Source organism: Entelurus aequoreus, linkage group LG11 (genome assembly GCF_033978785.1).
Source record: "Entelurus aequoreus isolate RoL-2023_Sb linkage group LG11, RoL_Eaeq_v1.1, whole genome shotgun sequence".
NCBI lineage: Eukaryota > Metazoa > Chordata > Actinopteri > Syngnathiformes > Syngnathidae > Entelurus > Entelurus aequoreus.
In genome coordinates this window covers 75,575,518-75,703,017 of record NC_084741.1, presented here as the reverse complement: position 1 = coordinate 75,703,017, position 127,500 = coordinate 75,575,518, and the positions used below count along the sequence as shown (strand labels likewise).

Sequence of the window (127,500 nt, the reverse complement as noted above, 5' to 3'; positions counted from 1 at the left end):
ATGGTTATTATATACAAATACTTATTATATGATGTTATTATATACAAATACTGGTTATTAAATGATGGTTATTATATACAAAAACTAGTTATTTTATGATGTTATTATACACAAATACTTATATGATGGTTATTTTATACAAATACTGTTTATTAAATAATGGTTATTATATACAAATACTAATTACTATATGATGTTATTATATACAAATACTGGTTATTATATGATGTTATTATATACAAATACTGGGTATCATATGCTGGTTATTGTATACAAATACTGGTTATTAAATGATGGTTATTATATACAAATACTGGTTATTTTATGATGGTTATTATATACAAATACTACGGTAGTTATTATATGATGGTTATTATATACAAATCCTAGTTATTATATGATGGTTATTATATACAAATACTGGTTATTTTATGATGGTTATTATATACAAATACTAGTTATTATATGATGGTTATTATATACAAATACTGGTTATTATATTTCTAACATTAGTTGGATGAGGGGTGGGTATGACGCTGTGTACGAGGGCATAACCTTCACATACTGCACGTAGCAAAGATGGCGGCCCATGGAAAGCGGCACCAAAGTTGTGATGTATGATTTGTGTTGTGTAACCTTCTCCTGGTCTGCTTACGGGCGTGTCCTCTTCTCTTCCCCTTTCTCTGCAGAGCCTCAACTTCTTCTTCCTCTCTCACCTCTTCTCGCTCTGTGCGCTCACCACACGTTCGCTAACGTTGTCCCTTTCACCGCTCTTCTCGGTGCTTGCTTGAGTGCGTGCTTAGCCTGACCCCATGTGTGTCTCCTGTCCCCAAAGCATGACCCCGGCGGGGGTCAAAGTTGAGGGTAGCAGGCCGTCATTGGCTGAGGCCTGCAGTGTGAGATGCTTGCAGGTGTGTAACTCTCGGCCGATGTGATGATGATGATGGCATATATAGACTCCCGCTTCTATATATGCGTGTGTGTTTCGCCGTCCAAATGGCGCACGGTGACCAGCGGCGCTCTTTATTTCCCCTCAGTTTTGGCGCAGGGCGAAAATGGCGCCGAATGTGTCATGAAAGGAAATAAAAATGCAAGAAAAGATCTGCATGGAGCACACGGTGCACGGCGAGGCTCCTCTGTGGAGATGTAAGCAGCAAGCGTGAGAGCACCGTGCAACTGCGTCTTCATCTTTGGCCGCAGGGAAAAAAAGCTGTGCAAAAAATGGCGTGAAAAAAGTGGAGCCATAATGCACAAATGTGCAGGAAAAGTGTGCCTTCAAGATAAAACTCAGGGAAAACTAATACAAATGTATATTTAGGATTAATAAAAAAATATGAGGACTTCAATATATATATATATATATATATATATATATATATATATATATATATATATATATATATATATATATATATATATATATATATATATATACATATATATATATATATATATATGTATATATATATATGTTTTCAAATGTGTCATACACAAATACATGCACTATTAGGATTTTTTTAAATATATCGTATATACATTAAAGTATTTTTTCCGAAATACATCATATTAAAGCCAAATTAAAAAAATGTTTTATTATTTATTGTTATTTTTATTATTTATTTTGTTGTCTGAGGTCATACATCAGTTTATTTTGTTGTCTGAGGTCACACATCAGTTTATTTTGTTGTCTGAGGTCATACATCAGTATATTTTGTTGTCTGAGGTCACACATCAGTTTATTTTGTTGTCTGAGGTAGTAATATGTCAGTTTATTTTGTTGTCTGAGGTCATGCATCAGTTTATTTTGTTGTCTGAGGTCACACGTCAGTTTATTTTGTTGTCTGAGGTAGTAATATGTCAATTTATTTTGTTGTCTGAGGTCGTACATCAGTTTATTTTGTTGTCTGAGGTCACACATCAGTTTATTTTGTTGTCTGAGGTCATACATCAGTATATTTTGTTGTCTGAGGTCACACATCAGTTTATTTTGTTGTCTGAGGTAGTAATATGTCAGTTTATTTTGTTGTCTGAGGTCATGCATCAGTTTATTTTGTTGTCTGAGGTCACACGTCAGTTTATTTTGTTGTCTGAGGTAGTAATATGTCAGTTTATTTTGTTGTCTGAGGTCGTACATCAGTTTATTTTGTTGTCTGAGGTCACACATCAGTTTATTTTGTTGTCTGAGGTCACACATCAGTTTATTTTGTTGTCTGAGGTAGTAATATGTCAGTTTATTTTGTTGTCTGAGGTCACACATCAGTTTATTTTGTTGTCTGAGGTAGTAATATGTCAGTTTATTTTGTTGTCTGAGGTCACACATCAGTTTATTTTGTTGTCTGAGGTAGTAATATGTCAGTTTATTTTGTTGTCTAAGGTCATACATCAGTTTAATATTATTGTTATTATTATTATAATTAAGGGTGTTTATTTCACTTGCGATACCATTGTAGCCTTGAAAATTGAACCGATACAATATCAGCATTAATACTTATATTATTTTGTAGAAATGTTTAATGAGGTAAAATTAATCAAACAGAGAACAATGGTAGCTATGTAAAACACAACAATATTTATTGTTAACAACTGGAATGGACTTATGGTTCTTTATTTTAATTTTTTATTTATTTATTTATTTTTCATTTATTTTTTTTATTTTTTATTTTTTATTTGTATTTTTTATCGTGTTCTGTTTGTGTTGTGTTGTGTTTGCTCGGTACTCGTATTATCTTTTAACCTGCCCATTGTACAGCACTTTGGCTACCTCTGTGGTAAATTTTAAATGTGCTTTATAAATTAAGTTGATTTGATTTGATGTGATTTGATTTGACTTTAAGTTGAATTGGAGTGGTATTTTGTGTGTGACAACTAGTGGTCACAATAATTCATGATGTAAAGCTCAATAAGTTGAACGATGCGGACACATTTGTTGGCGATGCCTTCTAATACGCACATGATATCACATACACACAGGTCAAAATGTGGCAGGACTGCTTGTATCACACATGATATCGCACACAGGTCAACAGGTCGCAGGACTGCTCGTATCGCACGTGGTATAACACACACATCAACACACTGCAGGATGGCTTGTATCGCACATGATATCACACACAAGTCAACACGCTGCAGAACTATTCATATTGCACATGATATCACACACAAGTCAACACGCTGCAGGACTGCTTGCATCGCACATGATATCACACACAAGTAAACATGCTGCAAGACTGCTTGTATCGCACATTATATCACACACACAAGTAAACATGCTGCAGGACTGCTTGTATCGCACATTATATCACACACACAAGTAAACATGCTGCAGGACTGCTTGTATCGCACATCATATCCCACTTACATCAACATGCTGCAGGATAGCTTGTATCGCACATGATATCACACACAAGTAAACATGCTGCAGGACTGCTTGAATCACACACAAGTAAACATGCTGCAAGACTGAGTGTATCGCACACGATATCGCACACAAGTAAACACGCTGCATGATTGCGTGTATTGCACATGGTATTACACACAAACACACTGCAGGACTGTTTGTATCGCACGTGATATCACACACAAGTAAACATGCTGCAATACTGCTTGTTTCTCAAATGATATCAAACATAAGAAACACGCTGCAGGACTGCATGTATTGCACATGATATCCTACACACATCAACACGCTGCAGGACTGTTTTTATCGCACATGATATCACATACAATTAAACACGCTGCAGGTCTGCTTGTATCGCACATTATATCACACACACAATTAATCACGCTGCAGGACTGCTTGTATCGCACATCATATCCCACTTACATCAACATGCTGTAGGATAGCTTGTATCGCACATGATATCACACACAAGTAAACATGCTGCAGGACTGCTTGTATCACACACAAGTAAACATGCTGCAAGACTGATTGTATCGCACATGATATCGCACACAAGTAAACACGCTGCATGATTGCTTGTATTGCACATGATATTACACACAAACACACTGCAGGACTGTTTGTATCGCAAATGATATCACACACAAATAAACATGCTGCAAGACTGCTTGTATCGCAAATTATATCACACATAAGAAACACGCTCCAGGACTGCATGTATTGCACATGATATCCCACACACATCAACACGCTGCAGGACTGTTTGTATCGCACATGATATCACACACAAGTAAACATGCTGCAATAATTCTTGTATTGCACATGTTGTCACACATAAGAAACACGCTGCAGGACTGCATGTATTGCACATGATATCCCACACACATCAACATGCTGCAGAATAGCTTGTATCACACACAAGTAAACATGCTGCACGACTGATTGCATCGCACATGATATCGCACACAAGTAAACATGCCGCATGATTGCGTGTATTGCACATGATATTACACACAAACACACTGCAGGACTGTTTGTATCGCACATGATATCACACACAAGTAAACATGATGCAAGACTGTTTGTATCGCACATGATATCACACATAAAAAAACACGCTGCAGGATTGCATGCATTGCACATGATATCCCACATGCATCAACACGCTGCAGGGCTGATTTTATCGCACATGGTATCACACACAATTAAACACGCTGCAGGTCTGCTTGTATCGCACATTATATCACACACACAAGTAAACACGCTGCGAGACTGCTTGTATCGCACATGACATCACACATAAAAAACACGCTGCAGGATTGCATGCATTGCACATGGTATCACACACAAGTAAACATGCTGCAAGACTGCTTGTATCGCACATGATATCACACATTAAAAAAACACGCTGCAGGATTGCATGCATTGCACATGATATCCCACACGCATCAACACGCTGCAGGGCTGATTTTATCGCACATGATATCACACACAATTCAAACACGCTGCAGGTCTGCTTGTATCGCACATTATATCACACACAAGTAAACACGCTGCAAGACTGCTTGTATCGCACATGATATCACACATAAAAAACCACGCTGCAGGATTGCATGCATTGCACATGATATCCCACACGCATCAACACGCTGCAGGGCTGATTTTATCGCACATGATATCACACACAATTAAACACGCTGCAGGTCTGCTTGTATCGCACATTATATCACACACAAGTAAACACGCTGCAGGACTGCTTGTATCGCACATGATATCCCACACACATCAGCATGCTGCAGTATAGCTTGTATCGCAAATTATATCACAAACAAGTAAACATGCTGCAGGTTTGCTTGTATCACACACAAGTAAACATGCTGCAAGACTGATTGTATCGCACATGATATCGCACACAAGTAAACACGCTGCATGATTGCGTGTATTGCACATGATATTACACACAAACACACTGCAGGACTGTTTGTATCGCACATGATATCACACACAAGTAAACATGCTACAATAATTATTGTATTGCACATGTTATCACACATAAGAAACACGCTGCAGGACCGCATGTATTGCACATGATATCCCACACACGTCAACACGCTGCAGGACTGTTTGTATCGTACATGATATCACACACAAGTAAGCATGCTGCAATAATTATTGTATCGCACATGTTATCACACATAAGAAACACGCTGCAGGACCGCATGTATTGCACATGATATCCCACACACATCAACACGCCGCAGGACTGTTTGTATAGCACATGATATCACACACAAGTAAACATGCTACAATAATTATTGTATCGCACATGTTATCACACATAAGAAACACGCTGCAGGACTGCATGTATTGCACATGATATCCCACACACATCAACATGCTGCAGGATAGCTTGTATCACACACAAGTAAACATGCTGCAGGACTGCTTGTATCACACACAGGTAAACATGCTGCAAGACTGATTGTATCGCACATGATATCGCACACAAGTAAACACGTTGCATGATTGCGTGTATTGCACATGGTATTACACACAAACACACTGCAGGACTGTTTGTATCGCACATGATATCACACATAAGTAAACATGCTGCAATAATTATTGTATCGCACATGTTATCACACATAAGAAACACGCTGCAGGACCGCATGTATTGCACATGATATCACACACAAGTAAACATGCTGCAATAATTATTGTATCGCACATGTTATCACACATAAGAAACACGATGCAGGACTGCATGTATTGCACATGATATCCCACACACATCAACACGCTGCAGGACTGTTTGTATCGTACATGATATCACACACAAGTAAACATGCTGCAATAATTATTGTATCGCACATGTTATCACACATAAGAAACACGCTGCAGGACCGCATGTATTGCACATGATATCCCACACACATAAACACGCTGCAGGACTGTTTGTATCGCACATGGTATCACACACAAGTAAACATGCTGTAATAATTCTTGTATCGCACATGTTATCACACATAAGAAACACGCTGCAGGACTGCATGTATTGCACATGATATCCCACACACATCAACACGCTGCAGGACTGTTTGTATCGCACACGATACCACACACATTTAAACACGGTGCAGGACTGCGTGCATCGCAGATGATATCACACACAACACTCTGCAGGACTGCGTGTTTCGCAGATGATATCACACATGCAAGCACACATAATCGAATACTGTTTTTTGATGGCATTTGAGCGATATCTGATATCAATAAATGATCGGGACGCCCCTGATTATGATATATTAAATGTTTTTCTTTAAATACATACACAGAGTATATAATACGTTGGTGTTATTATTTGTATATGATGACATGTCCAAAGGAAGTAAAAAGAGAAATGAAGAAACAAAAAAAATGGAAACATAGGCACGAGGACTTAGTTTTCCCTGAGTGTGATCTTCCAAGCTGCTATGACTACATGAGCGTTTATTGACCTTCAACACCTGCCTAGCCGGCTCTGATCCTCCAGGACGCTCAGAAGGAGACGCAGTTGAGTTTGAAGAAGTGAACTGGTGACAAGAAGCACGCAAAAAAAACCCAGTACACTTGGTAGTATGTGAGTACACCTTGTAGTATTTGAGTCTGCCTGCAATGAGCTAGAGGTCATAACACAAGCTCAAGGTCACGTGTGCAAGGCGTGCGTCCATCTCACAGCGTGTCCGTCTGGTCGTCTCGCTCAGTGATGGTGTGCGGCGGCGCCTGCGTGGAGGTGGACTCGGACACGGAGGCGGTGGCCAATCAGGGCTTCAAGCTGGGCTGCATCTCCTGCAAGAAGAGGGGGGAAGTGAAGGCCACGGCTTCTGTCAGTTGGTTCTTCCAGGCCTGGGACGACAACGTCTCCTCTGAGGTGAGGCACGGTCACACGTCACATGATCACATGACCTCATCTTCCACTGCAAACTCAAGCCAGCACTGACGCCATCTTTGTTTTTAGCGAAGGCTTTTTGACGCAAATTAGAGGTCACACGTCTACTTTCACATTTCATGCACTTAAATGCAGCAGGAAGCACTTAGACTGCTTCCTGTGTGTGTGTGTGTGTGTGTGTGTGTGTGTGTGTGTGTGTGTGTGTGTGTGTGTGACATGTTTCATCATGCATTCATCACTTCGATGTTTGTTTTTAAAACACAGATGAAGTTAGAATAGACGAATCAATGGATGCATGAATTGATGAATGAATGAACGAACGAATGAACGAATGAATGAATGAATGAACGAATGAATGAATGTGAATAGGGTTAGAATAGCTAAATGGATGAATGGATGAATGAGTAGTTCAATGAATGAATAGATGAATGGTGAATAAGGCTAAAATAGACAAACGGATGAACGTATGAATGATGGATAAATTAATGAATAGATGAATGAGTGCAGTTAGAACAGATGAATGGGTGAAGAACTGAATAGATAATCAATGGATGAATGAATAGCTAGTTGAATGTGGTTAGAATAGATGGATGCATGGATAATGATTGGATGAATAAGATTAGAATAGATGGATGCATAAATGAATGAACAAATAAATGAGATTAGACTAGATCAGGGGTCACCAACGCGGTGCCCGCGGGCACCAGGTAGCCCGTAAGGACCAGATGAGTAGCCCGCTGGCCTGTTCCAAAAATAGCTCAAATAGCAGCACTTACCAGTGAGCTACCTCTATTTTTTAAATGTTATTTATTTACTAGCAAGCTGGTCTCGCTTTGCCCGACATTTTTAATTCTAAGAGAGACAAAACTCAAATAGAATTTGAAAATCCAAGAAAATATTTTAAAGATTTCGTCTTCACTTGTTTAAATAAATTCATTAATTTTTTAACTTTGCTTCTTATAACTTTCAGAAAGACAATTTTAGAGAAAAAATACAACCTTAAAAATGATTTTAGGATTTTTAAACACATATACCTTTTTACCTTTTAAATTCCTTCCTATTCTTTTCTGACAATTTAAATCAATGTTCAAGTAAATTTTTTTTTTTTTATTGTAAAGAATAATAAATACATTTTAATTTAATTCTTCATTTTAGCTTCTGTTTTTTCGACGAAGAATATTTGTGAAATATTTCTTCAAACTTATTATGATTAAAATAAAAAAAAAATATTCTGGCAAATCTAGAAAATCTGTAGAATCAAATTTAAATCTTATTTCAAAGTGTTTTGAATTTCTTTTAAAATTGTTGTTCTGGAAAATCTAGAAGAAATAATGATTTGTCTTTGTTAGAAATATAGCTTGGTCCAATTTGTTATATATTCTAACAAAGTGCAGATTGGATTTTAACCTATTTAAAACATGTCATCAAAATTCTAAAATTAATCTTAATCAGGAAAAATTACTAATGATGTTCCATAAATTATTTTTTTTATTTTTTCAAAAAGATTCGAATGAGCTAGTTTTTCTCTTCTTTTTTTCGGTTGAATTTTGAATTTTAAAGAGTCGGAATTGAAGATAAACTATGTTTCAAAATTTATTGTTATTTTTTTCGTGTTTTCTCCTCTTTTAAACCGTTCAATTAAGTGTAAATATCATTAATTATTAATAATAACAGAGTTAAAGGTGAATTGAGCAAATTGGCTATTTCTGGCAATTTATTGAAGTGTGTATCAAACTGGTAGCCCTTCGCATTAATCAGTTCCCAAGAAGTAGCTCTTGGTTTCAAAAAGGTTGGTGACCCCTGGACTAGATGAATGAATTGGTGGATGAATAGAGGAAGGAAGTTCAAATAGACAGATGACTACATGGATAAATGATAAATGAATGGATGAATGAGTTTAGAATAGATAGTGAATAAATGGACGAATAAATAGATTAATGAATAGATACATGTGGTTAGAATAGATGAATGGATGAAGGACTGAATGCATAATAGATGGATGGATGAATAGATGAAGGAGGTTAAAATAGATGAATGGATGAAGGACTGAATGAATAATAGATGGATGGATGAATAGATGAAGGAGGTTAAAATAGATGAATGGATGAAGGACTGAATGAATAATAGATGGATGGATGAATAGATGAAGGAGGTTAAAATAGATTAATAAATATATAATGAATGGATGAATGATATTAAAATGAATGGATGAATAAATTACAATATATGAATATATGAATGAATAGATGAAGATTAAAATAACTACATGGATGAATGATAAATGAATGGATAAATGAGTTTAGAATAGATGGATGAATGGATGAATGAGTTTAGAATAGATGGATAAATAGATGTATGAATGAAAAGATGAATGAATATATGAATGAGGTTGGAATACGTAAAACAACAGATGAAATGATTGCTCAATGAGATTAAAAAAGATGAATGAGTGAATGGTTGGATAATTACAACATTGAGATTAGAATAAAGAATAAATCAATGAATGAATGAATGGATGGTTAGAATAGATAAATGAATGCATGGCTAGATGAATGAATGATTAAACAAATGGATGGATGGATGAATGAGGTTAGAATAGATGACTGGATGAAGGACTGAATAAATAAAGTTAGTACAGATGGAGGAATGAATAGATGCATGAGGTTACAATAGATGAATAGGGTTAGAATAGATAAATACAGTAAATAGCTGAATGAATGGATGAATGAGATTCGAATAGACGAAAGGGCTTTGAATAGATAAATAGATGAATGAATGGATTAATCAGATTACAATGAATGAATGAATAGATACTGTAGATGAATAGACAAATGAGATTAGACTAGGCGGATGCATGGATGCATAATAAATGAATGGATGAATTGGGTTTGGAAAAAATAGACGAATGCCTGGATGAATAGGGCTAGAATACATAAATACATAGATGAAATAATTGATAAATGAGATTAGTGCAAATGAAAGAATGAATGAATGAATGAATGAATGAATGAATGAATGAATGAATTAATGAATTAATGATTTGATGAGATTAGAATAAATGAATGAATGGTTAAGGTAATGATTGCAAGGTACTATAGATATATAAATAGTGCATATAGATACAGTATGAATAGTAAATGTATACTGTGTATATATGTATATAAATACTGTACATTAATGTATATAAATATAACATGTATGGCTTTTGTCCCATAATGCTTGGCTGTGCAGCTGTACACCTACGCAGAGAGGGAAGGCAAGGTGATGGATCCACGTTTCTATGGCCGCCTGCACTGGAATGGCAGTAAAAATACGGAGGACTTGCAGGACGGCTCCATCTACATCCTGAACGTCACCTTCAACGACACAGGAACCTACCAGTGCAAGTTTAGGCGCATGCTCATCTACTCCAACAGTATATATGAGACCAACCCAAACAAGACCGTCATCATGAAGGTGGTGCCCCGAGGTGCGTCCATCTTGGCCTTCAATACATCAAACACTCTTTAATCGCTATTCTTTCTCGCACACCTCCACCAAATTTGATGCACCTCCATTTGTGCGAAGTAACATGCAAACACTTTCTCGTGCTAACACTTCGCACATGTTAACACTTTCACATACTAATATTTTTACATGCTAACACTTTCACATACTAATATTTTTACATGCTAACACTTTCACATACTAATATTTTTACATGCTAACACTTTCACATATTTACACTTTCACGTATACATGCAAATGTATATATATATATATATATATATATATATATATATATATATATATATATATATATATATATATATATATATATATTATATTATATATATATGTGTGTGTATGTGTGTGTGTATATAGGTGGTAGTATTATGCTCTGGGCCTGTTTTGCTGCCAATGTAACTGGTGCTTTAAATGGGACAATGAAAAAGGAAGTGTTGAAATGTGTTAAAATGTTTGAAAAGTTTTGTCCTTGCATGCAGTGACCAGAGGGATGGCGTCCATTATGTCTGAGGTGATGATGTACGTGTCCATCATCGGCCTGCAGCTCTGGTTGTTGGTGGAGATGATTTATTGCTACAGGAAGATTTCAGCGGCAGGCGAGGAAGCTTTGAGAGAGAGCGCGTAAGTCAACATAACACTTTCACACACCACACTTTCACACACCACACTTTCACACATCACACTTTCACACATAACACTTTCACACACAACACGTTCACACATAACACTTTCACACACAACACGTTCACACACAACACGTTCACACATAACACGTTCACACATAACACCTTCACACACCACACTTTCACACACCACACTTTCACACATCACACTTTCACACATAACACTTTCACACACAACACGTTCACACATAACACTTTCACACACAACACGTTCACACACAACACGTTCACACATAACACGTTCACACATAACACCTTCACACACCACACTTTCACACACCACACTTTCACACATAACACTTTCACACATCACACTTTCACACATCACACTTTCACACATAACACTTTCACACACAACACGTTCACACATAACACCTTCACACACCACACTTTCACACATCACACTTTCACACACCACACTTTCACACACCACACTTTCACACACCACACTTTCACACATCACACTTTCACACATAACACTTTCACACACAACACGTTCACACATAACACTTTCACACACAACACGTTCACACACAACACGTTCACACATAACACGTTCACACATAACACCTTCACACACCACACTTTCACACACCACACTTTCACACATCACACTTTCACACATAACACTTTCACACACAACACGTTCACACATAACACTTTCACACACAACACGTTCACACACAACACGTTCACACATAACACGTTCACACATAACACCTTCACACACCACACTTTCACACACCACACTTTCACACATAACACTTTCACACATCACACTTTCACACATCACACTTTCACACATAACACTTTCACACACAACACGTTCACACATAACACCTTCACACACCACACTTTCACACATCACACTTTCACACACCACACTTTCACACACCACACTTTCACACACAACACGTTCACACATAACACCTTCACACATAACACTTTCACACACCACACTTTCACACATAACACTTTCACACATAACACTTTCACACATACCACTTTCACACATAACACGTTCACACACAACACGTTCACACACAACACGTTCACACACAACACTTTCACACATGGCACTTTCACACATGGCACTTTCACACATAGCACTTTCACACATAGCACTTTCACACATAACACTTTCACACACAACACGTTCACACACAACACGTTCACACACAACACTTTCACACATGGCACTTTCACACATAGCACTTTCACACATAACACTTTCACACATAACACTTTCACACATAGCACTTTCACACATAACACTTTCACACATAACACTTTCACACATGGCACTTTCACACATCACACTTTCACACATCACACTTTCACACATCACACTTTCACACATCACACTTTCACACACAACATGTTCACACATAACACTTTCACACATAACACTTTCACACATGGCACTTTCACACATAGCACTTTCACACATAACACTTTCACACATAACACTTTCACACATAACACTTTCACACACAACATGTTCACACATAACACTTTCACACATAACACTTTCACACATGGCACTTTCACACATAGAACTTTCACACATAACACTTTCACACATAACACTTTCACACATAACACTTTCACACACAACATGTTCACACATAACACTTTCACACATAACACTTTCACACATGGCACTTTCACACATAGCACTTTCACACATAACACTTTCACACATAACACTTTCACACATAACACTTTCACACATGGCACTTTCACACATCACACTTTCACACATAACACTTTCACACACAACATGTTCACACATAACACTTTCACACATAACACTTTCACACATCACACTTTCACACATAACACTTTCACACACAACATGTTCACACATAACACTTTCACACATAACACTTTCACACATGGCACTTTCACACATGGCACTTTCACACATGGCACTTTCACACATAACACTTTCACACATAACACTTTCACACATAACACTTTCACACATCACACTTTCACACATAACACTTTCACACATAACACATAACACTTTCACACATAACACTTTCACACATCACACTTTCACACATAACACTTTCACACACAACACTTTCACACATAACACTTTCACACATAGCACTTTCACACATAACACTTTCACACATAACACTTTCACACATAACACTTTCACACATGGCACTTTCACACATCACACTTTCACACATCACACTTTCACACATCACACTTTCACACATCACACTTTCACACATAACACTTTCACACATAACACTTTCACACACAACATGTTCACACATAACACTTTCACACATAACACTTTCACACATAGCACTTTCACACATAACACTTTCACACATAACACTTTCACACATAACACTTTCACACATGGCACTTTCACACATCACACTTTCACACATAACACTTTCACACACAACATGTTCACACATAACACTTTCACACATAACACTTTCACACATGGCACTTTCACACATAACACTTTCACACATAACACTTTCACACATGGCACTTTCACACATGGCACTTTCACACATGGCACTTTCACACATGGCACTTTCACACATAACACTTTCACACATAACACTTTCACACATGGCACTTTCACACATAACACTTTCACACATAACACTTTCACACATAACACTTTCACACATAACACTTTCACACATGGCACTTTCACACATCACACTTTCACACATCACACTTTCACACATCACACTTTCACACACAACATGTTCACACATAACACTTTCACACATAACACTTTCACACATGGCACTTTCACACATAGCACTTTCACACATAACACTTTCACACATAACACTTTCACACATAACACTTTCACACACAACATGTTCACACATAACACTTTCACACATAACACTTTCACACATGGCACTTTCACACATAGAACTTTCACACATAACACTTTCACACATAACACTTTCACACATAACACTTTCACACACAACATGTTCACACATAACACTTTCACACATAACACTTTCACACATGGCACTTTCACACATAGCACTTTCACACATAACACTTTCACACATAACACTTTCACACATAACACTTTCACACATGGCACTTTCACACATCACACTTTCACACATAACACTTTCACACACAACATGTTCACACATAACACTTTCACACATAACACTTTCACACATCACACTTTCACACATAACACTTTCACACACAACATGTTCACACATAACACTTTCACACATAACACTTTCACACATGGCACTTTCACACATGGCACTTTCACACATGGCACTTTCACACATAACACTTTCACACATAACACTTTCACACATAACACTTTCACACATCACACTTTCACACATAACACTTTCACACATAACACATAACACTTTCACACATAACACTTTCACACATCACACTTTCACACATAACACTTTCACACACAACACTTTCACACATAACACTTTCACACATAGCACTTTCACACATAACACTTTCACACATAACACTTTCACACATAACACTTTCACACATGGCACTTTCACACATCACACTTTCACACATCACACTTTCACACATCACACTTTCACACATCACACTTTCACACATAACACTTTCACACATAACACTTTCACACACAACATGTTCACACATAACACTTTCACACATAACACTTTCACACATAGCACTTTCACACATAACACTTTCACACATAACACTTTCACACATAACACTTTCACACATGGCACTTTCACACATCACACTTTCACACATCACACTTTCACACATCACACTTTCACACATCACACTTTCACACACAACATGTTCACACATAACACTTTCACACATAACACTTTCACACATGGCACTTTCACACATAGCACTTTCACACATAACACTTTCACACATAACACTTTCACACATAACACTTTCACACACAACATGTTCACACATAACACTTTCACACATAACACTTTCACACATGGCACTTTCACACATAGAACTTTCACACATAACACTTTCACACATAACACTTTCACACATAACACTTTCACACACAACATGTTCACACATAACACTTTCACACATAACACTTTCACACATGGCACTTTCACACATAGCACTTTCACACATAACACTTTCACACATAACACTTTCACACATAACACTTTCACACATGGCACTTTCACACATCACACTTTCACACATAACACTTTCACACACAACATGTTCACACATAACACTTTCACACATAACACTTTCACACATCACACTTTCACACATAACACTTTCACACACAACATGTTCACACATAACACTTTCACACATAACACTTTCACACATGGCACTTTCACACATGGCACTTTCACACATGGCACTTTCACACATAACACTTTCACACATAACACTTTCACACATAACACTTTCACACATCACACTTTCACACATAACACTTTCACACATAACACATAACACTTTCACACATAACACTTTCACACATCACACTTTCACACATAACACTTTCACACACAACACTTTCACACATAACACTTTCACACATAGCACTTTCACACATAACACTTTCACACATAACACTTTCACACATAACACTTTCACACATGGCACTTTCACACATCACACTTTCACACATCACACTTTCACACATCACACTTTCACACATCACACTTTCACACATAACACTTTCACACATAACACTTTCACACACAACATGTTCACACATAACACTTTCACACATAACACTTTCACACATAGCACTTTCACACATAACACTTTCACACATAACACTTTCACACATAACACTTTCACACATGGCACTTTCACACATCACACTTTCACACATAACACTTTCACACACAACATGTTCACACATAACACTTTCACACATAACACTTTCACACATGGCACTTTCACACATAACACTTTCACACATAACACTTTCACACATGGCACTTTCACACATGGCACTTTCACACATGGCACTTTCACACATGGCACTTTCACACATAACACTTTCACACATAACACTTTCACACATGGCACTTTCACACATAACACTTTCACACATAACACTTTCACACATAACACTTTCACACATAACACTTTCACACATGGCACTTTCACACATCACACTTTCACACATCACACTTTCACACATCACACTTTCACACACAACATGTTCACACATAACACTTTCACACATAACACTTTCACACATGGCACTTTCACACATAGCACTTTCACACATAACACTTTCACACATAACACTTTCACACATAACACTTTCACACACAACATGTTCACACATAACACTTTCACACATAACACTTTCACACATGGCACTTTCACACATAGAACTTTCACACATAACACTTTCACACATAACACTTTCACACATAACACTTTCACACACAACATGTTCACACATAACACTTTCACACATAACACTTTCACACATGGCACTTTCACACATAGCACTTTCACACATAACACTTTCACACATAACACTTTCACACATAACACTTTCACACATGGCACTTTCACACATCACACTTTCACACATAACACTTTCACACACAACATGTTCACACATAACACTTTCACACATAACACTTTCACACATCACACTTTCACACATAACACTTTCACACACAACATGTTCACACATAACACTTTCACACATAACACTTTCACACATGGCACTTTCACACATGGCACTTTCACACATGGCACTTTCACACATAACACTTTCACACATAACACTTTCACACATAACACTTTCACACATCACACTTTCACACATAACACTTTCACACATAACACATAACACTTTCACACATAACACTTTCACACATCACACTTTCACACATAACACTTTCACACACAACACTTTCACACATAACACTTTCACACATAGCACTTTCACACATAACACTTTCACACATAACACTTTCACACATAACACTTTCACACATGGCACTTTCACACATCACACTTTCACACATCACACTTTCACACATCACACTTTCACACATCACACTTTCACACATAACACTTTCACACATAACACTTTCACACACAACATGTTCACACATAACACTTTCACACATAACACTTTCACACATAGCACTTTCACACATAACACTTTCACACATAACACTTTCACACATAACACTTTCACACATGGCACTTTCACACATCACACTTTCACACATAACACTTTCACACACAACATGTTCACACATAACACTTTCACACATAACACTTTCACACATGGCACTTTCACACATAACACTTTCACACATAACACTTTCACACATGGCACTTTCACACATGGCACTTTCACACATGGCACTTTCACACATGGCACTTTCACACATGGCACTTTCACACATAACACTTTCACACATAACACTTTCACACATGGCACTTTCACACATAACACTTTCACACATAACACTTTCACACATAACACTTTCACACATAACACTTTCACACATGGCACTTTCACACATCACACTTTCACACATCACACTTTCACACATCACACTTTCACACACAACATGTTCACACATAACACTTTCACACATAACACTTTCACACATGGCACTTTCACACATAACACTTTCACACATGGCACTTTCACACATAACACTTTCACACATGGCACTTTCACACATGGCACTTTCACACATAACACTTTCACACATGGCACTTTCACACATCACACTTTCACACATAACACTTTCACACACAACATGTTCACACATAACACTTTCACACATAACACTTTCACACATCACACTTTCACACATAACACTTTCACACACAACATGTTCACACATAACACTTTCACACATAACACTTTCACACATGGCACTTTCACACATGGCACTTTCACACATGGCACTTTCACACATAGCACTTTCACACATAACACTTTCACACATAACACTTTCACACATAGCACTTTCACACATAACACTTTCACACATAACACTTTCACACATGGCACTTTCACACATCACACTTTCACACATCACACTTTCACACATCACACTTTCACACATCACACTTTCACACACAACATGTTCACACATAACACTTTCACACATAACACTTTCACACATGGCACTTTCACACATAGCACTTTCACACATAACACTTTCACACATAACACTTTCACACATAACACTTTCACACACAACATGTTCACACATAACACTTTCACACATAACACTTTCACACATGGCACTTTCACACATAGAACTTTCACACATAACACTTTCACACATAACACTTTCACACATAACACTTTCACACACAACATGTTCACACATAACACTTTCACACATAACACTTTCACACATGGCACTTTCACACATAGCACTTTCACACATAACACTTTCACACATAACACTTTCACACATAACACTTTCACACATGGCACTTTCACACATCACACTTTCACACATAACACTTTCACACACAACATGTTCACACATAACACTTTCACACATAACACTTTCACACATCACACTTTCACACATAACACTTTCACACACAACATGTTCACACATAACACTTTCACACATAACACTTTCACACATGGCACTTTCACACATGGCACTTTCACACATGGCACTTTCACACATAACACTTTCACACATAACACTTTCACACATAACACTTTCACACATCACACTTTCACACATAACACTTTCACACATAACACATAACACTTTCACACATAACACTTTCACACATCACACTTTCACACATAACACTTTCACACACAACACTTTCACACATAACACTTTCACACATAGCACTTTCACACATAACACTTTCACACATAACACTTTCACACATAACACTTTCACACATGGCACTTTCACACATCACACTTTCACACATCACACTTTCACACATCACACTTTCACACATCACACTTTCACACATAACACTTTCACACATAACACTTTCACACACAACATGTTCACACATAACACTTTCACACATAACACTTTCACACATAGCACTTTCACACATAACACTTTCACACATAACACTTTCACACATAACACTTTCACACATGGCACTTTCACACATCACACTTTCACACATAACACTTTCACACACAACATGTTCACACATAACACTTTCACACATAACACTTTCACACATGGCACTTTCACACATAACACTTTCACACATAACACTTTCACACATGGCACTTTCACACATGGCACTTTCACACATGGCACTTTCACACATGGCACTTTCACACATGGCACTTTCACACATAACACTTTCACACATAACACTTTCACACATGGCACTTTCACACATAACACTTTCACACATAACACTTTCACACATAACACTTTCACACATAACACTTTCACACATGGCACTTTCACACATCACACTTTCACACATCACACTTTCACACATAACACTTTCACACACAACATGTTCACACATAACACTTTCACACATAACACTTTCACACATGGCACTTTCACACATAACACTTTCACACATGGCACTTTCACACATAACACTTTCACACATGGCACTTTCACACATGGCACTTTCACACATAACACTTTCACACATGGCACTTTCACACATCACACTTTCACACATAACACTTTCACACACAACATGTTCACACATAACACTTTCACACATAACACTTTCACACATCACACTTTCACACATAACACTTTCACACACAACATGTTCACACATAACACTTTCACACATAACACTTTCACACATGGCACTTTCACACATGGCACTTTCACACATGGCACTTTCACACATAACACTTTCACACATAACACTTTCACACATAACACTTTCACACATCACACTTTCACACATAACACTTTCACACATAACACATAACACTTTCACACATAACACTTTCACACATCACACTTTCACACATAACACTTTCACACACAACACTTTCACACATAACACTTTCACACATAGCACTTTCACACATAACACTTTCACACATAACACTTTCACACATAACACTTTCACACATAACACTTTCACACATGGCACTTTCACACATCACACTTTCACACATCACACTTTCACACATAACACTTTCACACATAACACTTTCACACACAACATTTTCACACATAACACTTTCACACATAACACTTTCACACATAGCACTTTCACACATAACACTTTCACACATAACACTTTCACACATGGCACTTTCACACATCACACTTTCACACATAACACTTTCACACATAACACTTTCACACACAACATGTTCACACATAACACTTTCACACATAACACTTTCACACATGGCACTTTCACACATAACACTTTCACACATAACACTTTCACACATGGCACTTTCACACATGGCACTTTCACACATGGCATTTTCACACATGGCACTTTCACACATGGCACTTTCACACATAACACTTTCACACATAACACTTTCACACATGGCACTTTCACACATAACACTTTCACACATAACACTTTCACACATAACACTTTCACACATGGCACTTTCACACATCACACTTTCACACATCACACTTTCACACATAACACTTTCACACACAACATGTTCACACATAACACTTTCACACATAACACTTTCACACATGGCACTTTCACACATAACACTTTCACACATGGCACTTTCACACATAACACTTTCACACATGGCACTTTCACACATGGCACTTTCACACATAACACTTTCACACATGGCACTTTCACACATGGCACTTTCACACATAACACTTTCACACATAACACTTTCACACATGGCACTTTCACACATAACACTTTCACACATAACACTTTCACACATAACACTTTCACACATGGCACTTTCACACATAGCACTTTCACACATAACACTTTCACACATGGCACTTTCACACATGGCACTTTCACACATGGCACTTTCCCACATGGCACTTTCACACATAACACTTTCACACATAACACTTTCACACATGGCACTTTCACACATAACACTTTCACACATAACACTTTCACACATAACACTTTCACACATGGCACTTTCACACATAGCACTTTCACACATAACACTTTCACACATAACACTTTCACACATAACACTTTCACACATAACACTTTCACACATGGCACTTTCACACATGGCACTTTCACACATAACACTTTCACACATAACACTTTCACACATAACACTTTCACACATGGCACTTTCACACATAGCACTTTCACACATAACACTTTCACACATAACACTTTCACACATGGCACTTTCACACATAACACTTTCACACATGGCACTTTCACACATAACACTTTCACACATAACACTTTCACACATGGCACTTTCACACATAACACTTTCACACCTTGACACATGGCACTTTCACACATAACACTTTCACACATAACACTTTCACACATAACACTTTCACACATAACACTTTCACACATGGCACTTTCACACATAACACTTTCACACCTTGACACATGGCACTTTCACACATAACACTTTCACACATAACACTTTCACACATGGCACTTTCACACATAACACTTTCACACATGGCACTTTCACACATAACACTTTCACACATGGCACTTTCACACATAACACTTTCACACATGGCACTTTCACACATAACACTTTCACACATAACACTTTCAGACATGGCACTTTCACACATAACACTTTCACACATAACACTTTCACACATAACACTTTCACACATAACACTTTCACACATAACACTTTCACACATGGCACTTTCACACATAACACTTTCACACATAACATTTTCACACATAACACTTTCACACATGGCACTTTCACACATAGCACTTTCACACATAACACTTTCACACATAACACTTTCACACATAACACTTTCACACATAACACTTTCACACATGGCACTTTCACACATGGCACTTTCACACATAACACTTTCACACATAACACTTTCACACATAACACTTTCACACATGGCACTTTCACACATAGCACTTTCACACATAACACTTTCACACATAACACTTTCACACATGGCACTTTCACACATAACACTTTCACACATGGCACTTTCACACATAACACTTTCACACATAACACTTTCACACATGGCACTTTCACACATAACACTTTCACACCTTGACACATGGCACTTTCACACATAACACTTTCACACATAACACTTTCACACATAACACTTTCACACATAACACTTTCACACATAACACTTTCACACATGGCACTTTCACACATAACACTTTCACACCTTGACACATGGCACTTTCACACATAACACTTTCACACATAACACTTTCACACATGGCACTTTCACACATAACACTTTCACACATGGCACTTTCACACATAACACTTTCACACATGGCACTTTCACACATAACACTTTCACACATGGCACTTTCACACATAACACTTTCACACATGGCACTTTCACACATAACACTTTCACACATGGCACTTTCACACATAACACTTTCACACATAACACTTTCAGACATGGCACTTTCACACATAACACTTTCACACATAACACTTTCACACACCACACTTTCACACACCACACTTTCACACATCACACTTTCACACATAACACTTTCACACACAACACGTTCACACATAACACTTTCACACACAACACGTTCACACACAACACGTTCACACATAACACGTTCACACATAACACCTTCACACACCACACTTTCACACACCACACTTTCACACATCACACTTTCACACATAACACTTTCACACACAACACGTTCACACATAACACTTTCACACACAACACGTTCACACACAACACGTTCACACATAACACGTTCACACATAACACCTTCACACACCACACTTTCACACACCACACTTTCACACATAACACTTTCACACATCACACTTTCACACATCACACTTTCACACATAACACTTTCACACACAACACGTTCACACATAACACCTTCACACACCACACTTTCACACATCACACTTTCACACACCACACTTTCACACACCACACTTTCACACACCACACTTTCACACATCACACTTTCACACATAACACTTTCACACACAACACGTTCACACATAACACTTTCACACACAACACGTTCACACACAACACGTTCACACATAACACGTTCACACATAACACCTTCACACACCACACTTTCACACACCACACTTTCACACATCACACTTTCACACATAACACTTTCACACACAACACGTTCACACATAACACTTTCACACACAACACGTTCACACACAACACGTTCACACATAACACGTTCACACATAACACCTTCACACACCACACTTTCACACACCACACTTTCACACATAACACTTTCACACATCACACTTTCACACATCACACTTTCACACATAACACTTTCACACACAACACGTTCACACATAACACCTTCACACACCACACTTTCACACATCACACTTTCACACACCACACTTTCACACACCACACTTTCACACACAACACGTTCACACATAACACCTTCACACATAACACTTTCACACACCACACTTTCACACATAACACTTTCACACATAACACTTTCACACATACCACTTTCACACATAACACGTTCACACACAACACGTTCACACACAACACGTTCACACACAACACTTTCACACATGGCACTTTCACACATGGCACTTTCACACATAGCACTTTCACACATAGCACTTTCACACATAACACTTTCACACACAACACGTTCACACACAACACGTTCACACACAACACTTTCACACATGGCACTTTCACACATAGCACTTTCACACATAACACTTTCACACATAACACTTTCACACATAGCACTTTCACACATAACACTTTCACACATAACACTTTCACACATGGCACTTTCACACATCACACTTTCACACATCACACTTTCACACATCACACTTTCACACATCACACTTTCACACACAACATGTTCACACATAACACTTTCACACATAACACTTTCACACATGGCACTTTCACACATAGCACTTTCACACATAACACTTTCACACATAACACTTTCACACATAACACTTTCACACACAACATGTTCACACATAACACTTTCACACATAACACTTTCACACATGGCACTTTCACACATAGAACTTTCACACATAACACTTTCACACATAACACTTTCACACATAACACTTTCACACACAACATGTTCACACATAACACTTTCACACATAACACTTTCACACATGGCACTTTCACACATAGCACTTTCACACATAACACTTTCACACATAACACTTTCACACATAACACTTTCACACATGGCACTTTCACACATCACACTTTCACACATAACACTTTCACACACAACATGTTCACACATAACACTTTCACACATAACACTTTCACACATCACACTTTCACACATAACACTTTCACACACAACATGTTCACACATAACACTTTCACACATAACACTTTCACACATGGCACTTTCACACATGGCACTTTCACACATGGCACTTTCACACATAACACTTTCACACATAACACTTTCACACATAACACTTTCACACATCACACTTTCACACATAACACTTTCACACATAACACATAACACTTTCACACATAACACTTTCACACATCACACTTTCACACATAACACTTTCACACACAACACTTTCACACATAACACTTTCACACATAGCACTTTCACACATAACACTTTCACACATAACACTTTCACACATAACACTTTCACACATGGCACTTTCACACATCACACTTTCACACATCACACTTTCACACATCACACTTTCACACATCACACTTTCACACATAACACTTTCACACATAACACTTTCACACACAACATGTTCACACATAACACTTTCACACATAACACTTTCACACATAGCACTTTCACACATAACACTTTCACACATAACACTTTCACACATAACACTTTCACACATGGCACTTTCACACATCACACTTTCACACATAACACTTTCACACACAACATGTTCACACATAACACTTTCACACATAACACTTTCACACATGGCACTTTCACACATAACACTTTCACACATAACACTTTCACACATGGCACTTTCACACATGGCACTTTCACACATGGCACTTTCACACATGGCACTTTCACACATAACACTTTCACACATAACACTTTCACACATGGCACTTTCACACATAACACTTTCACACATAACACTTTCACACATAACACTTTCACACATAACACTTTCACACATGGCACTTTCACACATCACACTTTCACACATCACACTTTCACACATCACACTTTCACACACAACATGTTCACACATAACACTTTCACACATAACACTTTCACACATGGCACTTTCACACATAGCACTTTCACACATAACACTTTCACACATAACACTTTCACACATAACACTTTCACACACAACATGTTCACACATAACACTTTCACACATAACACTTTCACACATGGCACTTTCACACATAGAACTTTCACACATAACACTTTCACACATAACACTTTCACACATAACACTTTCACACACAACATGTTCACACATAACACTTTCACACATAACACTTTCACACATGGCACTTTCACACATAGCACTTTCACACATAACACTTTCACACATAACACTTTCACACATAACACTTTCACACATGGCACTTTCACACATCACACTTTCACACATAACACTTTCACACACAACATGTTCACACATAACACTTTCACACATAACACTTTCACACATCACACTTTCACACATAACACTTTCACACACAACATGTTCACACATAACACTTTCACACATAACACTTTCACACATGGCACTTTCACACATGGCACTTTCACACATGGCACTTTCACACATAACACTTTCACACATAACACTTTCACACATAACACTTTCACACATCACACTTTCACACATAACACTTTCACACATAACACATAACACTTTCACACATAACACTTTCACACATCACACTTTCACACATAACACTTTCACACACAACACTTTCACACATAACACTTTCACACATAGCACTTTCACACATAACACTTTCACACATAACACTTTCACACATAACACTTTCACACATGGCACTTTCACACATCACACTTTCACACATCACACTTTCACACATCACACTTTCACACATCACACTTTCACACATAACACTTTCACACATAACACTTTCACACACAACATGTTCACACATAACACTTTCACACATAACACTTTCACACATAGCACTTTCACACATAACACTTTCACACATAACACTTTCACACATAACACTTTCACACATGGCACTTTCACACATCACACTTTCACACATAACACTTTCACACACAACATGTTCACACATAACACTTTCACACATAACACTTTCACACATGGCACTTTCACACATAACACTTTCACACATAACACTTTCACACATGGCACTTTCACACATGGCACTTTCACACATGGCACTTTCACACATGGCACTTTCACACATGGCACTTTCACACATAACACTTTCACACATAACACTTTCACACATGGCACTTTCACACATAACACTTTCACACATAACACTTTCACACATAACACTTTCACACATAACACTTTCACACATGGCACTTTCACACATCACACTTTCACACATCACACTTTCACACATCACACTTTCACACACAACATGTTCACACATAACACTTTCACACATAACACTTTCACACATGGCACTTTCACACATAACACTTTCACACATGGCACTTTCACACATAACACTTTCACACATGGCACTTTCACACATGGCACTTTCACACATAACACTTTCACACATGGCACTTTCACACATCACACTTTCACACATAACACTTTCACACACAACATGTTCACACATAACACTTTCACACATAACACTTTCACACATCACACTTTCACACATAACACTTTCACACACAACATGTTCACACATAACACTTTCACACATAACACTTTCACACATGGCACTTTCACACATGGCACTTTCACACATGGCACTTTCACACATAGCACTTTCACACATAACACTTTCACACATAACACTTTCACACATAGCACTTTCACACATAACACTTTCACACATAACACTTTCACACATGGCACTTTCACACATCACACTTTCACACATCACACTTTCACACATCACACTTTCACACATCACACTTTCACACACAACATGTTCACACATAACACTTTCACACATAACACTTTCACACATGGCACTTTCACACATAGCACTTTCACACATAACACTTTCACACATAACACTTTCACACATAACACTTTCACACACAACATGTTCACACATAACACTTTCACACATAACACTTTCACACATGGCACTTTCACACATAGAACTTTCACACATAACACTTTCACACATAACACTTTCACACATAACACTTTCACACACAACATGTTCACACATAACACTTTCACACATAACACTTTCACACATGGCACTTTCACACATAGCACTTTCACACATAACACTTTCACACATAACACTTTCACACATAACACTTTCACACATGGCACTTTCACACATCACACTTTCACACATAACACTTTCACACACAACATGTTCACACATAACACTTTCACACATAACACTTTCACACATCACACTTTCACACATAACACTTTCACACACAACATGTTCACACATAACACTTTCACACATAACACTTTCACACATGGCACTTTCACACATGGCACTTTCACACATGGCACTTTCACACATAACACTTTCACACATAACACTTTCACACATAACACTTTCACACATCACACTTTCACACATAACACTTTCACACATAACACATAACACTTTCACACATAACACTTTCACACATCACACTTTCACACATAACACTTTCACACACAACACTTTCACACAAAACACTTTCACACATAGCACTTTCACACATAACACTTTCACACATAACACTTTCACACATAACACTTTCACACATGGCACTTTCACACATCACACTTTCACACATCACACTTTCACACATCACACTTTCACACATCACACTTTCACACATAACACTTTCACACATAACACTTTCACACACAACATGTTCACACATAACACTTTCACACATAACACTTTCACACATAGCACTTTCACACATAACACTTTCACACATAACACTTTCACACATAACACTTTCACACATGGCACTTTCACACATCACACTTTCACACATAACACTTTCACACACAACATGTTCACACATAACACTTTCACACATAACACTTTCACACATGGCACTTTCACACATAACACTTTCACACATAACACTTTCACACATGGCACTTTCACACATGGCACTTTCACACATGGCACTTTCACACATGGCACTTTCACACATGGCACTTTCACACATAACACTTTCACACATAACACTTTCACACATGGCACTTTCACACATAACACTTTCACACATAACACTTTCACACATAACACTTTCACACATAACACTTTCACACATGGCACTTTCACACATCACACTTTCACACATCACACTTTCACACATAACACTTTCACACACAACATGTTCACACATAACACTTTCACACATAACACTTTCACACATGGCACTTTCACACATAACACTTTCACACATGGCACTTTCACACATAACACTTTCACACATGGCACTTTCACACATGGCACTTTCACACATAACACTTTCACACATGGCACTTTCACACATCACACTTTCACACATAACACTTTCACACACAACATGTTCACACATAACACTTTCACACATAACACTTTCACACATCACACTTTCACACATAACACTTTCACACACAACATGTTCACACATAACACTTTCACACATAACACTTTCACACATGGCACTTTCACACATGGCACTTTCACACATGGCACTTTCACACATAACACTTTCACACATAACACTTTCACACATAACACTTTCACACATCACACTTTCACACATAACACTTTCACACATAACACATAACACTTTCACACATAACACTTTCACACATCACACTTTCACACATAACACTTTCACACACAACACTTTCACACATAACACTTTCACACATAGCACTTTCACACATAACACTTTCACACATAACACTTTCACACATAACACTTTCACACATAACACTTTCACACATGGCACTTTCACACATCACACTTTCACACATCACACTTTCACACATAACACTTTCACACATAACACTTTCACACACAACATTTTCACACATAACACTTTCACACATAACACTTTCACACATAGCACTTTCACACATAACACTTTCACACATAACACTTTCACACATGGCACTTTCACACATCACACTTTCACACATAACACTTTCACACATAACACTTTCACACACAACATGTTCACACATAACACTTTCACACATAACACTTTCACACATGGCACTTTCACACATAACACTTTCACACATAACACTTTCACACATGGCACTTTCACACATGGCACTTTCACACATGGCATTTTCACACATGGCACTTTCACACATGGCACTTTCACACATAACACTTTCACACATAACACTTTCACACATGGCACTTTCACACATAACACTTTCACACATAACACTTTCACACATAACACTTTCACACATGGCACTTTCACACATCACACTTTCACACATCACACTTTCACACATAACACTTTCACACACAACATGTTCACACATAACACTTTCACACATAACACTTTCACACATGGCACTTTCACACATAACACTTTCACACATGGCACTTTCACACATAACACTTTCACACATGGCACTTTCACACATGGCACTTTCACACATAACACTTTCACACATGGCACTTTCACACATGGCACTTTCACACATAACACTTTCACACATAACACTTTCACACATGGCACTTTCACACATAACACTTTCACACATAACACTTTCACACATAACACTTTCACACATGGCACTTTCACACATAGCACTTTCACACATAACACTTTCACACATGGCACTTTCACACATGGCACTTTCACACATGGCACTTTCCCACATGGCACTTTCACACATAACACTTTCACACATAACACTTTCACACATGGCACTTTCACACATAACACTTTCACACATAACACTTTCACACATAACACTTTCACACATGGCACTTTCACACATAGCACTTTCACACATAACACTTTCACACATAACACTTTCACACATAACACTTTCACACATAACACTTTCACACATGGCACTTTCACACATGGCACTTTCACACATAACACTTTCACACATAACACTTTCACACATAACACTTTCACACATGGCACTTTCACACATAGCACTTTCACACATAACACTTTCACACATAACACTTTCACACATGGCACTTTCACACATAACACTTTCACACATGGCACTTTCACACATAACACTTTCACACATAACACTTTCACACATGGCACTTTCACACATAACACTTTCACACCTTGACACATGGCACTTTCACACATAACACTTTCACACATAACACTTTCACACATAACACTTTCACACATAACACTTTCACACATGGCACTTTCACACATAACACTTTCACACCTTGACACATGGCACTTTCACACATAACACTTTCACACATAACACTTTCACACATGGCACTTTCACACATAACACTTTCACACATGGCACTTTCACACATAACACTTTCACACATGGCACTTTCACACATAACACTTTCACACATGGCACTTTCACACATAACACTTTCACACATAACACTTTCAGACATGGCACTTTCACACATAACACTTTCACACATAACACTTTCACACATAACACTTTCACACATAACACTTTCACACATAACACTTTCACACATGGCACTTTCACACATAACACTTTCACACATAACATTTTCACACATAACACTTTCACACATGGCACTTTCACACATAGCACTTTCACACATAACACTTTCACACATAACACTTTCACACATAACACTTTCACACATAACACTTTCACACATGGCACTTTCACACATGGCACTTTCACACATAACACTTTCACACATAACACTTTCACACATAACACTTTCACACATGGCACTTTCACACATAGCACTTTCACACATAACACTTTCACACATAACACTTTCACACATGGCACTTTCACACATAACACTTTCACACATGGCACTTTCACACATAACACTTTCACACATAACACTTTCACACATGGCACTTTCACACATAACACTTTCACACCTTGACACATGGCACTTTCACACATAACACTTTCACACATAACACTTTCACACATAACACTTTCACACATAACACTTTCACACATAACACTTTCACACATGGCACTTTCACACATAACACTTTCACACCTTGACACATGGCACTTTCACACATAACACTTTCACACATAACACTTTCACACATGGCACTTTCACACATAACACTTTCACACATGGCACTTTCACACATAACACTTTCACACATGGCACTTTCACACATAACACTTTCACACATGGCACTTTCACACATAACACTTTCACACATGGCACTTTCACACATAACACTTTCACACATGGCACTTTCACACATAACACTTTCACACATAACACTTTCAGACATGGCACTTTCACACATAACACTTTCACACATAACACTTTCACACATAACACTTTCACACATAACACTTTCACACATAACACTTTCACACATGGCACTTTCACACATAACACTTTCACACATGGCACTTTCACACATAACACTTTCACACATAACACTTTCACACATAACACTTTCACACTTTCACACACGGCACTTCTGGAAACTTCCACAAGCTTGCTGGGCGCCACAAATGTTGTCTTTGCTGCCCCCTACTGGAACAATCTGCTGGAAACACACAAAATACATTCTTCATTTTTCCTCATTCACTGAGCCTTTTCTTCCTCTTCCTCTTATTTTTAATCTACTTCCTCTTCTTCCTCTTCTATTTCTTCATTCACTTCCTATTCTTCTTCCTCTACCTCATCCGTATTCTCTTCCTCTACCTCCTCTTTCTTCTCATCCTCCTCTACTTCTTCTTCTTTCTCTACTTCCTCTTCCTTCTTTTCTTCCTCTATGTATTCTTCTTGTTCTTCTTATTCTTCCTCTACTTCCCTTTTCTTCTCATCTTCTTCTTTTTCCTCTCTTTTCTTATTCCTCTACTTATTCTTCCTTCCCGACTTCCTCTTCCTTATCTTATCTTCTTATTCCTTCTCTACTTCCTCTTGATTCTCATCTTCATCTATTTATTCTTCTTTTTCTACTTCCTCTTCCTTCTCTTCTTCCTCTACTTCTTCTTCTTGTTCTTCCTCTACTTCCTATTTTTTCTCATCTTCCTCTACTTCCTTTTTCCTCTCATCTTCTTCTGCTTCCTCTTTCTTTTAATTCTTCTTCCTATGCTTCCTATTCCTTCTTGTCTTCCTCTACTTCTTTTTTCTCTCGTATACTTCATCTTTCTTTTCTTCTTCCTCTTTGTTCTCGTGTTCCTCTTACTTTTCTTCTTCCTCTACTTCCTCTTCCGTCTCGTCTTCCTCTACTTATTATTCTTTCTCTTATTCCTCTCCTTTCTCTGCTTCCTCTTCTTGTTCTTCCTCTACTTCTTCTTCCTTCCCTTCTTCCTCTACTTCCTTTTTCTTCTCATCTTCCTCTTCCTTTTCCTCTACTTCCTCTTCGTGCTCTTCTACCTCTTCCTTCTCTTCATTTACTTTCTCTTCTTTCTCTACTTCTCCATTGTATTCCCCTTCCTCTTCTTTCTTTTATTTCTCTTCGTCCTCCTCCTCCTCTTTCTCTACTTCTTCTTCTTCATCTCTGTCTTCTTGCTCTTGCTCTCAGAGCGGAGTATTTAGCGGTAGAATCAGAAAGTAAAGAGGTGGAAGTAGCAGAGTGAGAGTCCAGGTAAGCCACATCTTCTCGTCATGTCACATTTTCTCATCATTGTTCCTATTAATATTGCCCTTATTATTCAGGTTTTTGCTAATATTATAATTGTAATTATTTTTCAAATTATAATTGTTATTATTCAAATTAATGACATTATGCTTATTACATAATTATTCTTACTATTATATACATTATTGCTGATATAATTATTTACAAAATTCTCCCTATTAATATTTACATTATTCACAAGTAAAAAGTGTGGTTTATAAATACACTTCCTTTAAACACCCTTTAGGTGTAAAATCACAGGAAGTCACCACAATAAAAGTTGTCGTTGTCATGAATATTCTGACAATGATTATTTCAATGAGTACTGCTTGTAAACACGTGCAACATCATGTAAACGTTTCTCTAATGAGCAAGTGGTCCTGTTAAATAGAAGATCTTTGACTGGCCTTTTTGCCGTAGGTCCATCATTTTTTTTTTTCTAATTTAAATTTTTTTTTTTTTAAATCACAGACGATATTTTGTTGAAAGAAAATAAAAAAAATAAAAAAAATGTTAGATATGATTAATAACATTTTTGTTTTGGTTCATTTCATGAATCCTCCATTGAAGATCAGAAACTTGGACTCAATTATTCCCAACTTATTTGTCACCTGCAGCCTGGGCAAGAACTGGCGAAGAGACGGATTCTCACTCGCAACTTCATCCTCCTCCTCATCCTCTTCATCGCCTCCGTCGTCATGACAACAAGGGTCACTGGACTTCCTGCGGCAACAAAAAGGGGATTTGTGTTGTGCGTGCACGTAGTGTGTGTGTGTGTGTGTGTGTGTGAGCACGTTTTTGCATTTGCATGCTCACCACAACCAACAAAACAATTATAGCATATATAATATACACATACATATATACATACATATATATTTACCACACACACACTTTATTGTATTCCTTACCTTCTCAAGACCTCCCAAAAATGCCTACCTCTTTAGGACCACCCTTTTATATATGTATATATAAAGATGTGTGTTTACAACATTAATAATATATACATACTATACAAATATAAAAAAGCTTGTTGTGAAAAATGAGTTGGAATTTCACAAGAAAAAGGTCACAATTTCACAAGAAAAACTCAGAATTTTGTCAGTATTATAATAAAAGTCGTCATTTTCCACAACCCAAGTCCAAATTTTACAAGAAAAACTGAACATTTGTGCAATGTTATGATAAAAGTTGGAATTTGACTCAATGACAGTCGCAATTTTACAAGAAAAGTTTACAATTTTGCCAATTTTATGAAAAGAGTCATAATTTTACTCGACAAAAGTCACAATTTTAGAAGAAAACTTAAAAATTTTGGCAATATTATAATAATAATCTGAATTTTTCTTGGCAAAATTTTGACAAAAGTCCAAAAATTTCACTATTTTACAAGAACAACAAAAAATGTTGGCAACATTGTGATAAGTCAGAATTTTATATGACAAATGTCACCATTTTGTATTAAAAAGTAATAATTTTACATAAAAAGTATAATTTCACGAGAAAATATCGCAATATTACAAAAACAGAAACACTAAGAGAAATTGTTCCCAATTTTATAAGAAAAAAGTCCACACTGTGAGAAAAAGACTGACTTTAGTTAATTTTATATTTTTTTTGTATTTTTTTGTTTGTAATTGTTTTTTAATCTTCATTATTTACTTCAAGTTATTACAGTATGTCTCTATATACATATATATTTTCTTATTTTTAATTAATTTTTGCCAAAGCGGGCGCATTTCAATTTCTTACACACACTTGTTATTACATGTGTTGACCAGAGGGGGAGCACTTTTAAAACCAACAAACGGTCAATTTGAAAAATCTCTCCTTTTTGGGACCACCCTAATTTTGATAGATCTCACCACCAGGGGTGCTAATGAGACATTCTCTATTAGATGCAATGGTTTTCCGTAATGGGACCATGATTTATGTCCTAACTTGTTCACCGCGCCTCAAATGGAAGCTACTTCTCCTTGTTGATGTCTCAAGAAGGGTAGCAATACAACACACACACACACACACACACACACACACACACACACACACACACACACACACACACACACACACACACACACACACACACACACACACACACACACACACACACACACACACACACACACACACACACACACACACACACACACACACACACGTATTTGTAGAAACCTAAGGGCTGAGACAAAAAGCTGTTGAGCAAATAAAAACATAAAAAACCACACACGGAAGAAGTTTGCAGAAGAAGGAAGTTAAAGGAAAAACCCAAAAAGTTTTGAAGCGAGCTGACAATTTTTTATAGGAACTCAAAAATGACCACAAGTGGCCACTAGAGGGCGTCCAAGCACTGCCGCCACAAGTTGACGCTGCCAGGTATCGGATGATGATTTATTAGTATTATTATTACGTCTTCTGTACCGTTTGTCACATTCACGTTTGTCAACTTGCAAAAATAAAAAACTTTTGAAAATATGTCGATAGTTCAAAATCACGACTAAAGAACCCAACTAAAGTCACTGCCAGGTTTAAACATGAACAATGTGTGTGTTCATTTTCACATAAACAATGTGTGTTAATTTTCACATAAACATAAACAATGTGTGTGTTAATTTTCACATAGACAATGTGTGTGTTAATTTTCACATAAACAATGTGTGTGTTAATTTTCACATAAACAATGTGTGTGTTAATTTTCACATAAACAATGTGTGTGTTAATTTTCACACAAACAATGTGTGTGTTAATTTTCACATAAACATGAACAATGTATGTGTTAATTTTCACATAAACATAAACAATGTGTGTGTTAATTTTCACATAAACAATGTGTGTGTTAATTTTCACATAAACAATGTGTGTGTTAATTTTCACATAAACATGAACAATGTGTGTGTTAATTTTCTCATAAACAATGTATGTGTTAATTTTCACATGAACAATGTGTGTGTTAATTTTTACATAAACAATGTGTGTGTTAATTTTCACATAAACAATGTGTGTGTTAATTTTCACACAAACAATGTGTGTGTTAATTTTCACATAAACATGAACAATGTATGTGTTAATTTTCACATAAACAAACAATGTGTGTGTTAATTTTCACATAAACAATGTGTGTGTTAATTTTCACATAAACAATGTGTGTGTTAATTTTCACATAAACGCAAACAATGTGTGTGTTAATTTTCACATGAACAATGTGTGTGTTAATTTTCACATAAACAATGTGTGTGTTAATTTTCACATGAACAATGTGTGTGTTAATTTTCACATAGATAATGTGTGTTAATTTTCACATGAATAATGTGTGTGTTAATTTTCACATGAACAAATTGTGTGTTAATTTTCACTTTAACAAATTGTGTGTTAATTTTCACATGAATAATTTTGTGTGCTAATTTTCAAATAAACAATGAGTGTTAATTTTCACATAAACAATGTGTGTGTTAATTTTCACATAAACATGAACAATGTGTGTTAATTTTCACATAAACATGAACAATGTGTGTTAATTTTCACATAAACAATGTGTGTGTTAATTTTCACATAAACATGAACAATGTGTGTGTTAATTTTCACATAAACATAAACAATGTGTGTTAATTTTCACATACAAATGAACAATGTGTGTTAATTTTCACATAAACATGAACAATGTGTGTGTTAATTTTCACATAAACATAAACAATGTGTGTTAATTTTCACATAAACATGAACAATGTGTGTGTTAATTTTCACATAAACAATGTGTGTGTTAATTTTCACATAAACAACGTGTGTGTTAATTTTCACATAAACAATGTGTGTGTTAATTTTCACATAGACAATGTGTGTTCATTTTCACATAAACAATGTATGTGTTAATTTTCACATAAACAATGTGTGTGTTAATTTTCACATAAACAATGTGTGTGTTAATTTTCACATAGACAGTGTGTGTTAATTTTCACATAGACAATGTGTGTTAATTTTCACACAGACAATGTGTGTGTTAATTTTCACATAGACAATGTGTGTTAATTTTCACATAGACAATGTGTGTTGATTTTCACATAGACAATGTGTGTGTTAATTTTCACAAAGACAATGTGTGTGTTAATTTTCGCATAAACAATGTGTGTGTTAATTTTCACATGAACAATGTGTGTGTTAATTTTCACATGAACAATGTGTGTGTTAATTTTCACATAGACAATGTGTGTGTTAATTTTCACATAGACAATGTGTGTGTTAATTTTCACATAGACAATGTGTGTGTTAATTTTCACATAAGCAATGTGTGTGTTAATTTTCACATAGACAATGTGTGTTAATTTTCACATGAACGTTGTGTGTGTTAATTTTCACATGAACAATGTGTGTGTTAATTTTCAAATAAACATGAACAATGTGTGTTATTTTTCCACAAACAATATGTGTGTTGACATTTGAATAAAGTTGCCATGGTAACATCAAACCATGTGGTCTACAATTTAGTGATGGTGTCACCAGCTCAGTCGCTGGCAGGACCCCGGATGCACAGACGGTAGGCAAGGATGAACAAAAAGTGCAGTTCTTTCATCATTAGAATAGTCCCAGGGCACAGGTGCACAATAAACGTGAACGGGGTCAGGACTCACCGGGAATGCTTTTAGTCCACAGAAGGAAAACTCCCAACCTCTGAAGAGGACATGAAGAGACGGAGGTTTGGAGGGATAAGTTGACAATGGATCTGCAGATACGCGGCGGCTGGCTCGGCGACTTGGAGGCACACAGGAAGTAACACACCAGCAAGGAAACACTTCCTGTGCCCTGCTTAAATAGTCCAGTGCCAAATTAAGATCAGGTGTGTCCAATTTGGCCGCCCTGAGGAGGAAAACCAACAAGACAACATCATAGGGAAGGCAGGCGAACAAAGAACATAACAAGTCAGCATATTACATTATAGATGTGTGTGTGTATAATTACATTACATATTACATTATAGATGTGTGTGTATAATTACATTACATATTACATAATATATGTGTGTGTGTATAATTACATTACATATTACATTATAGATGTGTGTGTGTGTAATTACATTACATATTACATTATAGATGTGTGTGTGTATAATTACATTACATATTACATTATAGATGTGTGTGTGTGTAATTACATTACATATTACATTATAGATGTGTGTGTGTAATTACATTACATATTACATTATAGATGTGTGTGTGTATAATTACATTACATATTACATTATAGATGTGTGTGTGTGTAATTACATTACATATTACATTATAGATGTGTGTGTGTATAATTACATTACATATTACATTATAGATGTGTGTGTGTGTAATTACATTACATATTACATTATAGATGTGTGTGTGTAATTACATTACATATTACATTATACATGTGTGTGTAATTACATTACATATTACATTATACACGTGTGTGTGTAATTACATTACATATTACATTATAGATGTGTGTGTAATTACATTACATATTACATTATACATGTGTGTGTAATTAGATTACATATTACATTATACATGTGTGTGTATAATTACATTACATATTACATTATAGATGTGTGTGTGTAATTACATTACATAATACATTATAGATGTGTGTGTGTAATTACATTTCATATTACATTATACATGTGTGTGTATAATTACATTACATATTACATTATACATGTGTGTGTATAATTACATTACATATTACATTATAGATGTGTGTGTGTATAATTACATTACATATTACATTATAGATGTGTGTGTGTATAATTACATTACATATTACATTATAGATGTGTGTGTGTGTAATTACATTACATATTACATTATAGATGTGTGTGTGTGTAATTACATTACATATTACATTATAAATGTGTGTGTGTATAATTACATTACATATTACATTATAGATGTGTGTGTGTATAATTACAATACATATTACATTATAGATGTGTGTGTGTGTAATTACATTACATATTACATTATAGATGTGTGTGTGTGTAATTACATTACATATTACATTATAAATGTGTGTGTGTATAATTACATTACATATTACATTATAGATGTGTGTGTGTATAATTACAATACATATTACATTATAGATGTGTGTGTGTGTAATTACATTACATATTACATTATAGATGTGTGTGTGTGTAAATACATTACATATTACATTATAGATGTGTGTGTGTGTAATTACATTACATATTACATTATAAATGTGTGTGTGTATAATTACATTACATATTACATTATAGATGTGTGTGTGTGTAATTACAATACAGATTACATTATAGATGTGTGTGTGTGTAATTACATTACATATTACATTATAGATGTGTGTGTGTATAATTACATTACATATTATATTATAGATGTGTGTGTATAATTACATTACATATTACATTATAGATGTGTGTGTGTATAATTACATTACATATTACATTATAGATGTGTGTGTGTATAATTACATTACATATTACATTATAGATGTGTGTGTATAATTACATTACATATTACATTATAAATGTGTGTGTGTATAATTACATTACATATTACATTATAGATGTGTGTGTGTGTAATTACATTACATATTACATTATAGATGTGTGTGTGTATAATTACATTACATATTACATTATAAATGTGTGTGTGTATAATTACATTACATATTACATTATAGATGTGTGTGTGTGTAATTGCATTACATATTACATTATAGATGTGTGTGTGTATAATTACATTACATATTACATTATAAATGTGTGTGTATAATTACATTACATATTACATTATAGATGTGTGTGTGTGTAATTACATTACATATTACATTATAGATGTGTGTGTGTGTAATTACATTACATATTACATTATAAATATGTGTGTGTATAATTACATTACATATTACATTATACATGTGTGTGTGTATAATTACATTACATATTACATTATAAATGTGTGTGTGTATAATTACATTACATTTACATTATAAATGTGTGTGTGTATAATTACATTACATATTACATTATAGATGTGTGTGTGTATAATTACATTACATATTACATTATACATGTGTGTGTGTGTAATTACATTACATATTACATTATAGATGTGTGTGTGTAATTACATTACATATTACATTATACATGTGTGTGTATAATTACATTACATATTACATTATACATGTGTGTGTGTAATTACATTACATATTACATTATACATGTGTGTGTAGTTACATTACATATTACATTATACACGTGTGTGTGTGTAATTACATTACATATTACATTATAGATGTGTGTGTAATTACATTACATATTACATTATACATGTGTGTGTAATTACATGACATATTACATCATACATGTGTGTGTAATTACATTAAATATTACATTATACATGTGTGTGTATAATTACATTACATATTACATTATACATGTGTGTGTAGTTACATTACATATTACATTATACACGTGTGTGTGTGTAATTACATTACATATTACATTATAGATGTGTGTGTGTAATTACATTACATATTACATTATACATGTGTGTGTATAATTACATTACATATTACATTATAGATGTGTGTGTATAATTACATTACATATTACATTATAGATGTGTGTGTGTGTAATTAAATTACATATTACATTATAGATGTGTGTGTATAATTACATTACATAATACATTATAGATGTGTGTGTGTATAATTACATTACATATTACATTATAGATGTGTGTGTATAATTACATTACATATTACATTATAGATGTGTGTGTGTGTGTAATTACATTACACATTACATTATAGATGTGTGTGTATAATTACATTACATATTACATAATAGATGTGTGTGTGTATAATTAAATTACATAATACATTATAGATGTGTGTGTGTATAATTACATTACATATTACATTATAGATGTGTGTGTATAATTACATTACACATTACATTATAGATGTGTGTGTATAATTACATTACATATTACATAATAGATGTGTGTGTGTATAATTAAATTACATAATACATTATAGATGTGTGTGTGTATAATTACATTACATATTACATTATAGATGTGTGTGTATAATTACATTACATATTACATTATACATGTGTGTGTAGTTACATTACATATTACATTATACATGTGTGTGTGTGTAATTACATTACATATTACATTATAGATGTGTGTGTAATTACATTACATATTACATTATACATGTGTGTGTAATTACATTAAATATTACATTATACATGTGTGTGTATAATTACATTACATATTACATTATAGATGTGTGTGTGTAATTACATTACATATTACATTATACATGTGTGTGTATAATTACATTACATATTACATTATAGATGTGTGTGTATAATTACATTACATATTACATTATAGATGTGTGTGTGTGTAATTAAATTACATATTACATTATAGATGTGTGTGTATAATTACATTACATAATACATTATAGATGTGTGTGTGTATAATTACATTACATAATACATTATAGATGTGTGTGTGTATAATTACATTACATATTACATTATAGATGTGTGTGTATAATTACATTACATATTACATTATAGATGTGTGTGTGTGTAATTACATTACATATTACATTATAGATGTGTCTGTATAATTACATTACATATTACATAATAGATGTGTGTGTGTATAATTAAATTACATAATACATTATAGATGTGTGTGTGTATAATTACATTACATATTACATTATAGATGTGTGTGTATAATTACATTACATAATACATTATAGATGTGTGTGTGTATAATTACATTACATATTACATTATAGATGTGTGTGTATAATTACATTACATAATACATTATAGATGTGTGTGTGTATAATTACATTACATATTACATTATAGATGTGTGTGTGTGTAATTACATTACATATTACATTATAGATGTGTGTGTATAATTACATTACCTATTACATTATAGATGTGTGTGTATAATTAAATTACATAATACATTATAGATGTGTGTGTGTATAATTACATTACATATTACATTATAAATGTGTGTGTGTATAATTACATTACCTATTACATAATAGATGTGTGTAATTACATTGCATATTACATTATAGATGTGTGTGTATAATTACATTACATATTACATTATACATGTGTGTGTAGTTACATTACATATTACATTATACACGTGTGTGTGTGTAATTACATTACATATTACATTATAGATGTGTGTGTAATTACATTACATATTACATTATACATGTGTGTGTAATTACATTAAATATTACATTATACATGTGTGTGTATAATTACATTACATATTACATTATAGATGTGTGTGTGTAATTACATTACATATTACATTATACATGTGTGTGTATAATTACATTACATATTACATTATAGATGTGTGTGTATAATTACATTACATATTACATTATAGATGTGTGTGTGTGTAATTAAATTACATATTACATTATAGATGTGTGTGTATAATTACATTACATAATACATTATAGATGTGTGTGTGTATAATTACATTACATAATACATTATAGATGTGTGTGTGTATAATTACATTACCTATTACATTATAGATGTGTGTGTATAATTAAATTACGTAATACATTATAGATGTGTGTGTGTATAATTACATTACATATTACATTATAAATGTGTGTGTGTATAATTACATTACCTATTACATAATAGATGTGTGTAATTACATTGCATATTACATTATAGATGTGTGTGTATTTGCTGCCCTCTGGTGGTTAAAAGGTGTCTTCACACATAAAATACATGATACATATTTGTCATATTCAACACGTGTAATTGATAAATATCTCACCAAGGGAAGAACATATTAATAAAACAGTATTCAGTGTGAACAAATTGTATTTAAATTATTACAATAATTATAAAGTATTTAATGCCGCTTCATATAATTGATTGATTACATCACCAAGTGAAGAACATAAACAATATTGCCAAAAGTATTTGGCCACCCATCCAAATGATGAGAATCAGGTGTCCTAATCACTTGGCCACAGGTGTATAAAATCAAGCACTTAGGCATGGAGACTGTTTCTACTAACATTTGTGAAAGAATGGGCCACTCTCAGTGATTTCCAGCGTGGAACTGTCATAGGATGCCACCTGTGCAACAAGTCCAGTCGTGAAATTTCCTCGCTCCTAAATATTCCAAAGTCAACTTTATTATAAGAAAATTGAAGAGTTTGGGAACAACAGCAACTCAGCCACCAAGTGGTAGGCCACGTAAACTGACAGAGAGGGGTCAGCGGATGCTGAAGTGCAAAGACTTTCTGCACAGTCAGTTGCTACAGAGCTCCAAACTTCATGTGACCTTCCAATTAGCCCACGTACAGTACGCAGAGAGCTTCAAGGAATGGGTTTCCATGGTCGAGCAGCTGCATCTAAGCCATACATCACCAAGTCCAATGCAAAGCGTGGGATGCAGTGGAGTAAAGCACGTCGCCACTTGACTGTAGAGCAGTGGTGGAGGAGGAATTATGGCGTGGGGTAGTTTTTCCGGAGTCGGGCTTGGCCCCTTAGTTCCAGTGAAAGGAACTTTGAGTGCTCCAGGATACCAAAACATTTTGGACAATTCCATGCTCCCAACCTTGTGGGAACAGTTTGGAGCGGGCCCCTTCTTCTTCCAACATGACTGTGCACCAGTGCACAAAGCAAGGTCCATAAAGACATGGATGACAGAGTCTGCTGTGGATGAACTTGACTGGCCTGCACAGAGTCCTGACCTGAACCCAATAGAAGACCTTTGGGATGAATTAGAACGGAGACTGAGAGCCAGGCCTTCTCGACCAACATCACTGTGTGACTTTGGAAGAATGGTGGAAAATTCCTATAAACACACTCTGCAACCTTGTGGACAGCCTTCCCAGAAGAGTTGAAGCTGTAATAGCTGCAAAAGGTGGACACACATCATATTGAACCCTACGGGTTAGGAATGGGATGGCACTTCATGTTCATATGTGAGTCAAGGCAGGTGGCCAAATACCTTTGGCAATATAGTGTATTAGTTTAATATTTAGTATGAGCTAATTTTATTGAAATTGTATTAAAAACTCTATCACACTCATTTTTCATATCCAACACGTATAATTGATAAATGATTTCCTCACAAAGTGAAGAATATATTTAGTATTAACAAAATTGATTGAAATAATAAAATTATATCATACATATTTTTCATATCCAACACGTTATGACCTCGCCAAGTGAAGAAAATATTATTAAACAATTTTAAATAATTACATTACCAAGTGAAGAAAAAAAAATCTTATTTCATTGAAATTATTAAATATTGCTTTATTTATAGATAAATATTTAGAATTTTTTCACTGCTAAATTCCTGATGTTGACTCCTCAGCAAACACAAAAGACAAGCAAGGACATTTTTTAAGTACTTTTTTTTCTTTTTTTTTCCATTTCTCTCCGCGTGCACAATCACGTGTTCACAGTACATTCTGGACTCCGCCCCCTTTCCCTACGTCAGTCTCCGCCTCTTCATAATAAATAACACGACATGTTGCTGGTGGGCCGCGCACAGCAGGGCCACAGCAAGCAGGTGGAAGGAGGGAGGGAGGGAGGGGGGTGAAGAGACCACGTGATTGGGAGCCAGGAGTGGGCGTGACCAAACAACATGGGGGGGGGGGGGGGGGGGGGATTGTAAAGACAGGAAAAATATTGAGATTTTTTTTCTTAAAAAAAACCCAAAACAAAACAAAGTAACAGGACGAAAATACATTCCCTTTTTTGTTTTCCCCTCACGGAATTTTCCGGTTGGTCCTTCAAGTTTGGCAAACATTAAGAAAATGCAACATCTGAAATGTAACGCGGACTCCTTGTGATCACACACGCACCAACATTGTTTGAATATTCCACCGTCAAACATTCAAGAAGAGTCTGTATTGTGGGCGTCGTCCTCCAGCAGCTCCGCCTTTTGGTCCAACGTGATTGACAGCAAGTGAGGACGAGACGTCAGGTCAAAGGTTAGAATAAATACTGCAAGTGGTCCACAATAACTAACTTCTTCTTCATTATTACGATTATTATTATTATATAAAACAAGAAAACAGCCTTGGGAAGAGGAGGCGTGTGTCTGAAAGGAGGAAGAGGAGGAGGCGGAGCCCTCCTTCCTCGCTGAAACGTGGCATCCAAAAAAGTACTTGCTCATAAGGCCCCGCCCCTCTCTCAGATTATTGCTGATTGACCACTCGGGGGGCGTGGCTTCAAGTCTAACAGGTGAGGGTGCTTGTGGGTCATGTTCTGTTGTTCCCTGGCAACGGTGAGAGTGGGCGTGGCAGTACCATGGGGGCGGGGCAGGGGCTCAGGTGTCCGTCGGGGTATCCGGGATTGGGTCCGGGTCCTGCTGGACTCCTGGGACCGCGATGCCTTGGTGCAGTTTTTCGAGCGACTGCTTCATCTGGCCAAAAAAAAAAAAAAAAGGAAGTTGGAAGACATCAATTTGGATGACATAAAAATCACGCAATAAAACAGCTAAAATAATAATCACAATTATTAATTCAATTAAAAACAAAAATATTTATCTAGTATTTATTTAGAGCTATACATTAGTAATGAATAAACAAGTACAATACTTAAAGTATTTTTTTCAGTATTTTTCACCCTTTACACTAATTTGACCACCATAGAGTGTGTGCTTTTTGTGTCAAATAAAATTGTCACTTTTATCGGTGCAATACATCTTTGGGACAATTTTGACCAATATTTTAAGTCAAAGCATAATAATTGTGTTTTAAGTACATCATGAGGCACTTTTTTTGAAACCTTTATTTTGTTAGCGCAGTCAGACAGGATGTTGCGCACAGCAAGGGGGGGAAGTGTGCTGTTGTTCTGAGATTGACGAGTAAGACGACGATGACCAGGCCGTTTTATAAAAAAATTAAAAGTGTTGACTGCTGTTTGTACATTGATCTTACATCCATGATGTCGTTCACAACAACACATGCAAATGAGATGTGTTGTGGGTGTATGGATTGTTCTTGCTAGTTTTAGCTTCCTATTTTTACCGTAAATTTCGGACTATAAGCTGCCACTTTTTTCCTACACTTTGGACCCTGAGGCATATAAAACGGTGCGGCTAATTTATGGATTTTTCTTCGCTGACGGCCATAACGCAAACATAAAAAAACCCCAAAAACAAGCAAATAAACTGAAAAGGTGTGTTTGTTAGTGCTTTCAACCGGAAGTAGAAGTGCCATACAGTCTTCTCGCCGTCCAAAGCATTCTACTCATATGGATTCTTCATTCATCATTTCCAAGCTATGTTTTTTTTAAGTTTTACAATATAACTAAAACAATTCTTACTTAGTAAACCGTCTCATGTGTGACGTTGGTAGGCGTGTCTTCATGCATATTTGTACATACTATTGTAATGTAACGAAACTAGCGTTGTTAGCATGAGTTAATAGACTAACACGTTTACGAGTGTCTGTGTTAGTATTATTAACTTACATTTATATCAATTTCCCTGATATTTTGCGTTTAACAGTGGATTCCGTTTTACTGGCCAATTCTGTGATTCCGTCCCTTTATTCCGTCAACTTTATTATAAGAAAAGTGAAGAGTTTGGGAACAACAGCAAGTCAGCCACCAAGTGGTAGGCCACGTAAACAGACAGAGAGGGCTCAGCGGATGTTGAAGTGGATAGTGCAAAGACTTTCTGCACAGTCAGTTGCTACAGAGCTCCAAACTTCATGTGACCTTCCAATTAGCCCACGTACAGTACGCAGAGAGCTTCATGGAATGGGTTTCCATGGCCGAGCAGCTGCATCTAAGCCATTCATCACCAAGTCCAATGCAAAGCATGGGATGTAGTGGTGTAAAGCACGTCGCCACTGGGCTGTAGAGCAGTGGAGAGGCTTTCTCTGGACTGACGAGTCACGCTTTTCCATCTGGCAATCTGATGGACCAGTCTGGCTTTGGAGGTTGTGCCAAGTGTGAAATTTGGTGGAGGAGGAATTATGGTGTGGGGTTGTTTTTCAGGAGTTGGGCTTAGTTCCAGTGAAAGGAACTTTGAATGCTCCAGGATACCAAAACATTTTGGACAATTCCAGGGGATGGCACTTCAAGTTCACATGTGGGTAAAAGCAGGTGGCCAAATACTTTAGGCAATATAGTGTATGTCACTCCCTTACATGAACTTCACCTGCAGTGTCTAATATCTAATATTTATTCCACAGCCATTTCAACTCACTCAACCTTTTCGGATCGGGTCGTTCTAAAAAATGTATATCGTACCTGAATCGTATTGGCAACCTCAAATTCTGAATCGAAGTTAAATTGAATTGTTACATGTGTAAAAAGTCAAATATTTAGCAGAATTAGCGAGTCACTTAGTAAGATTGTATTCATGGTGTCTGCTACAAGTTTGTTCAATTATAACATGAAGATTTGTATTACATGTCATCTTCATCGTGGGATGCCTGATTTGGGGCACAGTGATTTCCATACATTGATGCATGTCGCCAAGTAGGGTGAAGCACTCGCCTGGTCAAGAAGAGCCACGGACGACTGCAGGATCTGCTGCCACTTGCTGAGCTGCGCCTGGTGGAATTGTCTCTGCAGCTGCAGCACCTGAGCCCACTCGCCTGCCGTCTGCGGAAGAGGACTGGTGGGTGGGGGGAAGCGGAGAAATCACGTCAAAGTCAGCCACACATAGGACGACGTTCACGTCACACTTGCTACAGTGGATTGATTGAACACAGGTGTTATGTAACATCATCAGTGCGGGGGAGGGGTCATGGCTTGGAAAAAGTCTGCATGGCAGCCAGCGAATATGTTTTTGTGGATAGACTTTTTTTTTTTTTTTTTTGCGCATTTTTTAATATATCCACATTCGTGTTCATTCGTTCTTGCTTGAAGAGTTCTATTTTCCAACAGTCTGAGAGTCCTTAAAAGACTGCCGAGTAGGAAAGTAACAATATGAAAATATCATATCACGGTCATTATTATTATTATTTCACCTTCGGTATTATTGAATGTGTTTAAAAAGTACTTATAAACACTCTGAATTCTTTTTTTTTGGTATTTTGTCAATCATTCACAATCCTTATGTAAGACATAAGCACATATGTTTTCTTTTTTTATGCATTCTAGGTCGTAAAATACGGCAAGTAAGAGGTGGCTCACAATGTAGATAATTTGAGTATTCTATTCGTCCCGTAAAGCCCTGTAAAAAACATCCAAAAAGCGCCAACAATACTCCATTCACATGTCGTGACCTGAATATTAACCGAGTAATAGCGCCATTGTTATTATAAGCGCTAACGCAGACAAACTGTTTTTAGCTGTGCCGTCATCACAGAGAGCTAACTAGTTTATACTGGTCCTTTAATCACCTCAGAGTGGTGAAAGTTAATTCCAGATTATAAATCATGCCTCTCACCTGGATAGTAGAAGGTTGTGAACATAAACCCACTGGTCAACTTTGACATCCAACTTACACCCGGAGATGGCGAGAAAGACACGAAAAGGCGCTCATTTGCGGCACTTTTATTTTTTTAAGCCTTTGTGAAGATTATGATGAATTGTTGATGTAAAGGCAAAGATATAAACATCCCATCAGTCTTTATCCCAGTGAGAGCAGACATTGTGCAGTAAGTGATTGTTTTATTATGTTTGAATATGTTGTTTAGCACTTAGCAATACTGTTACAGGATGCTTAGTGTGTCACTAAAGCTGCATTTGTTTAGCACACAGCTTTTAAAAGTCCTGATCCTTTTTTTTTTTTTACCCTTTTCTTATTAAAAAAGTTATACGCGTAGCTCGGCTGCGTAAACCTGCTTGATGAATAATGCCCCCACGTCGCGTGACGTGATAGTGGACTATACTCCCATGTCACAGAATGGGGCGGGCATTTTCCAACAGTACCGTATTTTTCGGAGTATAAATCGCTCCGGAATATAAATCGCACCGGCTGAAAATGCATAATAAAGAAGGAAAAAAACATATATAAGTCGCACTGGAGTATAAGTCGCATTTTTGGGGGAAATGTATTTGATAAAACCCAACACCAAGAATAGACATTTGAAAGGCAATTTAAAATAAATAAAGAATAGTGAACAACAGGCTGAATAAGTGTACGTTATATGACGCATAAATAACCAACTGAGAACGTGCCTGGTATGTTAACGTAACATATTATGGTAAGAGTCATTCAAATAACTATAACATATAGAACATGCTATATGTTTACCAAACAATCTGTCACTCATAATCGCTAAATCCCATGAAATCTTATACGTCTAGTCTCTTACGTGAATGAGATAATATTATTATTTGATATTTTACGGTAATGTGTTAATAATTTCACACATAAGTCGCTCCTGAGTATAAGTCGCACCCCCGGCCACACTATGAAAAAAACTGCGATTTATAGTCCGAAAAATACGGTAGGTTTGGACATCACTGTGTCGAGATTTTGTTGTTTTCGTTTAGTTAGGTTTTTTTTTTAAATTCCTTCTTTTTGGAGATATTCATCAAGATTTACTGTGTAAGTTTGTGGATACGTGATAATTTCTGAAAAACAACGCAATTGACTCTGGTGGAAAAAAACGGGTGAAAATTCGGGGTCCGAGTCAAGGTCGCATTATATGGGACCGCAAAATATTGAACTTTTTGTTGCTGATCGTCACTGTAGTCTCTGTGATCTGCAGGTGTGTGCGTCTACTTTGATGGACTGATCATAAGTTATGAAAACTGATGAAACATAAATTTACATACAATGATGCAGTGCTAAAATTAATAAATACTAACTAATATAATAATAAATAATGGTAATATAAATACTGCACATTCCAGAATATAAGCCGTTACTTTGTTCCTACAGTTTGAACCCTGTGGCTTATAAAACGCCGTGGCTAATTAATGGATTTACGGCCATAATGCAAATAGTTTAAAAAACAAACACACTTCTACTTGCAACTGGAAGTAGAAGTTCAGTCTTCTTGCTGTCCATAACGTTCTACTCGTATGGATTCTTCATTACTCAAAGCAACGTGTGTAAGTTTTACAATAAAACTAAAACAATTCTTACTCGTAGAATTTCTGACCTTTTGACCTATATTTCTTGTCTTTTAAGAATGTCCGCTCATTTTCAATTCTCTTCTATTTTGTGCCATTGAATGGACCAGTTGTGGGACAAAGGTGAATATGGAGTTATACCAACCTGTCTACAGAATGTTTAGATTTTCCAAATATGACTAAGAGATACAAGGTTGTTTTGGAACAGACAAAACCAAAACAAAACAATCATGACGCACTCGATAAAAAACAATGACGCACAAGAGACATATAAAAAATGGCAGAAGACCGGAACTCGGGAGTGATTTTGGCTTGTGTGTGTCTTGTTTACTCCGGAGTAACATGTGGTCTGTCTGCACGGGCAACTTAATTCAACCTGCACTTCTGATAATGGGTAAATAAATTTGTTGTACTAAACTACTTTTGTTGCCTGCTTAAGCTTCGGACAATCCACTACACAAATTGGCGTCACGAACAGGATGGTTTAGAAGCTACAGGTCGACAGCCGCTCCCGCTCTCTCTGTCAGGCAGACAGTGTGCTGCACGCGCGCATAACAAGGTAAGCGTTTTGCTTAAAGTGTAAACATTTTCTGCCTGGAGAGAGCCGGATCGATAAGACTAATTGCTGAATCTATTTTTGATAAAAGATAGGTTTAGTCAGGTTCTCCAAAAACAACCTGGAATGGGGTAAATTATGGTTGGATTGAGTTGTTTTATATGTGATCATTTGTCTGTGTGTTTGTTGAAAACTTGTGATTTCTTGTTTTTAACATAAGGGGATTGTTGATAGAATTTTGGTGGTTTGGAGTGTTTTTGAAGCGTAGACTGTGACACGAAAAATTTCTTTTAACCTCTTCATCCTCTGTCGTTGCTGGCAGAGGATGCTTCTTGCTGCAAGTGCATCAGATTAGTCAGAGTTGGATACAGCTAAATTATAGGCAAGATTTGCTAACTGGTGTGACATTTGGCCCATATAAATTGATGACGTCTATGAAGGTGCGACATATCTGTTTATGTGGAAACTGCAGCGGTGGGAAAAGCCTCTTATAGGTGACCGCTCATTGACTCCGGTAAAGGAGATCAACTGAGCGTATAGCTGTCACGACGAATTTGGAAATTTGCTGCAAATAGACAGGTATTGATCGGGCTGCATATGGTAGAGCTTTGGTGAAACTTGGTGAAACTGTATGGACTGACCAGACACGAGTCTGTAGGATTGCTGGATGATTTCCAGTGGTCCTACTGGGCGTTAGGCCAGGTTTTTCCGTGTTGGTCAGGGATAACGCAGGTGTTGCTTCAATGAAACGGGTTAATCGCCGTTTTATGAGCAATGATGGAACCTGGTTTTTGTGATATGAGACGGCCGATTCCACAAAAGCACGCGTGCATTAGTTGTTTATATTTGTCTGGACAATGGGGTGGTATGGTAATTTAACAATGTGTGTGTATAATGATGAATGCTGAAATGTGTGTGTATTGAGTGAGTCAGTTTATGTTGGTACATTTAGATATATGCGTAATTTAATATCTTTTGTGTAGCACCTGGTTTCTTATCTGGTTTAATCCCCCCCTCTCGCAACCTCCCCCCTCTTTTCTTTTTCTTGGATGTTTCTGAAACTACTAATACTACTACTACTATTACTATTACTACGACTAACACTGTCCCTGTGAAAGGGACAGAGGGGGGAGGTGAGTTTGGATTGGGTCAAGTTTGAGCGTGTTGAGGTTTTATTTAATCAATATGATCAATCCGGTACAAGGATAAAGGAACGTAATGATTTAGATTGACAATTGCAGTGGTTGGCGAAAGCAACCCCAACCTCAAAGGAGGGTGCCAATTCAGTAATGAAATGTTTTGTGAATGATCTAATATCCCGACATGGTTTCCCCAAAAAGATTAGGTCAAACAACGGCACCTATTTTAAGAAAACAGGTTAATCTTCTTCAGTCACAAGATCAGCACTTCTCAGGACCAGCAGCTTCCTAGGAAGGTGGAAAGACCATGAGACCAAAATGGTAAGTTTGCAAAATGTAGAATTTGTGTGCCAGTTCCTCTGTGCAGATTTGAGGATGAAAGCAGCCACTCCAGATTCCCTTGCACTCGCTAAGAGGGGCACGGTCAAAGCCGATCCAGGACCTTTTTTTATTTTGATTGATTGAGTCTTTAATTAGTAGGTTGCACAGTGAAGTACATATTCCGTACAATTGACCACTAAATGGTAACACCCGAATAAGTTTTTCAACTTGTTTAAGTCGGGGTCCACTTAAATTGATTCATGATACAGATATATACTATCATATATACTATCATCATAATACAGTCATCACACAAGATAATCACATTGAATTATTTTCTTTATTTACAATCAGGGGTGTGGAGGGGGGGGCATGGGGGGGGATATGGACATCAAGTAGTGGACATAGAGAGAGAGAGAGAGAGAGATCAGAAGGCATAAGAAAAAGAAAAAGTATCTGCATTTGATTGTTTACATTTGATTATTAGCAATCCGGGGAGGGTGTTAGTTTAGGGTTGTAGCTGCCAGGAGGTGAACTTTTATTGCGGTCTTGAAGGAGGATAGAGATGCCCTTTCTTTTATACCTGTTGGGAGCGCATTCCACATTGATGTGGCATAGAAAGAGGATGAGTTAAGACCTTTGTTAGTTCGGAATCTGGGTTTAACGTGGTTAGTGGAGCACCCCCTGGTGTTGTGGTTATGGCGGTCATTTACGTTAAGGAAGTAGTTTGACATGTACTTCGGTATCAGGGAACAACACCCGATACCTGACTGGAAGGAACCGAGAGGAGAGACTACACCTTGCCAGCGATGACGAGAACGACTAAGGTTGCCAGCCAATATGTGTCCGTCGGGATTCCAGCAGCTGTGGAAGGAGGCCCTGAAGCAAGCCGAGGGCCTGGACCAAAGCCCCACGCCCCATACTCTGCCCCAGCCTTCCCCAAAGCCCCCACAGCTCCAACTCTACCTGAGTTTTCCCCAAAGCGGCCAGCGCGCACATGCCATTGCACAGTCTGCCCAATGGACTGAACCCCACCCCAAGAAGAGACAGAGACAGACTGTTTGAGTGGATCTCTTTCTTCACCAAGGCAGCCAAAAGCCCAACGAGGTGTCGGCGGGCCACCAGCCTGAGGCACCACCGAGCCATCTATACGAGCACTAATCGAACATGGACTCATACGAAATTCAGTTGTGTGTTCAAAATCAATTGATAATTAACAATATTGGTAACTACATTCATTGCAAATGCCGGGAAAAATATTTTTGCAAATGTCTTACAGTCATAAGTCTATATACATTCATCTATTTATGTTCAATGATGTTCATGATCAAAGTATTTGTTATTCCTTTACTAAATCAAAGGGTAGGCCACTAATTGTGTTCTGTGAGATGGTTTTACTGCAGGCTGGTAACAGCGATCGCTCTGAAGGAGGGTCATAGACGGAATTTTTGCCTCGTTTAAAAACATTGAGGTTTTTGCCTCTATCTGTGGTAGAGATTTAACTTAGTGGTCTACATCAGAAATTGTTTTGGTCCAGGGTCTTAAGACCCTGGAAGGAGGGTATGTCGTAGAATTTCTGACCTTTTGACCTATATTTCTTGTCTTTTAAGAATGTCCGCTCATTTTCAATTCTCTTCTATTTTGTGCCATTGAATGGACCAGTTGTGGGACAAAGGTGAATATGGAGTTATGCCAACCTGTCTACAGAATGTTTAGATTTTCCAAATATGACTAAGAGATACAAGGTTGTTTTGGAACAGACAAAACCAAAACAAAACAATCATGACGCACTCGATAAAAAACAATGACGCACAAGAGACATATACAAAATGGCAGAAGACCGGAACTCGGGAGTGATTTTGGCTTGTGTGTGTCTTGTTTACTCCGGAGTAACATGTGGTCTGTCTGCACGGCCAACTTAATTCAACCTGCACTTCTGATAATGGGTAAATAAATTTGTTGTACTAAACTACTTTTGTTGCCTGCTTAAGCTTCGGACAATCCACTACACTTACTAAAGCGTCCCATGTGTGATGTCTGTAAGAGAGTTTTCATGCATATTTGTACGCACTATTGTAATGTAATCCAGCTAGCGTCGTTTACAAGTGTCTGTGTTAGTATCATTAACTTACAATGGCATTCTTTTTGTGTTGTTTGAGTTTCACAAATTCTTCAGTAAATTTACCTAAAACGTCACTGTGGAATTATTGAGTCTGTTGAGCTGATTGGAGAGCTAGCTTCCGCAGCTAGTGGGCCCATGACGATGACTTCTGTTATGTTTGATCAGCTGTTTAACTTCCGTGTTACAGACACCGTTTGGAAACAATTAAGGTATGTATATAAACATTTACCAAACATGTCTGTGTAAATAACTAATTTCACAACGTATATATTTGCAGTTCCGGTGTGGCTGATAGATGGAAAACAATTTTTTTCCCTAAAATTAAGTGGGTGCGGCTTATACTGTATACCAGTGCTCTCTATAGTCCGCAAAATACTGTCAAATTTAGGAGCAAATGAAGAAACAAACACCTAATCAGTCCTAATTTTTGCAGCTAAAAACTTCTCTATAATTTCTTCAGTTTGTTTGATATTGTCATTACTGCCACAAGTGGTGAAAAAGTGTATTACAACTGAGTACTGAGCGGCCCATACGGACCACAGCTGAGAAACAGATATTTATTGGTGGTCCTCTAGGGGGCACTTATGGTTAAGAACTAAAGATGCCTGATAATATCGGCCTGCCGATGTTATTGGCCGATAAATGCTTTAGAATGTAATATCGGAAATTATCGGTATCGTTTTTTTTATTATCAGTATCAGGTTTTTTATTTTTATTTTTTTGTTTTTTTTAATTAAATCAACATAAAAAACACAAGATACACTTACAATTAGTGCACCAACCCAAAAAACCTCCCTCCCCCATTCACACTCATTCACACAAAAGGGTTGTTTCTTTCTGTTATTAATATTCTGGTTCCTACATTATATATCAATATATATCAATACAGTCTGCAAGGGATACAGTCCGTAAGCACACATGATTGTGCGTGCTGCTGGTCCACTAATAGTACTAACCTTTAACAGTTAATTTTACTCATTTTCATTAATTACTAGTTTCTATGTAACTGTTTTTATATTGTTTAACTTTATTTTTTATTCAAGAAAATGTTTTTAATTTATTTATCTTATTTTATTTTATACTTTTTAAAAAAAAGGACCTTATCTTCACCATACCTGGTTGTCCAAATTAGGCATAATAATGTGTTAATTCCACGACTGTATATATCAGTATCGGTTGATATCGGTATCTGTAATTAAAGAGTTGGACAATATCGGAATATCGGCAAAAAGCCATTATCGACATCCTTATTAAGAACCATTGCTTTAGATTCCACCAGAAGGTTTAGTAGTAACTGGTGCTTACCTGTCTGTTAGTGAGTAGGAGTGCCATGTCTCCAGTGTATGGGCCGCTCGCTCCAGGGCGTAAAGTTTGTAGAAGAGCAGCATGTTGAGCGCCACCAGCACCACCAGACTGAGAACACACACACACGCACACACACATGTCAACACATTTCACAACAGCATTTAAGGCCAAGTTTCCAGCAAGTAGTTCTGACATCATAGCGTGGTCACAACCAACTCAACCGAGAGAAAGAAGCCCACACAGTCAACAAAAGGACAACAATGGAGGGCATCGTTTTTCTACTCTTTCAGTAAGTGACCAATCAGCACACTGCGAGGTGTCTAGCTCCGCCGATTAGCTACCACTGTTGCAAACTGAAGAGTTACAAAAGGGGGTTTGATATTGATAACTCATTTCGGTACCATTCACAACTATCTGAGGGTTTGCCCTGCATGACTTTCCCCCAGGGATCAATAAAGTACTTTCTATTCTATTCTATGTAATTGATCATGGCGCCCCGTCACGGCAAAATAAAAGCAGCCACACCTTAAAAATGACTTTTTTTACGTGAAAATAAATTTAAGTCATATAATGTACATGTGAATGTATATAGTGTAATATATTTGGGGGGGTTCGACTGTAAGATTTTTATTCGCCCACAGCCATAATGGAAATAGTTTTCATTAAACACATGCAAAGACACTTAGTGTTTTATTATTTTTTGCTATGGTGCCATCTTTTGGACGAGTACGCTCACTGCAGGTGCTGTTGGGTGAAAGTGAATTCCTGTTGTTTAAAGCTTTGAACTGGAGGTACAAGTGCCGTTCCGTTTTAGAGCATACTTGCCAACCCTCCCGATTTTCCCGGGAGACTCCCGAGGCAACCATTCTCCCGAATTTCTCCTGATTTCCACCCGGACAACAATATTGGGGGCGTGCCTTAAAGGCACTGCCTTTAGCGTCCACTACAACCTTTCGTCACGTCCGCTTTTCCTCCATACAAACAGCGAGCCGGCCCAGTCACATAATATATGCGGATTTTACACACACACACAAATGAATGCAAGGCATACTTGATCAACAGCCATACAGGTCACACTGAGGGTGGCCGTATAAACAACTTTAACACTGTTACAAATATGCACAACACTGTGAACCCACACCAAACAAGAATGACAAACACATTTCGGGAGAACATCCGCACCGTAACACAACATAAACACAACAGAACAAATACCCAGAACCCCTTGCAGCAATAACTCTTCCGGGACGCTACAATATACACCCCCCGCTATCACCAACCACCCCCGCCCCCCTCAACCCCCCCATCTCCCGAATTCGGAGGTCTCAAGGTTGGCAAGTATGTTTTAAGAGCCGTCCATAGCGTTCCTGCTTGTATGGATTCTTCATTCATCACTCCAAGCAACGTTTGTAAGTTATACAATATAACTAAAACAATTCTTACTTACTGAACCGTCCCATGTGGGTTGTCTGTAGGAGTGTTTTCATGCATAATTGTACGTACTATTGTAATGCAATCAAGCTAGCGTCATTAGCATTAGCTAATATGCTAACACGTTTACGAGTGTTTGTGTTAGTATTATTAACTTACAATGCCATTCTTTTTGTATTGTTTCAGTTTCACAAATTCTTCAGTAAATTCACCAAAACATCAACGTGGAGTTATTGAGTGTGTTTAGCTGATAGGAGAGCAAGCTTCCGCACCTAGTGGGCCCATGACGATGACTTCTGTTTTGTTTGCCGTGTTACAGACACCGTTTGGAAACAATTAAGGTATGTAAATATACATTTACAGAATGTTTCTGTGAAAATAAGTAATTTCACAACGTATTTATCCGCGGCTTATAGTCCGATGCGGTTAATATATAGAAAACTATTACCCCCCCCCCCCTTAAGTTTTGTGGCTGTGGCTTAAATACTGGTACACCCCATAGTCAGGAAAATACAGTATATATATTGATTAGTGCTGCTCCGAAAATAGCGCCAAGACCAGATGTTGTGATGACATAGCTAATACACGGCATTGTGTGGAGCAGAGGCAGCAGATATTATATATATATATATATATATATATGTATATGTATATATATATATATATATATATATATATATATATATACATATATATATACATATATATATATATATATATATATATATATATACATATATATATATATATATATACATATATATATATATATATATATATATACATATATATATATATACATATATATATACATATATATATATATACATATATATATATATACATATATATATATATATATATATATATATATATACATATACATATATATATATATATACATATACATATATATATATATATACATATACATATATATATATATATACATATACATATATATATATATATATATATATATATATATATATATATATATATATATATATATATATATATATATATATATATATATATATATATATATATATATATATATATATATATATATATATATATATATATACACAAGTACAGTCTCCGATAACACCAGAAAAAGATGCTAGATTTCTTACTAGTCCTTTTTAATAAAGAAAAAGTCACTGAAAGGATTGAAAAAGTCTCTAGAAACTTGAACAACTCTCAACAAAGTACATTGTACAATAAGCAGCAGCAATTCAAAAATGCAAAACGATTAAAACAAGTGTTAATACTAATTATTAATAACACAGATTAGTTTTTAAATGTATTTATAAAATTATTTGAGCTTTTTTGAAGAAAATATGCATCATATCAGATTTTTTTTTTTTTTTGGTATGACGTCATGTTGACCAACCCCCCACTGCCACAGGTATGTTGGCAATCTCGGGGAAATCCTGCATCCTCAAACGCGTCATGGCCAATTATTATTATAGAGGTTTATTTGAAATAGGGACAGATACAAAAACACAGACATCTGAAACAGTTATCCGATGCATGCATCACAGTGTTTGTAGCCAAAGCTAATTTACAACACTTGTCCCCAACAACAACAACAACAACAACAACACAGATCCAACATCATTAAAATAGGAAAATAAAAAATAGAGTGAGTTGAAAATAATGATAATAGTAAAAACACAGACAAAGTGCAAACTAGATAAAAGCCAATAATAATTATAATAATAACACAGACAAAGTGCAGACTAGATAAAAACCAATTAGTAAAAATGAGTAAAAACTAAACATGGGAACACGATTGTTGCTCAACTAGCCATAATTTTGTTTGTTTTTTGAAAGTGACAAGTGCAGGTATACTTTTCAAAGTGTCCGGTAAAGAGTTCCATAGTTGTGGTCCTTTTATTGAAAAGGCAGTCTGGGCAAAAGATGTTCTACGGAATGGAACACAACAGTTGCCTTTTGACACTGCTCGGGTGGTAGATCTGGTACCACTTTGCAGTCTTGTAATTGCCTTGCAGAGCAATTGGGGAGCAGAGTTATGCAAGCATTTAAAAACCAGTTTGACTGTGTGTAACAAAATAAAATTGGTAAAACTTAAAATATTGTATTTGGTTAAAATTTGGCAATGATGATATCGTATACTCTTCTTGTCTAGAACTTTCAAGGTGCGGTTATAAAGACACTCAATGGTCTTGATTGATGACTGGTGTGCCTGGGACCATGTGGTTAAGCCATAAGATATGTGTGACAGAATCATTGCATTCATAAAAGTAAAAGCACAGCTAAGAGTTAAGCAGTGTCTTATAATCTTAAAACAGCCTAGGTTTGCCTTCAGGGTTTTACACATCTTCTTAATGTGACTTTTAAAATTCAGCTGATAGTCTATGATTATGCCCAAATATTTGACTTCAGGTACTTGTTCAATGACCTCCTCATTAATTTTTATATTCAGGTTTGTTTAAGGTAGTTTTTTTATGGAGAAGCAGACAATTATGCAAATTAGACAATGACAACCCTCCTCCTCCTGAAACCAACCCCCACAAATAGATTGCAGTCCTGTAGAGCAAACAAGAGTGTGTGTTGTCCACTGAAAGGACACATGGTTCCTCAAATTATGGGCTCAAAAAGACAGCGTCCCAACTGTTGACGGCTATTGTAGGCTACACATAACATTAGAATGATCATTTGTGTGAAACAAATATATATATGACAACGCGGGAAGGACTATAACTACTTTTTGCCTCATCCCTCAATTAAAGCGTCAGTGAAGAATGCATTACCGAACCAATAAGTCCAAAAGAGAAGTTAAAGTATTATCAGCTCACAGATGCTGCTTGGTGGTTGTTTGAGCACACTGCAGGTAGTCCTGGACAGTCCCACTCCTTAATGGTAAGGTCACACGCAGGATTCTCACAGGAATGAGGCAAAAATACAACCTTACCTGCTGTATTTGAGGTAACAACTGTGTGTACTTGCGAGGTACTTGGTGGAAACTGGGCTTTTTTATGCGATGGCTGACACATGAGGGTCACAAACATTTTAGGTTGTGTCACATGACAGTGGGGCTTTGTTACGGGAAATATCACAGCTTTTAGGCGGCGATCTAAAGTAGTGACACTTAATAGGATGTTTAATAGTGGCGTGTGTGTGCTTGCAGGCAGAGGAAGTAGGAGTGTACAGTACCTGATACAGATCCTACACACATGTAGAACGTGTTGCAAAAGGAGAGAGAGAACATAAGGATGGCATTGTGAGGCTGAGAGTTTACAAAGCAGAACCATGGCAACACGCAGAAAGAAGCCATCACACAACAATCCATTAAAAAAATGCTTTCTTGTAGGGTTGTCCCCATACCAATATTTTGGTACCGGCACCAAAATGTATTTCAAGAATTTTCAAAATAAAGGGAAACAAAAAATGTCTGATGTTAATTTAAACATATGTTTCCTATTGCAATCAAAGAAGAATGTTGTCATGAAATAAAATGTTGAACATACTAGACAACTTGTCTTATAGTAGTAAGTAAGCAAACAAAGGCACTTAATTGTCTGCTGACATATGCAGTAACATATTGTGTCATTTCTCATTCTATTATTTTGTCAAAATTATTAATCTACTTGTACATTTACTGTTACTATCTGCGTACTTTCTGTTTTAACACGTTCTATCTACACTTCTGTTCAAATGTAATAATCCCTTATTCTTCTCTTCTTTGATACTTTAATACACTTTGGCTGATACTACAAATTTGGGTACAATCCAATACCAAGTAGTTACATACATTGGAAATATTTTAAGTTCTCCTGTGTCCAGGGACGTATTTCTTGACTTTATAAACAATAACAAAAACATTTGTATTGACTATATATAGCTCTTGTACTTGGTCTCATTACAATCAATATTTGTATAGATCCACCCAACTGTTTACATTCAGTTGTTAGCGGTTAGCTATAGAATCTTCCTACAGTGTGGAGTGAAGCATGTTTAGCTATTCCTCAAATGAAAGGAAGCAAGTTTATTTGTCGCCATGGAGGCGAGAATTAGTGATTTAGAGGTAGCTAAAACACAGTGGACGGACGTTAGCCGTGAGCTAACTATGCTTTTGAAGCACCGCTCTTAAAGCTTCATCTTTGTCGTTAATTTTGAAGCCAAAATACGTCCATTCTCCCTCTTCTGTCTCCACACTGTTTACGCTTGTAACTGCTCTGTGTGTGTGTGTTGACTCACATGCGCCTCGGTTCATATAGCCAGCAATGTTACCAGGCCTCGCCATCATGTCCATGAAAAATATAAGTACCGGCAGTATAGTACCTTAACCTACTTTCTTGCCAAGTGTTTGACATATTTTATTATTCATACACCAATATTATTTCATAATTATTTTCTAATGAAGGAACGTTTGATGCCATAAGCGATCTTTACGAGGACAAGAGGGGTGCGTTTTGGTCCGTCCTTGTTTTATATCACAACACTGCTGTCCTGTTGGGTAAATAAGACAAGCGCCTCGTTCAAAGGAAGAAGAAGAAAGTAGGCAGAGGAGAGCCGGGAGGAGAAAAAGAAGATGACTTACATGAAGCTGACGATCAGCAGGATAGTGGATATACTGTTCTGTGCTCCACCACGCGCACGCTCTCCCAGCTTCATATACTGAGCACCTACGAAAAATGGTTCACCATAGTTTTTCTCCAGTAAAAGCTTTAGAAAAGTGTCCTCCTTGCTCACTGACCAGCTTGTCTGAGGTCTCGGTCATCTCCAACTCCTCTGTCGCCTCGGTCTGAGGCGCCCGTGCCTTCCCCATCCCTCTCCCGCTCCCCCTGCCGGCGGGAGCAGGTCCTTTTACGTCGACGCAGGGCCAGCGGGGACCTGGCGGTTTCGGCGGCACTGGTGGCGTCGCCGGTGGTCACCACGGTGACCTCGGTCTGCAACAGCGTCTCCAACTTGCACACCTCGCTCTCTGCGGATGGAAGAGGTCGGGTTTGGTCGTCATGGAGATGTGCGGTGAGGATGCGTGTGTTCAGTGGGGGCAGGCCTGCGACTCACCCATGTGCCGGTAGTACTCCTCGATGCCGCTCCAGGTGTTCTTCTCAATCAGCGCTTTGACCAGACTCCACGGCTGCTTCCGATAGCAGATGTCTGAGGACACTCTGGAAGACAGACGTTTACAACATTCCAGAAGGTTGCTTTGTGACCAAAATGAGGCCATTGCTAGCCACTTACTCTGCTAATGATGTAAAGCAGGGGTGTCCAAACTACAGCCCGCGGGCCTCTTCATTTTGTCCCGCGGAGTGCTTTCAAATTAATCTTAAATACCAGGCGGTTTCTGAATGCTACATATTTGCTGCCATCTTGTGGACAATTTGAGCAAATCAGATCAATGACCCTTGAAAGTACGTTGTATTAATAGCACAGCATTTACTTGTATGACACAATCCAAACAACTTTCCCCAGTAACAGTATATAAAAAAATAAAAAATAAAAATAAATGCAACTATGATAAATGCTCACATGGTCACACAACAACCTGATCACTGAACATTGTGGATATATTGATATACACCCATAAAAATTAATTACAATGCATGATGGGAAAAATGCAAAACACTCTCTCCATGTCTAATGCATTTTAGGTGCTTGATATTTCTGATTGATTAGAAAACTTTAAACAAGGTAGGAGTCAAACTTTCCCATACTCTTAATATCCAATTATATATCCATCTTATTAATATAATAAGTACACAGGTACGCACGCAATGTTTTTAGCCAAATGCGGCCCCCAAGTCAAAAGATTTGGACACCCCTGATGTAAAGCGTCTGTTGCATGTCTTTTTGGCATTATCCTAATGTTCCTAGTCTAGGTATAGCATGCAGTAAATTCCGGACTATAAGATGCTACTTTTTTCCTATGCTTTGAACCCTGCAGCTTATAAAACAGTGCGGCTAGTTTATGGATTTTTCTTCGCTGACGGTAATAAAGCAAATAGTAAAAAAAAACCAAAAAAAACAAGCAGAAACACTAAAAAATTGTGTGATTGTTTGTGCAATGGCGCCATCTTTTGGATGAGTTCGCTCACTGCAGGTGCTGCATTGCCCTTCTGTCGAGACAAAGCTTTCAACTGAAAGTACAAGTGCTGTTCAGACTTATAGCCAGTCCAAAGTCCATAGCGTTACTACTACTAAATAATTTCAAGCAAAGTTTGTAATTTTACAATATAACAAACAATTCTTACTTACTATACCGTCCCATGTGTGATGTCTGTAGGAGTGTTTTCATGCATATTTTCATGTGCAATCGTAATGTAATCAAGCTAGCATCATTAGTATTAGCTAATATGCTAACACGTTTTCGAGTTCATTTGTAAGTATTATTAACTTACATTGGCATTCTTTTTTAATTGTTTCGGTTTCATAAATTCCTCAGTAAATTCACCAAAACGTCACTGTGGAGTTATTGAGTCTGTTTAGCTGATTGGAGAGCTAGCTTTCGCAGCTAGTGTGTCCATGACAATGACTTCTGTTTTGTTTGATCAGCCGTTATACTGCAGTGTTAAGAACACTGTTAGGAAACAATTAAGGTACCGTATTTTCCGCATTATAAGGCGCACCGGATTATAAGGCGCACCTTTAATGAATGGCCTATTTTAAAACTTTGTTCATATATAAGGCGCACCGCGTTATAAGGCGCATAGAATAGACGCTACAGTAGAGGCTGGGGTTACGTTATGCATCCATTAGATGGAGCTGCGTTAAAGGGAATGTCAACAAAACAGTCAGATAGGTCAGTCAAACTTTATTAATAGATTACAAACCAGCGTTCTGACAACTCCGTTCACTCCCAAAATGAATAAACAGCTGTTTTATTATTTTCCCCGAGGTAAAGTCAGTGACGTGGTATTTCGTTTATGTTTTAACAACAGCAAGGTATAACATGTAGTGCAACATTTATATCACATAGTGGAGGGGAACTTTTCCTCAATTCAATAAACACGTAAAAAACAGTCTGATACTGTTACGGTAAATCAAACGTTAGTGCAATGACAATATAGTAACACTCGAAATAGTGCAGAGCAATAAAGATATATCAATAACTCAACGTTGCTCAAACGTTAATGTCACACAACACAACACACAAAATAAACATGTAAAGCTCACTTTATGAAGTTATTCCTCATCCACGAGTCCCTCGAATTCTTCTTCTTCAGTGTCCGAATTAAACAGTTGGGCGAATACGGCATCAAACATGCCCGCTGCTGCTCTATTCCCGTGTTCTACTGCGTGACTGATCGCCTTGAGTTTAAACTCTGCGTCGTAAGCGTGTCTCTTAATAGGAGCCATTTTGGGGTCTTGACATAAACACACAAATGGAAATGAAACGGCACGCCTCGCGCAGTCATATATCCCAGCATGCACCGCGCGCTTCTTCTTCTATGGTAAGCAGCCGCCGACTTCATTTTCCCCCGTAGAAGAAGAAGCGCTTAGTAGAAGAAGGTCTTGTAGTTGCAAGACCTGTTGTGGCTCAATATTGGTCCATATATAAGGCTCCCCGGATTATTGAGCGCACTGTCAGCTTTTGACAAAATTGGAGGTTTTTAGGTGCCTCTCATAGTGCGGAAAATACGGTATGTAAATAAACATTTAAAAAATATTTCTGTGTACATAACTAATATCACAACATATACATCTGCGACCTAGTCCGGTGCGGCTAATATATGGAAAAATGTTGTGATCGCTATAGTCCGCAAAATAAGGTAAGTTACAACTATACGCTATTTTGTAGAGGGGGGGTCCCCACATCTGCGGTCCCCTCCAAAGTTTCTCATTGTCATGCCATTGGGTTGAGTTTTTTCTTGCCCTGATGTGGGATCTGAGCCGAGGATGTCGTTGTGGATTGTGCAGCCCTTTGAGACACTCGTGATTTAAGGCTATATGAGTAAACTTTGATTGATTGATTGATTGATGTATTAAAAAAATAGCAACAGCGGAGGATGCATGTGCATGTACGAGCCAGTCTGCCCCTCAACAAGAGGTTGGAGAAAAATATGTGACTTATTGACTACAACGTCGGACTACAATGGCTAACTCACGCAAAGCTTTTTGGGTAAATTTATAACGGCTAGTTGGGGGGGAAGTACGAAGGAAGGCAAGATTGTTTTATAAATATCTCCACCATGCCTCAATGGTTTGACATTTTCAGGACTTATGCAGATCCCAAATACACAAAAGCAATGACTAAAAGGTAAGAAAAGCTGGTTTTGCATAATAGGTCCACTCCAGACGGTTAGTATCGGCCAATAGGGGTGCACAAAAATATAGATTCACATCTGACTTGTGATTCTTATTCATCTCGATTCTAAATCAATTCATACTTTTTAAAAAATTTACTACAAATTGTTTTTAAAACTATATTTTTAGGAATGTATTTTTTTTTTTTAATACATTTTTTGGGCCATCTCCATGCAACCAGAATGAGCTTTTCTAACCTGTTATTGTTTTTAAAAAAGTTTTATAATCATTACATAAAATAATAGAAACTTGATTCTGAATTGAATCGTCACCCCAGCAAACGGATGAAATTGTAAGGTGGGCAAAACTCACACCCCTATCGGCCAATACTCAAGGCTCCAATATTAAAAAGTTGTATCAGAACACCTTCTTGTTACCCAAGTGTACAGAAAATAAGAACAATGTCCTCTGGTCAGTCTACCAGTAAGTCTGTGTAGGAAAAACGCCACAACATCGGAAGGGGAAGACAAAGAAACGCACCTGAGTCGACTCTTGTGCTTGCTGATGGCGGTGAGGCAGTATCTGTGCACGGTGTAGAAATAGTCCTGGTACGGGATGCCCGAGGTGATGACCTCCAAATCCACCACGTAACACTCGCCCTGAGCACTGCTCTTGTGTAGTGTCTAGACGTGGGGGAGAAAAAGCAGGGAGAGGATGTCAGCGTGCCAAACACTTACAATGTCAATATGCTAGTTACCGTAATCACTTAATTAATAAACAGTCATTGTTGGTGGATCAATGGATGGTTGCCTGTTATTTCAAAATAGTTAGGCAGGTAATGCAGCGTCTCTGTGGCAACAAGAGGGACACTGTAGTCCTAAATAGAATCCAATGAGTATTCCACAAATGGTATGAAATAAAATTAGAACTGGGCAATATGGCTGTAAACTGTATACTGATATAAGTGTTTTACATCGGTCGATATAGCTAATTAATTTAAAATCTTATGACCTATCGAAATTAAGGACCAGGATAAAAATAAATGACCTTTTATTAAAAAATACATACATACATATACATACATACATACATACATATATATATATATATATATATATATATATATATATATATATATATATATATATATATATATATATATATATATATATATATATATATATATATATATATATACACACACATATATACATATACCGTATTTTCCGCACCATAAGCCGCACCTAAAAACCACAATTTTTCTCAAAAGCTGACAGTGCGGCTAATAACCCGGTGCGCCTTATATATGGATTAATATTAATATTTATTTTCATAAAGTTTAGGTCTCGCAACTACGGTAAACAGCCGCCATCTTTTTTCCCCGTAAAAGAGGAAGCGCTTCTTCTTCTACGGTAAGCAACCGCCCCCATAGAAGAGGAAGCGCTTCTTCTTCTACTGTAAGCAACCGCCAAGGTGAGCACCCGCCCCCGTAGAAGAAGAAGCGTGCGGATATTACGTTTCATTTCATTTGTGTGTTTCTGTAAAGACCACAAAATGTCTCCTACTAAGAGACACGCGTACAAGGTTCCACTGACTTTCGATATTCATGTGAACCGCACTATGGATACAACGGGAACACGTACAGTGAATATTCGCACCACAGGGAATGAGAAGTCGTCCTACTGTGGTTCTAGCTTGCCATGCTAATGGCCAGAAACTTCCACCCACGGTGATATTCAAAAGGAAGACCTTGCCAAAAGAGAACTTTCCAGCCGGCGTCATCATAAAAGCTAACTCGAAGGGATGGATGGATGAAGAAAAAATGAGCGAAGAGACCAGGTGACTTTTTTCACGCAGCTCCGTCCCTGTTGATCTATGACTGAATGCGCGTCCACATCACAGATGGTGTCAAAAAACAAGTGAAGCACACCGAAGAAGAAGAATTCGAGGGATTTGTGGATGAGTAATAACTTCAGAAAGTGAGCTTTAAATGTTTATTTTGTGTGTTGTGTGACACTAACGTATGAGCAACGTTGAGTTATTGATGTTGCTATTGCTCTGCACTATTTTGAGTGTTACTATTTTTGTGATTGCACATTTGCACATTACATTTTGGGAGTGAACAGAGTTAATAATAATAATAATACCTGGGATTTATATAGCGCTTTTCTAAGTACTCAAAGTCGCTTTACATGTTAAAAACCCATCATTCATTCACACCTGGTGGTGGTAAGCTACTTTCGTAGCCACAGCTGCCCTGGGGAAGACTGACGGAAGCGTGGCTGCCAATTTGCGCCTACGGCCCCTCCGACCACCACCTATCATTCATTCAACATTCATTCACCGGTGTGAGTGGCACCGGGGGCAAGGGTGAAGTGTCCCGCCCAAGGACACAACGGCATGGTAAGAGGCGGGGAGCGAACCTGCAACCCTCAGGTTTCTGACACGGGCGCTCTACCCACTACACCGGGGGTCGGCAACCCGCGGCTCTAGAGCCGCATGCGGCTCTTTAGCGCCGCCCTAGTGGCTCTCTGGAGATTTTTCAAAAATGTATGAAGAATGGAAAAAGATGAGGGGAAAAAATGTATTTTTTTGTTTTAGTATGGTTTCTGTAGGAGGACAAACATGACACAAACCTCCCTAATTGTTATAAATCACACGGTTTATATTAAATATGCTTCACTCATTCGAGTATTTGGCGAGCGCCGTTTTTTCCTACTTATTTTGGCGGTCCTTGAACTCACCGTATAGTTTGTTTACATGTATAAATTTCTCCGACTTTCTAGGACGTGTTTTATGCCACTTTTTCTGTCTCATTTTGTCCACCACACTTTTAACGTCGTGCGTGAGTGCACAAAGGTGAGTTTTGTTGATGTTATTGACTTGTGTGGAGTGCTAATCAGACATATTTAGTCACTGCATGACTGCAAGCTAATCAATGCTAACATGCTATTTAGGCTAGCGATATGTACATCATTATGCCTCATTTGTAGCTATATTTGAGCTCATTTAGTTTCATTTAAGTCCTCTTAATTAAATTTATATCTCATGACACATGTAATATGGCTTTTAATTTTTTGCGGCTCCAGACAGATTTTTTTTTGTATTTTTGGTCCAATATGGCTCTTTCAACATTTTGGGTTGCCGACCCCTGCACTACACCATGCCGCCCCTTGTTGAGTTGTTAGAACGCTGGTTTGTGATATATTATTAAAGTTTGACTGACATATCTGACTGTTTTTTGACATTCCATTTAGCGTAGCGTAGGTGCGGCTAATAACACGGAGCGGCTAATAGGTAAACAAAGTTTTGAAATATGCCATTCATTGAAGGTGCGGCTTACAACACGGGGCGGCTTATGGTGCGGAAAATACGGTACTTTATATATACACACACACACACACACATATTATATATATATATATCAATCAATAAATCAATGTTTATTCATATAGCCCTAAATCCCAAGTGTCTCAAAGGGCTGTACAAGCCACAACGACATCCTCGGTACAGAGCCCACATACGGGCAAGGAAAACTCACCCCAGTGGGACGCCAATGTGAATGACTATGAGAAACCTTGGAGAGAACCGCATATGTGGGTAACACCCCCCCCTCTCTAGGGGAGACCGAAAGCAATGGATGTCGAGTGGGTCTGACATAATATTGTGAAAGTCCAACACATCAGCGAAAGTCCAGTCCATAGTGGGGCCAGCAGGAACCATCCCGAGCGGAGACGGGCAGCGTAGAGATGTCCCCATCCGATGCACAGGCTAGCGGTCTATATATATATATATATATATATATATATATATATATATATATATATATATACACACATACATATACATACATATATATATATATATATATATATATATACACATACATATACATACATACATATACATATATATATATATATATATACACATACATATACATACATACACATACATACATACATACATACATACATACATACATACATACATACACGGTACACCATGGCAAAAAAAGAACAATTCAACATTCGACGTCACTATGGGGAGTTTCGACGGAGCAGAAACGTGCGAACTTGTTGGGAGTTTCCTCCTCTCCCAGCTCGCTAGCCTCAACCTGAACCTTGGTATTTACCGTGATGACGGACTGGCAGTGTGTCGCGCCTCGCCAAGGAGCAGCGAGAATACCAAGAAGCGTATATGCCAAATCTTCAAAGAGAACGGTCTACGGATCACAATTGAAGCCAACAAGCAAACCGTCAACTTCCTCGACGTCACTTTCAACCTGAGGAATAACAGCTACCGACCATTCACGAAACCCAACACAACACTCCAATACGTGCACCATGACAGCAACCACCCACCCACCACCACGAAAAGAATACCTACCGGAATTAATAAAAGACTATCGATGCTGTCATCTAGCAAAGCTGAATTCGACAAAGCAACCCCCCCGTACCAAAAAGCACTTGATGAATGCGGATACAACTTCACCCTCACCTACGAACCCACGCCAGGAAACCAACCAAAAAGGAGCAGAAAACGAAACAACATTATCTGGTACAACCCCCCATACAGCAAAAACGTCTCAACTAATATTGGCCACAAATTCCTCACCCTGATCGACAAACACTTCCCCAAAGGCAACACCCTAAGAAAAGTATTCAACAAGAACAACATTAAATTGAGCTACAGCTGCATGAACAACATGCGGCAAATAATTTCAAACCACAATAAAGCAATTGAAAAGGAGCCGCCCACCACCAGGCAGAACGACTCCAAAACCGACAAAAGCTGCAACTGCCGCAAGAAACCTGATTGCCCTCTCAACGGGGGGTGCTTACAATCATCAGTTGTTTACCAAGCAAAGGTAATACGCAAGGACATTAACACATCCGACACATACGTAGGATTAACTGAGGGAGAATTCAAAACCAGATGGAACAATCACAAGGCTTCTTTCAGATGCAAAAGACTCCGGAACACTACAGAACTCAGCAAACACATTTGGAATCTCAAAGACAATAATGTTGAATACTCAATAACATGGCAAATTCTTGCATCCAGCACACCTTACAACAGTGGTAACAAAAGATGCAACCTATGCTTAAAAGAGAAACTGTTTATCATATACCGCCCAGAGTTGTCATCCCTCAACAAGCGCAGCGAAATTGTATCAGCATGCCGTCACAGAAGGAAACACCTCCTAGGTAACACATGAGTCAATCACCACGCCCCCACGCCTGCCTGTACCCACCCGCTCTGTGCCCTATATAAACCATGGTATGTGAATGCTTCCATTAAAATCTCCTGACGATTGAGGAAATCCCTCATGAAACAGGCCTGTAGAGATGAAATAGTTTTGTGATTTTTTTCCCACACATACATACATACATACATATATATATATATATATATATATATATATATATATATATATATATATATATATATATATATATATATATATATACATATATATACACACATATATATATATATATATATATATATACACATATACATATATATACACATATATATATATATATTTACACATATATATATATACATATATATATATATATATATATATATATATATATATATATATATATATATATATATATATATATATATATATATATATATACATATGTCCACACACCTTAATGTACCTTAAGATTTTTTGTTAAAATAAAGCCAATAATGCAATTTTTTGTGGTCCCCTTTATTTAGAAAAGTATCGAAATTATTTTAGTACCGGTACCAAAATATTGGTATCGTTACATTACTAGCACACACACACACACACACACACACACACACACACACACACACACACACACACACACACACACACACACACACACACACACACACACACACACACACACACACACACACACACACACACACACACACACACACACACACACACACACACACACACACACACACACACACACACACACACACACACACACACACACACACACACACAAAGTAAATTCCCAGAGTGTAAGACGCTATTTTTTTTTCTTACGCTTTGAATCCTGAGGCATACAAAACAGTGTGGCTAACTTAAGGATTGTTCTACCCTGATGGCCATAATGCATATAGTTTTTTAAAAAATGAGCAAAGACACTGAATAGGTGTGTTATTGTTTGTGGTATGGCGCCATCTTTTGGACGGCTTCGCTCACTGCAGGTGCTGCATTGCCCTTCTGCTTAGACTGAGCTTTCAACCCCGAAGTACAATTGCCGTTCCGTCTTCTAATCCTCTATGGTAGGAGTGTAACGGTTTTGTAGCTACTGTGGTATTTCAATTTCAAAGTCTTTACAGTAATGCCGTGACGCGTAACGGTATCAAACAAAAACTTGGTGTGTCGTTTTTTTCCTGCCGCCTTAGCTTTGCCAGGGTCTGAAAATAAACTACAGCTCCCAGAATTCTCTGCGCAGCGCAGAACGGCAAGGTGGGGGCGTGGAACGCCGTAGGCTGAAAGTGAAATGTGTTCATAGTCGAAGAATTGTTGTTTTCAGACATTTTTGTGTAATGTTGCTAACAAACAGACAAACAAATATTGATTACATGTCTATCACGATATATACTGATACTGTTTCATCGGCCCAGCCCTAGTTAAACTAACGTCTATTGCTATTAAAAGGCTGTAAGGCAACTGTAGCTTCACTTATGTTAATGAGGTGAATATAAGCAGCATCTCTGAAATGTACTCACCTGAGTCTCCACCACAGGCGCGGTCTTGGGGCCGAGGGGGTTGTTGAGGGCGATGGTGTAGCTGAGCACACGACTGGTGCTCCCGCTGCTGGCGTCCTGCTGCCACTTGCCCACCGTCAGTTCTGGAAGGGGTGGCGGAACACAAGCATTAACACAAGCATCATAACATAAAAAAGGGACAAAGAGTTTGTGTATGGAAAGGAGAAAGAGGGAATGCAGAGGGGATAAAAGTGGGTTATTCCATTCTCCATAAAAAATTAAACAAAGGAAGGCCCCAATTAGAGCTACACAATGTTCCCAATTGAGTCGGCCTTCGACAGATACCCACTGGCCAAATCCACGTGGTGGCCTCACGTTTGTCCTCATATGAACGAGAGAAAGAATGCTTTACTGATGAAAGCTAGCCGCAATGCAGGGAGGCTAAGCTAGTGCGACCAACGAGCGGCACACTCATTAGGGCCACACTGCGCGTGAGTCTAAATCAAACAATGGACGTCCAGCAACTTTTTGCCTCTAAGAAAACGAAGATGTTGATTGTTGGCCCTTCTGGACACCTGCCGTAACGTATTATTTTCGGGTCTAAAATTGCCTCTCCAAGTACCACCATACAGTAGCGTGGTATGCCCAAGTATTCATTAAAAATAAAGCAGAGGTTTTAAGTATATTTAATATTTTTGGCCACAGTTTGAACAGTAACACTGTGTTTGAATATCTAATTACCGTAACTACTATTCACAACTTTTTTTCTACGCTTTGAACCCTGCGGCTTATAAAACGGTGCGGCTAATTTATGGAATTTTTTCGGCAACGGCCATAATGTTTTGTGTTCAACAGTTTTTAAACACAAGCAGAGACACTGAAATGGCGTGTTACTGTTTGTGCTATGGCGCCATCTTTTGGATGAGTTCGGCCACTGCAGGAGTTGCCGGTTGAAAATATACCTCCTGTTTTAATGCCTTGAACCGGAAGTAAAACGGTCCATAGCGTTTCTGACTTAAAGGATTCTTCGTGGATCACTCGTAGCAACATTTGTAAGTTTTGCAATACAACCAGGCCCTAACCAATCTGGCGCCCTAGGCAAGATTTTAGGTGGCACCCCCCCACATCGGCAGTGAAGTGTATATACTCACAAGAAACTGAATAGCTTGGTCTTTGACCTTTTTTTTACTTAAAGAAAGCAAATTAACAATCAGAATAGTTAACAAGATTAAAAAAAATATGAATAAATAAATGAATACAAAAAATAAAAAATGAATATCTAACAATCAATTTATTGTCATCATTACAGTGAAATGCTGAATAGCAGAATGCAAAGTAACAGTATAATATATTATATGAGAATGTTATGTTATGATTATCTTTAACCGAATCACAGCAGTGCTCAAATTAAAAAACAGCATTCCCTCTCATGTGATATTGCTTAATTAACATTAATTATGTGCACTTTAACAACTAGGCTTACAACTATACCTAATATATAAAGGTGTGGAAAAGTGACTATTACCTGCAGGGCAAACATTAGCTAACCAGAAGGCAATAACAATGTAAACAAAAAACACCTGCTTAAAAGATCTAATACAAATGTCTCTGAGGAATGTAAGGTGGGAGTATTGTAATTACCTAACGTTACATTATTATTTTCCATAACAATTTAGCCCCCTCCACAATATTAACCCGCCGTTAAAACAGAACTAGCTATTTATTGATTAGCAATTGCCGAATCATGTAACATTAGCTTAATGCTAAAAAGCCAGGTTACTATCACATTCTGTAACAGACAAATAATTTCATGTAGGCTAACGTTACCTACCTGCTACCTCTGTCTTTTTCTCGTTTCTCCACCTCTTCTTTTCTCTTTTTTCTTCCCTGGGCACCTGACAGTTTTGGCCGTTTTGACATCTTGTGTTGATTTTTTGATGTGGTGACGTCCAAAAAGAGTCATGATACAGGAAGGGAGGGGGCGCACCGTGCGGGGGGAGGGGCGTAATGTTGTAACAAATAATATTTCTATTAAATAGGCTTTACTTTGCATTTTAATTAACGTGGGATTATTTTTTGTATTTAGAAATAAGAGTACCAACTTTTTTTTTTTTCTCCAACATTTGTGGCACTGGCGTGGCGCCCCCTGATTGACGGCGCCCTTAGCATTTGCCTATACGGCCTATGCCACGGGCCGGCCCTGAATACAACCAAAACAGTTTATACTTACTAAGCCGTCCCATGTGTGATGTCTGTAGGAGGGTTTTTCGTGCTATCGTAGTGTGATGAAGCTAGCAGCTTTAGCTAAAATGCTAGCATGTTTACAAGTGTCTGTGCTTGTATTAACTTACAATGGCATTCTTTTTGTATTGTTTCAGTTACATCTCAGTAAATTTGGACCGGATTCCCGCCCCCTCACCCCTCATTGCAAGTCCCGAGCTGTATGTCATAACATGTACAGTATATGTGCTTTGCTATGGAGTTCTTTTCTCACCCCAGACTGGGCCCGCCTCAACAGGAGCCCAGTCTGAAATTGACTTTTTTTTTTCCTCATTCTCCCTCAGCGTCTACCCTTTGCTCACCTTTTACGGGGCGTCGTAGTGGAGTGTTCTGTAACCCTGTACAATGTGTGTCTAATCTTCAACGGGTTTGTGCTGAAAATGTAATTTCCATTGTACTTTTGCATCAACAACAAAGATCCATCCATCGATCCAATAATGTTAGCAATTACCTCAACCGTGGTGGCTCGGTTCCCGCTTGTTAGTGTACAACTTCCTCCAACCTCCATTGCTATAGTAGTCTCAAGAAGAAACCTGAGCTAGCTAGCGAGTGCACGAGTACGTACCCGTGAAGTGTCGCTGGGAGAAGAGGTGTCGGATGAAGTGTGTGTCGGCAGAGAAGAGCAGGTCGTGGAGCTTGTCCACACTCATCCGCACGGCAGTGTTGATGTTTAGCCGCCCGCTCAGGTTGGCGCAGAAGGACTCCACTTCACCTAAATGTGTCGGACAAGTTTGTGAGGAAGTTCCTTGGACTTGGCTGCTTATGCAATGACTCCAATGGACCGTGCGGTGTGCGTCGCCTTACTCTCTTCCTGTGTGTCGGACGAGTTGCTCGGGTCCGTGGGCAGGTCCTCGTCGTTGGTGATGTCCAACGACGAGAGGTTTCTCAGGCTGGGCAAGGGCAGCATGTGACTGGCCGATTCAGACAGGCTGTCCCCGCCCTCCTCTAGGTTCTGATGCGGAGGCAAAAGAGTGGGTGACAAATCAGCCAATGGTCATGTGACCTTAAGAGGAGAGCGCACATAAACTTGAAGAGTGTCTGCTTTTAACGCCGCATGTACAGAACAAAGCTGATATTTAATATTTAGAATGAATTAAAAAATAAATACATCCGTCGTCATGTCTTTCAAAAAAAGTGCAGTTCCCCTTTAGGTGTGCATTTTTCTGCGTCTTTAGAGGAGTAAGTAGAGCTTCTCTCCAATGAGCGCACTTTCAGCTGTAAAAAAACCCAAAAGCTATTTTATTGTGAATGCACTGCAGGACTGTCTCTAAAATGCCCATAAAAAGTGGTAGATGTCTCTTGCATGTTTGAAAACATAGCAAAACGCCAGAGGTAAGAGCATAACATGAAAGTGCAGTAAAGGAGTGTCTCCAAGGTGACGCTCTGTATAGTACACGCAAAATCATCAGTTAAATAAGGCGGTTTGCACCACTTTTCAATTGCACACGCAGTCTTAGTAAATCGCACGCAACACGCTCACTAATAGTACACACGTTTGTTTACCGCGTGATGTTTGGATCTTGGAACTTTGGATCTTGAGGCTTCCAGGTTTGATCCCCGCTCCACCATCCGAGTCGCTGCCATTTTGGTCTTGGGCAAGACACTTGACCCACCTGCTGCCAGTGCCACCCACACTTGTTTAAATGTAACTTAGATACTAGGTTTCACTATGTAAAGCGCTTTGAGTCACTAGAGAAAAGCGCTATATAAATATAATTAATTTCATCTTCGTAAATTGGCCCTTAAGATTCTTCATTGATGTCACAAAAAAACACTTACAAAGGAAGAAGAAGCGTTGGCAAGAGCAGCGGCAGACGGAAGTGAGCCATGGGAGCTGGGCGGGCTGGGATCCAGGGGGTCCGAGCTGAGCCTGCGTCCCGACGATGAGGGCACCTCAATGGGCAAGCAGGTAGCCGGGGACGGGGGAGAGGAGCTGACGGCGGTGGCAACCGAAGGAGAGCTGGCCTGACTGCAGGGCACCAAGGGTGGAGGCGAGCTGCCAGAGGAGGGTGCCGACACCGAGCTCAAGTCCAGAAGATCTGTGACGGACACAGACTCTTCTCCTGGCCTGAAAGGACGAAGAGGGGAGGCAAAAATGAAACACACACACACACACCCCAAGAGTATCATTAGAAAATGATGCATTGACAAGAAAAAAAAACACAGGTCGGTGTATTGCACCATGGTACATAGAAGCACTATTTCCACCACAAGCAGTACAGTTTTGGTGTGCAGTGGAGCCCAAATATACGCCAGTGACGTGCCGTCACTAGAGGCAGGGGAGGCACGGCCTCACCTGCCATCATGGAAAGAAAAAAAATGTAAAAAGAAAAAAAAATTAATTAAATTCTTATATGTATCCAGTGATTATACTAAAGTTATTTTCCATTTAACTTCACCAGTTTTAGATTATTTTTATTTTTATTTTCACATTTGCCGTTCAAATACTGAGAAGAGACGGTGCGGTGATCAGCAGCCAGTTGAGGCACGTCACTCAGTTGTGCCTCAACATGGATTGTGTGCAATGATTCGGCTAACTGCTGGCCTGCTGTGCAGTGAGACCGTATTGCTATATGAATTATATTATACATTTCCATAGTTTAGTTGGCTGAGGTATATAATGTACAGTGTATTTTGTCAACAACTGTATGTGTGTAAAGTATTTCTTGTGCTCAGCGATCATAAAACTGCTGCGAAGACGCACTGTGGGAGGCTCGCAGTAACCCCGCCTCCTGGTGGCAAGCACCTCTGCCGCAGAATGCACCGCCCGAGGGGAGCGCCACATCAACCAAAGCCCACACCCAAACCCTCCACGTGCAAGACCGAATCCACCCAAAAAAAGTCACTTAACAAGAAGCCAAAAAGTGCAAAAACAACAATGCTCGCGCCGGAGGAGCTGCGAACGACCGCAGGGACACAACATTAGGTACACTTGCAGACTGCAGCACGGATTTCATATTTCATTCATTTACAACTCCTCCAACACGAACACCACTGTTCCCGCACTTATAAGTAAAGGTAAGACCATAATAACGTTGTTTTTATTAAATGTGTTTTTTTGTGTGCTACAGTTTCTATGTGTAAAGTTAAAGTTAAGTTAAAGTACCAATGATTGTCACACACACACTAGGTGTGGTGAAATTTGTCCTCTGCATTTGACCCATCCCCTTGTTCACCCCCTGGGAGGTGAGGGGAGCAGTGGGCAGCAGCGGCGCCATGCCTGGGAATCATTTTTGGTGATTTAACCCCCAATTCCAACCCTTGATGCTGAGTGCCAAGCAGGGAAGAATGCTGGTATGAGCTTTTAAACATAACCCGTTAACTGCTGCCAATCAAATGGTGAATAAGATACTCTTTAGGGTTCATATGTTTGTAAATCTGACTCTTATGAAGTCCGTGCCTCACCAGTCATGAACCTCACCGCACGTCACTGATATACGCAGACTTATTTTCTCTACTTTGAATAGTAACTATCTCGTTTTTTTCATGGTAACCTGAATAGAAAGAGGGCGCTGTCTCACAAGTCAATTCACTCATCATTCTCCAGCAGGAAGATGCTTTGATTCGACATGATTTTGCAAAACGACACAATTTGTAAGTACAATAGTGTGCACTACGTGCCTTCAACTCTTTCTTAGTGTGTCAAACTCATTATAAAATGTGTTTCAATACCTGTATAGTATAGATGTTTAGAGCAGGAGTGTCCAAACTTGTTGTTTATCTATTTAAAAAAAACAGTTGAAATAGCAGCAATGAAAACAAACAACAAAACGCAAAACCTAATTTCCTCAAAAAGAAAATGTGATGTTTAAAAAGCTGCACACTGTTTTATGAACTATTGATTAACTTTTGGCAGTTTGAGCACCCTAATGGACTCAATGTGTAGAATTATATCTTTGATTAATTCTTAAAATGTTGGGTATTTAATAGTTTTTATGTTTAATCTTTTGATACCTTTCGCATTGGGGCCTTTCTGTCTGTGTGTGTTTAGATTTTTTTCCGGCATTGCAAATATATGCTGCTTTAAAACGTACCTGTACTTGAATTGATGTCGACAAAGTTTAGCTAGCTGACTTTGGCTAAAATGAAAGTTAAAGTTATTTTTCACACAACTTCGTCTCACTCTTGTTAGCTAGCTAGCGATGTAGAAGTTAACACTCTTACCAAGTCTGTGTCCGCATCTTCCCTCCAAATGTCCGACATGTTTCCGCTTTAAACGCTCACTTCCAGATGTACTGCCATAAAAACAAGGTCTGCTTTGCAAAATGAGCACGGTATTTATGTTTTTAATAAGAATAAGAGGAAATATCCTCACACTTTACATGTTATCACTGGTGATGTTTTTGTGAGTGACCCACTTCCGCCCGGAAAAACAGGAGTGAAGACGTCACCACTATTGTTGACAATGTCGACTAATTGTTGTAGCTCTAATTATGAATGTTACTGCATTACATATATACTTACAGCATGTATATAAAATGTTGATGGAGGCCTTTGGATGTTTTTTAGAGGGCTTTATAGGCGCAATAGGGCGACTCCAATTGACTCCATCGTTAGCTGACTTTTGCTAACGTTTATTTACGAGTTAGAATACATGAAGGATTGAGAATGATAGACGAAATTCCAGGAAAAGAAAAAATTAAAGCTTTCTATGGGGAAGTCCATTATTTGCAATTCCTCACAATTAGATTTTTTATGGTTGTCGAAGAAAACCAAAATAATTGATCCGTACTCTTCTTGGAACTGTACCGCGTGGTGAAAACGTGGCTCTCCAAGTAGAAGTTTAGAGGACAGAGCACTCACAGTAGGCCGTTCATGTGTTCGGCCGTCGGGGAGACGTAGTCGTCATCTTCGCTGGTGAGGCCAAGCTCCGTGCCGTAACACTGGTGCACAATGTGCCACAACTCTTTGGGGGACAAGGACTGCACAGAGAGGACAAGCATAGAAAATACCGTTTTACTGCTACGCAGTAACATGTTGCACCGGCAGCTTTATAACGCGACCACCGTACCTTGTCCATCAGTGCGTTCTGCCACAGGCGGAAGATCATCATGAAGCTGCGATCCCGTGCTCCGAAAGACGTGAAGAAGTGCTGAGAGTTGAAATGGAACAGCAAGGGGATGACAGAAACGCTCAATTTTTGTTCAGTCAGTGGAGTCAGCCATTTAACACGGCATATATTAAGTAGAAGGTTGGCAAAGTTTGTGTGTGTGTGTGTGTGTGTGTGTGTGTGTGTGTGTGTGTGTGTGTGTGTGTGTATGCAAAGGCGACAAGGAAAAGTACAATGTGCTCCAGGCTGACCTTCTCATTGTCTGTGCTGATCTGGATGGCATTTGGGATGAGCTTGGCAGTCTTCTCCTTGGTCATAGAGGTAACGTCTTTCAGCAGGATGGTGATCTGCAAACACCAGCACAGACTTGCAGAGGACACGTCCACACAAAGGCGGAAGATTTTCTTCATTAACCTCTTGGGCATTTATTTTAAGCCTTTTGCTCGGTTTTCTACTTCTCCGTCCAAAGTTTAAAGTGTGCTACTTATCGACTGACATGTTAGTCGTGCAGTGGATGGTGGCGTTACACATGAAACCCAAGTGTAATATGCAGGTGTAGCTCCACTGCAGTGTCTAGGTGCACCTCAATGAATGAGAAAACGCTGGAAAAGTTTATTGACTTCAGGAGATCAATTAAAGGCTCAGAAGGTTTTTGCAGTTCATTTGATGATTAGAACATGTAGTAGTAGTTGACAATGTAGCGTAAATTCCGAACTATAGGTCGCTATTTTTTTCCCTACGCTTTGAAGCCTGTGGCTTAGAAAACGGTGCAGCTAATTTATGAATGTTTCTACGCTGACGGACATAATGCAAAAAAACAACAACAAAGCAAATACACTGAATAGGTGTGTTATTGTTTGTGCTATGGCGCCATCCTTTGGGCGAGTTCCCTTACTGCAGGCGCTGCAGTGCCCTTCTGTTTAGACTGAGCTTTCAACCAAAAGTAGAAGTCCTCTTCCGTCTTCTACCCGTCTATAGCGTTCCCACTCGTATGGATTCTTCATTCATCACTCCAAGCAACGTTTGTAAGTTTTACAATATAACTAAAACAATTCTTACTTACTGAACCGTCCCATGTGTGATGTCTGTAGGAGTGTTTTTATGCATATTTATATGTGCTATCGTAATGTAATCAAGCTAGTGTCGCTATCATTAGCTAATATGCTAACACGTTCACGAGTGTCTGTGTTAGTATTATTAACTTACAATGGCATTCTTTTTGTATTGTTTCAGATTCACAAATTATTCAGTGATTTCACCAAAACGTCACCGTGGAGTTATTGAGTCTGTTTAGCTGATTGGAGAGTTAGCTTCTGCAGCTAGTGGGTCCATGACGATGACTTCTGTTTTGTTTGATCAACCGTTTTACTGCTGGGTTACAGGCACCGTTTGGAAACAACTATGGTATATAAATAAAGATTTGAAGAATATTTATGTGTAAATAACTAAATTCACAATGTAAATAACTGCGATTCATAGTCCGTTGCGGCTAATATATGGAAAAATATTTTTTTCCTCCTAAAATTTAGTGGGTGCGGTTTATATACCGGTGCGCTCTATGGTCCGGAAAAAATGGTGTACATAACATGAAATACTGAATGAGTTTTTGCTATAAACGATATTCATCACTTGATTTCTTGTCTAAGTCTTACCAAAGTCCTGTATCTACAAACAAGGATTTCCCAAAACAGGACTAGATGTGACCCGGGTGACGAGAAGCATGCGCTAATTGCTTACAGTGGTTTCCCAGCGGAAGATGTTGCTGTAGAAACAAAGCCAGTTCTCGGACAGGTACAGGCGTCCTTGAAGCAGAATGTCCTTCTGGAGAGCGCACGAGTAATCTACGGGAAGAGGCAACATTAGCGGACTGACGGACACACGCAGAGGCTTTCATTCAACAAGCCAAATCCTCCTCGAGCCAAAACGTGCGGCCTGACAGTCGCCCCTCACACTCACCCACAATGAGTCGCTCCGTGTCGGGAAGCTTTTTGAAGATTTTACGAAAGTCCTCGTTCCGCTGCTTGTAAGTGGGACTGAGAACCTGAGGATGAGAACTCATTTTATGCCCTTGTGGAGAACCGACAAACGGCAGTCGATAGAAGGTCAGAGAAATACTACTAAGTATATCTGTAAGGTAAACGTTTGAGAAAGAGTTTATGGATACTTACATTGTACCAGCTCTGCATTTTCTGTAACAACAACAGCAGCAAAATTAATTACACGTGGATAAAACATTTGTACTTTAAAGGGAAACTGCACTTTTTGGGGAATTTTAGCCTATTGTTCACAAGAACACGCACATACACTCAGAAATATAAATCTATATACATATATATATACATACACATACAGTATATACATATACACACATATACATATACACACATCTACATACTGTATATATATATATACACACATATATACACACACACATATATACATTTATATGAATACATATATACATTTATATATACAGATATATACATACACACACACATATATATTTATATATATATATATATAAACATACATATATACAATATGTATGTACCGTAATTTCCGGACTATAAGCCGCTACTTTTTCCCCTCGTTCTGGTCCCTGCGGCTTATACAACGGTGCGGCTTATATACTGCCTGTTCTTCTCCGACACCGACTAAGAGGATTTCGGTGGTTTTAGTACGCAGGAGGAAGACGATGACACAATGATTAAAGACTGACTTTTCATATACCGGTAGGCTGGTTATTTTGATAACGTACATGCGAGCACTTTGTATTACTTTGCACCGTTGTATTATTTGTACTCTGCTTGAATGCTGTTCGCCATGTCAAAGATGTGAAAGTTTGATTGAATGATGGAAAGATTTATAGTTAATAAATGGGACGCTTTGCGTTCCCAAACAGTCATCTCTGTCCTGACAATCCCCTCCGTGGTAGCAGGAACCCCTATATACTATGGTAATTACACATCAAAACCCTGCGGCTTATAGTCGGGTGCGGCTTATATATGGAGCAATCTGTATTTTCCCCTAAATTTAGCTGGTGCGGCTTATAGTCAGGTGCGGCTTATAGTCCGGAAATTACGGTATGTGTATATATGTATATATACATACAGTATACACACACACACACACAAATATATATACTGTATTTGTATGAATTGTAAGTCGTAAAATACGGCAAGTAAAAGGTGGCTAACAATGCAGTTAATGGGAGAGCTCCATTCCGCCCATAAAACCTTCCAAAAAAACATCCAAAAATTGTCAACGATACTCGTGACCTGAATATTAACCAAGTATTTGCAATATTGTTGTTCTAAGCGCTAACGCAGAGGGATTACTCTTAGCGGCGCCGTGATCATAGAGAGCTAACTATCTTATGCTGCTATATTGACATATTGAGCTGCTGCATTGCCTCTGAGTTGGTGAAAGTTAATTCTAGATTATAAATCATGCCTCTCACCTGGATAGTAGAAGGTTGTAGAGATAAACCTACAAGTTGGTCAACTTTGACATCCAACTAAGACGAGAAAGACATGAAAGGACGCTTGTTTGCGGCACTTTTTTTTACCTTTGTGAAGATTATGATTAATTGTTTATCTAAACAGGAAGATACAAACATCCCATCAGTTATGGAACCAAAACACTGCCAGTAAGATTTGGTATTGAAGAAAAATGTATATTGTAGAATAAAAAATATTTTTAAAGTTTTGGCAACAAATAAATACAAACATTGAAAAAATAAAATATTTTTGGCGGCTATTGTTTTTAACCATGACATGTTTTAGATGTCAATATTCATATTTTAATACTCTGTTATTGTGTCTTTTTGTTCACATTCGCTTCTCTTTTTTACGGTTTTGTTTTTCTTTTCTTTTTGGTTTCGCTTCTTTTTTTTTGCGGTACATGCCTGTTGGCGGGGCTTACAACAAGTTTGTCCAAAAGCAGTGTTACTAAACTTGTTTCGTGCCAATACAACTTTTTCTGCAATGTCAATTAAATGTTTTCGATACCAAATCTTACTGGCAGTGTTTTGGCTCCAAATTCAGTCTGCATCCTAGTGAGAGCAGACTCTGTACAGTAAGTGATTGTCTTATTATGTTTGTATATCTTGTTTAGCACTTAGCAATACTAATACATGATGCTTAGTGTTTCACTAAAGCTGCATCTGTTTAGCACACAGCCTCTAAAACTTGCAAGTAATCCTCCTTATATTCAGGATCAGAAATAGAAGTTTCTGGATCATTATTTGTCCCAAAGTAGTCTTTGTTGTGATTAGTAGTGTTGTTGTTGTTGAAGGGAAAGTGAACGCTGTGATGCGTCTGTGAAATTAAAACGCTGTCATATGCTTAATATGATTAAAATACATAAATACTACATGTTATTATGAATGTTACTACATTATATATAAATTTAGAGCGTGTATATAAAACTTTTATGGAGGTTTTTTTAGAGCGCTTTATAGGCAGGATAGAGCAACTCCCCTTAAATCCATTGTTATCTGACTTTTACTAGCATTTATTTAAGATTTAGAATGCATAAAAAAGAAAAACATATGCGTTCTTGTCTTCAATAAGGATTGCTAATTTAATGACAACATTTTTTTAAAGTGCCGACTGCCGACTGATGGGATGTTCATATCTTCCCGTTTAGATGAAGAATTAATCATAATCTTCACAAAGGGTTAAAATAAATAAAGTGCTGCAAACGAGCGCCTTTTTATGTCTTTCTTGCCATCTCCGGGTCTAAGTTGGATGTCAAAGTTGACCAACTTGTGGGTTTATGTCCACAACCTTCTACTATCCAGGTGAGAGGCATGATTTATAATCTACAATAACCTTTCACCAACTCTGAGGCGATGCAGCAGCTCAATATGTCAATATAGCAGCATAAGCTAGTTAGCGCTCTGTGATCACGTCGCAACTAAAAGTTGTTTGTCTGTGTTAGCGCTTATAATAACAATATCGTTAATACTTGGTTAATATTCAGGTCACGACAAGTGAATGGAGTATGGTTGGTGCTTTTTGGATGGTTTTTTTAGAGGGTTTTATGTGCGGAATAGTGAACTCTAGGGCTGCAACTAACAACTAATTTGATAATCGATTAATCTGTCGATTATTACTTCGATTAATCGATTAATAATCGGATAAAAGAGACAAACTACATTTCTATCCTTTCCAGTATTTTATTGGAAAAAAAACCCAGCATACTGGCACCATACTTATTTTGATTATTGTTTCTCAGCTGTTTGTAAATGTTGCAGTTTATCAAAAAATAAAAAGAAGTAGCCTCTGCCCATGCGCATAGCATAGATTCAACGAATCGATGACTAAATTAATCGCCAACTATTTTTATAATCGATTTTAATCGATTAGTTGTTGCAGCCCTAGTGTATTCCCATTAGCTGCACTGTTACCCACCTCTTACTTGCCATATTTTACTACTTAGAATACATAAAAAAACAAAAACATGTGTTCTTGTCTTACATAAGGATTGTGAATAATAGGCAACATTCTAAACACAAAGTGCAGATCCCCTATAAAATGTGTGTGCAACAGCAACGTAAGTTCCCTAACATGTAAATAGTACAAACGTGCGTAGATTTGTCAAAGGTTCTAGTGTATTTCACAGACATGTTTTGGGGTCAATGTTGTTTATGCTTCTTGAATGATTATTTTAACAAGCAGCTTTAAGTGCACTATGATGTACAGATGCATTTGTCTTCCATATGATACTACGGTCGTCGGACTGATCACCGGGGGAGCCGAGGCAGCGTACAGAAGGGAGGTAGCGGAACTGGTGGCCTGGTGTCAGGATAATAATCTCTCCTTGAACACAGACAAGACCAAGGAGATGATTATTGACCCACGGAGAAGGAGTGCACAGTACACACCTCTATACATAGGGGAGACAGAGGTGGACAGGGTGAAAACCTTTAAATTCCTCGGGACCCACATCAGCGAGGACCTCACCTGGGCTCAAAACACCCAACAAACAATAAAGAAAGCCCAGCAGCGATTGTACTTCCTAAAAAGGCTGAGAAAATTTGGCATGCCACCCAAAATTCACAGCAACTTCTATAGAAGTACGGTTGAGAGTGTCCTTACCAGCTCAATCACGGTCTGGTATGGAAACTGCGCTGCTAAGGACAGGAAGGCACTCCAGCGAGTCATTAAAACTGCTCAGTACATATCAGGAGCATCCTTCCCCTCACTACAGGACATGTACTCTACCAGGGCCACCAGGAGAGCACACAACATCATAAAGGACAGTACACACCCCCAGCACAGTCTCTTCAGCCTCCTACCATCAGGCAGACGATACAGTAGCCTGAAAGCCAGGACTATGAGACTGACAAACAGTTTTTACCCACAGGCCATCAGGCTTGTGAATGCTAGCTCCTCCAGCTACCCCCTCCCCCACCCCCCCTCTTTTACTTTTATCTTTTGAACAAAAGACAGCTACTTTGACCACCCCCAAACTGTGAACCATCCTTGTAGACACTTTTCACCTTTGATCACTAAAGACACTTTAAACTGCTGCTGTGACCCAATGTCACCTCCATATTTATACTGTTGACTGTGAATCAGAATGTGCATTAATGTTATGTTACTCACTGTGCCTTGTATATAGCTTATACTTTTATGTACACCTTATTTTAAACTGCTTAACTTTACACTTTTTTATTTTATTTTAGCTAAGTACCGTGTGACTTCTTGAAGGGTGGACTAGCAAAGTAAGATTTTCATTGTACAGCAAACTGTCTGTTTAACTGTGCATATGACAATAAACAATCTTGAATCTTGAATATGATGAGACAGCTGAAGACTTTCGGCAATGGCAGTTACCTTGGCATTGCTCCGGAAATGCCTGGAAGCGAGCGGGTAGGCGGACGTGAGGGAGGACGCAGATGGCACGGAGGGCAGGGGGCTGTCGGAGCCGCCACCTCCGCCGCCACTCTTCTCCCCGCCGCCCTCGCTCTCGCTGGCTCGGCCACCCCCCAATACCCGGCGCCGCAGGGAGGGTGAGCTGCCCGGAGTGCTGCGTGGAGAATTACTGGCGGTGCTGGAGACAAGATCAAAAAAAAAAAAAAGGCGTTATTTTTTCATACGCCTGAAGAGCAGACTATGAAGAGGAGGCTGCAGAGGCTTTATATTTGACATCAACAACAACACCCGCAGCAGAAAGCTTTGGTGAACTACTGCACGAGCAGAATAGAGTTAAGAGTTTTATCAGCTGGAACTCTTCTGACTGATAACGCCGCCAGACGTGTGAGATTATTTAACCCAGAGTCACTGCAAGGACTGTTTTATAACCACTACAAGGTCCTCTCTCTCACTCGCAAGCATTTATTATTTTGAAGCAACTACCACAAACCAAACCATTTCCTTAGTAAAACGTCATGTTTTGCCATTAACTCCTCTCTGATCTTTTGCAGCATGTGAACATCCATCCATCCATCCATTTTCTACCGCTTGTCCCTTTGGTCGCTGGAGCCTATCTTAGCTGCATTCGGGCGTTAGGCGGGGTACACCCTGGACAAGTCGCCACCTCATCGCAGGGCCAACACAGATAGACAACATTCACACACTAGCGCCAATTTAGTGTCGCCAATCAACTTATCCCCAGGTGCATGTCTTTAGAGGTGGGAGGAAGCCCACGCAGTCACGGGGAGAACATGCAAACTCCACAGAGAAAGATCCCGAGCCCGGGATTGAACTCAGGACTATGACATTGTCTGATAATTAAGCGATAAAAGCCACTGTTGGTTGGCGGACACCTCTGCACATTTATAGCCCAAATAGCAGCAAAATACTGTTTATATTTAGCTACTCGATAGGGCTGCACAATTAATCGTCATCAAATCGACATTGAGGTTTTTTTTTCTGTTGTCACTGGCATTTGAGTGACATTTTTCTGGCTCTGACATGTGGCTTTACGTTTGCTGCGGTCGCCACTATTAACACTAAGTCTCGGCGACGTACCGCTTCCATATATCTTCTTAATTTTTACATTTTGAGCTCTTTGTTTCTAGGGATTACCTTTTTGCAGAGCAGACTCTGATGTTAACAAATGAAACCATAATGTAATACAAAATGATGTCTGTAAATAAAACAAATAAATAAAAAGGCACCTGTTATGCAAAATCAACTTGTCTTACCCATTGGTACCTGCCGTTGTGTATTTGGGGTCTTCATAAGCCCCAAAAATGTAAAATTACATTGTGGAGGCATTGCAGAAATATTTATAAAACAATTTTAGTGTCAATTTGTGACATCAGTGAAAATCCCCAAATATGGTAGAAATGTATCCAAAGTGCTTTACGCTATTTCACCGTTGTAGTCTGACATAGTCAATAAGCTCCTTCTTTTTCCCTATCCTCTTGTTGTGGGGCAGACTGGCTCTCACATGCACCCTTCGCTGTTGCCATTTCGAATCCAAAGTAGCGTACAGTTCTAACTCATATCTGTTATATCCATATGGAAGCGCTAAAGACTACAAAATGGCTGATTGGGAGAAGACGCATGTAAATAAGACCGTCCACAAAACAGCACGTCCAGAAGAGACGGTCAGAAAGAGACAGAATGAGTGTGGTAATCTGTAAATGTCCTTGCTCATTTCTGTTGTCTGCACTCCATGTTCACTCTCTCTCTCGTTCACAGTATGGAGTGCAGCTGACGCAAGGCAGCAGCACACACCTGACAGTAATTAGTAACAGCTTATTTAACCAGGCTGCTGACAACCGGTGAGCGCCGGAACTTTGCCATTGCTTGCAACCTGTTGGTCGTGCCACGAGAACTCACTAGTTCATCGCATACTTTTCATCTCAGGTTGGCCCGTATTATTCCTAGCCTTGTCTAGCGTTTTATTTTGGACCTAGTCTATTTACTTCTTTCATGAAGTATATTTTTCCTAGCCTTGTCTAGCGCTTTTAGTTTTGTGTGTTTATTTTCCTCTTAGTAGTTTTTTACATGGTGTGTTTTGTGTTTTCCACCATCGCCTTTGTTTGCTACCTTGTGCTTCCGCCAAATAAAAGGAAGAACAATTGTAAACACAAATTCGTCTCTGCATCCTTGGGATCCACCTCACCGTTTCCTAACAGAAAGTTCCGGCCATACCATGGAACCCGCAGAGACAGACTCCTGGAAAAGAGCATTTCAAGGCCATGCTCAACGGATCAACCAGCAGGGGGACCAGCTCGACCACCTGAGCCGAGGTCTACAGGGGATGTCGGAGCGTCAAGACGCCATGTTGGAGCGAGTCAACACGCTGCTAGCCACCGTCATACCCACCTCGACCACTGTGCCTGACCAGGCATCCACCCAACCTACACAACCCGCAAGTACCGGCAACATACGGCTATCCCGACCCGAACGTTTTTCCGGGGAAAGGGAAGACGTAAGACAATTCCTGACGCAGTGTGAACTTCATTTCGAGCTAAACGCTTCCGCATTCACCTCTGAGCGGGCTAAGGTAGCGTTTGTCATCTCTCACCTGTCTGGCCGTGCTGGCACCTGGGCGACTGCCGAATGGAACCGCCAGACCACCTCCAGCTCCACATACGCGAACTTTTCCAAATCCTTGAAGCAAATCTTCCAACGACGACTCCCAGGTAGAGAGGCAGCGAGATCCCTTTTCCGGCTGCAACAGGGTTCACGACGGGTCGCGGATTACGCGATCGAGTTCCGCACCATGGCGGCCGATTGTGACTGGGGTCCCTCAGCGCTGTTGGACGCTTTCTTCCTGGGTCTCGCGGACGAGATTCGTCACATGATGATCCCGCTGTCACTCCCGACGAATCTGGATGATCTCATCGAGCTGGCGGTGCAAATCGACTTCCGCCTATTGGAGGAGAGGAGGGATCGACGAGGGAGACAAGCCCCACCTAGCAGCCAATCAGCGCCAGCTAGACCTGCCATCTGCAAGACGGAGCAACTCGAAGACACCTCCCCTTCATGGCAGATAGATGAGCCGATGCAACTGGGAGGCCGTCGACTCACCACCGCCGAGAGGGAACGTCGCGTTCGCCTCCAACTCTGCCTATACTGTGGGGCCGCTGATCATCTCATCTCCCGCTGCAAAGAACTGCCGCGCCCCGCCGCACGGCCACGAGTGCGCCCTCACTCGCCAGAGGACACGTCCACCAGAGGTCGCCGTTCTCCTTCGTTGGCCGCAGGCAGAATGCAGCTAAAAGGTACTCTTTCTTGGTCTAACCAACAAATAGACATTTGCGCTCTCATTGACTCAGGAGCAGATGATAACTTTTTGGATTTTGAGTTCATGAGACTCCATAAGATTCCTGTTGTCAAACTGTATGTGCCCAAGAGGGTGTATTCTCTTGATGGGCGCCTATTAGCCAGCATAACCCACCAGACACTCCCACTCAACCTGCGCTTGTCTGGTAATCATTGTGAGAAAATAATTTTTCTTGTTGTGCCATCACGGTCCGCGCCCGTCATTCTAGGGTTAACCTGGTTACATAAGCATAACCCGCACATAGACTGGCCTCGTTCGGCCATTATTAATTGGAGTGTAACCTGCCACACACATTGTCTTCGTTCCGCAGCAGGATCTCATACACCGCCACCTACCGCTGTTATAGAGAACATAGACTTGACAAACGTGCCCAAGCACTACCATGACTTAAGGGCGGTGTTTAGCAAGGATAGAGCACTCTCACTTCCCCCCCACCGACCCTACGATTGTGGCATTGATTTGCTAGCCGGAGCGGCTTTACCATCGACCCGTTTGTACAAGGTGTCTAACACCGAACTCAAAGCACTAGAAGAATACATAAACACATCTATAGCTGCTGGCCTCATTCGCCCTTCGACCGCACCTGTAGCCGCTGGATTTTTTTTTGTCGAAAAGAAGGACAAGTCCCTACGGCCTTGTATAGACTACCGCACTCTTAATCAGATTACTATCAAGAATAAGTATCCTCTACCACTCCTTGATTCTGCTTTTACTCCATTACAATCAGCTAGGTTTTTTACTAAACTCGATCTACGTAACGCTTACCATCTAGTTCGCATCCGAGAGGGGGATGAATGGAAGACCGCATTCAACACTCCTCTCGGACATTTTGAGTATCTTGTCATGCCTTTTGGACTTACTAATGCACCTGGCGTTTTTCAGGCCTTCATTAATGACATTTTTCGGGACATGACAGGTCGTTTTCTCTTTGTTTACTTGGACGATATATTAATTTATTCATCAACATTTGACGAACATGTGCAGCAGGTTCGGTTAGTCCTTCAACGATTGCTCGAGAACAAACTGTTCGTCAAGGCAGAAAAATGCGAGTTTCACTCATCCTCCATTCCATTCTTAGGTTTTATCATTGAGGAGGGTAGACTCAGACCGGATCCCGCTAAGGTAAAAGCAGTAGTAGATTGGCCCACTCCGGTTTCCAAGAAGCACCTTCAGAGATTCTTGGGCTTCTCTAATTTTTATAGACGATTTATTCGTAATTTTAGTCGCGTCGCTGAGCCACTTACGAGGCTAACCTCTACTAAGGTACCGTTTGAATGGACACCCGAAGCCAATTCCGCGTTCTTGAGGCTGAAAAGATTGTTTACTTCGGCTCCTGTTCTGTGTTACCCTGACCGTTCTCTCCAATTTTTTGTTGAGGTGGACGCTTCTGATTCAGGTGTAGGGGCCGTACTCTCCCAGCAATCCACCACCGACCAGAAGTTGCACCCCTGTGCTTTCTTCTCTCGTCGCCTATCCCCTGCTGAGAGAAATTATGACATTGGCAACAGGGAGCTTCTGGCGGTCATTTTGGCCCTTCAGGAGTGGAGACATTGGCTGGAAGGGGCGGAGCAACCATTCATCATCTACACAGACCACAAGAACCTGTCCTACTTAAGGACCGCACAGAGACTGAACCCCCGCCAGGCCAGGTGGCAACTATTTCTGACCCGTTTTAACTTTATCATCACGTTCCGACCTGGTTCTCAGAATGGGAAGCCCGATGCCCTGTCCCGTGTCTACTCTTCGTCCTTTGAGAATTCTTCACATGAACCAATTGTTCCCCATACCCACGTCATTGGGGGACTCCAGTGGGACATCGAGCGGCAAGTCTTGGAGGCCCTGAAGTCGGACACATCTCCTCGGGGCTGCCCACCAGGTCGGTTGTTTGTGGTTCCTCGGCTCCGTTCCAGCGTTCTGGATTGGGCACATGGGTCGAAGATCGCTTGCCATCCAGGTATTCGTCGCACCAGTTTTGTCCTCTCCCAGCGTTTTTGGTGGCCATCCATTCTGGCAGATACGAAGGCGTTTGTGGCAGCATGTCGGATCTGCGCCCGGAACAAGGCATCCCACCAGGCTCCAGCAGGACTGTTACACCCATTACCCATCCCCTCCCGCCCGTGGTCACACATAGCTGTGGACTTTGTCACAGGACTGCCCCCCTCCGAGGGTAATGACACTGTCTTGACCATTGTGGACCGGTTCTCGAAGATGGCCCACTTCGTGGCCCTCTCCAAGCTGCCGTCAGCTCTTGAAACTGCCCAATTATTAGTGCTCCACGCTTTCCGGCTGCACGGCATCCCCACTGATGTGGTATCCGACAGAGGACCACAGTTTTCCTCGGCCGTCTGGAGGGCATTCTGCAAATCTCTGGGGGCCTCTCCTAGCCTGTCCTCCGGCTACCACCCTCAGAGCAATGGACAGACCGAGCGGACCAACCAAGACTTGGAGGCAGCCATCCGGTGCACTTGTCATCAGCAACCTTCGACCTGGTCTGAGAATCTCCCATGGATCGAATACGCTCACAATTCCCTCATTAGCTCCGCCACCGGCCTGTCTCCATTTCACGTCGCCTATGGGTTCCAACCACCAGTTTTTCCTTCTACCCAACCCAGTGCCGACGTTCCATCAGTTACTGCACACCTGCATCGGGCTCACCAGGCTTGGCGCAACACCAGGGCGGCGTTAAGAAGAACATCGGCCAGGAATCAACTCTTAGCCAACCGCCATCGCACACCAGCCCCACACTACCGGTTGGGACAGAAGGTCTGGTTATCGTCTCGGGACCTACCATTGGCCACCGAATCTAGGAAACTGGCTCCCAGGTTCATTGGACCATTCCCCATTGCCAAGATCATCAATCGTGTTGCAGTCAAGCTCCATCTCCCTAGATCTCTCAAGTGCCATCCTGTTTTTCACGTGTCCCGCATCAAGCCTGTCTCATCCAGCCCGCTCAGTCCTCCTGAGGTACCGCCTCCTCCACCCAGGCTGGTTGAGGGTCACCCAGCATATACAGTAAACACCATCTTGGATGTGAGAAGAAGGGGCAGGGGTTTCCAATACCTGGTGGACTGGGAGGGGTACGGCCCGGAGGAACGGTCATGGATTTCTAGATCGCTTATAATTGACAAGGACTTGATCAAGGAATTTTACGTTCGATTCCCAGACAAGCCAGGTAGGCCGCCAGGAGGCGTCCGTTGAGGGGGGGGTACTGTGGTAATCTGTAAATGTCCTTGCTCATTTCTGTTGTCTGCACTCCATGTTCACTCTCTCTCTCGTTCACAGTATGGAGTGCAGCTGACGCAAGGCAGCAGCACACACCTGACAGTAATTAGTAACAGCTTATTTAACCAGGCTGCTGACAACCGGTGAGCGCCGGAACTTTGCCATTGCTTGCAACCTGTTGGTCGTGCCACGAGAACTCACTAGTTCATCGCATACTTTTCATCTCAGGTTGGCCCGTATTATTCCTAGCCTTGTCTAGCGTTTTATTTTGGACCTAGTCTATTTACTTCTTTCATGAAGTATATTTTTCCTAGCCTTGTCTAGCGCTTTTAGTTTTGTGTGTTTATTTTCCTCTTAGTAGTTTTTTACATGGTGTGTTTTGTGTTTTCCACCATCGCCTTTGTTTGCTACCTTGTGCTTCCGCCAAATAAAAGGAAGAACAATTGTAAACACAAATTCGTCTCTGCATCCTTGGGATCCACCTCACCGTTTCCTAACAATGAGAGTCCATTTAATTTTTTTGTTTCTTTATTTATTTAGTATAACAACGTTATTAACCTTCCGATTGCAGTGCAATGGTAAACCATTCTACAGTACAGAGAAATTTGAATTTGTATCCCTTTAAATGGTTACATCATGAACAGTATAGTTTTTTATCGGTTATTTATTCAGTTTAAGAGCATGATGCAGACAAAAGCTCTGAGTCTGTCTACATAAAGACAAATATTTTTGAAAGTAGATTATTGCATAATGTTCTAATGTGTGGGACCTTGAGACAAGAATATGTTGATTGACAGTCTAAAAGAACATGTTTTCCTTCACTCCTATTTTTGCACTTTTATGCATTAATATGTATAAAATCTAAACATTGCATATCTATTTGCAGTTTTGAAAAGAAAGATCGCATTTCTCAAAATCGTGCAGCCTCAAAATTCGGTATTAGCAAACAAAATGTTAATCAGGAAGCATTACTTTAGATACAGTATGCAAACACAGGGCTATGTAATGGGCTTAAAATCCATTAAACTGGAATCTGTGTCAGCCTTTGTCTCCCAACAGTATCGCTAAACTAAATCCACATGTTCCAAAAAATCACCATCATTATCGCCACGTTGTGACGTCAGACGTTGACGTCACTCGTCCCTGTAATGTCAACAGCAGCCGGCTAGCTAGCAATCAGGCTAATTTGGCTACAAGCAAATGATTATTAGGAGGATAACATAAGATAATACAATTAAAAAAAAACAGAGCTGGGAGGAATCGATCGATTCGTTTCATTCTGGAACGGATGGATGGGTGTGCGGTGGGGGCGGGGGCGACGGTGACCGGATGACCGCTGATCGACCGGGAGTCCCTTGAACGCATCACGGTCGCCGTGTAGACAAAAATATCCCTTCGCTTCCCTTCTTGTGATAATAAGCGGGGGGAAAAATCGTAACGCATCTTTTTTCGACTTACTCGAACATGTCATGAGGCGTTCACGGTCCAGCCGAAAGAGCACGGAACGTCACAACCGCCGTCGGTCCCGTTGCTTGTGCAGCCGAGAGCGAGGCGGAGGGTGCATTCGCGTCCCCGTGTTTGTCCCCCCAGCGCCCCCTGCTCGGTGTGCCTCGGTGCTGAGATCCTCCAGAGGGGCCCGCGGTGATTAAAAAAGACGTTATTAGTTTGCCATCGTCGACGCCCCTGCGCCGCGGACAACTGCCGCCTGTGCGGGATGAGCCTCTGACGGGCTGCCGTCCACCCGTAATCCCCTCACATCACAGATGGAAGGGGAGGAGGTGCGGTATTATGTCCAGGAGGAGGGAGGATGGGGGGACTCTGATACACATTCTAGGAAGGGAATAAAACACTACAGTGTGGGGATACGTATTCAAGAGAAGTAGCCTGTTATTATACTTTATTTTTTACTAGACAACTTTTCTTTTATTATTAAGTAAACAAACAGTATGTTTAGTCTGCTGACGTATGCAGTAGCATATTGTGCCATTTATCATTCTATTATTTTGTCAATTTTTTTTTCTTTTTTCTTTTTACTTTTATTGACATCCAGCATCAGACATTCCTATCCATTACATAATATTCACAATCATACATCATATATCTGTTGTCTGCCCTAAAAACATTTAGGGTGGACATGGACACTTCTCTGTTCAAAGTGCACAAAGCAAATGCATGCTTGGATGAGTTCGGTGTGGGAGAACCAGGCTGGGAACTTTAATGGACGCGAGCGAACACACAGCTGCAGACAATAGTTTCTTTCTAGTTCACTTCCTGTGGTTGTAATGGCAGCTGTCTCAATGTTTCCGTCAAGAGTGTGCGTCTGGGCACTGTAAGAAGTGAGGCCGCGTCAGGGAAACGCGGGACATGACAGGTTTTTAATACGTTATTATAGCCAGGTAAAGTTATTACTTATTAGCTCAAGAGGTCATATTATGATTTGTTTTTGTACATTTCAAACACTTCCTTGTGCATGGTCTACATCAGCGGTCCCCAAACACAAGTGCCACCTCAGAAAACACTTGTCTTTCCAAGTACCACCGTAATTCCCCATCCATTCATTTTCTACCGCTTGTCCCTTTCGGGGTCGCGGGGGGTACTGGAGCCTATCTCAGCTGCATTCGGGCGGAAGGCGGGGTACACCCTGGAAGTCGCCACCTCATCACAGGGCCAACACAGATAGACAGACAACATTCACACACTAGGGCCAATTTAGTGTTGCCAATCAACCTATTCCCAGGTGCATGTCTTTGGAGGTGGGAGGAAGCCGGAGTACCCGGAGGAAACCCACGCAGTCACGGGGAGAAAATGCTAATTCCACACAGAAAGCTCGTAATGACCACCATTAAAATACAGTAGCGTCGTAGGCCTAAGTATTCATTAAAAAAAAGAGGCAGAGATTTTATTCAAGAAGTATTTTTAAAACATTTGGCTACTGTAACATTACACACAGTTTGAACAGTAACACTGTGTTTGAATATTTAATTAAGATGGAGAACGCTGTGAGAATCACTGAATCACTTAACTTTCGCCAGTCACTCGAGACACACCAATGAGCTTGTTCATAGATAGGAAGTAGCCATTTGCTATATTTGTTACATCTTCGTTACATGGGACAATGCACATTAAAGAACATATAAAAATGTAAAGGTGCCGGACTGTAGTCAAAGGCTACTTTCCATCTGCAGTCCCCGGCAGCTTTATAGTATTTACCAGTGTTTCCTAACATTGTTGGGACGCGAGCGCCCCCTAGAGGGCCACCAAAAAAAAAAGAAGTGTTTCTCAGCTGTGATTCGTATGGGCCGCAACGGTACTCATTTGTAATACACTTTTCCACCACTTGTGGCGGTAAAGACAACATCAAACAAACAGAAGAAGTCTGGACCTAAAGTCAAAGAAGTCTGTTAAGCGGAAAAATTATGACGTAAGTGGTGAAGTTGTATTTAAACTTTATTGACAAACGATACGTTATTAATATTTACGAATTTAGCTACCGTATTTTTCGGACTATAAGTCGCAGTTTTTTTTCATAGTTTGGCCGGGGGTGCGACTTATACTCAGGAGCGACTTATGTGTGAAATTATTAACACATTACCGTAAAATATCAAATAATATTATTTAGCTCATTCACGTAAGAGACTAGACGTATAAGATTTCATCGGATTTAGCGATTAGGAGTGACAGATTGTTTGGTTAACGTATAGCATGTTCTATATGTTATAGTTATTTGAATGACCCTTACCATAATATGTTACGTTAACATACCAAGCACGTTCTCAGTTCGTTATTTATGCGTCTTATATCGTACACTTATTCAGCCTGTTGTTCACTATTCTTTATTTATTTTAAATTGCCTTTCAAAATGTCTATTCTTGGTGTTGGGTTTTATCAAATAAATTTCCCCCAAAAATGCGACTTATACTCCAGTGCGACTTATATATGTTTTTTTCCTTCTTTATTATGCATTTTCGGCCGGTGCGACTTATACTCCAGAGCGACTTATAGTCCGAAAAATACGGTACAGTTTATTTATTTTATGTGTACAGTTATTTTTGTAATCAGCCTGACGTAAGCCTTGATAATAGTCTTTGTGATTAACACATGCTTTCATACCATTTTACAATGTGTATCCTGTTCAAATGTAAGTAGGTTACATACAATTATTTGATATGATTAGAACCAAGAGGAAAAGTACTAATTCGGTGTTAAGATTTGAGTGGGCCCCGAGGTCATAAAGGTAAAGAACCCTTGGTTTGTACCATCAACCTGCCTGAGACCATCCCATCGCAAAGAAACAAGCCTCGAGCTCCCACTAATTTAGCGTTATTGTGAGTTGTATTTTTCCTAACTTATCATAACTGTGTTTATCTGCCACACATGGACGGCGGGTACTTGAAAAAAACTGAGGCCATGTTCACACGAACACAGAGTTTCAAAAATCCATATCCGGGGTTTAAATGGTCTCCTGTGGTTTCAAAACGGTCTCTTGTCTACACACAAACGCACACACTTGCTGTCATGCACATCTGGTCAAATTAGACGCCTGGAAAAAAGCAGCCACAGCTGACTTGGTGGCATTACACCTCTGTTATTATAATGTTTATTTTTATATACTAGACGTACAATGACATGCACATTATCTGTAAAACCAGCCTGAACTTACACAGACTCCTGGGAACATTATGAATCTTTTCTTTGAGCTTAAAGCAGTGTTTTTCCAACCACTAGTGTGCCGTGAGATACAGGCTGGTGTGCCGTGGGAGATTATGTAATTTCACCTAATTGGGTTAAAAATATTTTTTGCAAACCAGTAATTATAATCCGCAAATGTGCCGTTGTTGAGTGTCTGTGCTGTCTAGAGCTCGGCAGAGTAACCGTGTAATACTCTTCCATATCAGTAGGTGGCAGCAGGTAGCTAATTGCTTTGTAGATGTCGGGAACAGGGTTTGTCGTGGTCACAATATGCAGGCGACAGCGGGAGGCAGTGTGCAGGTAAAAAGGTATCTAACACTTAAACCAAAAATAAACAATAGGCGAGTGCTGCTAAGAAAAGGCATATAAGCTTAGGAATGGCTATGCAAAACGAAACTAAAACTGAACGGGCTGCAAAGTAAACAAAAACAGAATGCTGGACGACAGCAAAGACTTACAGCGTGTGAAGCAGACGGCGTCCACAAAGTACATCCGTACATGACATGACAATCAACAATGTCCCCACAAACAAGGATAGCGTCCGCACAACTTAAATAGTCTTGATTGCGAAAACAAAGCCGGTGCGGGGAATAGCGTTCAAGGAAGACATGAAACCGCTACAGGAAAATACCAACAAAAGAGGAAAAGCCACCAAAATAGGAGCGCAATAACTAAAACAATACACACAGGAAAACACCAAAAAAACAAAATAAGTCACGGCGTGATGTGACAGGTCGTGACAGTACACCTACTTTGAGACAAGAGCTATAGTGATGCATGGTTGGTTATGGTTTGAATTCATATCCAACAATTGCGAGAACGACATTTTATTGACAATATCGGCTACTGAATTTCATTTTTTTATGTTTTCTGCTGGTGGTGGGCCTCAGAAGTTTTTCAATTAAAAAAATGTGCCTTGGCTCAGAAAATGTTGAAAAACACTGTCTTAAAGAACGTATGAAACCCAACACTCGGGGACTTGTAACACGTTAAATCAGCAACATGGTGATATATTACATGTACAGTGAATTGTACATTATTTCTGAAATAGGAGCCAAAAAATCTCTTCAAAGGTTAAGTGCCTGAAGCGTATAGATCACTGCAAAATTCTCATGGAATTATAACGCACTTAATCCTCAATATAGTGATATAATATATATAATTGTCTTTAACAGGAGGAAGTTACATCATGTTTTTTTTAGTTGCTTGGGCGTGTTTTACGCTCTTCCCATTAACACAAATGGAACCAACACATATAAGTAAATAACTTGATGATCTATGTTGTTAAGTATGGATTAAAAAATATGAGCTAATGTTGCACCTTTCTTATGACACCAAGCAACAGGTCTTGCTTGTCAAAATTGTCCCATCAGCTGGAGGTCCGACAGCCTGATGTATCCGAAACAGCTGACTGCCATTGTCGCAAAGCCCATTTTGCACACCGAATCTGATTGTTTTTATGTCAGTCTAAACGCTCCAAAGTGCTTCAAATCTGATCTTTTGGCATCAGATTCAGGCCACATCAGGAGGTGGTCCTGGAATCTGATATTTTCCAATGTAAACGCAATGCGACCTGAATGTGACTTTTTCGTCATCTTTTGGCGAGCTACCCCACTCGTGCGCGCAAGGAAAGACGCAGTCGCTATTTCATCACGACATCCGGTTTCGCTGTTTAAGACTGAATTTTCGGTGCATCACTTGTCAATAGTGCGCAAATAGGCTGTATATGAATATATATTTTTATTCCGAAGAAATACTGATTGTTGAAGGACCAGAATTGACCCTGTGGGGTGTCTGTTTACATGTGAGATGAAAAATAAAGCTAACGTTGATCCACGCTGATGTCTGTGTCTCCTCTATTTAACAGCCATAAAAAGATTACAACCCTCCCAAATATATTACGCTATATACATCCATTCATACATTATGTTACTTTCATTTACTTTCACGTAAAAAAACCCACTCATTTTTAAGGTGTTGCGACTTTTATTATATTTTGTAGTAGTAGCGACTTCCTCATAGTCATCTTCCTGTGTTTTCACATTGGGCCACATTGGGGCCTGGGTGCGTTTACACAGGAGTCTGATAAAAATCAAATTTTACTTGCAGTGTAAACTATCAGATGGAAAAAATCTAAAAAAAAAAAAAATCTGATTCGGGCCACTTCAGCCTGCAGTCTTAACAGTCTTTGATGCGTCTTTTTTGTCAGTGTTGAGTGAAAATAGCAGCATTTTTACGTTCTAACATATAGCAGCAGTGTTGTTGAGCTTTGGAAATGTAATCGCACAACCGTGGCTTCATCAGAGGAGTCCAAGTCTCCATTTGTGCTGTGTACATGCATACACTCAGCGGAGAGTTTTGGAACTCCTTACCTTAGCCAGACTTTGCTGAAGTCTGCGATTTTAAGGACAAAAGTATGCATTTGCGTGTGGACAAGAGGCCTAAACGCAGAGATAAGTATGCATTTGACATTATTATCATTAAAAATGATCATGATTACTAGGGATGTCCGATAATGGCTTTTTGCCGATATCCGATATTGTCCAACTCTTTAATTACCGATACCGATATCAACCGATACCGATATCAACCGATATATGCAGTCGTGGAATTAACACATTATTATGCCTAATTTGGACAACCAGGTATGGTGAAGATAAGGTACTTTTTAAAAAAATTAGTAAAATAAGATAAATAAATTTAAAAAAATTTCTTGAATAAAAAAGAAAGTACAACAATATAAAAACAGTTACATAGAAACTAGTAATTAATGAAAATGAGTAAAATTAACTGTTAAAGGTTAGTACTATTAGTGGACCAGCAGCACGCACAATCATGTGTGCTTACAGACTGTATCCCTTGCAGACTGTATTGATATATATTGATATATAATGTAGGAACCAGAATATTAATAACAGAAAGAAACAACCCTTTTGTGTGAATGAGTGTAAATGGGGGAGGGAGGTTTTTTGGGTTGGTGCACTAATTGTAAGTGTATCTTGTGTTTTTTATGTTGATTTAATAAAAAAAAACAAAAAAACGATACAGATAATAAAAAAAACGATACCGATAATTTCCGATATTACATTTTAACGCATATATTGGCCGATAATATCGGCAGGCCGATATTATCGGACATCCCTAATGATTACTATCTGTAACATGCACTCAACAAAGTCAGAAAACATTTCCTATTTGGCAACTCTATGCTGTAGCCACGCCCCCTCGGGTAATATACTTCCGGTGTTGTGATCTCTGTTTACAATCAGTCACGTCAAAAATATACCTTTTCACTGGGTACTAATAAATACTGTAGAATAACAACTGGTTTAAAATTAATGTTTAAAAAAGGTGGATTTACCCATTTTCGCTGAAATTTTACATGCCTGTACTTCTAGAAAGTAATATATATTAATTGTAAACCTTTTCATTTCGAATGTAACCTTCGTCAAATTATAATCCCCTCAACTACTAAAGCAGAAAGGAAATGTCAACACAAGCATGGAAAACACTCAATGTAAAAAAAAAATTGTAAAATCAAATTGTACACTTGAGAATAAGCGCTTAAAATGAAGGTGCAAAAATAAGGAATATGTAAGAAATGATTAATAAGTGTAAGAAAATAGTGCAAAGTGTGTAAATGTAAACAGACCCGTGAAGAACTCTTGTCTGCAGGATTTGTTCAAGGAATTTACGGAACTTTGGTCTGACTACGGTCCGTTTTAAAATATCCCCCCCAAAAAAACATATTGTCAAGGTGGCTTTTCCTCTTTTATCCACATTTTCTTCATTTTTACTTTCTCTTCTCACTCCAAGCAAATAATCAACCGCCGGACAGCAAGATGGCGCAACCAAACTTGATAGTTGATACTGTTACCTGATTGGCTGTCAGCGTGTCACTCCCACTGATCAGTGATCACTTCCTGTGTTGCTTGGTTACCGGAGGGCGAAGGCCTTGGTCCACGCAACCAACCTTGCTTCGCAACTTCCGGTTTCTTACGGCAAAGAAACAAAAAATATGTGGAATGTTTTACCGAGCACATTTTTACTGATATTAATTACATGTCTATCGCGATATACATTGATATCGTTTAGCCCTGTGTGCAAAAACAGTGACTTTACGATGACTTTATTTGCTCGTAATCTCACTAGTTATTGATTTTGGAAGTTTTTTCTCATTCAATCTTTTTACGGAAATTTCCAACTTTTAACATATCTTAAATACGCCTTCTTAGTTTAAAATAGTAAACCTAATATCAAACAGTGCTTATTAGTATCAGATGGTAATATTGGGCCTTTGTCTTTGATTAGTTGCACATTTCCCTCCCTCCTTCCAGCAAGTCCACCTGGCCCAAGTCCAGTGTCCAATCCCTGCACTCTAAATCTGCGACTGTCCTGCTGGATTAGAGTCCACATAGTAATCCAGCCTGGCCAAGCAATGGGCCCGCAGAGATCTTGCCTCGGTGTTTCGCCCAGTCTCCGTAATCTGCTTGCCTATTGCGCTGCAACGCCGGGTCCATGAGGGCGGAAGGAGAGGTTGCGTCAACAACAAGCGCTTCTTCCTGCCAAAGCCACATTTACCTTTATCAGACTAAGTGAAACGGAGGTTAATGCAGAAGCAACTATTCATTTTTTCACCCTAAATAAAAAGTACAGGTAGCATCTACTGCCTGTTTTTTAATTTTCCTGTAGCAGAAAAAGGCCATGTCGGGTTTGTAATGCACTTGTCAGACTTTCAGTGGAAAGTGAGCGTGACAATCTCAGTCTAAGAAGACCACAGCGTAACAAATATGATGAAATCCAAAGAATAACAGCAACCACAGAAGTGCCTAGTTAGTATATCACCATTGAAACGCAGCAGCACAACCACTGCTAGCTAGTTGTTTATAATAATGAGGTACAAACTGTCCATGAAATCTAAAAGAATGCATAAGAGGAGGGGGGTGACGCTCGGCTTGCTCACATCAGCCAGAACCTCCTTTGATTGGACAAGCATGACATCATCAGACTAGAGGTCGGCCCTTATTGGCTGAGGGTGATGTCATGATTCAAGGGACGAGCCCCGCCTCCATCTAGTCTGCTGCGACTGTCAGCCGCTATACGTTGTTGCTGTCGCTTGACAAGTTGACAGTGTAAATAACCATCTTGTTTTGACTGTCTGTGCTGACGCCTCCGTTTCGCTCCTAGCAGGCGCAATCATAAGTAAGGCACCGAGAATATCTGGATTGGTTCTGCGGACGCCACAGCGAGCCATCACTGCCTGCCCTCTGTACTCACAGCCATTGGCGAACTAGCTGGACAGTGATCCAAAAAGGCAACGTGAGGACTGCAGGAAAAGATCCTCCGGATTCTGGTTGCTCTCAGCTGTCTTGACTTACACATCAACACAGAATACCCATGAGCCTGTCACACTTGATGCTGACTGTGCACATTGTGCTTTGTTCTGAGCCGGCGGACCATGCACGCACAACAGGCGCTAAGGATTAGAGACGAAATAGCGCAAAAGAAGAGGGGTTTGGAAGTCGAACCCACGTTGCGGGGGGGAAAGTGTGATGATAACCATAGAGGGGTCAGTACAATATGTAAATAGGTCAACATCGGAATGTACAACCAAGTGTACATGAGGCGAGACTCACATCACAGACACACGCAGTAACCTCTCTCTCTTTCACACTTGCACTGTGCACAATAATATTTAAATGACACTGAAAGCCTTTGTTCCCTTAGTAAAGAATGTCACTCAAAACATTGCCCATACAATTCATTGAGCCTATAGGATGGCCACGGCTTTTCCCTAGAACAGATTGTTCCAATTGCTACGAGGGTTGTACGGTATGGCGGTACTAATAAAGTTAAAGTTAAAGTTACCAGCTCAGTGGCCTTGTGGTTAGAGTGTCCGCCCTGAGACTGGGAGGTCGTGAGTTCAAACCCCGCCCGAGTCATACCAAAGACTACAAAAAATAGGACCCATTGCCTCCCTGCTTGGCACTCAGCATCAAGGGTTGGAATTGGGGGTTAAATCACCAAATGATTCCATAGCGCGGCGCACGCTGCTGCTGCTCACTGCTCCCCTCACCTCCCAGGAGGTGAACATGGGGATGGGTCAAATGCAGAGGACACATTTTTACCAGACCCAGTGTGTGTGTAACAATCGTTGGGACTTTAACTTTAACAGCATGGAGACAGAAGAGAGAGAATGAACGTATTTTGGCCTTAAAACTAACTATGAAGGTGCAGCTATAAAACAGAGCTAATTAGCGGGGCTTTAGCTACATCTAAATCACTAATCCTCGCCTCCATGGCGACAAATAAAGTAGGTTTCTTGCAAGTATCATCCTTGCAGGACGAGGAATACCTAAACATGCTTCACTACATACCGTAGGATACAATATATACAAATATTGACTAACGATACCAAGTACAAGAGTCTATACTACAATGATTGCATCAATATTTTCTATTATCACAAAATCCTTTGTCTTTGGTTTATAAAGTCAGGAAATACTTCCCTAAACTCAGGAGAACTTTAATTATGACCAATGTATGACCCTGTAACTACTTAGTATTGGATCCATACCCAAATCTGTAGTATCACCCAAAATGTAAATAAAGTATAAAAGTGTAGATAGACCATGTCAAAACAGGAAGTAAACAGATATTAACAGTGAATGAAATTAAGTAGATTATTAATCTATCATCCACCCATCCATGTTCTACCGCTTGTACCTTTTGGGGCCGCGGGGGGTACTGGAGCCTATCTCAGCTGCATTCAGGCGAAGGCGGGGTACACCCTGGACAAGTCCAATTTTTTTGCCCATATGCGACTTTTCTTGGATTTTTCTCATTACATCTTTTTACGGTAATTTTCAATTTTTAACAAAGCTTAAGTATGCCTTCTTAGTTTAAAATAGTAGACCTAATATCCATCCATCCATCCATCCATCCATTTCCTACCACTTGTCCCTTTTTTGGGGTCGCGGGGGGTGCTGGAGCCTATCTCAGCTGCATTCAGGTGAAGGCGGGGTACACCCTGGACAAGTCCAATTTTTTTGCCCATATGCGACTTTTCTTGGATTTTTCTCATTACATCTTTTTACGGTAATTTTCAATTTTTAACAAAGCTTAAGTATGCCTTCTTAGTTTAAAATAGTAGACCTAATATCCATCCATCCATCCATCCATCCATCCATCCATTTCCTACCACTTGTCCCTTTTTTGGGGTTGCGGGGGGTGCTGGAGCCTATCTCAGCTGCATTCGGGCGGAAGGCGGGGTACACCCTGGACAAGACGCCACCTCATCGCAGGGCCAACACAGATAGACAGACAACATTCACACTCACATTCACACACTAGGGCCAAATTTTAGTGTTGCCAATCAACCTATCCCCGGGTGCATGATTTTTGGAGGTGGGAGGAAGCCGGAGTAACCAGAGAGAACCCACACAGTCACGGGGAGAACACGCAAACTCCACACAGAAAGATCCCGAGCCCGGGATTGAACTCAGGACTACTCAGGACCTTCGTATTGTGAGGCACATGCACTGACCCCTGAACCACCGTGCTGCCCTAATATCAAACAGTGCTTATTAGTATCAGATAGTAATATTAGGCCTTTGTCTTTGATTGGTTGCACATTTTCCTCCCTCCTTCCAGCAAGTCCACCTGGCCCAAATCCAGTGTCCAATCCCTGCACTCTAAATCTGCGACAGTCCTGCTGGATTAGGGTCCACATAGTAATCCAGCCTGGCCAAGCAATGGGCCCGCAGAGATCTTGCCTCTGTGTTTCGCCCGGTCTGCGTAAGCTGCTTGCCTATTGCGCTGCAACGCCGGTCCATGAGGGCGGAAGGAGAGGTTGTGTCAACAACAAGCGCTTCTTCCTGCCAAAGCCACATTAATCACTTAAAGTAAAACGAAAGTTAATGCAGAAGTAACTTTTCATTTTTTCCTCCTATATAAAAAGTACAGGTAGCAATTACTTCCTGTTTTTTTATTTTACTGGAGCAGAAAAAAGCCATATGTCGGTTTTGTTATGCACTTGCAAGACTTTCAGTGGAAAGCGTGACAATGTCAGTCGAAGAAGAACACAGCGTAACAAATATGATAAAATCCAAACAATAACAGCAGCCACATAAGTGGCTAGTTAGCATGTCATCATTGAAACGCAGCAGCACAACCACAACCACAACCACAACCGTGGCGTCATCAGAGGAGTCCAAGTCTCCGTTTGTGCCGTGTACATGCATACGCTGAGCGGAGAGTTTTGGAACTCCTTACCTCAGCCAGAGTTTGCTATTCTGGCAATTCTGAATGTTTCATATCCGACCCAGGCCTCTTTCGTATGTGGAAATAAATCGTATATGTGATTCGTCCTCAATGTGAACCCTCCCGCTATCTGGTCGAATTCCTCAAAAAGCGATAAGCGTCATAATTATTCGCCAAAATAGACGGTTACAAAATGAATAGTTGACAATGGAGCAGAAAACAGGTGAAAATTGTGTTTTAGGAACTCCTGTCGCCGACTGTTCGCCCAGACTTGCGCTTCAAGCAGACATTCCAAGCAAAGTATCCCGAAAAACTGCCTCTTCTTTTATTAATCTTCTATGCACAATAATTCGGTTCAGAAAATGTTGACTTTGATAGCGCAACATCCTTGAAATTGCCACAAATGCGCCAGTACTGAGACCGTGGAAGCCATGCTTACTTCTGTAAACACTTCAGTGCGTGTGACATCATGACGGTCATGTCCGCATGCGGGTCAGATTGCTTTCGCATGAGAAATCACATTTATTTTGTAATGTGAACGGCCACCAAAAAGATTGAATTTGACAAAAAAAATCCTAATTTGACAAACCTGACCCAACAGTGTGAACGTAGCCCTATTAACCCATTTCGGAAGTTGTCTATCGGGCATGTTCAGAGTCTTATTTCATGCATAAATTCTTCTTTAATCGAAATAAGAAACATATGTTTCATGTATCATTTTGTTCAAACAAAACCATACATGAAATGTTTTTGTTGTCTCCTCTATCTATCCAAATAAATGATTTTACCGGTAACAAATGGTTGGTATCGGAACAACCCTAATTGTTCCCAACTGGAGTACATGAACGAATCAGAGCCCTTTAGAGCTCCACATAGTTCCTATTAGGTTCTCCAGCTATTGGTTGTTTTTTGTGTATGAATCCTGCACACTAACCTGCAGCTGTCCCAGTCAGAGTCCCTGCCGAGCAGGCTCCTAAGGGACCAGCGGGAGCGTCGGCTGGGAGAAGGGCTACGAGACCAGGATTGGGACGGTGGCAGGAGGTGGTCCTGGGACAGGCTGGCCTGACTCTGATCTGTGGCGGTGGAAGGCCTTCCAAGCGGGACGGTTCCCTTGCGGACACTCTTTTCTATTACAATCTGCGGCGTTTCTGTCCGCCTGCGCGTTGAAGCTCGGTCTTCCGAGTTCCACTTCTTGGTCCGGGTCCTGCTGCGGTGTGAGCGCGGATGTCGGCCGGAGCGGGTCGGCCTCGGGCTGGGCGAGCGGGACCAGGACTCCGTGTCGGAGGATGGGGGCAGGACGGTCAGCGTCGGGACGGGGATGGGCTGAGCCAGAGTGACAGCTCCTGGCCTCACAGGGGACGACATTGTCATCTTCAAAGTTGTGCTCAGGAACAGACTGCTGGAGGGTTCAAGCTGATCGGAGCTTTGCGGAATCTTTGGAAAGCATCAAGCGCACATGAAATAATACTTGAGCAATTCTTCAGTCCGAGCTCACAGAAGGGCTTCGTCCTCTTCTTCAGGACGTCCAGCTGTCCACCTAAGAGTGACTAAGACGCTCAATCATCCTTCTTTTTTCAGTACGTGGGCGGTCTTGCGTCGCCTTCCTCATTGTTTCCTCACAGCTCCACCACAAGTGAGACATCAGGCTTGCGTTAGGTGCCTCATCTTTGTGAGCTCAGAGGTGAAACACACCTGAGAGGCGAGAAGAAGAGCACAGGCTTTGCACTCAAACGGCAGGCTTTCGTCTAGTGGTGTATAAATGAGGCTCGCCACACAGAACGTGTCGATAAAACCTAGCGCTGAGCAAACTATTGCATTTCCTTCTGCTCTTTTTATTCTGCCGGTTCTTCCGGTTCTGACCATATGAGCTATCCCATAACGTGAGCAAACATACATTGCTTTGTCTTTAAGGCCACACGGCTTGTTTTCATATTCTAAACATACGCACAGCATCTGAACAGCGGTCACAAAGTCGCCTATCATGCAAATTTGACTGTGAATTAATTTACCGTAAATTCCGGACTATAAGCCGCTACTATTTTCTACGCTTTGAACCCTTTAGCTTATAAAACAGTGCAACTAATTAAAGGATTTTTCTTCGCTGACGGCCATAACGGAAATATTTTTTATTAAAACACATGCAAAAACACTTAAATAGTGCGTTATTGTTTGTGTTATGGCGCCATCTTTTGGACGAGTTTGCTCACTGAAGTTTACAAGTGTTTCCTGATTTTTAAAGCTTTGAACTGGAAGGAGAAGTGCTGTGTCGTCCGTAGCCTTTCCACTTGTATGGATTCTTCACTCATCACTCCAAGCAACGCTTGCAAGTTATACAAAATAACAAACGATTCTTACAGACTAAACCGTCCCATGTGTGATGTCTGTAGCAGCACAAACAAACTTATTGCAGCATCTGAAACCGAGGCATCGAGCCGAGTGGGGGAAATGCAACTCTTGATGAGGTGAACAAGACCGCAACAACAAACAACAAACCCTGGCTAAAAAGCAGCTTATTTTGGTGGAAACTTTTACACAAGGTATTTACAATAAAATAAAAAAAGAGAAGAATGCACACCAAAGCAGTCGCTCTGCACATCGCCAAGTACATAGCAAAAGCCTTTTTATCCACTTACTAAAATAGCCCTTTCAATGTTTTACTTGATCATTTATTTGCATACGATACACTTTTATTCAAGACAGATGTTTTAAGTTTGCACTTTATTAATTTGATTGGTATTTATTGATTTATTGGATTTATTTATTTACATGCAATGCTACATTTTTGTTGACTGAAGTACCGTAAATTCAAGACTATAAGCCGCTACTTTTTTCCTATGCTTTGAATCATGTGGCTTATAAAACGGTGCGGCTCATTTGTGGATTTTTCTTCGCTGATGGCCATTACGCAAGTAGTTTTCATTAAACACATACATGCAAAGACGCTTAAATGGTCTGTTATTGTTTGTGCTATGAGTTCGCTCACTGCAGGTGCTGCTGGGTAGGGTTGGGTATCGTTTGAATTCGAACGATTCCGATGCCGATTCCGGTTCTTTGTTTCGATTCCGATTCCTGACGATCCTCGATTCCGATTCTTTTAAGAGGCAGGGTCAAAAAAAAGTTTAGGATATTTTAAATGAGCTAGCTAACCTACAGTCTTTCTGAATGAAATAGTCTGACATTCTCCATCAATTTTAATTCTATTAACTTTTTATGAACTTTACTATAAATTCCTCACAGGGCTGTTTTCAACTAGAATATAAATATCAAATCTATGAACTTGAATATAAATATTATAAATTATGACTACATTTTCCCAGGGGTACACTTTCCTCAAGAGAGCTTTATTTTTGAAAACCTCATGAACACACATTTACACACAAGTGTATGATGCTGCAGGTACTTAAAAATGCTATCGTGCTCCCACTGATGGGCTAACCTGGTGCAGAAAAGCAAATAAACAATAAGAAACAACTTGCAAAACCCAGTCCAGATTAGCAGCAGGTACAGTATAAAATCAGAGACAGTTCTTGTTTAGGAAAATGACCATAACCGCCTTCTCAGGCAGGATGCGTGAGCGTTCTGGACAGATAGTGTCTCCTGCTGTGTAAAATACACGTTCACTGGGTGTGGAAGAAGCTTGAACGCATAAATAGGAGAAAGCTAGATCTGACAGCAAAGGATAAGTCTTTTGTTGGTTCCACCACCATGCAGCAGGGTCGTCAGACATAAGTATCGGTGGAACGTCCTGGTACATCTGCAGCTCTCTCTCCACTCGTTTCTTGATGGACATGGAGCTCTGTTATTTTGCGGTTATTTTTTTTTTTTGTAAAGTAAAGCCACACTTTCGACCGCCGACGCCCGCTATCCATGCTTGAGCTTGACTGACTCGCTCGGCTATGCTAACACTTCCGGGGGTGGGCGCTTCTTCGTTGGTGCTCAGCGTCTTCTTCTTCCGGTTCGGCTGACCTTTTTTTTTTTTCCCGTCGGCGGTCTGGTATCGAAAATAGGAATCGAAATTTAAACTTTTGAACGATACCGGGAGAATCGGAAAGTTAGTCCCGGTTCCAATCGATACTCGATACTCAATACCCAACCCTACTGCTGGGTGAATGTGAACTCCTGTGGTTTAAAACTGTGAACCGGAAGTACAAGTACCATTCCGTCTTCTGGCCGTCGGTAGCGTTTCTACTCGTATGGATTCTTCATTCATCACTCCAAGCAACTTTTGTAAGTTTTACAATATAACTAAAGCAATTCATACTTACTAAACTGTCACATGGGTGATGCCTGTAGGAGTGTTTGCATGCATAATTGTCCGTGCTATCGCAATGTAATGAAGCTAGGGTCGTTAAAATTAGCTAGTATGCTAACATGTTTATGAGTATCTGTGTTAGTATTATTAACTTACAAAGGCATTATTTTTGTCTTGTTTCAGTTTCACAAATCCCTCAGTAAATTCCCCAAAACGTTACTGGGGAGTTATTGAATCTGTTTATCTGATTGGAGAGCTAGCTTCTGCAGCTATTGGGTCCATGACGATGACTTCTGTTTTGTTTGATCATCCATTTTACTGCCGTGTTACAAACACCGTTTGGAAACGGGTATGTAAATAACCATTTACCGAAACCTTCTGTGTAAATAACTCATTTCACAACGTATAAATCTGCGGCTTATAGTCAGGTGAGGCTAATATATGGAGAAACATTTTTTTCCTTAAAAATTTAGTGGGTGCAGCTTATATACTGGTGTGAAAAATACAGTACTAGTTTTTAATCAAATAAAACAAAACTTGTTTTTGAATTATCTTTGTAATTTGTATACTTTGGTTTCTTAAAAAGTAGAGGAAAAATCTGAAAAATATATCTAGGATTTTGTTTATAGTGTGAGTACTTTTTGAGGACATCCAACAATACCGTGATTATAAATGGTAATTGTGATCATTTTGGTGACAACAGCCGTGACATGAAAATGTGATATCCTCACGTCATTACAAACCTGCTCAGTGGCCTTGTGGTTAGAGTGTCCACACTGAGGGTCGTGAGTTCAAACCCCGGCCGAGTCATACCAAAGACTATAAAATTGGGACACTATTACCTCCCTTCTTGACACTCAGCATCAAGGGTTGGAATTGGGGGTTAAATCACCAAAATGATTCCCGAACGCGGCCACCGCTGCTGCTCACTGCTCCCCTCACCTCCCAGGGGGTGGAACAAGGGTCAACTGCAGAGGGTAATTTCACCACACATAGTGTGTGTGTGACTATCAGTGGTACTTTAACTTTTAACTTCAATTTAAACAGCCAGCTCCTGTGTGGTCACCGTATATATCACGTGACAGGAGTAATTTGCACGGAAATGTTATTCCAGCTTGAAAGCCGGAAAGGGGATCCTGAGGACGCAGACTTCCTGTTATGTGTATTATTATAAAGCAGGACATTCATGCATCCAGCTGCTGTTGTAGCAGACAATTTACTCCATTTTAAAACATAACTTCTACATAAAAAGCCCCAAACTACTGGGTGAGGTCTGTCCCGAAGGTCAAAGGGCGACATTCCAGTCACACTTGAGTTCATCAGCAGACACAAAAAGATGTTGCAGGAATCTACCAGACATACACACTGAGGCCCCGTTTATCCAGGGTAAATCCCACCTAACCTTATCCGTGTCCACACACAACAATGCCACCGTTTAAGACCCCCTGCCCCCGCCGGCGAAACGCAAACATGCGCACGTAATAGTCACCTTCAGTGTTGCTTTGTGTGCAAGTTCTTAAATTTAACCAAATCCAGTGTGCTTTTGTGTTGAATCACACCTGAGCCATCATAAATTAATCAAATCTTTAAAAAACATGTGAAAGTACACGTGACGAAGAACATTTTACAACAATCAATCTAGGGATCTAGATATCTTGTCAGGACACTCCTCACTCTTTTGCCTTCACCTTCATTGGCCCTTCGTTTTTGGTGACTTTATATACTCTGGACCTAGACGTTGAGTCTGCGACATACATGGCGGACAATAACTGATACAGTCTGCTTTGCCAGTCCTAAAGCAGTCGCCGTTTTCCGTAGTCTTCCCTCGACGACCAGGTAATACTAAGGGTGTAACAGTACGTGTATTTGTACTGAACCGTTTCGGTACGGGGGTTTCGGTTCGGTTCGGAGGTGTACCGAACGAGTTTCCACACGGACATATTAAGTAGCGTACCGAAAGCAGACATTGTACAGTAAGTGATTGTTCTCTTACAGTTTGTATATCTTGTTTAGCACTTAGCAATACTGCTACATGATGCTTAGTGTTTTACTAAAGCTGCATTTTTTTAGCACACACCTTCTAAAACTTGTAGATCATCCTCCTTATATTCAATCCAAATTATTTAGGGGGTTTAAGGATATTTTTAGGGTGACAGCTTTGGTTCTGATGCTTGATGAAAAATATTACTGAAGAAACAAAGACAAACATGTGAATACTGTACTTTCTGATCATGAAGTGCATCACCTACTGAAACTGTTAAATGTTGCACTTTTTGTATATGGAAGAAAAGTTGTCATTTTATTTAACCTGAGCAACAACTTGAGGCAGTTTAATGTTGATTAACGTGGACCCCGACTTAAACAAGTTGAAAAACTTATTCGGGTGTTACCATTTAGTGGTCAATTGTACGGAATATGTACTGTACTGTGCAATCTACTAATAAAAGTCTCAATCAATCAATCAATCAAAAAAAGCACTTTATATGTAGAAATGTTTTGTTAAGAAACCATTCTGAGTCTTATCTTATTTAGTTTTTATTTTATATATGTTGACCACATTAACCCTGGCAATGGACCCTGTGTGTATATGTATGTTATTGTTATGCTTAGCATTCATGACTGCCTGCTGTTGCACGGATCAGCCTAGTGGTGGCTCACATCCATCACACACAGCTATTTTAAAGCAATGTTAAAAGGATAAAGCCATTGTTTACAAATTTGGTAAATAAATAACCAAAAAATGTATATTTTGTTGTTTTCTTACTGTACCAAATATGAACTGAACCGTGACCTATAAACCGAGGTACGTACCGAACCGAAATGTTTGTGTACCGTTACACCCTTAGGTAATACAAAGCACTCGCTACGTTTTTTTTATCACATCCACGGGAGCCCGCATTCTCATTGACTCTCCTTCGATAAATGGACAAAGTTTTTCGGTAAGTAGAATCACAGCTGACTCTGACATTTGAAAGTTCTCTTGCCGTCTGAGAAGTGTTGTATCCCAAATAGCTGCAATCGCTTTCTTTTGAGGTATTCATGTGTGATTTCCACAAGCGTCTGTACAGACGGAAGGAAAAACACGGGCATGTCTGGATGACTCGCCTCCATATTTCTAGTGGTTAGCTCCGAGTTACGAAACCGCTTTATTATGAAGCTGGCTGTGGCGCGTTCTTTCTGACGTCACTTCCTGTGTGGGCCGTGGTCTTTCTGGCGTCACTTCCTCTCCGAACTCAGTTTGTAAACGATCAATGAGTCCATACAAAGCTCAGATTCAAGAAATACCAGTGTAAAAATTTGTCCGAGGAGGGGGACCTTAAACGATGGTTTAGTGGCTGAAACGGGGCTGAGACTAAATAATTATTCTTTTAAGGGGTTGACCGGCTTAGTGTAGACCAGGGGTGTCCAAACTTTTTCCACTGAGGGCCGCACACGGAAAAATTTAAGCATGCGGGGGGCCTTTTTGATATTTTTCATTTTCAAACCATTAACAAAATATATGGATTTTTTTTTTAACCTTTAGGGCTCCCGGGGACCATAAAGGGTCTCAGTCATTAAAACGTTAAAAATAAGTCAAATTATTATTTTACTTTTTTTTATTTAACGCTTATAGTAAATCTTTATATCAACTTCCGGTTGATAAAAAGTAAAAAAAAAAAAAAAAAAAAAAAAAAAAAGGTTTTATGCCTTTTCTGTCAAAGACAACTTTGTTTTTTTTTAGCAAAACTGGAAATATGAAGTATTTAGTAATTAGAGCTCTAAAAGATCAATAATACAGGGCACCATTGATTTTAATTCTTTAATATTTTTGAGAAATCAGTGAAAATATTAATAAAATCCCACACAATATATTTGGGATCCAAAAGGTCCCCCACTCATAAAGTGATACATTTTTATTAGGTTTTCTTTTACTTTCAACACTTAAGTTACGAGATCAACTTCAAATATATCTGTCGATTTTACGTTCGAACTACGTTGGTTTTTATGCTCTTTTGTCAAAGAAAACTTTGATGTTTTTATATGGCAACCACACAATATATGCAATATTTTTTCCACATAAAACATTTTAAAGTGACATTATTGAAGTAATTGGAGCCTTGAATAAGTAAATAATTCATTATAACATAGATTTTTTTGTCTTTTTTTTTGTTGGGAGCAATGGCAAAAAAAAAAAGAAAAATAAAGAAAGACAAAAGGAAAAAAAACAGCCTGCATGGCAGCTTTGTGTCAACATTGCAACTTTTACTCGTTAGATTTCACCTCATTACACATTTTTAAAATGTTTTTTTTAAATTTTTGCAATACTATCAATTTTGCCATTTTGCAGATTGTGTGGCGGGCCGGTAAACAATTAGCTGCGGGCCACAAATGGCCCCCGGGCCACACTTTGGACACCCCTGGTGTAGACATAGCCTGAGGGTGACAACTTTATCGGAGGCATTAAACATTTATTCCATGCGACAAGGCCACGACACACTGAAGATGTGTGCAAAAAAAAAGGCAACAGTGTGCAACAATGTTTGCTCTCATGTTTGAACAAGAGCAATCCTAGCACGGACATGTTTAACCAGCATAATCTTGCAAATAAATCACACAACCGAGCCCCTACTCGTCAGACTTTAAACAACCGTGACTGAAGTGAGCAGGGGTCACTCCGCAGGGGAGGGGCAAACTCTGCTGTGCCCCACCACCACCACCATATTATTACCTTCCGTTGGACGAGTGGCCTCCATTCCTGTGATCCTGCTCGGCCTCGAAGACGAGCCGAGCGACGGCGCGGGAATTGATGTTAAAATCCACTTTCTCCACAGAACACATCAACATTGTCGGTTAGCATCTGCCGGCTAACGGTTAGCCTTCCTTGCCGAGCTAAGCTAGCTTCCCCCCCACTATAAACAAACTCCAGCTAACTTTATTTAGCCTCTTTTTTGGAAGGAGGCCCGCCGCTCTCCGACAAAACTGCGTCAAAAGTATATCATGTTAACAGTTAAAAAAGCCAAGCTATAAAAAAAAAAGATGACGTTTTGCCGAAGGACAGTTAAATAGTCCACCGTATTGTTGTCGAGAAGCGAAGGAGGAGAAAAGAACTCGATTCAAACATTTGCTTTCTTGTAGGGGGTTTACAAAAACACACATTTATAATTTTCGTCCTTTGTCTTATTTTTTTCACCTCTGTTTTTTTTTTACAATTATAATCCACACTTGTGCTAAATGTATTTCAAATGAGTCACATATTACCCCAACAAACAAAACAAGAAGCAACAAACCGCGACGCGCACCCCTCCCTAAACTTTTTTGGTTCCGTCCTGGAAATAACTGTTCCCAGCGAGCAAAGGATGAAGAAGGACTGATAACAGACACGACAATTAAAACACGTTTTATAACATAAAAATCATCATTTTTGGACGCAACACTAAAAAAAACAGAACGTCAAAGTGGATTGTTTAAAATTTAATTTAAAAGTAAGGATTGCTCGCATCACAAATTCGTCACATTTTACATTTCACATCTGTTTTGGTGTTCTATTGTAAAGAGAGCAATTGTCCAGAAAAACTTTGGTTTAATCAAAAGGTATTTGACACGGCGACTTTATATGATGTAGCTATATGGCGCCCTCCCGTGTTAAATGAACCGTCGTCTAATGCGCATGCGTGGACGTGGGCTTTGCTATTTCGCGGAACAGAGGCGCAACTTGATAATAATTCTATTTATGACAAGTCTCTTTAACACCACTACAGAGAGCCACCGTGGCATAACAACAACAGCAATGATATTAATAATGGAACATGTTTAAAAGAGAACTTCCCTTTTTTTTGGAATTGTACCTATCTATCACAATCCTTATGTAAGACAATAACCCATATGTTTTTCTTTTTTTTTTCAATTCATTCTAACTGGTAAAACACAACTAGTCCGAGGTGGCTAACAATGCAGATAACGGGAGTACACCATTCCGCCCATAAACTGCCAACAATACTCCATTTACATGTCGTGACCTGAATATCAACCAAGTATTAGCGATATTGTTATTATAAGCGCACAGGTAATATTTCTAGAGAGCTAACTATATTTACATACTGAGCTGCTGCATCGTCTCTGAGTTGGTGAAAGTTAATTCTTCAGTTCAGTTCAGTTTCAGTTTATTTCGAACATGCATATGATACAATGTAACGCATCACACAGTTCCAGTTGTTTCATTACAGCACGTACGAAAAAGAGTAGGAAGAAGCAGAGCTTATTTAATCCTACACCTTTTCATACCATAGCAATTTTATCCAATTTCCTTGTTCTCTGTAACAGAACAGTGAACAAATAAATAATATACCATGGTAAGCATACACATATTAAATACATCAATAATCTAAATAATGTCTCAATTAAAAAAAAAAGGGGAAAAAAAGGGTTCAAGATGTTCATCATAATTCTTGTTCTGTGTACTTTGTGAACACTTGTAGTTTGAACAGTCTCTTAAACTGAATCATATTGGTGCTTTGTTTGATTTCTTTGGTGAATCCGTTCCATAATTTAATTCCACATACCGATATACTAAAGGTTTTAAGTGTTGTGCGAGCATACAAATGTTTGAAATTAGATTTTCCTCTAAGGTTATATTTCTCCTCTTTAGTTGAGAAGAATTGTTGTACATTCTTGGCTGGCAGGTTATAGTTTGCATTGTACATCTTTTTAGCTGTTTGCAAATGCACCAAATCGTTGAATTTCAATAATTGTGATTGAATAAATAAAGGGTTTGTATGTTCTCTATACCCAACATTATGTATTATTCTAACTGATCATTTTTGTAACACAGTCAGTGAATAAAGCGCATATTTGTAGTTGTTTCCCCATATTTCTACACAATAACTAAGATATGGTAACACTAGCGAGCAGTAGAGAATATGAAATGATTTTTTGTCTAGGACATGTTTTGCTTTGTTCATTATTGACGTGTTTTTTGCTACTTTATGTTGTATATTTTTTACATGATATATTATTACCCCCAAAAATGTGTTTTCTTTTACCCTTTCAATATTTACTCCGTCTATCTGTATTTGTGTTTGACTTTCCCTTCTACTGTTACCAAATAGCATTATTTTAGTCTTACTGAGATTCAAAGATAGTCTGTTTTTGTCAGGCCCTCTTTTTAATTTTTTTATTTCTTCTGTTATTATTTGTATTATCTTCTGTGTGTTCTCTCCTGAACAAAATGCCGTTGTATCATTTGCAAATAATACTAACTTTAAGTCCTTTGTAACTTTACAAATGTCATTTATATAGAGATTGAACAATTTTGGTCCGAGTATTGATCCCTGAGGTACACCACAATATATTTTTAGCTCTGTGGAAGTGTGTTCGCCTATCTTCACGTATGGCTTCCTGTTGGTTAAGCAGCTTCCTACCCAGTTCAGGACCAACTCTCTGATGCCATACCGTTCTAATTTGTTTATTAAGATGTTAATCTAGATTATAAATCATGCCTCCATGATTTATAATCATGGAGGCATGATTTATAAATCATGCCTCCATGATTTATAAAGGGTTAGGCTTTATAAATCCTAACATGTCAGTCTATGTTGTCAGTCCACAACATAGACTGACATTGTCAGTCTATGTTGTGGACATAGACTGACAAGTTGGTCAACTTTGACATCCAACTTAGCCCCGGAGACCCTCGTTTGTGGGACATTTACATGAATATTATGATAAATTCTTCATCTAAACGGGAAGGTATAAACATCCCAGTGAGAGCAGACATTGTCCAGTAAGTGATTGTCTTATTATGTTTGCATATCTTGTTTAGCACTTAGCAATACTGCTACATGATGCTTAGTGTGTCTGTTTAGCACACAGCTTCTAAAACTTGTAGATCATCCAGTGCAATACATTTTCATACAATGGTCACTACTGCATAGTTTCTCTTGATCTAGAAAAGCTAATTCATGCCTTCACATCTAGCAGGTTAGACTACGGCAACAGTCTCTTCGAAGGCCTCCCAAAGAAAGCTATTAAACAGCTACAGCTCATTCAAAAAGCTGCTGCTCGAGTTCTAACAAGAACCAAGAAAGCAGAACACATTACACCAGAACTCACGTTTCTATACTGACTACCAGTATGCCTTAGAATAAGCTTTAAGATAATTTTAATAGTTTATAAATCTCTTAATGGGCCAGGCCCAAAATACATCTCTGAATTGCTTCTACACTTTGAACCATCCAGATCTCTTAGGTCATCAGGGACTAGTCTGCTAATTGTTCCTCGGACCAAAACAAAACATGGTGAAGCTGCATTCTACCACTGTGCCTCCAAAAGCTGGACATTATATCTGTCCCTACCTTACCTATTTTAAAATCTAAACTTAAAACTTTTTTATTTACTTTTGCTTTCAACTGCTACTACATTTCTGAAGTTGATGGGTTTGATTAATTTTTTAATCTTTATTGTTTGAATACATTTTAATTAATGTTCTTTATCCCAAGTCTTATTATGCTCTATTGTTAAATTAATAATATGATTCTATGTGAAGGTCTTAATCTGCTGATGATTTTCTATTTTATTTCCATTTATACCCCCATTATTTACTTTTTAAATTCGATCTCAATTCTGTGCACAGCTGCTGGAATTTTTAATTTTCCTGAGGGAACTCTCCTGAAGGAATCAAAAAAGTACTATCTATCCATCCATCCATCCATGTATCTATCCTTATATTCAGGCTCAAAAATAGAAGTTTCTGGATCACCGTTTGTCCCACAGTAGTCTTTGTTGTCTCTCATCAAGTCTGCCATGATTAGTAGCGTTGTTGTCGTTGTTTAAAGGAAAAGTGAACGTTGTGAAATTAATACTTAAGATTATTAAAATATGTAAATATTACATGTTATTATGAATGTTACTACATTACATACAGTATATACTTACAACGTATATATAAAACCTTGATGGATGTTTTTGGATGTTTTTAGAGCGCTTTATAGGCGGAATAAAACAACTTCCACTGGCTCAATTGTTAACTGACTCTTGCTAGTGCTTATTTACGATTTATAATGCATTAAAAAAAAACATGTGTTCTGGTCTTACATAAGGATGTGAACGACAGACAAAATGGCAAAAAAAATGAAAGTGAAGTTCCCCTTTCAGCAAATGTATGAATGGTCCTCACCTTCCTGCTGCAGCATCGCTCCACATGGCAGCGTGCACTGACTGTTATTGATGCCGTGCATCCTCTAAGAGATTAAATGTCTTCTTCTGGCCTGGCAGCCAACAACAGGTCACCTTGTCTGAAGGGGAGAAGGCACGACATGATGCAAACAAACAGCACAATAACGCACAAGACCGTAGTCATTGTCCACGTTGTTATTGTCCTGTGCGGGACAGCAGCCTCTGATTAGGAGAAATATTCATTTTGTAAAGTTAAACAGTATCGTTTAGCATTTAAAAACACATTTTTAGGTCTAGTGTTATCTGAATAATGCCGATTAGGCACTTTTTCCAAGTCGCCAAAGTTCTATCCCAAGCGTGTCCTTGCATTTACCTTCCCTGGGGGTCAGCAGCAGATTTCCTTCCAAGTCACGTTTACGTCCCCGCCAGGCATCTTTTTGGACCTCCGCTCAGAGCTGCATGGAGGGCTGAGGGTCCGGCTGCTCGCGCCGGGAGGACTGGAAACTGGATCTGTGCTAAAAATAAGAAAACATCAGCGGCAAAGAGAGGAAGGAGGCGTGTGTGTGTGTGTGCGTGCAGTTGCCTTGAATCCCCACCCAGCCCCCTAAACCTCGTTGGTGTGCCCAAGGTTTTGATGTCACTCTCTCTCTCGACTGTTGTCATTATCGCTGGCAGGAAACTAGAAGGTTAAAAGTGGCAAGGACCACCCCTCCATCCCAATGAAGAGATCCAATATGTCATCAAGTTACATCACATGGCAGCAACCCTGACCCCCCCCCCCCCCCCCCCCCCCCGCACCACACACACACAAACAAACACACACACACACACACATTTTTGTATTTCTTACCTTCTTGGGACAAGAAAAATTTTACATTTGTGCAATATTATGATAAAAGTTGGAATTTTACTCAAACAGTTAGATAGATAGATAGATAGATAGATAGTACTTTAGTTGCAATTTTACAAGAAAATATGTTGACATGTTCACAATTTTATCAGAAAACTTCAACAGTTTTGCAATATTATAATAATTATCGGAATTTTACTTTGCAAAATTATGATAAAAGTCATAATTTTAATCAAAAAATGTCACTATTTTACAAGAACAACAAAAAAAATTGGCAATATTGTGATAAAAGTCAGACTTTTATAAGACAAATGTCACCATTTTGCATTTAAAAGTAATAATTTTAAATAAAAATTTCATAATTTTACGAGAAAAATATTGCAATATTACAAAACAGAAAGAATATGAGAAATTGTTCCCAATTTTATAAGAAAAAAGTCGACACATAGCTTTTAGATAATATATATATTTTTTTTGTAATTAGTTTTCTAATCTTCATTATTTATTTTAAGTTATTACAGTATGTCTCTATATACATATATCATTTTTTATTGTTTTAATACATTTTGGGCAAAGGGAGCGCATTTCAATTTCTTACACACACTTGTTATTACATATATTGACCAGAGGGGGGAGCACTTCAAATTTGTACACACACTTGTTATTTCATACGTTGACCAGAGGGGGAGCACTTTTAAAACCGACACAGTCAATTTGAAAAATCCCTCCTTTTTGAGACCACCCCAATTTTGATAAGATTTCACCACCAGGGGTGCTAATGAGATCTCTTTTTTTTCTCGTTTTTTGTAATGTGCTTAAGGCCGATGACAGACGTGTCACGGACCACAGATGGCCCGCGTGCCGCACTTTGGGCAACCCAGCTGTAGAAGCTAACTGTTAATGGCCACTATAGTCTTAGTACCGAAGTGTATTTGTTCATCACATAAGGGACGCGGGTTGTCTTACGTCAGCACCGGAAGTCATAAAATCAGCTGTTTACCCGACAGGTTTTTTTCGGGGATGAAAAGGGAAATCCTTCTTTAGCTGCCGTCTGGTTTTATCATATATTGCTGCCTTTGCACCTGTCAATGTTTACTTTTGTATGCACATGAAATCAACAAAAAATCCTGACTTTGGAGCAATGTTCACGTACTCAAGTATTTGGCTCTCTATTAGATGCAATGGTTTTCCGTATTTGTACCATGATAATTTAATTAATTATTTCAACACTCATCGCCGTTTTGTGAGCACTATTTAGCGTTTTACTTACTTATATGAATACACATTTTAAAGTATGCAGGTAGGAGCATGATAACATGAATGTGCAGTAAATAATAATAATAATGATAATTTATATAGCGCTTTTCTAGACATGCTTCACAGAGAAGTGGGAAACCATCAGTCATTCACTCCACATTCACACAAAGGTGGTGGTAAGCTACATGTGTAGCCACAGCTGCCCTGGGATAGACTGACAGAAGCCTGGAAGTGGAAGCGGAAGTTTGCGCCTACGGCCCCTGCGACCTCTAGCTATCATTCATTCACCAGTGTGAGGGCAAGGGTGAAGTGTCCTGCCCAAGGACACAACGGCAGTGATTTGGATGGCAAGAGGTGGGGAGCGAACCTGCTCTACCCGTCACGCCATGCCGCCACCGTAAATGAGTGTCTCCATGGTGATGCCCCATATACATAGTACATGAAACTCGCTGTCTTAGTAAATATAAATAATAATGATAAATGGGTTATACTTGTATAGCGCTTTTCTACCTTCAAGGTACTCAAAGCGCTTTGACAGTATTTCCACATTCATCCATTCACACACACATTCACACACTGATGGCGGGAGCTGCCATGCAAGGCGCTAACCAGCAGCCATCAGGAGCAAGGGTGAAGTGTCTTGCCCAAGGACACAACGGACGTGACTAGGATGGTAGATCACACGCAACACACCCGCTTATAGTACGCGGTAGTTCGTAGATTGCGTGTGTAATCTATGAAATAGTTATAGTCTTCAAGAGGTACTCACCTGAAATGGTTTTCACTTCACAGGTGTGCTTGAAGCTCGTCGAGAGAATGCCAAGAGTGTGCAATGCAGTAATCAGAGCAAAGGGTGGCTGTTTTGAAGAAAATAGAATATAAAACATGTTTTCAGTTATTTCACCATTTTTTGTTAAGTACATAACTCCACATGTGATCATTCATAGTTTTGATGCCTTCGGTGACAATCTACAACATAAATTAATCATGAAAAATAAAGAAAACGCATTGAATGAGGAGAAGGTGTGTCCAAACTTTTGGCCTGTACTGTGTATGTATGTATGTATGTATGTGTACATATTAGTATTAATTAAAGTCAATAATACTACTATTACTTCTACTATCAGGAGACACTGAACTCAACCCTGGACCTGCAACAACACGGTTAATGTTGTCCCGACTGGCGAAGACTAGCAATGCTACTGCTAGCGTCGCCATCGAAGCTAACTCGGCTACCGGCTCATCTCAGCTCAAGCTCACCTGTGCTCCAGCAGTCGGCGGCTCGGCGGAGGACTTCGCCCCATTCATCGACACGGTCGGAGGCTCGGCGGCGGCGGTGGAGGACGACCCGGTCATCAGAGAAGGCAGCGACTCAGCTGCGGTGAACGACGCGGCGGCTGCGGTGGACGGCGACCCAGACATCGGTGATTGCGGGGAACTGCACGAGATGGCGGGGGTCCACGCGACCTCTCCCCGGTCCCGGACGGCCGAGGACGCGGCATACACAGGATTTAGAGGCGCCTTTACACAAACATTTTCGTTATTCTCTTTCTCTTTGTCTTCAAAGAAGCCCGCCAAAAGGAAACCCAACCCATCCCTCAGCAACCCTACCTGGCCTCCTCCTCCCTCTCCCTCCCCCTTTCTCTCCCTCCCCCTTCACCTGGAGGACGATCAATATGCCTCTCTCTCCTCTCTCTCCTTGCTCTTCAACTGCAACAGCAATAATAACCAACAATTTTTCTGGTCAGTACCACAACACAGCGGACTCTGATGCTCTTTTTGGTTCCAGTGGACTACACATCATCCACCTTAATGTGAACAGCCTCTCTGGAGCCAAACTCGACCAAATCAGAGAAATGTTCCTCAACACGAAGGTAAAAATCTTGTGTTTCTCTGAAACCAAATTTGATCAAAGTATTTCTGACTCAGAGATAGAAATACAAAACTTTTCGGTTATCAGAAAGGATAGGAATAAACACGGTGGGGGCGTTTGTATGTATATTCACCAGGATATTAAATACATAACTCGCACTGATCTTAACCACAATGACCTGGAATCTGTGTGGGCGGAAATCAAATTTAAAAATGCTAAGCCGGTACTAATAGGGACTGTTTATAGACCCCCTAATCAGAGTGATTTCTATGGGGCTTTGGAAGAATGCTTGGCGGGGACAGACAACATGGAGAAAATTATAACTGGGGATCTGAACACATATATTCAACGCAAAGATGCGCCTGTCTTCAGATCCTTCAGCAAGTTTTGTAATCTGCACAGTCTTTCCCAGCTAATAGCGCTACCCACAAGGGTGTGTGATTCCACCCAATCAACCATAGATCTCATTCTCACTTCAGACCGGCCTAAAATAAAAAATAGTGGGGTCATGATCTGTGGTCTTAGCGACCACTATCTAACCTTCTGCACCCGTAAAATAGCTAAACCTAAAGCCAATGGCCACATAACAGCCCAATCCAGATCCCTCAAAAAATACTCCAGTGACAATTTCAATTTAAAATTAGATGAGTGGGACTGGTCCCCTGTGCTCGCGAGCAACCTGGTCGATGTCACTTGGGATCGCTTCAAAACGGCGTTCCTAAAGATACTAAATGACATGGCTCCCGTGAAAACAGTCAGGATCAAAGCCCGCTCGGAACCATGGATGAATCCGGACCTATTAGCTGCCATAAAAGACAGAGACAGGAAATACTCTGAATACCAAAAATGTAAAACAGAAGTAGATAAACAACCCAATAATAGCAACCTCAAATTACTCCTTTCAACTCTCAAAAAGCAATGCAATAAATTAAGAAATAAGTCAACCAACCTGACTAAATCCTTAAAAAAAAATTACATTAACGACAAAATAGAGGAAAACACGAATAAGCCACGTGAGCTCTGGAAAATTCTCAACAACCAGCTTCCTGGTTGCAGCCAGAAACTTAAAACAAGACTCACCAACATCAGCATCAAGGAGGGTGACTCCCTCATTACAGACAAAATGGAGGTAGCTAGCAGACTTAACACCTTTTTCACCAGCATAGCCGCAACTCTTGTCAACAAGCTGTCCCACCACTCTGGTCGCTTTGGTGTAGAACACATAAAAGCCTTCCACAGAAAGCTAGGAGTATCCAACGATGATTTCAAATTAGAAATGGTCACAGCTGATGAGGTGTTTAAAAAATTGAGCGCGCTCCACCCTAACAAGGCCACCGGCCTTGATAATATTCCCTCCAGATTCCTCAGGGACTCTGCCTCCATCATTGCCCCGATCATCACGCACATAATAAACCTATCAATTACACAAGGCCAAGTACCAAAAGATTTTAAGATAGCAAGAGTAACTCCCCTCTTTAAAAAAGGAAGCAAATTGGAACCTGGCAACTACCGACCTGTTTCTATTCTCAGCTCCATTTCGAAAGTAATGGAGAAAATAGTTTATGAACAGGTCGATAGTTACCTTGCCACTAATAAACTCATGTACAAATTCCAATCCGGCTTCAGAACTAACCACTCCACTGACACATGCCTTCTCTATCTGACCGACCACATCAAACATGAGGTGGACGCGGGCAAATACTGTGGCATGGTCATGCTGGACCTTCAGAAGGCCTTTGACACCGTTAACCACGCTATACTGTTGGATAAGCTCAGAGCAATCGGATTTAACAAAACCTCTTGGAGGGGAGGGAGCAGGTGGTAGAGGTGAACGGCACCGTGTCCCCCCCCCTCTCGGTGAGCTGTGGAGTCCCCCAAGGCAGTATATTGGGACCTTTACTGTTCCTAATATACATAAACGACATGTCATCGGCATGCGACTGTGAATTGTTTTTGTTTGCGGATGACTCTGCCTTGCTGGTATCCGGCAAGGACAAGTCACAGGTGGAGAAAATCCTCAGTGCTGAGCTCTGTAGAACTTGCACCTGGCTCGCTGACAACAAGCTATCCATCCACTTGGGTAAAACAGAATCCATCCTGTTTGGGTCCCACATCAAACTTAAGAGAGTCAATGACTTCACCACAAAAGTAGGTGACAGTGTCATCACCAGGAAAGATGAGGTCACCTACCTAGGTTCCATTCTAGAGGCTAACCTTTCCTGTGATAAAATGGCAACCAAGGTAATCAAAAAGGTTAACCAACGAACAAGATTTCTCTACAGAATTTCCTCTCTGGTCAACAAAAACACCTTGAGGATTCTGGCGGGAACTCTCGTTCAACCCTTTTTCGATTACGCATGCACCTCCTGGTACCCTAGCACCTCCAAAACCCTCAAATCTAAACTCCAAACATCTCAGAACAAGCTAGTCAGGTTACTTCTAGACCTCCACCCCAGATCCCACCTCACTCCTACCCACTTCTCTAAAGTGGGTTGGCTCAAGGTGGAGGACAGAGTTAAACAACTTGCACTGAGCCTAGTCTATAAAATCCGCTACACCTCCCTGATACCGAAGTACATGTCAAACTACTTCCTTAACGTAAATGACCGCCATAACCACAACACCAGAGGGTGCTCCACTAACCACGTTAAACCCAGATTCCGAACTAACAAAGGTCTTAACTCATTCTCTTTCTATGCCACATCAATGTGGAATGCGCTCCCAACAGGTATAAAAGAAAGGGCATCTCTATCCTCCTTCAAAACCGCAATAAAAGTTCACCTCCAGGCAGCTACAACCCTAAACTAACACCCTCCCCGGATTCCTAATAATCAAATGTAAACAATCAAATGCAGATACTTTTTCTTTTTCTTATGCCTTCTGATCTCTCTCTCTCTCTCTCTCTCTCTCTCTCTCTCTCTCTCTCTCTCTCTCTCTCTCTCTCTCTCTCTCTCTCTCTCTCTCTATGTCCACTACTTGATGTCCATATCCCCCCCTCCTCACCCCCCCTCCCTCCACACCCCTGATTGTAAATAATGTAAATAATTCAATGTGATTATCTTGTGTGATGACTGTATTATGATGATAGTATATATGATAGTATATATCTGTATCATGAATCAATTTAAGTGGACCCCGACTTAAACAAGTTGAAAAACTTATTCGGGTGTTACCATTTAGTGGTCAATTGTACGGAATATGTACTTCACTGTGCAACCTACTAATAAAAGTCTCAATCAATCAATCAAAAATAACACTAAATTGGCCCTAGTGTGTGAATGTGAGTGTGAATGTTGTCTGTCTATCTGTGTTGGCCCTGTGATGAGGTGGCGACTTGTCCAGGGTGTACCCCGCCTTCCGCCCGAATGCAGCTGAGATAGGCTCCAGCACCCCCCGCGACCCCAAAAAGGGACAAGCGGTAGAAAATGGATGGATGGATAATTGGATAATAAGAGTATGTGAAAGTTTGACTCCTAACTTCTTTACTTCCTTGACGACCTCCTTTAAAGTTTTGTAATCAGTCAGAAATATCAAGCAGCTAAAATGTGCCAAACATTGATAAGTGTGGAGAGAGTGTTTAGCATTTTTCCCATCATGCATTGCAGGGGATTTATATTGGTGTAATTTACAATTGTTTATGGTGCGTGGACATTTTTTACAATATCCACAAAGATCGGTGAGCGGGTTGTGTCATGTGTGATCATGTGTGTTGACATTTTGTGGTAGTTGGATTTTTTTCTTTTTTT

At 39.2% G+C, this 127,500-nt stretch overlaps 2 protein-coding genes across 13 annotated transcripts in view; one reads left to right on the top strand and one right to left on the bottom strand.

Moving 5' to 3' along the window:
- Positions 1-34,466, top strand: part of LOC133660479 (sodium channel subunit beta-1-like) — a 49,716-nt gene extending 15,250 nt beyond the window's left edge. For 6 of the 8 annotated variants that reach the window (XM_062064016.1, XM_062064012.1, XM_062064011.1 and 3 more), the window contains 5 exons: positions 7,144-7,310; positions 10,560-10,797; positions 11,315-11,456; positions 33,596-33,658; positions 34,309-34,466. In XM_062064016.1, the coding sequence (XP_061920000.1) occupies positions 7,144-7,310; positions 10,560-10,797; positions 11,315-11,456; positions 33,596-33,650 (602 nt within the window). In that variant the 3' untranslated portion in view covers positions 33,651-33,658; positions 34,309-34,466. Of the gene's footprint in view, positions 1-689; positions 912-7,143; positions 7,311-10,559; positions 10,798-11,314; positions 11,457-33,595; positions 33,659-34,261 lie in introns of all 8 variants that reach the window. The other 2 variants (XM_062064017.1, XM_062064013.1) reach the window with 2 other exon arrangements.
- Positions 34,467-45,055: 10,589 nt separating this feature from the next.
- On the bottom strand, positions 45,056-119,870 carry LOC133660478 (protein Aster-A-like). 5 transcript variants are annotated; one of them, XM_062064007.1, is made up of 19 exons: positions 119,776-119,870; positions 86,791-87,007; positions 82,114-82,134; positions 81,902-81,986; positions 81,683-81,786; positions 80,197-80,292; positions 79,907-79,987; positions 79,699-79,817; positions 76,675-76,963; positions 75,700-75,847; positions 75,461-75,607; positions 72,637-72,758; positions 66,439-66,581; positions 62,719-62,822; positions 62,405-62,632; positions 62,249-62,333; positions 56,248-56,355; positions 48,270-48,390; positions 45,056-46,182 (listed from the first exon to the last, which is right to left on the bottom strand). In XM_062064007.1, the coding sequence occupies exons 1-19, from the start codon at positions 119,799-119,801 to the stop codon at positions 46,087-46,089; spliced, it is 2,340 nt and encodes a 779-aa protein (XP_061919991.1). In that variant the 5' UTR covers positions 119,802-119,870; the 3' UTR covers positions 45,056-46,086. The 5 variants fall into 5 exon arrangements, with proteins under 5 accessions (XP_061919991.1, XP_061919990.1, XP_061919992.1 ...); XM_062064006.1 differs by lacking the exon at positions 119,776-119,870 and adding an exon at positions 115,333-115,695; XM_062064008.1 differs by lacking the exon at positions 119,776-119,870 and adding an exon at positions 94,880-95,161.
- Positions 119,871-127,500: the final 7,630 nt, after the last annotated feature.

Bases quoted from the DNA above. Each gene is read 5' to 3' on its own strand.
- LOC133660478 (XM_062064006.1), bottom strand. From the start codon at position 115,448: ATGTTGATGTGTTCTGTGGAGAAAGTGGATTTTAACATCAATTCCCGC. The intron at 81,787-81,901 runs GTGAGTGTGAGG...CTCTTCCCGTAG, and splicing joins CACGGAGCGACTCATTGTGG to ATTACTCGTGCGCTCTCCAG. The intron at 75,608-75,699 runs GTAAGGCGACGC...CGACACATTTAG, and splicing joins GTCCGACACACAGGAAGAGA to GTGAAGTGGAGTCCTTCTGC.